The 144,179-nt window shown below is 41.9% G+C and overlaps 6 protein-coding genes across 6 annotated transcripts; 5 read left to right on the top strand and 1 right to left on the bottom strand.

The window, feature by feature from the left end:
* Window positions 1–20,130: 20,130 nt before the first annotated feature.
* LOC148046513 (vomeronasal type-2 receptor 26-like) lies at window positions 20,131–35,407 on the top strand. The gene is made up of 3 exons (XM_087714801.1): window positions 20,131–20,751; window positions 32,697–32,823; window positions 34,512–35,407. The coding sequence occupies exons 1-3, from the start codon at window positions 20,131–20,133 to the stop codon at window positions 35,405–35,407; spliced, it is 1,644 nt and encodes a 547-aa protein (XP_087570927.1).
* Window positions 35,408–52,691: 17,284 nt separating this feature from the next.
* Window positions 52,692–54,366, top strand: LOC148046512 (vomeronasal type-2 receptor 26-like). The gene is made up of 2 exons (XM_087714799.1): window positions 52,692–53,003; window positions 53,590–54,366. The coding sequence occupies exons 1-2, from the start codon at window positions 52,692–52,694 to the stop codon at window positions 54,364–54,366; spliced, it is 1,089 nt and encodes a 362-aa protein (XP_087570925.1).
* A 9,265-nt stretch (window positions 54,367–63,631) lies between these two features.
* LOC148046511 (vomeronasal type-2 receptor 26-like) lies at window positions 63,632–65,608 on the top strand. Its single transcript, XM_087714798.1, has 2 exons — window positions 63,632–63,635; window positions 64,713–65,608. The coding sequence occupies exons 1-2, from the start codon at window positions 63,632–63,634 to the stop codon at window positions 65,606–65,608; spliced, it is 900 nt and encodes a 299-aa protein (XP_087570924.1).
* Window positions 65,609–83,481: 17,873 nt separating this feature from the next.
* On the top strand, window positions 83,482–86,709 carry LOC148046510 (extracellular calcium-sensing receptor-like). The gene is made up of 3 exons (XM_087714797.1): window positions 83,482–83,517; window positions 84,081–84,941; window positions 86,611–86,709. Exons 1-3 carry the CDS (start codon window positions 83,482–83,484, stop codon window positions 86,707–86,709), a joined length of 996 nt encoding a protein of 331 aa, XP_087570923.1.
* Window positions 86,710–91,492: 4,783 nt separating this feature from the next.
* On the top strand, window positions 91,493–104,013 carry LOC148046509 (vomeronasal type-2 receptor 26-like). The gene is made up of 3 exons (XM_087714796.1): window positions 91,493–91,511; window positions 92,596–93,456; window positions 103,964–104,013. The coding sequence occupies exons 1-3, from the start codon at window positions 91,508–91,510 to the stop codon at window positions 104,011–104,013; spliced, it is 915 nt and encodes a 304-aa protein (XP_087570922.1). The 5' UTR covers window positions 91,493–91,507.
* Window positions 104,014–118,666: 14,653 nt separating this feature from the next.
* On the bottom strand, window positions 118,667–129,427 carry LOC148046508 (vomeronasal type-2 receptor 26-like). The gene is made up of 5 exons (XM_087714795.1): window positions 129,146–129,427; window positions 127,696–128,556; window positions 125,558–125,785; window positions 120,776–120,902; window positions 118,667–119,562 (listed from the first exon to the last, which is right to left on the bottom strand). The coding sequence occupies exons 1-5, from the start codon at window positions 129,287–129,289 to the stop codon at window positions 118,667–118,669; spliced, it is 2,256 nt and encodes a 751-aa protein (XP_087570921.1). The 5' UTR covers window positions 129,290–129,427.
* Window positions 129,428–144,179: the final 14,752 nt, after the last annotated feature.

Raw genomic sequence — 144,179 nt, 5'->3', positions numbered from 1 at the left:
ATCCAGCCTGCTGGCTGAGAGTTTGGAGAGGACCCTGAGGAAGAGAAGGGGAATTAACTCTGGAAACTGTGCGGGAAGGGGTTTCTGCAGGAGATCGAGATTTAGGGGACCCAAAGAAGCAAATATCTGGGGGTTGCCGCTTTCAGGTGGCTCCCGGTTGGTGTTGCCGCCCTCGGTGGCTCTTGTGCTTGCCGGCGGTGATGATGGTGGCGCTGTGTGAAGCACATCTCCAATACCTAGCACAAAGTCGCAGCCTCCGCTCCCTACGCCCCCTGCTGGAGACTTGCTAACGAAAGAATTCTTCTTGAGGGAATTAAGTGAGGCTCTCAACGCTCAGACAATTAAAATGGAAGATAAACTTAGAGACTTTAAAGAGGAGATAAAACAGGAGATAAAACAGAAGGGAAAAGAAGAAATAAAAGAAATAAAAGAGGAAATAAAAGAACTTAAACAGGAGTTGTATGATAAAATTGATGCCAGGGTTGTTAAAATTAAAGATGAAATGCTGGGACTTGTAACTGTATTGACAGAACATGTTTCCGGAATTGAAGATAGTCTAGAGGATCTTAATGAAGCTAATACCAACTTGACATCGAAAACAGAGGTGGTACAACAAAAAGTTGAAAATGCTGAAAAAGAAATTATTATGATACAGTATAGACAAATGGAAATGGCATTAAGAGTAAGGGGGCTGCGTGAAGAAAAACAGGAGAACCTGAAACAGATCCTATCAGAAGCTTTTGACCGTCTGGTGGGAAGACCGGGGACTAAGATTGACTGGCAAATCGATAAAGTTTATTGCGTTAACTCCTGGGTAGCAAAGCAGAAACAGCTTCCTCGAGACATCGTTATATACTTCACTACAAGAGAGCTCAGAAGCATGATACTACAAGAGTCTTATAACACTAAGCTCCAAATTGGCGGTCAAGACCTGACTGTTTTGAAAGAGATACCACCTCAAATGTTAAGAGCCAGGAGAGACTACGCTTTTTTAGTCGAAGAACTTAGAAACCATCAGATACAGTACAGATGGGATGCACCATTTGGTATTATACTTACATTTGATAGGCAAAGATATTGTCTCAACTCTGTAAGGAAAGCCCGAGATTTTTACCATAATATTTTGAACATCCTACATCATCTGGACCTGGAGAAAGACCACAAGAAGGACAGGACAGACAGCAAACTACACAACTATCAGATAAGATGGAGCATCTCTCTCTCCCAGAAGCGCAAGGTGTTATGGAACAAAGACCTAGCCGTATGATGACTCGACAAATGGAGAAACAAGCTAAAAGGCAACAACCTCAACAATCACCGGCCATCGATCAAGGAGCTACAGCAACAAGTCTGGAAGCAGTGGGAGGAGCTAGGACAAAGGTTAAACAGGCTATGCAGGAGGCTCTAAAAAAGCTTCAGCTAACCAAAAATGACAACTAAGATCTTAACATGGAATGTCAATGGATTGAATTCTCCACAGAAGAGAAAGAAAATATTTCTTAAACAATTTAAGAATGATATAATTTGTTTGCAGGAAACTCATATCAAATCAACTGATCAAAAATATCTGATTAACTTAAAACATGGTCAACATTTTGTAGCTTCTGCTATGGAAAAGAAAAATGATATAGTTGTATACTTAAGAAAAGACATGAAAGCTGAATTAATTGAAGCAGATCCTTTTGGAAGATATATCGCGTTAGATCTAATCCTAGAAGGGAAAAAGACATTACTTTTGGGAATTTATGCTCCTAATCAACAGCAAGACGGATTCTATAGAAATCTTCATGCTAAATTAGTACAGTGGGACTATAGGTCTTGTATACTATTGGGTGACTGGAATGGCGTGATAGACACTAAGAGAGATAAGAAGACTTCTCGCCCAAATACCAAGATGCGAGCAAAGCTACCCAAACCTTTTTTTGACATGATGGATGATTTTGTACTGAGAGATATTTGGCGAGAAAGAAACGCAGAGGAATATGATTTCACTTTCTTTTCTGATAGACATCAATCCCTTTCTAGGATTGATTTGTAATTAATGATTTAATTACAAATGATTTGCTTTCTAGGGTGAAGAAGACAAAGATTGTGGCTAGGGTCCTTTTGGATCATAACCCAGTTTGTATGGAATTGGGAAGGATAGTGCAGTCTTAGAGATTGAATGAAAACTTATTTAGATATGAAAAGTATATTAATGATTGAAAAAAATTGTTATCTTAATACTTTGTTTTTAATATGAATAAGGGTACACCTATGGAATTCGTATGGGATGTAAGCAAAGTGTATATGAGAGGAGTGCTGATGAATATAAATAAAACACATAGATATAAACAAGGGCTAAAACGAATAGAATTGGAAGAGGAAATTAAGAGGAAAGAGCTGGAGTTAACAATGAATCCAGGAGATACAAAGGTTAAGGAAGCAATCACCATATTAAAATCTCAATTTGACATGTTGATCTCTGACCAGGTAGCCACTAGTTTGTTATATGCAAAACACAATACTTTTTGTAACGCAAACAAACCTGGCAGATGGTTAGCTTATCAGATTAGGAAAAAAAGGAAAACTCGAAATATATCTAAACTGACTTACAGAGGGAAGGAGATGTTTCAACAGGAGGAGATTCAAAAGGCATTTCGGGAATTTTTTACAGAGTTGTATAAAGGGGATAAAATTAATGGTTTAGATATAGACAAATATTTAGATAAAGAGAAAATACCCTCAGTTAAAGAAGAGCACAGGCAAAAATTGAACCAACCAATAACCTTGGGGGAAATTTTACAGGTAATCAAGCAGTTAAAGTCAGGGAAGGCACCAGGTACAAATGGTTTGACAGCGGTTTACTATAAAAATTTGTAGTTGGAAATGGTAGAACCTCTTAGAGAATTATTTAATAAGATTCAAACTGAAGGTAAGGTGCCTCCATCTTGGAAGACAGCGTTTATATCCTTGATACCCAAAGAAGATCAAGATACTACCCAACCAAAAAATTATAGACCTATCTCATTACTTAATGTAGATTATAAATTTTTTACTAAAATACTAGCAAATAGGTTAATGCTGGTTATCCAACAATTGATACACACCGAGCAAACAGGTTTTATACAGGGGAGACAGATGAAAAGTAATGTTAGATTAATTATTAATGCATTAGAATATCTGGGAAAGAATAACCAAATTCCTGCTGCGTTCATATTTTTGGATGCTGAGAAAGCCTTTGATCGAGTTAATTGGCAATTTCTGTTGAAGATACTGCAAAAAATGCAGATAGGAGATTTTTACAGTCAATTAAAGCAATATACCAACAGCAAACAGCACAAATCATAGTCAATGGAAGTTTAACAGACTCTTTTCAAATTGGAAAAGGTACAAGACAGGGCTGTCCTTTGTCTCCACTATTGTTTATTATAACTTTGGAAGTATTGTTGAATAAAATACAGGGCTTGGATGGTCTAAAAGGGATTAAGATTAGGCAGCAAGAATACAGAGTGCGTGCTTTTGCAGATGATTTGGTCATAATATTGGAACAACCTCAGGAATCCAGTATGGTTTTAATGAATACAATTAATCAATATGGTCAAGTGTCTGGTTTTAAAATAAACTTAAGAAAAACAAAAATATTAGCTATAAATATGAATACTAAACAAAAGGAAGAATTAGGAGGAATGTTAGGATGTGAGGTAGTCAAAAAGGTCAAATATCTTGGAGTTAATATTTTAACTTCAAATGGGAAACTATATAAGTATAATTATGAACCACTTTGGCATAGTATACAGATAGAGATGAAAAAATGGGAGAAATTGCACTTATCTTTGCTGGGTAGAATAGCGGCAATGAAAATGAACAGCTCGGCCTTTCTTTTCGGCACAGCCTCTCCTCCACTCTGCCGTCGCCGCTACGGGGCCTCTTGTTACTCGACACTTGGCTCTTTTTAAACGCGGCTTCTGGACTTCTGGACTTTAGATTTCGGCTTCACCCATTGCAACCATCGCCACCCGCTGCTGCCCCAGGAGTGCCGCCTCAGACAGCGCCATTATTCAGTCCACCTCACTTTTGGTGCTACAAATTTCGGGTAGGCAGGGGCACCTGGAGATTGGCCGAATACCTTTCCCAGCGACTGCCATTCCTGGCCTCGGCTGGAGCCTCTCTCACCTCTTCTCCTCCATTTCCTCCTCCGCTTTATTCTTTCGAAAAATACCACCGCTGCAGTGAGTATGAAAATCCTTTGGTATACCAGCAATGCCTGCAGCTTGTTTTCTATTACATTCTTTCAGTGGAAGGGGGTGACGGAAGATGGTGAAGACGTGGGTAGGGACTTAACGCCTTTTCAGCTGATGCATGGCCCCCCTTCAATCCGCCTCAGCCACCCCAGATTTGGACCCCTTTTTCTGCACCATTCCAGGTCCACAGGAGAGAAGGGAAGATGAGACATTCTCCCCCTGCACTATCACTGGTTTCCAGCTATTTGAACTGCATGAACCGCTTGCACAAAATTAACACCTTGCGCAAATTTTTGTTCGCAGAATGTGTGTTTGTATATATGAAGATGAATGATCCCACATTTTAAATTAATTTAATTTAATATTTTTTGTATTATTGTATTATTATATGTTTTTAACGGTTACAGTGGTGTGTGTATGAGGAGAATGCCTGTGCGGTATACATGAGAGGACTGAGAGTGCAGCCTGGTGCCCCCTCCACTGAGTGCAGAAGCAGAAGTGGATGGGGGCCCAGATCTGCCTCTCGTCCTAGAGTGAATGGTACGAATGGCCTGCCGGGAAGAACGGGGGCTGTGGGAGGTGAGGAGGGGTCTATGGGGATGGGGGCAAGCCGGAGCATCTTGGTTATGACTGGGAGGGGCAGGTATGACGGGAGCTACAGGTCTAGCCATCACCGGGGGAAGGAGGGTTCACTACATCACTGTGATCCCTTGTTCCGGCCCTGAAAGCTCAATTCAAGGACCTGGTGACAAGAGAAGTCAGGGCCCTAGTCTCAGGTTGCTGCTGCTAAATGCCAGGTCTGTGATTCATAAAGCTCCCCTGGTCTGGGACTTAATATTAGACGAGGGGGAAGACCTGGCATGTATTACTGAAACCTGGCTGGGCCACGAGGGAGGAGTCCCCCTCTCAGAAATGTGCCCAGAAGGGTTTCAGGTGCTCCACCAACCACAACACCGAAAAAAGGGGTGGGGGAGTGGCAGCTGTTATCCGAGAGTCATTAGTGCCTCGCAGGATCCCTGCTCCAGAGACTGTCGGGTGTGAGTCTCTTCTCATGAAGTTGGACTTAGGGGGTCAAGTGGGCTTGTTTTTGATGTACCTACCTCCCAGCTGCATCACAACAGCCCTGCCTGCGCTCTTAGAGTCAGCAGCCAGACTGGCGGTTGAGTTCCCCAGACTGATAGTACTGGGGGACTTCAACCTGCCATCTCTAGGCGAACGCTCTGATGGGGCTCAGGAGTTCATGGCTTCCATGACAACCATGGACTTGACCCAGGTAATTCAGGGTCCAACTCATACAGCGGGACACACGCTCGACCTTGTGTTTCTCTCAGGGCAGTGGAGACGTGATCTTGAACTAAGGGGAATAGAGATCTCGCCTTTGTCATGGTCAGATCACTTCCTGCTGAGGCTTGACTTTTGGAAGCTACTCCCCCACTGCAAGGAGATGGAACCGATTAAATGGTTCCACCCCAGGCGCCTGATGGACCCATTGGGATTTCAGAAGGAGCTTGGAGAGATACCTGACTCCCTTGCCCACAATCCGACAGAGTCCTTGGTCGCCGCCTGGAATACAGCGGTGACTGAGGCACAAGATCGGATTGCGCCTTTGCGGCCTCTCCGCAGCAGTGGATCCAGGAGGGCACCTTGGTTTACCAAGGAACTCTGGGAGATGAAGTGCCAAAAGAGACGCCTAGAGCAACGTTGGAAGGCTAGTACCTCCGAATCCAACCGAACACAACTAAGAGCCTTTATTAGGACTTATTTAGTGGCGATACGGGTGGCAAAATGCACACATTTTTCCACTCTTATTGCATCCGCAGAATCTCGCCTGGCTGCCCTGTTTAGGATAACCCACTCCCTCCTGAAAGGGGAGGATGTGGGGGAATCCTTACAGGGAAGGGCTGAGGAATTTGCTCAGTTTCTGTTGGACAAAATCACTCAGATTCGGACGGACCTTGACTCCACTTGGACAGTACCAGAGGAGATGCCGAGGGCGGGCCTTGATCAGACTTCTTGGAATGAGTTCCAGCTTGTCACCCCTGAGGAAGTGGACAAGGCCATGGGAGCGATGAGTGCCTCCACCTGTTTACTGGACCCGTGCCCCTCCTGGTTGGTCTCGACCAGCATGGAGGTAACACGAGGCTGGCTCCAGAGGATCACGAACACGTCTCTGCAGGAGGGATCTTTCCCACAACCTTTGAAGGAAGTGGTGGTAAGTCCCCTCCTTAAGAAGCCTTCTCTGGACCCAGCTATCCTCAAAAACTATCGTCCAGTCTCCAACCCTCCTTTTGGGGGGAAGGTTGTTGAGAAGGTGGTGGCCCTTCAACTCCGATGGACCTTGGATGAAGCAGATTATCTATACTCCTTTTAGTCTGGTTTCAGGCCTGGATACTGCACCGAAACTGCCTTGGTCATGCTGACCGATGATCTCTGGCGGGCCAGGGATAGAGGACATTCCTCTATCCTGGTGCTCCTTGACCTGTCAGTGGCCTTCAATACCATAGACCATGTTATCCTTCTGCGACGGCTGGAAGAGGTGGCTTCTCCTCTTACCTCTCCGGCAGGTCGCAGTTGGTGTTGGTTGGAGGAAAGAGGTCGACCCCTAGGCCCCTTAAATATGGGGTGCCGCAAGGCTCAGTCTTGATTGGTTAGTGATTTAGTGATTTATTGACATTTGTAGGCCGCCCTTTTCCCTGAGGGGACTCAGGGCGGCTCACATAAATCAGGGAAGGGGAAATGCAGACAATAACAAAGACACATATAATAAAAGCAATAACCAACATGCATTCATCATTCGGGAGGGGCAACTATCTTCATCCCCAGGCCTGACGGGCTAGCCAGTTCTTCAAGGCTGTGTGGAAGGCCTGGACGGTGGTGAGGGTACGAATCTCCACGGGGAGCTTGTTCCAAAGGGTCGGGGCAACTACTGAGAAGGCCCTCCTCCTTGTAGTTGCCAGCCGACACTGGCTGGCCGATGGAATACGGAGGAGGCCCAATCTGTTAAAAAGTCGTGCTCCCTCCTAACCATACTGATGGGCTCCAAATCCAATGGCGATGTCCATTTTGCTCTGCGAATTCATGGAGAGCTAACCCTAACCCTAAGTGGAATTTTCCCCAATGGCATTCCCCATGTGTTTTACAAGGAAATATACATAAGTCTGGTTTAAAAGTTGTGCTCCCTCCTAACCATACTGATGGGCTCCAAATCCAATGGCGACGTCCATTTTGCTCTGCGAATTCATGGAGAGCTAACCCTAACCCTAAGTGGAATTTTCCCCAATGGCATTCCCCATGTATTTTATTAGGAAATATACATTTAATATCTACATGAAGCCACTGGGTGAGATCATTCGTTGGCACGGGATTAAATACCATCAATATGCAGATGATACTCAGTTGTATTTCTCTGCCCCATGTAGTGGTGGAAGTGATGTGCCAGTGCCTGGAAGCTGTCAGGGTCTGGATGGGAGTGAACAAACTTGCAGTCAATCCTGACAAGACCGAGTGGCTATGGATATTGCCCCCCAAGAACAGTCCAGATATTCCATCTCTAAGCCTTGGGGGTGAAACTTTACACCCCTCAGAGAGGGTCCACAACTTGGGTGTACTCCTGGACCTGCAGCTGACATTAGAACATCACTTGTCAGCTGTGACCAGGGGGGGCTTTGCCCAGGTTCCCCTGGTGCACTAGTTGCGGCCCTACCTGGATCGGGAGGCACTTCAAATGCCCTCGTCACCTCTAGACTTGACTACTGTAACACACTCTACATGGGGCTGCCCCTGAAAAGTGTTCGGAGACTACAATTGGTCCAGAATGCAGCCGCGCGAGCGATATTGGGTGTATCAAGATACACCCATGTTATACCTATCCTCCGCAAGCTGCACTGGCTTCCTATCAGTCTCCGAACGCGCTTCAAGGTGCTGATTATGACCTTTAAATCCCTACATGGCCTAGGACCCGGATATCTGCGAGATGGTCTTCTGCCGCATACCTACCAACGGCCAATAAGATCACACAGGATGGGCCTTCTCCAGGCGCCGTCGACCAGACAATGTCATCTGGCAGCTCCCCGGGGGAGGGCCTTCTCTGTAGCTGCGCCAACCCTATGGAACGATCTACCCCCAGAGATCCGGATCCTTCCCACTCTCACGGCCTTCCAAAAGGCTACCAAAACCTGGCTATTCCGGCAGGCCTGGGGCTGTTGACCTCATGAATGAGGTCCAGCCCCGCCTAGATTGAGTGTATGAAGTGATCTTTTAATCTGTTTTTTTCTCTATTTTTTAATTCTTTATTCTTTTTTAAAAATGTATTTCTGTAAGCCGCCCGGAGTCCTTCGGGATTGGACGGCCTATAAATTTATTAAATACTTAAATGCTTAAATGAGATAGGAGAGGTTTCTGTGGGGCATGGCTGAGGGAGAGAGGAGATAGGATAGGGGAGGATTCTGTGAGACAAGGCTGAAAGAGAGAAGGGGATGGTATAGAGGAGGCATCTGTGGAGGAAGCCTGAGAGAGAGAAGAGAAGGGAAGAGGAGAGGTCAAGCATAAAACACATTAATTTTCAAGCTGAAGAGGTGATTTATCAAGCCTGATCACATAATTTTTTAGCTGACCACAGGTATTCAGCTATTATATTATAGAAGTAGCAGGAAGTAGATAGGTAGGAAGATAAGCCTTCTTTTTACTCCAACCATGATGCATACTAAGAAATCATCCCCTCTTGAACTTATTTAAAATTCTGTTGTAAAGACATGGTGTTACTTTTGCCATTGTTGTGTTGTCACTATTTTTAAAAAAAAGATGTATCCCTTTTATCATGCAATTAAAATAGCATTAATATATTTATTATTGATTCATTTATCCATCCTCCCTCCCTCCCTCTTTCTTTCTTTCTTTCTTTCTTTCTGTCTTTCTTTCTTTCTTTCTCTTTTTTACTCAAATTAGTTTCATTATTGCTAATTGCAATAACCCTCATTCATATCTATAGTAAATTCTATGGTCAAATTAACCTAGCACCCCTTATTTATTCTTTTTAAACATAATACTATGTGGGTTGTTTTTCCTCAGGAATGTTCACAGTCTTCTACAAAGAGTTATTGTCTACCATGCAATCACTGACCAAATAATAATTAGATTCATGTAGAACATTTTAACATGACAATCATGGAAGTTGATGCTGAAACCTTTGATTTATTATAGGTGGGCACACCAGTTCCTGAAAGGAAAATGTTGTCATACATTTCCTTCACAAAAATATGCAGTTATTTTCTTCAATAAATCAATACAAAAGTGTAATATTTTCGAGTTATTTGTTTAACTGTGTTCTCTTTATCTGTTCTTAGGATTTGTGCTCAGAGAACAGATCATGTTTTACTTCATAATTATGCAGAAATCTTTAACATTCAAATGGTTCACAATCATTTATGCACCTTTCAGAATGTCAAAAGCACAGTAACCTGATGCATGAGTGAAAGTTAGGAAATTGATAAACATGGATTCATGACACTGCAATTGGTATGGTCATAGTTCGAGGTGTGGTATCACAAATGTTCTGAATGCTGCAGGTTCTGGACAATAAGAGATCAAAGGAGCACTCTCAAAATGTTCTTCTGTTATTCAGGGAGAATAAGTCCACCATAACAGGTTCAACCCCAATTCCTGAACACCATTTCATTTTGACTCTATCATGCTGTACTTCCAAGATGACATCCTTCCATATCAGGGTCGGCAATCTGTGACTCTGGAGCTGCATATGGCTCTTTCATCCCTCTGCTGTGGCTCCCTATCACCAGTCAGCTCCACAATTGATAAGGCTTTTGATTAGGTTGGGTAGAGGAAAAAGGATGCCATGCTAGAAGAAGATTCTATGGTGGGGGAACTGGACTTCCAGTCGGCTCCAGAATTGATCAGGGGACTTCCAGTTAGGACCTTTGTGGCTCTTTGAGAGTTTAAGGTTGCTGACCCCTGTTCTGGGTCTTGACTAATGTCTGTTTTTAGAAAAAGAGTACTAGCTAAAATGCAATCATTTTGGCAAACCTTTAATATGCCAAAAATTCATATTTATACTCCAACCTATCAGTTATTGTTGCCAAAGAAGGGACAAATCAGTTATTCAAAGCACTGATTCACATACATTTTCAACACTACAATAGTGACTTGGATCATTTTGTTTAATAAGAAAGCAATTAATAAGGATAATATTTTTGAACCATGTGTTTGATTGGATTCTTGTTATTTTTAGGATTTGTGAAGAGAACAGGTCATATTGTATATCATATTTACTCAAAAATATTGAAAAGTTAAATGTGTTCATAAAATTTTAGGTACCACTGTATCTTTTAGAGAGTCAAGAATTATAGCAAGCTACAGGTTCAACCCACATTGCTGAACACCATTTTCTATTGACTCTACTTGCTATACTTTCAAAATAGTGTCTTTCTAGAACTTATGTACAACTGTGTGAAAAAGTCCTGCACCCTTTCAGTTTTCAGCTGTATTTACATGTTTAATCAACTTTTCACTCATAGAAACCACACGAAATTAGTACTTTGGTGAAAATTTCTGTAGTCGGATTGAGATGCATAATTTTTTATTTATGTAACCAATCTTTTAAAGGTTTTTAGTGAGTTTATCTGCTAAAACAAACACAACTTGAATTTTCAGTTCACCGACAAAAGCGCGCCGACAAAACCGCGGTGAGAAAACCGTGATGTTGAAATCGTGGCCACAACAGCGAGCCAACAACAGCGTGCCAACAAAAGTGCACCTTCAACAAACAACGTGAAAACAACATAATAATCCTAACCCTCACCCTAACCCTAAACCTAACCCTAAACCTAAGCCTAAACCTAAGCCTAAACCTAACCCTGAACCTAACCCTAAACCTAACCCTTACCTTAACCCTAATTGTGCTTTTGTCAGCATACTATTGTTGGCACACTGTTGTGGCAGCGATTTCAACTTCGCGGATTTTTGCCACAGTTTTGTTGGCTCGTTTTTGTCATGCGCGCATTTGTCGGGTCACGGAATTTTCGAGAATGTCAGGATGGAAAGTAGCAAATCAATAATGAGCTTTGGCTGACCAATCAAAATGTACAGAGGCTAAATCTATGAGTCAATCAATGTTGTCATACCCTCTGACTATAAATAGGCATGAAAAGCATTGAGAAATTTAATTTAGCTCTGGCTGTGGGCAACGATGAAGATCTTTGCTTTCACCAGTACTGAGCAGTGGCATCGCATCATTGTGCTTTATGAAGAGGGTTACTCCTGTACAGAAATAGCCAAGAGAGTGAGCAGAGTGGTTGAAAAATACCAAATACCTGGTTCAGTTGATGACAGGCTCCACTCTGGAAGACCAAGAAAGTTGACAAAACGGCAAGATCAGGTTCTACAATGCATTTTAATGGAAGGTCACCACAGATTACAAGAATTACAAAGTCTGTGGCATGTGCGAGGCAGGATGGCCACTGGCTTCCCTTGCTCTGTCCGGTGGAGCAGAAAAATGCCAAGATAAACCGGCGGTTTGGATCGGAGCCTTACAAAACAGGGGTCCCTGCAATGGAGCAAGATCCAGGGGACCTGAACAGACTATTTCTTGGAGGGTCGACGCTCCCAGATGTCCTCTGGCCCACGCGGCAGCACAGAGTGTTCTTTGTAGCACTCGTTCAGGCTGGTGGAAATGGCGGTGCTGCGCTGAAGGCTTCGCTTCGGCGTTTTAAGTCTTTGGCATTTCAATCATCTATAAGCAGCTTCGGACCAGTGTTTTATGATTCTTTATGGTCCTAGCTTTTAGCCCTATTTAGCCCTTCACTGACTGGGAGGACCCTGGTGTCTTATCTGTCTTCCGGAGGACTATTGCTATCAAAGGAGGTGGGTGATTCGAACGATGCTGGATGAGACAGGGCAGCTGGTTTCTTCCCTGCTGCCGTAGTCTCTCTAGGGACCCCCCCTCCTCCTCTACTCTGGTGGATTACATTATTGGATGCTCTTGGCATTTTCCGACATCTTTGGCCCTGTTTCCTTGGAATCTTTTTGGACTCTGTTGGCTGACTTTATAGAGGGGTAGTTGGTTTGATATGGGGCGGTATAAGACCTGGCAGTCGGCCTTGTGGCCATTGCCACGACCCCTTAATTTACTCCCTAGGCCTTTTCTACAGTACGGCCTTCCCTCTCTTCCCTGGCCCTCGGTTTGCTCTTACTCATACGGGACTTTAATATATGGTTCCCTACTCACAGCTACTGGACATTGGACATTGGACTTACGATCTGGTCCTGGTTGGTACGATCATAGCCGCCCATTGTTGTCAAGAGACTCCATCTTAGCCCCTTTGGAGCTTCTATCCCAATACCATCTATATCATCTTTACCATCTATCACGCAAGAAGAGAGAAGACAAAATCTTTCTCCCTCTTTATATTTCTGCGAACCCACCGGACTGGACTTTTTGCAAACCCACCTACAAACTTTACCCGAACTTGCACATTTTTTACATCTTTTAATAGCTGCACAATTTTTCTTTTGTATGGGGAGTGCATGTGGTATGTATGTATTGATTGAATGATCCCACATTTTTAACTTTGTAAATCGTTTAATTCATTTTTATATTATAATTCTGTATTTTAAATTTTTGTAGGGGTGTGAGTGAGTGAGTGTTTGGGTGTGTAAGCGAGATTGGAATGGGAACCGGGTTCCCCCACACTGAGTGCTTTGCAGAAGTGTTGGGGGGATCTGGGCCTACTCCAATCTCAGGATGACTGATTCGAAGGGCCTGTCAGGAAATGCGGGGGCTATGGGGGTGGGTGGAGGGACTACGGACATGGGAGTGGGCTGGAGCATTACGGTCTTAACAGGGAGGGGCAGATATGGCGGGGACTTTAGGGCTGGCCATTACCGGGGAAGGAGGGCTTGCTATGTTACAGAGATCCCTCCTTCTGGCCCTATGAGTCCCACTCCAAGGCCAGATGGCGTGAGTAATCAGGACCATGGTCTCAGGCTGCTGTCGCTAAATGCCAGGTCTGTAGTTCACAAGGCTCCCCTCGTCCAGGACCTAATTTTAGACGAGAGGGCAGACCTGGCATGTATTACTGAAACCTGGCTGGGCCCGGAGGGAGGAGTCCCCCTCACTGAAATGTGCCCAGAGGGTTTTCAGGTGCTTCATCAGCCGCGACCCCAGAAAAAAGGGTGGGGGTGTGGCTATTGTTATCCGAGAGTCTCTAGTACCTCGTAGGATCCCTGTTCTGGAGCTTGTCGGGTATGAGTCCTTGCTGGTGAAGTTGGACCTCAAGGGTCAAGTGGGCTTGCTGTTAATGTACCTGCCTCCCAACAGCGTTGCAGCAGCCCTCCCCTCGCTCCTCGAGTCAGTAGCTGAGCTGGCAATTGAGTTCCCCAGGCTTATGGTCCTGGGGGATTTCAATTTGCCTTCGCTCGGTGAACACTCTGATGGAGCACAGGAGTTCATGGCTTCCATGACAGCCATGGGCTTGACCCAAGTAATTCGGGGCCCGACTCACTTGGCGGATCACACGCTCGACCTCGTATTCCTCTCGGAGCAGTGGAGTTGTGATCTTGGTTTGAGGGGTTGCGAGACCTTACCCCTGTCATGGTCGGACCACTACCTACTGAGGTTTGACTTTCGGAGACCAAACCCCCACTGTAGGGAGGAGGAACCGATTAGGTGGTTCCACCCCAGGCGCCTTATGGACCCTTTGGGATTTCAGACGGAGCTTGGTGTTGTTCCTGATACCCTCGCCCGCAGTCCGGTGGAGACTCTGGTTGCTGCCTGGAATTCAGCAGCGGTAGAGGCTCTTAACCAGATTGCGCCTTTACGGCCGATCCGAGGCAGTGGATCCAGGAGGGCTCCTTGGTTTACTGAGGAACTCCGGGAGATGAAGCGCCGTAAGAGACGCCTAGAGCAACGATGGAGATCCAGTAAGTCTGAGTCAGACCGAGCGCTTTTAACATCCAGCATCAGAGTCTACCTCCAGGCAATCAGGACGACAAAAAGAACACACATTGCCTCTCTGATAGCTTCCGCTGAGTCGCGCCCAGCCGCCTTGTTCAGGATAACCCGTTCCCTCCTAAACAGGAGGGATACGGGCGATCCTTTGCAAGGCAGAGCTGAGGACTACATCCAATTCCTCGCAGATAAAGTTGCTCGGCTTCGGACGGACCTGGACTCCAATTGCACAGAGCCAGCCGAGGCACCAGGGGAGAATCTGGATGGACATCACTGGATTGATTTTCAAGCTGTTACCCCTGAGGACGTGGACAAGGCCATGGGAGCCGTAAGTGCCTCCACATGTTGCTGGACCTGTGCCCCTCCATCCTAGTTCTCCTTGACCTCTCAGCGGCCTTCGATACCATCGAACATGGTATCCTTCTGTGATGACTGCGGGAGGTGGGGGTGGGAGGCACTGTTCTACGGTGATTCTCCTCTTACCTCTCGGACAGGTTGCAGTCAGCGTTGGTTGGAGGGCAGAGATCGACCCCTAGGCCCCTGAATTATGGGGTGCTGCAGGGTTCGGTCCTCTCCCCCCTCCTGTTTAATATCTACATGAAGCCGCTGGGTGAGATCATTCGACGGCACGGGATAAAATACCATCAGTATGCGGACAATACACAGTTGTATCTGTCCGCCCCGTGCCAACTCAGTGAAGTGGTTGATGTGATGTGCCAGTGCCTCGATGCTGTTAGGGACTGAATGGGGGTTAACAAGCTTGTACTCAATCCGGATAAGACCGAGTGGCTGGTGTGTTTCCCTCCTACTAATTGGCCAAGTTTTCCATCTCTCAGGCTGGGGGGTCAAACAGTACGCCCCTCAGACAGGGTTCACAATTTGGGAGTCCTCCTGGACCCACAGCTGACTTTTGAACACCATCTGTTGGCTGTGACCCCAGGTTTGTCTGGTGCACCAGTTGCGTCCCTACCTGAACCGGGAGGCCCTCACAACAGTCACTCGTGCCCTTGTAACCTCTAGACTGGACTACTGCAACATGCTCTACATGGGGCAGCCCTTGAAGATCATTCAGAGACTTCAGCTTGTCCAGAATGCAGCCGCGCGAGCGATCGTGGGCCAAGGTCAGTGACAAGAGCAATTTCTACTTGACTGGGAATCAGTGCAATAAGTGTGTCAGAAGATTTCCAGCTGAAGAATTTAGGCTATACTGCCAGAATCTGTGAAGCATCCATTGCATGTGATGATCTTGGACTGGTATCGCTGCTTCTGATATTGATCGGATGCAAATCGTGCAAGGAATCATGAAATCCAGGCAGTATGTTGAAGTCCTGTAAAAAAAAACATGCTTCTTTCAGCTGCGCAACTTGTAGGGAAGGACTTTTACTTCCAGGATGCTGCTGCTTGTCATTGAGCCAAATCCATCCAGCAGTGAATGAAGAAGCATGGTGACTCCTGGATTGGACAGCTCAGAGGCCAGATTTGAACCCAATTGAGAACCTGTGGGCCAACATTAGTTAAAAAATAAGCAAGAAGCATCCAAGGACCAACCAGGAGCTGATTGCATCCATTATTGCAGCCTGGCACCCCATTGTCACCAAAGATCTCATGCAAAGGCTTATTCAGTTTATGTCAAAGTGATGCCACCTAGTGATAAGCAATAAGGGCTGGCCAATTTCATATTAGTAACCAAGTTTGGTTACCTAAATGGTCCTTTACAGGGCCACAAACAATAAAAATGTTAACAAAATATTACCATCAGCCTTAATAATTGAAACATGTATGCCCCTGGATATGCATCAGTTCATCTGTTTTCATAGTCATTGTAGGCATGCATTGTAAGCATGCAAGAAAATTCACAATCCCCACCCAAAAAGCACCAAATTGCAAAAAGCTTATGCTTTTCACTTAAAAACCACCAGTATTTATTTAAATATAACAATATTTGAATAGCAGTTAGCATAAAATATCATAAAATCAATGGCCTAGCCAAAAAATATCATAATCAATAAACCATAAACTTTAAAGCATGCAAAACATTTTCACACAGCTGTAATACCCTATTTTCTGGAGTATAAAATGCACCAGAGTATAAGACACAGCAAGGTTTTGAAGGGGAAAAAAAGTTTTTGCACTCTACAATCCTCCCCAAAATGGCCCATTTTTGCAAAAATGGGCTAGTTTCTCCCCCCCAAAAGGCATGAATATCCTTTAGGGAACTTGAAGAGTGGGGGGGGGTGGCACAAATGAGCAAAAAATTGGCTGCTCTTTGCTCATTTCTGCCCTCCCCAGCCCCCAGGAGTTCTCTGAAAGCTTCCTACAAACTATGCAGGGTCATTTTGCTGAAGGGAGCAGAGTTTTGGGAGGCAACAAAATGCTGTGTTCAATGCACCCAGATATTCAGCCTCTTTTTTGAGGTAAAAAGGTGTGTCTTTTACTCTGAAAAATACGGTAGTTATAATGTACTTTTCAAGATAAATCCTGAATTAAGCTCAGGGGAAAACCTTATCTCTAATTTTCTCTGTGCTTTGTTTTTTTTCTTCTATGATTCCTAACTCCCTAATTTTGTACTTTATGAATCAATTTCAAAGGTTCATAGCACTCTGTCTACTGAGATACCATAAATATGTTTTCTTCTGATATTTTTGAAACAGTCCTATTGCAAGTAATACTACTGATTACTAAATTAAGTATAGTAATTCTCCCTTCTGCTCCAGGTATCAAGGGAAGTTTAGCAGACACTGACAAATCCATGAGTTCAGATTCAGATATTACAGTCCTTTAATATCTGCACAGAAATACAGAACTGTGTGTAGGGAGAGAAGGAAGGACTTGTGTTTTATCTGTGATACTTTAGACAATGTTAATATGGCCAACTCACTTCCTCAACTTAATGGTAATTTAGGAACTACTCTTTAATGTCTACAATGACCATATACTATAGTGTGTTGGTTACATACAGGACTTTACTTTTCCTTTCCCCCCCTAGCATGATGTTAATTTCTCCAGTTGGCAAATGTAGAATAAGTAGACCTCTTCCAGTTGTTCACAAGTATTATCAGTCTGGGGACTTAATCATTGCTGCAATTATTTATCAAGTCTTCTCTATTTCAAGTGAGATCAATTTTCAAAGCCTCCCTTATGATGAAGTGTTTGATCAGTACCTGTGAGTATCCTCCTCCTCTTGTTCCTCCCCTTCTTTCCCTTATTGCCACCTGTGCTTCTTATTATCCTTTATTTTGCTGAAACATACTGGATGCCAATAGGTCTATATGCTAATTCCAGTGGGGATATTTAGCCCTTCTTAATTTAAGAATTCTGAGAAAATTGGCTAATCCAAATGCAGCTTAAATTGAGAAAATTTAATTCAGTTTTCTGTTGAAAGTAAAAAACTTGATTTTGGACCTGCCCACAGGTTGAGCCTGATATTCTTGCTATTTCTTCTCGATGAGAAATGACGCAGGAAACCCTCAAGTGCATTTAAGAAATGTTTTCTATCATTATATAAGTCCAGTGCAGAAGAATGGAACCGACTTTCCACCCTTAGAGAAGTACTAATGAAATACATATAGAACTGAAATCAAATACTATCTTAACACCTAAATTAATCCTGGAAAATTTACAAATATTTATTAGAAGTAACATTAGAAGAAGAAAAAGTCAAAGGTTGCATGGTAGCGTGGGCCAAAAACTTTGGTTACAACATAGATCTAGTGGATTGGGAAAGAATTTGGAAAACAAATTATAAACTAAAACGGCCTGCTGAGGAGGAGCCCGGACAAGGCTGGAGCGAGAGCCATGGAGGCGAAAGGCTGGCCACTCGGGGTTTGTCTTAACATTTAAATTAATCCTGGAAGACATATCTTACTATGAATTTGATAGGTTTCCATAGCAAGAATCTAAAATAAAGCAGGCTAGAAATATTTTCTCAGTTCAAAGATAGGCCTGGATAACCTTGAACTACGCCGTCTATGTTCTGACCTAAGTTTAGTGCACAATATTATCTGCCATAACGTCCTACCTGTTAATGACTACTTTTACTTCAACTGCAATAACACAAGGGCTATCAATAGATGCAAACTAAATGTAATCTATTCTAATCTTGATTACAGGAAAAGCGATTTCAGAAATTAGTAGTAAATGTGTGGAACACCCTATCTGACCTGTTGTTAGTTCCTCTAACCACCATATCTTTTACCTTAAGCTGTCAAATATGGAACACCTTTCTTAAGAGGTCCCTAAGGGTCCGTGCATAAGCGCACCAGCGTGCCTACCATCCCTGTCCTACTGTCCCCATTTATATGTACACTTTTTATATGTTTATGGCTATGTTTTGCTAATTTATAATCATTTATTTGTGCCATTTTTTCATGTGTCCAGGTCTATGTCTATACTGATACTTGTTTCCTTGTACTTGTTGACTAATAAATAAATAAAATTAATACCTTACCTTCCTCCACATCAATGATTCCCTATCAGAGGAGTGGTTGAAGTTATGCCTCAAGATGGGACAGATTGGGATTGGATCATGTGATGGACTGATGGGTGCAGGGGCTGGGACTGAGCTTTTGGTTTACTGAGGAAAACCCCGGAACTCTCAGATTCGCATTTTCCCAGATGTATCAGTATAACTACTCTAATAAAAGGGAACTTAGAGAAAATTTCTCTCTCAGAGTTTTTGATTGGAGTTGGGTTCTTCTGGAACACTGACATACTGTTTGCTAAAGATCCCAAATCTAGACACGTATGTTTATAAAAATATACCAAAATTTGTAATATCAAGGGTCCGAATCTGAAGCACAAATATATTGACATCATTTATAACTTTCACTTAAGGTTCCTCACTCATAATTACCAGCATACTTTGGCTCTGGCATTTGCTGTAAAGGAGATCAATGAAAATGGGATTTTACCTAATGTTAGCCTTGGATTTCATGTTGGTTCCGACAATTATGAAGAATTTACAACTTCTCTTTTAGCAATGGAATTTCTATCTACAAAAGATAAATTTATCCCCAACTACAATTGTAACAACCAGACCAATACGGTAGCTATCCTTGGAGGACCCCGCACTAAAACTTGTCTAAACATGGCAACCACTCTATACAACTACAAATTTCCACAGGTGAGAAAAAATAATGAGGAAAATGGGGAGTTCATGGACTGTTTACTCTTTTAATAAATCAGATATTCCTCATAAATCTTCAAAGAAAGAACCAAGAAATATGTTTCATTTAAGAATGAGAAATTTATGAGATATGAAGAACATCATCAAAGGGCTGTCCCTTTGGCTTGAGGAACAGTATTTGTATTTATTATTTGTCAAAATTGTACAAGATAGCAGGTATTAATACAAACATGGATATAAATGAAAGAAAGAAATAAAATTGATGGGGACAGTAGGACAGGGATGTTAGGCATCCTGGTGTGCTTATGCACGCACCCTTTACGGACCTCTTAGGAATGGGGTGAAGCCTATGGTAGACAGTTTAAGGTTGAAGCTGTGAGGGTAGATGATGTAACAACAGAGTCATGTGGAACATTCCAGTAGTAATAAATTTGCAGACGTGATGTTGTAAAGTACATTTTAGGAAGCTTCTTTCTACTACTGAACCCCAGATATTCTATTAAACACACATAAATACATTGTTCCTTTATTTTTTCTAGAAAACTGCCTTTTATCCAATGTCCCTTGATCTCCCCCCTACTTAGATCACATATGGATCAGCTCCTTTGATGAATAATGACAAAGCAGCCCTTTATGTTAAATGGATGTTCCCTGATGAAATCCACCAACTTAAAGGAATACTGCACTTACTGTTGCATTTTGGATGGATCTGGGTTGGGTTGATTTCTCGATATGAGGAAGATAAGGAGAGGTTTGTTCAAAAGAGTCTTTCCATGTTTTCAGAGAGAGGAATCTGCTTTGACTTTATAGAATGTCTACCTCCAATGAAGTATGGAAGTGAAATTGCTGAAATGATAGGAGAGACAGATAAAATATACCAAGTGATGATGAGAAGTACAGTCATTGCAGTGATCTTGAATGCTGAAATTACAAGCATACTGACTGTGAGAATGATGATCTATGGTTTAGATTCTGAGGATATCCCACAGAACAGAAAAGTCAAGGTCTGGATCATGACAGCCCAGATGGAATTCACCTCTATCTATGTACAAAGACAGATGCCTATTGATTTTCTCCATGGTGCAATTTCCTTTGCACTTCACTCAAAGGAAGTAACAGGATTCCAACAATTTATGCAGAAGAGATACCCAAATACAGAAAAAGGAGATGGTTTTATTAAGGATTTCTGGAGTCATGTGTTTGAATGCTCATTCTCTAGAGATGTTACAGATGGGAATGCTGACAGGATCTGCACTGGAGAAGAGAAGCTGGAGACTCTTCCTAATTCTGTCTTTGAGACCACCATGGGTGGATATAGTTACAGCATCTACAATGCAGTCTACGCTGTGGCACATGCTCTGAGAGCCTTGCATGCCTCCAAACTCAAAGAGAGTCAGAAAATTGATGAGAGGAGATGGAAGCTCTTACTTCAATCACCATGGCAGGTAATGTTTAGTAACACAAATTCAGAAAGATAATGTAAAGAAGTATTGGATTATGGACTTTTCCCCTATTCTTTTGGTTTAGTAGTTAAAAATGAAACGACAATGAAACTATACATATAGTTATGAAAGCTATTTGTATTATCATAGGAAATAAATAAATAATTAAAAACCTACTATCTTGTTCCAGTATTATTTGAATTTTCAGGTCATTTGTATAGCACTGGATAGAATTTGGAAATTAATTTCTGTAAAATGTTGAGAAAGTTTTAAAAAAATTATGTAACATATAATCTTTATTTTATGTATAAATTGTATATAGGATCTTATTCAGTCCATTATATTTGAAAATTTCAAATGTGAAACCTTGAAATATTTTTTCCTATTTCTTCTTGTGCAAAATCCATCATCAGACGTTGATGATCATGTTGGCGATCCTATTTTTATCAACAGCCACATGAAAAAGTGCTGTTTCATTTTGTCCAAATTGGTCCTTTAGATTTTGAAGCCATGATCTTCTTCTTTTGCCTGGACCTCATTTGCCTTCAATCTTTCCTTGGAGGATTAAGTGAAGTATGCCATAGTTTTCAAGGTGTCGCATCACATGTCCAAATTATTTTTTGGACACTTTTTTATGGTTTTGATGATTTCCCTTGGCTTCCCCCCCCCCCAAAAAAAAATGGCTTATCACCCCGTCATTTTTGAATTTGTCAACCCAATTTATAAGAGCCACATGTAAATCCACATTTTAAATGCTTCTAGTCTCTTCAAGGAGCTTTCTGTGAAAGTCCAACTCTCCAGTCTGTAGAGGAGGATAGAAAAGATACAGCATCTGACAAGCTTGATTTTCAACCTTAGGCTTATGTTGTGACTGCAGAAAACCTTTTTCATTTACTTTAGTGGTTATTTTCCTACTTAGTAACATTATTTTGAAGAGTCCACAGGGAATTTTAAAAATGGCAATAAATCTTTTAAAAATATGAAAAGTGCAGGTTGTTGTAAATTTCAAGTTTGTCAATAGCATCAAAGCATTTTCAAATTTAGGCGTATTACCATGTATGTTTATAGCATCATTGTCATTAAAAAGGAATATTGAAATATTGAATAATTGTCTTTTAAAAATCATATCAATTCTAGGATTATATGTTTGATTAATATAACAATTAAGTCCTTGGGAGAAGGGTGGCATATAAATAAAATAAACCTAAACCTAACCATCATTATTGAGGTTTCTATCAAAATGAATTATACCCGGGGGCCACACTGTTCATACATTGATAGTGATGTATATTTTAAAATAAAAAATGACAAAAAAAGTTTAGCTGTTTTCAATTATCCTTTTTTGATAAATTTGAGGGGTCGGAAATAATCCCTGAGGTGGAATTAAAGGCCATCTTGGCCTAGAGTTTTCTGTGTTGGAGAATTTTAGATTGTCAGCATTTTATGCCATAAAAGTAAATTCCTAAAATCCTCAGTTGTCTCTCAACATTTTCCCTTTCTCTATTTTGTGCTGGAATCTGAAGTTTTCTACTGAAAACAATCCAAAGGTCCTTTTTAAGAGGGAACTGGATTTTCTTGTTTTTCTTTGAAGACCTTTCACTTCTCATCCAAGAAGATTCTTCAGCTCTGACTGGATGGTGGATTTATACTCTTGGATGAGAAACTAAACATTTTGAAGAAAAACAAGAGAGTCAAATTATCTCTTGAAAAAGCACTTTGGGGACAATCATGACCTGGATAACTGAGAATCTACATAGACATTCTGCTGAAAATTAATCAATTGTCGAAATGACAGAGAAAATATTTTTCCAATTATAAAGGGTGTACATTGTGTGTGGGGGGGTGTCACTTTCGATTGAGCATAGCCCAAACTCAAAAACTGTGATTACTTCATAAACCTAGTTAAATTAATATTTATATTTCTTTGTTTCTTCATTCAGCTTAATCACTTTCTACAGCAAGTCTCCTTTAACAATAATGCTGGAGAGCAGATTTTTTTTGGCCCCAATGGGGACTTGGAAACCGGATTTGATATTTTCAATTGGGTCACATTCCCAAACACGTCCTTTCTAAGAACCCAAATTGGAAGAATTGACCCCATGGCTCCCTCGAACAAATTCCTCACCATTTCTGCCAAGGATGCTGTTTGGCCTCCAATGTTTAACCAGGTTTGTCTCATTTCTCCCTTTTTAGGATAATTGTTTATAGACTGATCCAACTGCACCAAAACTAGGCTTCTCCCCACCTTCAATGGTCAAGGTGGACTATGATCTAGCAAGACAACCCTTGTAACAAAGAGTGAGGACATCAAGAGACAGACAGACTTAGGGAAAGCTTTTTCTGGTCTCTGGTTTAAGACTGTAATAAACTGATTGATTGATTATGGACTGATCCATGGAAGTAAATGATTAAGGGACTGCCACCACAGCAACAGTTCCAATGTAAAAATGTGCGAGATTAGAGCATGGCTGCTAGGCGTTCTTCTCCGTGCTAATTCAGACGGAGAAGCGCTGGAAACTTTAAAACACCAACTTGCACCTTCTGTGGAGAGGTCCTCAGGGATGTCCGGAGTCTGGGGGATCCAAAGAGGCCAGACCTTCGCGGGGGTCGCCGTTTTCGGGCGGCCCCGATCGGCTCAAACGCCGGAGGCTTGTGTGCTGCCTGTGCTGCTCGGCGGTGGGGGAGGTGATGCCTCGCTGGGAGCGGCGGTAGCGTGCTTCGGCGTTTTCCTTTGGTGGCGGCGTCTTCCTGTGCTTCCCAACGGCTCTGGTGTCTTCGTTCTGCTGGCTGCACCTCCTGGGGACTTTATTTGTTTTCCATCGCCCCGGAGTGTGAGCGGACGGACGGAGGAATCGTTGGGACTGTTGGCTGCGTTTCCTGGGGGCTCTGCTCGGCCGCCATTGCCCCGGGGAGAGAACGGACAGACAAGAATACTGCTGAGGGTGAGAGTGCTGGCTGTACTTCCTGGGGGCTTTGCCTGGTTACTATTGCTTTGGAGAGAGAGCAGATGGACAGAACTATTGTTGGGACTGAGAAAGTTGGGCGGCTGGCTTTGCCTGATGCCGTGGCAGTCCCTCCGGATGGCTCTCCTCCTTGTTTGGCTTCGTTTTTGCCCCGCCATTGCCCCCCCCCTCATCCGCTCTTTTTTGGTCAGGTGGCCCATCAAAGGCGATTCCATCTTTGCCTGTCCCCATTGCTGCGAAACGTCCCCCTGTGTCTTCTGCCTGTCACTGGACTACTCTTCATTGTGGCATTTTAACATCTGGCCTTTTCTTGCCACGGCCTTTGGATTTCTAGGCCTGTTGATATACCTCCACCTGGCTTTGACTATTGCCACTACTACTATCTGTTACTACCCTTGGGGCATTGCCCTGGACAGTGCCTGTGCAAGAAAGCCCTTTGCCATCTTGGACTGTTCCGGCCTTGTTGGACCTTCTCAAATTTACAGAAGAAGAGGAGGATATAAGACACTCCTCCATATATCTTACTTGAACTGCAACTGGTCTCCAGCCATTCTAACCATCCTGGGCGCTGAGAGCCAGTTATGTTATCTGATCTTGCACTTTTAATCAACTGCGCAATTTATCTTTGTTTTCCTTTCTTTTCTTTCGTCTTTTCTTCCTTCCTTTTGTACGGGATATGCATGGGATATGTATGGGATGAATGAATGGCCCACTTTTTACTATTTATTATTGTTGTAATTTTGTGTTTTTTAACTGCTACGTGGGGATTGCCTGGGTGAGTGCACGAGTATGTATGATTCGGAGGGCCTGCCGGGAGTGGCGGGGGCGATGGGGGTGGTCGAGGGGACCAGCGACACAGGAGAGGGTTGGGGTATTGCGGTCGTAACAGGGAGAGGCAGATACGGCGGGGACTTTAGGGCAGGCCATTACCGGGGAAGGAGGGTTCGCTACATTGCAGAGATCCCTCCTTCCGGCCCTAGGAGTCCCACTCCAAGACCAGATGGCGTGAGTAGTCAGGACCCTGGTCTCAGGCTGTTGTCGCTAAATGCCAGGTCTGTTGTCCATAAAGCTCCTCTCGTCCGGGACTTAATTTTAGACGAGAGGGCAGACCTGGCATGTATTACTGAGACCTGGCTGGGCCCAGAGGGAGGAGTCCCCCTTGTAGAACTGTGCCCAGAAGGTTTTCAGGTGCTGCATCAGCCTAGAGCCCAGGGAAGGGGTGGAGGTGTGGCCGCTGTTATCCGGGAGTCGTTAGTTCCTCGTAGGGTCCCTGCTCCGGAGATTGTCGGGTGTGAGTCTTTGCTGCTAAAGTTGGACCTCAAGGGTCAAGTGGGTCTGCTGCTAACGTACCTGCCTCCCAACAGCGTTGCAGCAGCCCTCCCCTCGCTCCTCGAGTCGGTAGCCGAGCTGGCAGTTGAGTTCCCTAGGCTGATGGTCCTGGGGGACTTCAATTTGCCGTCGCTCGGTGAAAGCTCTGATGGGGCGCAGGAGTTCATGGCTTCCATGACAGCCATGGGCTTGACCCAAGTAATTCGAGGCCCAACCCATTCAGCGGGACACATGCTTGACCTCGTATTTCTCTCGGAGCAGTGGATTTGTGATCTTGGTCTGAGGGGGAGTGACATCATACCCCTGTCGTGGTCAGACCACTGCCTACTGAGGCTCGACTTCCGGAGGCCAAACCCCCACTGTAGGGAGGAGGAACCGACCAGGTGGTTCCGCCCCAGGCGTCTTATGGAGCCGTCAAGGTTCCAGACAGAGCTTGGGGTTATTCCTGACACTCTCGCCCACAGTCCGGCGGAGACTCTGACTGCTGCGTGGCACTTGGCAGCGTCGGAGGCCCTCGACCGGATTGCGCCACTGCGGCCCCTCCGAGACAGCGGATCCCGGAGACCCCCTTGGTTTACCGAGGAGCTCCGGGAGATGAAGCGCCGGAGGAGATGCCTAGAGCACCGTTGGAGGTCCGATAAGTCCGAATCGAACCGAGCAATGGTAACCACCTGCACCAGGGAATACACCAGGGCACTCAGGGCAGCAAAAAGATCACATATAGCCACCCTGGTCGCATCCGCTGAGTCCCGCCCGGCCGCCCTGTTTAGGGTAACCCGCTCCCTACTGAACAAAAGGGAGGCGGGGGAACCCTTACAGGGCAGAGCCGAAGAATATGCCCAATTTCTAGCGGACAAAATTGCTCGGTTTCGGTCGGACTTGGACTCCATTCCTGCAGCTCCAGCCGAGGCACTGGGGGACCAAGTAGAACAGCTCTGGGTTGAGTTTCAGGATGTTACCCCCGGGGATGTGGACAAGGCCATGAGAGCTGTAAGTACCTCCACCTGTGCTTTGGATCCGTGTCCCTCATGGCTGGTCAGGGACTGCAGTGAGGTGACACGAGGCTGGATCCAGGCGGTTGTGACCGCCTCCCTTCGGGAGGGGAACTTCCCCGCCGCACTGAAAGCGGCGGTGGTGAGACCCCTCCTGAAGAAACCATCCTTGGATCCGGCTGTCCTTAATAGTTATCGCCCTGTCTCCAACCTTCCCTTTCTGGGAAAGGTTGTCGAGAAGGTGGTGGCCTTTCAGCTCCAACGGTCCTTGGAGGAAGCAAACTACCTAGACCCCTTCCAGTCAGGCTTCAGACCCGGCTACAGCACAGAAACCGCTTTGGTCGCATTGATGGATGATCTCTGGAGAGCCAGAGATGAAGGACACCCCTCCATCCTGGTCCTCCTTGACCTCTCAGCGGCTTTCGATACCGTCGACCATGGTATCCTTCTGCGACGACTGCGGGAGGTGGGAGTGGGAGGCACCGTGTTACGGTGGTTCTCCTCCTACCTCTCGGACAGGTCGCAGTCGGTGTTAGTGGGGGGGCAGAGATCATCCCCTAGGCCCCTAAATTATGGGGTGCCTCAGGGGTCGGTCTTATCCCCCCTACTATTCAACATCTACATGAAACCGCTGGGAGAGATCATCCGCAGGCACGGGATCAGATACCATCAATATGCGGACGATACTCAATTGTATCTGTCCGCCCCGTGCCAACTCAATGAAGCGGTGGATGTGGTGAGCCGGGGTCTTGAGGCCGTTATGGACTGGATGAGGGTTAACAAACTTGTGCTCAACCCGGAAAAGACCGAGTGGCTGTTGTGTTTTCCTCCCAAAGATTTGACTAATATACCATCACTCAGGCTGGGGGGTCAAATTCTATACCCCTCAGAGAGGGTTCGCAACTTGGGAGTCCTCCTGGACCCGCAGCTGTCATTTGACCACCACCTAACGGCTGTGACCAGGGGGGCATTCGCCCAGGTTCGCCTGGTGCGCCAGTTGCGACCCTTCCTGAATCGGGAGGCTCTCACAACAGTCACTCGGGCCCTAGTGATCTCTAGGCTGGAATACTGCAATGTGCTCTACATGGGGCTGCCCTTGAAGAGCATCCGGCGACTTCAGCTAGTGCAGAACGCAGCCGCGCGAGTGATTGCGGGTGCTCCTCGATTCACCCGCATAACACCTATCCTCCGCGAGCTGCGCTGGCTACCTGTCGATCTCCGGATGCGCTTCAAGGTGCTACTAATCACCCATAAAGCCCTTCATGGCAGTGGATCTGGATACTTGAGAGACCGCCTTCTGCCAATTACATCCCTGCGACCAATAAGATCTCATAGGTTAGGACTCCTCCGTATTCCATCGGCCAGCCAGTGTCGGCTGGCAACTACGAGGAGGAGGGCCTTTTCAGCAGTAGCCCCGGCCCTTTGGAACGAGCTCCCTGTAGAGATCCGCACCCTCTCCACCGTCCAAGCCTTCCGCACAGCCTTGAAGAACTGGCTCGCCCGTCAGGCCTGGGGATAAGGATAGTCCCCTCCCGAATGATGAATGTATGTTGTTTACCATTTTAGTATTTGTCTCTATTTTGTTGTCTGTATCCTCCCCCCTCCCTAGTTTATGTGAGCCGCCCTGAGTCCCCTCAGGGAAAAGGGCGGCCTACAAATTCCAATAAACTAAACTAAACTAAACTAAAATCATCCCTGTCATTGTTGTCGTAGTCTTTACTGAACAGTCAGTTGAGCAAATCCAACCCTGAACATCTGGGACAGTAAAATATAATAAAATGAGAGCAGGCAAAAATATTTATTTATTTATTTATTTTCCAAATCTAGAGCATCATACATTAAAACGAGAAATATAATATTTAGAATTAGTACAACAATCTAAATAAGGAAAACTTTAGGACAAATATGGAAATTAAAACAAAAAAGTAATTCAAAGCACTTATGTGTCATACAACCAATTTCATTGTATTTAAATACAATGAAAATAAAGATTATACTTACTTATTATATTTGAGGCCAAAAAAATACTGGATGGACTCATTCTAGAGCCCATCCTCAGGGAACTTCTCTCTGGTAGTGTGTGGAAAGTAAACCTCTGGTCCTAGTGACCGACCTGGATTGGATCTGCAACATTATCCTGGTACACATATATTCACCTTCACTTCTGAAGTTATATGATTGCATAGTAACCATAAAATTCACCAGGGCTGTTGTCAATGTATTTGTATTTCTAATTGTATCTGTATCTTTATCTATAACATCTATATCGAAATCTACATCTATAACATAATGTTGAATTTATGCTGATAAATAAATAAAGGGAGACTAGTATAGATCTATTTCAAGCTCTCATCAGCTAGCCATACCCTTCCTGGGATTCAAACCTGGGCTCTTTTTACATGTTAGGCAGTTGTATTAGCCGATAAGCCACAAGCTCTCCTCCCTTATCAGCTGAGCCAAGGAAATAATTAAGTGTTATGTCAAAGCACCTAGTATTCCCAAATATGGGAGGGAGCATACTGCTTCCCTTTTGCCAAATGCAACATAAAAATGGTTTTCTGCCTGAAAGGCTCCTAGGGTGGAACTGAAAGGCAAAAGGGAAGCAGTATGCTCCCTCCCATATTTGGACATATTAGGTGCTTTGACATAACACTTATCTATCTATCTATCTATCTATCTATCTATCTATCTATCTATCTATCTATCTATCTATCTATCTATCTATCTACCTACCTACCTACCTACCTACCTACCTACCTACCTATCTATTTATCTATCTATCTATCTATCATCAGTTATATTTATATCTATATTTATATTATTAGCCTATAGGCCAGAGGTTTCAAACTCAATTTCATTGAGAGCTGCATCAGGGTTGTGCTTGTCCTCGGGGTCTGGGGGTAGGGGGTTGCCAGCTGGTGTGGCCAGCTCAATGTTATTCATTGAGGGTCTGTATTTGCTAGGGAAAACAGATCACAGTAGGGTTTTACCTAGGAGGCTGTCGCGGTCCAAAACGGCACTCAGGAGGGCCACACACAGCCCTCCTTAGCTCCCTTTTCACTGGCAGAGGCACCATGGACTGGTCCTTCACTCTTATCGGGATGGGCCCATGGGCCAGATCTAAGCATCCTTTAGGCCAGATATGGCCCCCGGGTTTTGAGTTTGACACCCCCGCAATATGCCATGTCAATGTACGGGTTCAAACATGTGTTACCAATAAAATTCTAAAAACAAACAATTTTAAATGAGAGTAAAATGCAATAATTATAGTATAAAAGGTGTGAGATAAGGAACGATTAGTGACCCTGTTTGAGTAGTGATTAAGGCATCAGGCAAGACACTGGGAGACTGATTTTTAGTCCTGATTTAGGCCGAAAGTCACCTGAGTGATTTTGGTCACTCTCTCTCCTTAAAAGCTAGCAATGACAAATCACTTTTGAAAATTCTTGAGAGAAAACTGAAATAACTTTTCCAACAATCAGATGAAATTGAACAAAAGAAAAAAATACATATGAGCAGTTAAAGCAATATTTCTCAAACTCAGCAACTTGAAGATGTATGGACTCGCATCTTCAAAATGCTGCTTGGGAATTCTGTGATGAATTTAAAATAAAAGAAAATTGTGAAATGGGATTCTAAGGTTTGGTGAGGTTTGGGTACAGATAACTCAAGCCGATATGAACATATCCAACACATCTTCCCCATCACAATAAGCCTGTGATGCGGGTTGGGTGATACGGGGTAGTGAGTTCTTGCCCCTGTCATGGTCAGACCACTTCCTACTGAGGCTTCACTTTCGGAGACCAATCCCCCACTGTAGGGAGGAGGAACCGATTAGGTGGTTCCACCCCAGGCGTCTTATGGATCCTCAGGGTTTCCAGACGGCGCTTGGCGTTATGCCTGATACTCTCACCCGCAGTTTGGTGGAGACCTTAGTTGCTACTTGGAACTCGGTAGTGTCTGAGGCTCTCCACAGAATTGCGCCTTTATGGCCGATCCGCGGCAGTGGATCCAGGAGGGCTCCTTGGTTTACCGAAGACCTCCGGGAGATGAAGCGCCAAAAGAGATGCCTAGAGCACCGCTGGAGGGCCAGTAAATCCGAGTCAGACCGAGCACTCCTGAAAACCTGCATCGGAGCATATCTATCGGCAATACGGACAGCTAAGAACAATCACATTGCCGCTCTGATAGCGTCCGCTGAGTCTCGCCCTGCCGCCTTGTTTAGGGTGACCCGCTCCCTCCTAAATACGAGGGTTGCAGATAACCCTTTACAAGGTAGAGCAGAGGAATATGTCCAGTTCCTCGCGGACAAAGTTGCTCGGCTTCGGATGGACCTGGGCTCCAATTGCGCAGAGCCAGCCAGGGTACCGGGGGAAGGTCTTGAACACCACCTGTGGACTGACTTTCAACCTGTTGCTCCTGATGAAATGGACAAGGCCATGGGAGAGGTGAGTGCTGCCACGTGTGTACTGGACCCGTGCCCCTCCTGGCTGGTTGCGAACAGCAAGGAGGTGACGCGGAGCTGGGTCCAGGCAATAGTGGATGCTTCTCTTCAGGAGGGCTTCTTCCCTCCAGCATTGAAGATAGCGGTGGTGAGACCCCTCCTGAAGAAGCCATCATTGGACCCAGCTAGTTTGAACAACTACTGTTCACAACCTTCATTGGGAAGGTTGTTGAGAAAGTGGTAGCCTCTCAACTCCAATGGTCCTTGGATGAAGCCAATTATCTGGACGCCTTTCAGTCTGGATTCAGGCCTGGCTACAGCACGGAAACCGCTTTGGTCGCACTGACCGATGATCTCTGGAGAGCCAGGGATGGAGGTCATTCCTCCATCCTGGTGCTCCTTGACCTCTCAGCGGCCTTCGATACCATCGACCATGGTATCCTTCTGTGACGGTTACGAGAGGTGGGAGTGGGCGGCACCGTTTTCCGGTGGTTCTCCTCCTACCTCTCAGACAGGTCACAGTCGGTGTTAGTTGGGGGAGAGAGGTCGACCCCTAGGCCCGTGAAATATGGGGTTCCTCAGGGTTCAGTCCTATCCCCCCTTCTGTTTAATATCTACATGAAGCCACTGGGTGAGATCATTCGACAGCACGGGATAAAATACCATCAATATGCGGACGATACTCACCTGTATCTGTCCGCCCCGTGCCAACTCAGTGAGGTGGTTGACATGATGTGCCAGTGCCTGGAGGCTATCAGGGTCTGGATGGGGGTTAACAAGCTTGTACTCAATCCAGACAAGACCGAGTGGCTGTTGTGTTTTCCTCCCAAGAATTTGGCCATTATTCCATCACTCAGGCTGGGGGGTGAAAATTTACGCCCCTCAGACAGGGCGCGCAACTTGGGAGTCCTCCTGGATCCACAGCTGACTTTAGAACATCTCCTATCGGCTGTGACCAGGGGGACATTTGCCCAGGTTCGCCTGGTGCACCAGTTGCGCCCCTACCTGAACCGGGAGGCACTCGCAACAGTCACTCACGCCCTCGTGACCTCAAGACTGGACTACTGCAATGCGCTCTACATGGGGGAGCCTTTGAAGAGTATTCGGAGACTTCAACTCATCCAGAATGCAGCCGCGCGAGCGATTGTGGGTGCACCTCAGTACACCCACGTTACACCTATCCTCCGCGAGCTGCACTGGCTACCGATCGGTCTCCGGATACGCTTCAAAGTGCTAGTCGTAACTTATAAAGCCCTTCATGGTTTTGGACCTGGGCACTTGAGAGACCGCCTGCTGCCAATTACCTCCCAAAGACCCGTCAGATCACACAGGGTCGGCCTCCTCCGGGTTCCGTCCACCAGCCAATGCCATCTGACTACTACCCGGGGGAGGGCCTTCTCTGTAGCAGTTCCGGCACTTTGGAATGAACTCCCCGTGGAGATCCGGACCCTCACCTCTCTCCAGGCCTTCCGGAAAGCTGTTAAAACCTGGCTGTGCTGGCAGGCCTGGGGTTGATGAGTTTCCCTCCCCTCTCGACTGGTATGGCTGTGTGATTTTCATGTATTTTAATTATGTGTACTGTTATTTATGTTCCCTTTCCCCTTTGAGTTGTTCGCCGCCCTGAGATCCTCCTGAAGAAGGGTGGCATACAAATAAACCAAAACTAAACTAAACTAAACTAAACTAAGAGTGAGGGACTGGCCAAAGTCACTCAGCTTATTTCCACACTGCAGCTCCTGAGAAATTAAAGCCTCTCAGCAAGAGGAGCAGAGGTGGCGTTCTGCCGCTTCTAGCCAGTTCACCTGAACCATTAGGAGAAATTGCGGGGTGCCCCGCCCAACGGCCCCAGCTGTATGGCATCCCATTCAGGACATTTTTTAAGGCAAAGCACATGCACGGAAGGCAGAGCACATGTGCAGATATGGCATGTGTGCTCACAATTGCGAACGGGTAGCGAAGGTAAATGAATTCCACCCCTGATGAGGAGAGAGGTGAAGGGTCCAAACTTATGCAGGTTGGGAGATGCATTCTCAGAACCAAGGGTTCCTCTCAGAGTAGAACAGAATAACAGAATCCAAGTGCCTGCTGAAACAGGAGATCCTCTACCTATTTCAGACAAATGGTTGTCTAATAACTTTCTTTAAAACTCTAGTGATGAAACAAATACACTCCAAACAAAAATGACTCATAGGAAAGAATTCCAATTTTATTTGTGAACAGGCATTACCTCTTTCCATCTGTAATGAGAAATGTCCTTTTGGCTACAGCAAAGTAAAAGTGGAAGGGAAACTATCCTGTTGCTATGACTGTAAGCGGTGTCCAGAGGGGAAGATAGCTGACCAAATGGGTAAGCTAATGAATATACTGAATGTTTGTTTGTTTGGTTGGTTGCTTGGTTGCTTGCTTGCTTGTTTATTATTTATTTATTTATTTAGAACTTGCCAGATATAGAACATGCCAGTTATCTCACAAGATATCAATGATTTCATAAATAGAAATAGAGCTGATGCTTGAAAATATTATGGTGACTGAAAATTTTGAGCTTACCCTCTGGTTATATAGTTCAGCTGTTGCAGCAAATTGAGGTTTGTAATCTACTTACGAAAGACCAGGACTTGATACCACGAAGGAAGAGAAACAGGTTTATTGGATGCATCGAGTTCAGCGTGTTCACACATCAAAATCTGAACTGCCTGAGCTCTGCCCAGGATCCTACTTTTATGCCATGTTCCACACGATGCATTCTCAAGGCGTTTCCATACACGAGACAAGCATGACATTTCAAAAAGCAGAAGTTCATTTGGAATGTTACAGCAAAGGACATAGAAAAAAAAGAGCAGTTCCTATAATGTCTTAAGCTGTCAGCAGTTTTTTTTTTACCTCTGTTCTATCTCTCCCCCACGTCTGGCTTCCTGTGCCCCTCCTTTACAGATTCTTGCCACACTGTTCAGCCCTATTTTTAATACTTATGAGGAAGTTGGAGAGAAAAGTTCACTCCAGCTAAAAGTCAACTTTGAGACTCCAGGAGACTAGAATGAAAAGCCAAGGTAATATGAATTTATAAGGTCCATTCTATTAAGACCACCTAACCTGGCCAGCCACTGGTAGGTTTACCTGTGCAACCCCTGCTGCATCACAGCTACTTCTTCCTCAGAATACCCTGTTTCTCCCAAAATAAGACCTCCCTGGATAATAAGCCCAATTGGGCTTTTGAGCGCTAAAATAAGTCCACTCCCAAAAATAAACCCTCTCTTAAAATATTGTAAAAAGCAGCGGCCATGAGGTGACCACACTCGCTGCTTCCTACACCTTAAAAATAATAAGACCTCCTCAAAAATATTGTCAAGTCCTTTTTTCGAAGGTCAAAAGAAAATAACACACTCTCTAATTTTTGGGGAAACTTGGTAAGAGAGTTGGAAGGGACTTTGGATGTCTTCTAGTTCAACCCCCTACTCAAGCAGAAGACCCCATACTATTCCAGACAAATAGCTGTCTAATCACTTCCTTAAAAATCTCCATTGATGGAGCATCCACAACTTCTGAAAGTGAGCCATTAATTGTTCAGTGATATACTGTATTTAATACTTCCACTAATACATTCACCCTAAATAGTGTATTCATCATTAATTTCTCAAATTTGGAATATTATTGTTTTTGCTTCAAGAATTATAAACAGTGTAGTAGAGACAGAGTGCTTGTTGTTAGACAAATCAAAATGCTTCCCTAGTATATGATTTTTGAAAGTAAAGATAACTTTCCATCAAATTCTATCAATATAAGATTTTTCCTCCTATTTCTATCCTTTTCGCTTCCTCTTCTACGAGGATAATAGAAACATCATATAGGATTATAGATACAGTAGCTCTATAACTTAGCACATATTGTAACTGAACACTGCATTAGGTACTATGTTTTGTCATAAATTATACATAATATGAACTCTACATACCATAACTGATAGATTCATCTAGTCTGGTATTAATTCGTCATGATTAAAATCTATATTGGTTCAGTAATTATTATTTTTTTTACTAGACTTAGACGACTGTTTCCCATGTCCAGAGGATCAATATCCAAACAAGGGTCAAGATAAATGCCTTCAAAAAGATATAACTTACTTAACTTTCCAAGAGCCATTGGGTATTTCTTTGCTAATGATTGCAGTCTCCTTTTCCTTCATATCGGCTGCAATACTGGGAATTTTCATTAAACACCGGGACACTCCCATTGTCAAAGCCAACAACAGGAACCTCACCTACATTCTTCTCATTGCTCTCATGCTCTCCTTCCTTTGTACTCTCCTCTTCATTGGGAAACCTGATCAAGTGAGATGTCTCATGCGACAAACTACTTTTGGCATCATTTTCTCTGTAGCCCTTTCTTGCATTTTGGGTAAAACAACCATAGTAGTTCTTGCTTTCATGGCCACCAAGCCAGGCTCCAAAATGAGGAAATGGGTGGGGAGAAGGATGGCCAACACTATTGTCCTATCTGTCTTCATGGTTCAGTTCACCATCTGTGTAGTTTGGTTGGCAATTTCTCCTCCATTTCCAGATTCAGACATGCACTCCATGGTTGAAGAAATTGTCTTGGAATGTAATGAAGGATCAACCACTATGTTTTATACGGTCCTTGGCTTTATGGGACTCTTGACCGCTGTCACCTTCATGGTGGCCTTCTTGGCTAGGAATTTACCTGACAGCTTCAATGAAGCCAAATTCATCACCTTCAGCATGTTGGTCTTTTGCAGTGTCTGGGTGTCATTTGTTCCCACCTACCTGAGCACCAAGGGGAAATATGTGGTTGCTGTGGAGATATTCTCCATTTTGGCCTCAGCAGCTGGATTACTGGCCTGCATCTTTTCCCCCAAGTGCTATATCATTATTTTGAGACCAGATCTGAATAAGAAGGAGCAACTAATAAAGAAATGAAAATGATGTTTAAACCAGACCCCTTGAATAAAGACAAATTGGTTATTTCAATATAATATAAAGGGTTTTTTTTTTATACTTTGGAGTTCTATATTATTTCCTCTTATGTATCAGCACATCAATGTGACATACAAGGCAGTACCTTGACATATGTATAGAAATACAGATGTATCCCTATTATATTCAACCTTCACTCAGTAAAACTATGACATATAATGTAACATCACTCTTGCTCTGCATGAAGATTCCAGTGAAAATAAGACAACCCAGGCAGTTAGACAGTACTGGGAAAATAAACATACAGAGAATCCATGTGACTGCAAACTTAACATTTAACATACAGACATTTTTTCTCATCCATGACTACTTTTTTGTAATTTTCAGGATGTGTAGAGATGTATAGTCACATAAGAAGGTGATTTTCAAAGCATTAGCTGTGATTATCTTTTCCAAGTTCACTTAAGCACCTGGAGAGTTTCCCTGCATCTTTTCTTTGAACTATCAGATGATTATTCTGTCAGCCTCTCTTCTGCTGCTTGCTTTTCGGCTGCCATTGAAATAGGGAGGGGGGCATGGTAATTGGGTGAGGGAAGTATTCTGTGCAGGAGAGACTGTAATAAGGGAGTTGTTCTCACTATTTATTGCGCATGGGGCAGAGAGAGGGGTTGCTGCCAAGGCGAACTGTCCGGCATAGCAACCTGATGATGATTTTTGAAGATGTCTCCCAAATGACACCTGTGGGGTGTTGGATTGGACTATGGGATGAGGTTTGCAAGGGGAGGGGATTGGGTCACATATTGATATCTATGATAACGCACGCTTTTGCTTCAGATCTTGCTTTCCTAGCTAGTATCTACTCATGACCAATAAAAGTACTCTTAATTCTGCAAAATGGAGTTGAGTGGTTACTTTCTTGGTTACTGAGTGAAGCAGCCCTGACATTGAGCTTCAATATGAAGAAATGGTAATAGCTAATCAAGAAGATAATTCTGTCTAAAAACATTTTTTTAATATTACAATGTGCACTCTTCTCATACTTATTGACTTTGTGATCAGCTTCACCTTGGGGGCAATTATGTTTCCGTGTGTGTGTGTGTGTGTGTGTGTGTGTGTGTGTGTGTGTGTGAGACACAAGGCCCACACTCACAAGAGCCACACAGGATATCACCACCAAACATCCACAAAGAAAGCAGACAAAAACCCACACTGATGAGGAGGCACGACCAAGGACCAGAAGCCAGACTGCAAATGCACCATTAGCCTCTTTAAACCCCTCCTATCCTTACATGAAACACAAACCCCCAACCAATCAGAACACACCTCCACCCAATCAGGACACACCTCCACCCAATCAGGACACAGCCAAGCTCCCACCTAATCAGCTCAAACCCCCACTGGCAATTAAAAGGAAGAAACGGCTGAGATCTCACTTTGCTCCTGGAAGCACTATCAGCACTCCTTCATTCGATAATCAGGAAAGAAGACCACAGGACTCCATTGATAGAAATCAAGTGTACTTTTACTAATTATAAATGAACAGAAGCGAAGCAAAGCGAAGTCTGCTATTTAGGCGCGAAAGCGAATAATATATTGTATAATTTATTCCCCTCCCCTCCCCTTGGCATCCCATGCACAGTCGAATCATAATTCTCCCAAGTGTCAGGTGTGAGATAACTTCAAAAGGCATCACCAGGATGGAATGGCCTTGGCGGGAAACCCTCCTCCTCATGCGCAGTAAGGTGGACAGTTCAAACTCCAGAATCTTCCTCCAGCACAACAGTCAGTCCCCTCCCAAATACCATGCCCCCCTCCCCATTTCAATGGCAGCCGAAGCAGCAGCAAAGCAGAGGCTGACAAGCACGAAGCCTGAAGATGACGAATGAGACTTCGTCGAAACGTCGCCAAGATACCTCCAACTATACGCGGGAGAAAACCCGAATAACTAAAGACATATATACACATATACACATATACACATATACACATATACACATATACACATATACACATATACACATATACACATATACACATATACACATATACACATATACACATATACACATATACACATATACACATATACACATATACACATATACACATATATACACATACACACACACACACACACACACACACACACACACACACACACACACACACACATATATATATATATATATATATATATATATATATATATATATATATATGTAGCAAGATATAAATGTAAATTGAAATGATTAATATATGCGTGTGTGTGTGTCCGTGTGTGTGTATTCGGCAATTCAAATCTCTAGCACTGTGTAACAGAGTGAGCTCCCATTACTTGTCCCAGCTTCTACCAATCTACACTTCGAAAGAATGTAAAAGTGCAAGTAGAAAAATAGGAACTACCTTTGATGGGAAGGTAACAGTGTTCTGTATGCCTTCAGCATTTAGTCATGCTGGCCATATGACCACGGAGACATCTTTGGACAGTGCTCGCTCTTTGGCTTTGAAACAGAGATGAGCACTGCCCCTTATAGTTGGAATGACTAGCACATATGTGTGAGGGGAACCTTTACCTCCATGTGTGTGTATTTAACAATTGGTTTTCTACCTTAATTACTGGCTGGGTAGGCATGGTCAAGTAGTCATATGACTGGGTGAATGTGGCTAACCCAACATCATTCATCAGACCCAGCCATGCCTCCCGGCTACTCACATCAAAGGCAGAGGTGGTATTCAGCTAGTTCAGACTGGTTCAAGCAAATCCCACCACTGTCTGTTCATTTAGTTCATTTAGTTCATTTATTAAGATTTATAGGCCGCCCTTTTCCCTGAGGGGACTCAGGGCGGCTTACAATCACAAGGGAAGGGGGTGCAGTATCAAAAGACAAAACAAAATGTGAACAAAGAAAAAAAAATAAAACACAGCTTACGTTCAGCAATCAACACTCGGGCGGGTAACTTGAAAACCTATCCCCAGGCCTGCTGCGAGAGCCAGATCTTGAGGGCTGCGCGGAAGGTCTGGATGGTGGTGAGGGTACGAATCTCAACGGGGAGATCGTTCCACAGGGTCGGAGCTGCAACAGAAAAGGCTCTCCTCCGTGTAGTCGCCAGTCGACATTGACTGGCAGATGGAATTCGGAGGAGGCCCAGTCTGTGCGATCTAGTTGGTCGAAGGGAGGTAATCGGCAGGAGGCGGTCTCTCAAGTACCCAGATCCACTGCCATGGAGTGCTTTAAAGGTGGTCATCAGTACCCTGAAGCGCACCCGGAGACCGACAGGTAGCCAGTGCAGCTCACGGAGGATGGGTGTAACGTGGGCGAACCGCGGTGCGCCCACTATCACTCGCGCAGCTGCATTCTGGATTAACTGTAGTCGCCGGATGCACTTCAAGGGCAACCCCATGTAGAGCCCATTGCAGTATTCCAGCCTAGAGATCACAAGGGCTCGAGTGACTGTTGCGAGAGCCTCCCGATCTAGGTAGGGCCGCAACTGGTGGACCAGGCGGACCTGGGCAAATGCCCCCCTGGTCACAGCTGACAGCTGGTAATCAAAAGTCAGCTGTGGGTCCAGGAGGACTCCTAAGTTGCGGACCCTATCTGAGGGGTATAAAATTTGACCCCCCAGCCTAAGTGTTGGTACATTAGCCAAATTGTTGGGAGGGAAACACAACAGCCACTCGGTCTTGTCCGGGTTGAGTACCAGTTTGTTAGCGCTCATCCAGTTCTTAACGGCCTCAAGACCCTGGTTCATCACGTCCACCGCTTCATTGAGTTGGCACGGGGCGGACAGATACAGTTGCGTATTGTCCGCATATTGGTGGTATTTTATCCCGTGCCTCCGAATGATCTCGCCCAGCGGTTTCATGTATATGTTAAATAGTAGGGGGGATAAGACCGAACCCTGGGGCACCCCACATGTTAGGGGCCTCAGGGACGATCTCTTCCCCCCGACCAACACCGACTGCGACCTGTCCGAGAGGTAGGAGGAGAACCACTGCAGAACAGTGCCTCCCACTCCCACCTCCCGCAGTCGTCGCAGAAGGATACCATGGTCGATGGTATCAAAAGCCGCTGAGAGGTCAAGGAGAACCAGGATGGACGCATAGCCTCCATCTCTGGCCCTCCAGAGATCATCGGTCAATGCGACCAAAGCGGTTTCTGTGCTGTAACCAGGTCTGAAGCCAGACTGGAAGGGGTCAAGATAACTAGCTTCCTCCAAGGCCCGTTGAAGCTGGAAGGCCACCACCTTCTCAACAACCTTCCCGATAAAGGGGAGGTTGGAGACAGGACGAAAGTTGTTTAAAATGGCTGGATCCAAGGATGGTTTCTTCAGGAGGGGTCTCACCACCGCCGTTTTAAGTACGGCGGGGAAGTGCCCCTCCCGAAGGGAGGCGGTCACGACCGCCTGGATCCAGCCATGTGTCACCTCCCTGCTGTTGGCAACCAGCCAGGAGGGACACGGGTCCAGAATGCAGGTGGAGGCACTTACAGCTCGAATGGCCTTGTCCACATCCCCAGAGGCAACATCCTGGAACTCAACCCAGAGGTGATTTGCCAAGTAGTCCTCCTGTGTCTCGGCTGGATCTACTGCGGTGGAGTCCAAGTCCGATCGAAACCGAGCTATTTTGTCCGCCAAGAATTGAGCATAGTCCTCAACCCTACCCTGCAAGGGGTCTCCCGCATCCCTCCTATTTAGGAGGGAGCGGGTTATCCTAAACAGGGCGGCTGGGCGTGACTCGGCGGACGCGACCAAGGCAGAGATGTAAGATCTTTTGGCAGTTCTTAATGCCCTAACGTAGTCCTTGGTGCAGGTGGTCAGAAGTGCTCGCATCCTCGCCCTTTTCCTGGCCCATTTTGAGTCCACAAGTCTTAAAGTTGCCAAGGTTGGATACCCTGAGTGAGATATTCTGTTAGATCAGTGTTTTTCAAATTTGGCAACTTTTAAGATTCAGACTCAGATTCAGATTTAATTAATTTGTATGCCGCCCTTCTCCGGGAGGGACTCAGGGTGGCGAACAACTCAAAAGGGGAAAGGGGATACAAACACAATACATATAATTAAAATACACAAGAGTCATACAGCCATACAAGTCAAGAGGGGAGGGGAACTCATCAACCCCAGGCCTGCCGGCACAGCCAGGTTTTGACGGCTTTCCGGAAGGCCGGGACAGGGGTGAGGGTCCGAATCTCCGCGGGGAGTTCATTCCAGAGGGCCAGAGCTGCAACAGAGAAGGCCCTCCCTCGGGTAGTAGCCAGATGACATTGGCTGGTAGACGGAACCCGGAGGAGGCCGACCCTGTGCGATCTAACGAGTCTGTGGGAGGTAATTGGCAGAAGGTGATCTCTCAAGTACCCAGGTCCAATACCATGAAGTGCTTTATAAGTTACGACTAGCACTTTGAAGCATATCCGGAGACTGATCGGTAACCAGTGCAGCTCACGGAAGATAGGTGTAACGTGGGTGTACCGAGGTGCACCCACAATCGCTCGCGCGACTGCATTCTGGACGAGTTGTAGTATCTGAATACTCTTCAAAGGCTGCCCCATGTAGAGCGCATTGCAGTAGACCAGTCTTGAGGTCACGAGGGCGTGAGTGACTGTTGCGAGTGCCTCCCGGTTCAGGTAGGGGCGCAACTGGTGCACCAGGCGAACCTGGGCAAATGTCCCCCTGGTCACAGCCGATAGGAGATGTTCTAAAGTCAGCTGTGGATCCAGGAGGACTCCCAAGTTGCGCGCCCTGTCTGAGGGGCGTAAATTTTCACCCCCCAGCCTGAGTGATGGAATAATGGCCAAATTCTTGGGAGGAAAACACAACAGCCACTCGGTCTTGTCTGGATTGAGTACAAGCTTGTTAACCCCCATCCAGACCCTGATAGCCTCCAGGCACTGGCACATCATGTCAACCGCCTCACTGAGTTGGCACGGGGCGGACAGATACAGCTGAGTATCGTCCGCATATTGATGGTATTTTATCCCGTGCTGTCGAATGATCTCACCCAGTGGCTTCATGTAGATATTAAACAGAAGGGGGGATAGGACTGAACCCTGAGGAACCCCATATTTCACGGGCCTAGGGGTCGACCTCTCTCCCCCAACTAACACCGACTGCGACCTGTCCGAGAGGTAGGAGGAGAACCACCGGAAAACGGTGCCGCCCACTCCCACCTCTCGTAACCGTCACAGAAGGATACCATGGTCGATGGTATCGAAGGCCGCTGAGAGGTCAAGGAGCACTAGGATGGAGAAATAACCTCCATCCCTGGCTCTCCAGAGATCATCGGTCAGTGCGACCAAAGCAGTTTCCGTGCTGTAGCCAGGCCTGAATCCCGACTGAAAGGCGTCCAGATAATCGGTTTCCTCCAAGGACCATCGGAGTTGAGAGGCTACCACTTTCTCAACAACCTTCCCAATGAAAGGGAGGTTGGAGACTGGTCGGTAGTTGTTCAAACTAGCTGGGTCCAACGATGGCTTCTTCAGGAGGGGTCTCACAACCGCTATCTTCAGTGCCGGTGGGAAGAAGCCCTCCTGAAGAGAAGCATTCACCATCGCCTGGATCCAGTTCCGCATCACCTCCTTACTGTTCGCGACCAGCCAGGAGGGACATGGGTCCAGTACACAAGTGGCAGTACTCACCGCTCCGATGGCCTTGTCCACTTCATCAGGAGCAACAGGTTGAAAGTCAGTCCAGAGATGTTGTTCAAGACCTTCCCCCGGTACCCCGGCTGGCTCTGCATAATTGGAGTCCAGGTCGACCCAAAGCTGAGCAACTTTGTCCACGAGGAACTGGACATATTCCTCTGCTCTACCTTGTAAGGGGTTATCCGCAACCCTCGTATTTAGGAGGGAGCGGGTCACTCTAAACAAGGCGGCAGTGCATGACTCAGCGGACGCTATCAGAGCGGCAATGTGATTGTTCTTAGCTGTCCGTATTGCCGATAGATATGCTCCGATGCAGGTTTTCAAAAGTGCTCGGTCTGACTCGGATTTACTGGTCCTCCAGCGGCGCTCTAGGCGTCTCTTTTGGCGCTTCATCTCCCGGAGGTCCTCGGTAAACCAAGAGGCCCTCCTGGATCCACTGCCACGGATCGGCCGTAAAGGCGCAATCTGGTGGAGAGCCTCAGACGCTACCGAGTTCCAAGAAGCAACTAAGGTCTCCACCGGACTGGGGGCAAGAGTATCAGGCATAATGCCAAGCGCCGTCTGGAAACCCTGAGGATCCATAAGACACCTGGGGTGGAACCACCTAGTCGGTTCCTCCTCCCTACAGCGGGGGATTGGTCTCCGAAAGTCAAGCCTCAGTAGGAAGTGGTCTGACCATGACAGGGGCAAGATCTCACTACCCCTCAAACCAAGATCACAACTCCACTGCTCCAAGAGAAATATGAGGTTGAGTGTGTGACCCGCTGAGTGAGTTGGACCCTGGATTACTTGGGTCAAGCCCATGGCTGTCATGGAAGCCATGAACTCCTGTGCTCCATCAGAGTGTTCACCGAGCGAAGGCAAGTTGAAGTCCCCCAGTATCATAAGTCTGGGTAACTCAACTGCTAGCTCGGCTACTGACTCGAGGAGCAAGGGGAGGGCTGTTGTCACGCTGTTGGGAGGCAGGTACGTCAACAACAAGCCTACTTGACCTGCAAGGTCCATCTTCACCAGCAAGGACTCATACCCGACAAGCTCTGGAGCAGGGATCCTACGAGGAACTAAAGACTGTCGGATAACAATGGCCACTCCTCCACCCCTTCTTTGGGATTGCGGTTGATGAAGCACCTGAAAACCCTCTGGGCACATTTCTGTGAGGGGGACTCCTCGCTCCGGGCCCAGCCAGCTTTCAGTAATACATGCCAGATCTGCCCCCTCATCTATAATTAGGTCCTGGACGAGGGGATCTTTATGAACCACAGATCTGGCATTTAGCAACAGCAACCTGAGACCAGGGTCCTGACTACTCACGCCATCTGGCCTTGGAGTGGAACTCACAGGGCCGGAAGGTGGGATCCCTCTAATATAGGGAACCCTCCTTCCTCGGTAATGGCTTGCCCTGAAGTTCCCGCCATATCTGCCCCTCCCCATTATGACCCCTATGTTCCGGCCCACTCCCGCATCTGTGGTCCCTTCACCCACTCCCCCAGCCGCCGGATTCATCGGCAGGCCCTTCGACGCATACAACCAAGGGCCAGAACCAGGCCCAAGGCCCCCTAGCACTTCTGCCAAAGCACTCAGTGCAGGAGGTCCCGGCTAAACTCCCGGCCCGCCAGACAAACCCATACATACAGCCAATCACTCCCCCACAATACAAGTTAAAAACAGAAACAGCAATATAATAATAAAAGTGGGACATTCTATCAGTTACAGTCATACCATGCACTCCCCATACACATAAAATATAAAACTTGAATAAAATTTACCAATATATAAAAATTAAGATATGATTATGATTATGAGCGTGCGCAGTCCAGCCAATTGAATAGTCCAAGGAGGCCGGGGGATAACATCCAAGCCTCCTGAAGAACAGATATCCAAGTCCAAAGATAGTGGGGCATAGAATAGTAGTTCCAGAGCAAAACCAGGCAGGCCTGAAAGTCAAGTGGGCTGCGGGTAATAAAAAGTAACGGCGAAAGTTGTAGGGCCAGCCGCCCTACAGATGTGTAGACTTCAACTTCCAGAATGTTGTCTGGGCAATTCTGGAAATCCACACATTTTAGGATTGCAAGTTTGAAAAACCCTATCAAAAATGGACAAATTAAGATCCTTCTTAGGGATCGTTGCTTTGGTCTCCTTTAAAAAAACATATTACAGATATGTAAAAAAACATATTACAGATTATCTTGAGCAGCATATCTATGAAGGAAGAGTCTAATAGAAACATGCTTTATGCATAAAAAATAGAAAGGCATCTAAGGATCCCAATCTCCCCACCTTCGTGGACCATACTTTATGAGAAGTTTGAAATGATCTTAACAAAAGTTTTCCTTAGTTCTGCTTTGCCTGAATATGCAATATTTATGCTCTGTCATTGAGCTATGATTATTCTGTTTATAGTTATATTATATTTGCAATATCAAATGTCCGAATCTGAAGCACAAATATATTGACATAGTTTATAGCTATAACCGAAGGTTCTTCACTCACAATTACCAACATACTTTGGCTCTGGCATTTGCTGTAAAGGAGATCAGTGAACAATCTGAAATTTTACCTTATCCACATCACTACCAACTATCTTGAGGAATATACAACTTATCTTTTAGCAATGGAATTTCTATCTACAAAATATAAATTTATCCCCAACTACAAATGTAATAACCAGACAAATACGATAGCTACCATTGCATGAAAACCTCTCTCAACATGGCAACAACACTGTGCAACTACAAATTTCCCCAGGTGAAAAGAAATATTATTATTTTTATTTATTTATTTATTTTGTTAAGCATGTATAAGACAACAGATATAAGTATAAATGTGATTATGAATACAGGAAAGGCATAAAAATAAGTGGCAACAGTAGGACAGGGATGGTAGGCACATTGGTGTGCTTATGCATGCCCCTTACAGACCTCTTAGGAATGGGGTGAGGTCGACAGTAGACAGTCTAAGGCTCTGTTGCTGAAGTTGCATTTTCTGCAATCGAGTTTGGAGCAGTTTTCCTTAAGTTTGTATCTATTGTGTGGTCATGTATTGTTGTGGTTGAAGCTGAAGTAGTCATTGACAGGTAGGACATTGTAACAGATAATTTTGTGTACAATTTTGGGCCAGACCAAAGGTGATGTTGTGCTAGTCATTTTGACTCTATCATGCTGTACTTCCAGGATGACATCCTTCCAGATCAGGGGTCGGCAATCTGCGACTCTGGAGCTGCATATGGCTCTTTCATCCCTCTGCTGTGGCTCCCTGTTGCCGGTTGGCTTCACAATTGATAGGGCTTTTGATTAGGATGGATAGAGGAAAAAGGATGCCGTGCTAGAAGGAGATTCTATGGTGGGGGAACTGGACTTCCAGTCCGCTCCAGAGTTGAACAGGGGACTTCACTTAGGACCTATGTGGCTCTTTGAGTGTTTAAGGTTGCTGACCCTTGTTCTAGATCTTGAGTAATGTCAGTTTCTAGAAAAAGAGTAATAGCCAAAATGCAATCATTTTGGCAAATCTTTAATATGTCAATAATTCAAATTTATACTCCAACCTATCAGTTATTGTTGCCAAATAAAGGACAAATCAGTTATTCAAAGCAATGATTCACATACATTTTCAAAACTACAATAGTGACTTGGATCATTTTGTTTAATAAGAAAGCAATTAATAAGGATAATATTTTTGAACCATGTATTTGATTGGATTTTCTTTATTTTTAGGATTTGAGAATAGGTCATGTTGTACAACATATTTATTCAAAAATATTGTAAAGTTAAATGTGTTCATAAAATTTTAAGTACCACTGTATCTTTTAGAGAGCCAAGAATTACAGCAAGCTACAGGTTCAACCTATATTGCTGAACTCCATTTTCTATTGACTCTAATTGCTATACTTTCAGAATAGTGTCCTTCCAGAAGTTATCTACAACTGTGTGAAAAAGTCCTGCACCCTTTCAGTTTTAAGCTGTATTTACAGGTTTAATCAACTTTTCACTCATAGTAACCACACAAAATCAGTACTTTGATGAAAATTTCTGTAGTCGGATTGAGATGCATAATTTTTTATTAATATAACCAGTCTTTTTAAGGTTTTGAGTGAGTTTATCTGCTAAAACAAAGACAACTTGAATTTTTGAGAATGTCAGGATTGAAAGTAGCCAATCAGTAGCGAGCTTTGGCTAACCAATCAAAATGTACAGAGGCTAAATCTATGAGTCAATCAATGTTGTCATACTCTCTGACTATAAATAGGCATGAAAAGCATCGAAAAATTTAATTTAGCTCTGGCTGCGGGCAAAGATGAAGACCTTTGCTTTCACCAGTACTGAGCAGTGGCATCGCATCATTGTGCTTCATGAAGAGGATTACTCCTGTACAGAAATAGCCAAGAGAGTGAGCACAGTGGTTGAAAATACCAAATAACTGGTTCAGTTGATGACAGGCTCCACTCTGGAAGACCAAGAAAGTTGACAAAATGGCAAGATTGGGTTCTACAATTTATTTTGATGGAAGCTCACTTCAGATTACAAGAATTTGGGGTGAGACATGTGATGTAAAAATGTGCACAAGCACAGTGCATTGCAGACTGCTTGCCAGAGGCTCAAAGGCTGCAGGGCTCAAAGTAAACCTTTGCTCACAGATGCTCACTGTTCTTGTTGACATGTGTGGGCCAAGAAGTATGTCAAGTGGACTAATGAACAGTGGGCCAAGGTCAGTGACAAGAGCAATTTCTAGTTGACTGGGAATCAGTGCAAGAAGTATGACAGCAGATTTCCAGCTGAAGAATTTATGTCATACTGCCTGAATCTATCTATGAAGCATCCATTGCATGTGATGATCTGGGACTGTATCGCTGCTTCTGTTATTGCTTGGATCCAAATTGTGCAGGGAATCATGAATTACAAGCAGTATGTTGAAGTCCTGGAAAAGACCATGCTTCTTTCAGCTACACAGCTTGTAGGAAAGGACTTTTACTTCCAGGATAACACTCCTTGTTATTGAGCCACATCCATCTAGCAGTGGATGAAGAAGCATGGTGTTTGACTCCTGGATTGGCCAGCTCAGAGGCCAGAACCCTATTGAGAACTTGTGGACCAAGATTGGTTACAAAATAAGCAAGAAACATCCAAAGCCCAAGCAGGAGCTGACTGAATCCATTATTGCAGCCTGGCAGCACATTGTCACCAAAGATCACGTGCAAAGGCTTATACAGTCTATGCCGAAGCGATGCCACCTGGTGATAAGCAATAAGGGCTGGCCAATTTCATATAATCACCATGTTTGGTTACCTAAATCAGTGGTCCCCAACCCCCGGTCCGCGGACCGGTGCCGGGCCGTGGAGTACCTGGCACCGGGCCGCGCAGCGGCCGGGGGCCATGATCGCTGCAGCGGCCGGGGGCCGCCACCAAAGGACCTTCCCGGAGTTGCTTTTCTGAGCAACGGGGAGACAGAAGGGACAAAGTACCGTCTGTTTTGCCCATGCCACGAGGGCAGCAGGAAGACTAGGACAGGGATCTCCTCTTGGCTCCAGCCAGGGAGAGAAGCAGCAGAGAAAGGTAAACCAGCATTTTATATTTTATTTGCTTTATTTGCTTTGCGCCCGAGTGGGGCGGGGAAAACACCTCGCCAGAGGCTGCTGGAGAACTCTTTCCAAAGAGAGGGTCTGGGAACTGGGCGGGCGAGATTGGAGCGGGGAGCCAGGGAGCGCACTTGCTCCCCTTTCCCATGGCCTGCCTTTCTCCACGGAGCCTGTGGATGCGGTTGCTGGCTGTGCAGGTGGCCTGGAGGGAACCCCCGAAGCTCCTGGCATGGCCCTGGCATTGGAGATCCGCGTTTCCAAAGCGTAGCATTATTTCACTCCTCTCCTGTTTTTTGTGGGGGGAGCTACGAGAAGCGGGTGGTGACACTTGGGGAATATTTGTGTCCCCGGGAGATCTGCTCTTCCCCGCCCCTTACCTCCGAAGGGGAGGCCAGGCGTGGGAGAGAGTGCTAATGATAATGACCGATTTCCTCCTGTTTCTGTGGGTTTTGGGGGGGTGGGGAGAGAAGGTAGTTGCAGAGCCTGGACTGAAGTTAGGAGGCTGACTCGCTACAATAAGCAGTGACCATTATTTGGAGGAAGAAAAAGCATAGCAGTGCGACGGCGATTCACTCTTTCAGAACCTGCATCATCTTTTTTTCAAATTAAAAAAAAAAGCCTTTTAAACATTCTTATTCCTAAAGGCAAAAAAACCCATGAGGCTTGCTGGAGAACGGAGCGGAGGTGACGTACGAGGGGGAGGCTGGGCGCCATGGTGGGGGAAGCTGTTGCTGAAATAATTCGATCTGTCAGGAACTCGGAGGTGGGGGGGAGGTCAGTGGGAAGCCTTTGCCGGCCCAACGCCAGCCGTAGCTCTGAAGTTGCTTTCCTTTCTACTGAATCCCCTGCTCAGCAAAGCAAGTCTGGGGAAGTCCTTTGCGCCGGCTAGAAAAGGTCTTCACTCCCTCCCTCTTGCAGCACGCCCCGATGTGAAAAACGCCGAGATCAGCACACTTGGGGCTGCTGCTGCTGTGATGTCCAGGGAGGCTCCGCTGGTCTAGAACCCATCCACGGGGGGAGGGATCGTCTTCCCGAATGGGCTGGTAAGGGGATAGAAAAGGTTTTTCTCCAGTTCCAGGTTTCAGCTTCTTGGCTCCATTATCTCATTATCTCTTTCCAGCTTCTTTTGTTGAGCCTCTAATTAAGGTTCATTTTTATGCCTTAATAAAGATCACCTGGTTAAAAAGAAGGAAGAGGCTCCACTGGTCCGGAGCCCATCTGCAGGTTGGGAAGGAGGGAGAGACAGACAGAAAAACAGACAGACAGAGACACAGAGAGAGATGCACACACAGAGTGAGTGAGTGAGTGAGTGAGTGAGTGAGTGAGTGAGTGAGAAACAGATAGACACACACACATACATATACACACAGAGTGACAGAGAGAGGAAGGGTGGGGAGAGGGATAGAGTGATAGAGAGGGAGGGAGAGACAGACACACACAAAGTGTGTGATTAAGTGAGTGAGTGAGAGATAGACACACACACACACACATACACACAGAGTGACAGAGAGAGAGGAAGGGAGGGGAGAGAGATAGAGAGAGAGAGCTTTCAATTTGTAGGGATGTAACCTGGCTGTTTTTGCCTGCTCTCAAAAAGATGAGCAGGGTTGAACCTGGCTAATAATTGGAGGGGAACCCAGCTGGGAATCTCAGTACTGTATATTTAATAGTAAAATATTAAAAATTGTCCAAAAGCAACAATGACAATTTTCATACTACTGCTAAGAAAATTACGACACATCAATAAAATTATAGGAGCTGAGTTTAACTCAAGAGAAACTTTTCTAAAGGTAGACAGTTATATAACAATTCCACAATTCTGAAAGAACAAGCTTGTTCTATATGAAATTTAATGCTACAGCAGAATGAAGTCACACTGAAGATAAGTGCAGGTAGTCCTCAATGCACGACCACAATTGAGCCCAAAATGTATGTTGTTAAGTGAGAAATTGATTGAGTTTTGCCCCATTTTACAATTTTTCTTGCCACATTTGTTAAGTGAAACAATTTTTTTAAATCAAACATTCCCCCCCCCCCCGTCAATGGTGTCCCTTACCTTTGGGTAAGGGACACCTTACCCACTGGGTAATTTTGGTCATTTGCTCTCAGATGAACCAATCTCACTGTTGTTGCAGGAAAAAATGGCACAATATTTATTTATTAGACTTATATATGCTGCTTTGGGCTTCTGATGTTCGCTGCAGCGCAAAGGCTCCTGGGCCGTGCGCAAAGGCTCCAGGGAAGAGAGGGAACAACGCCCCTCCACCCCTGCGCGCGCTTAGCGGGCCACGGTAAAATTATCAAAGGCTGACTGGTCCGCGGCGATAAAAAGGTTGGGGACCACTGACCTAAATGGTCCCTTACAGGGCCACAAAAAATAAAAATGTTAAGAAAACACTAGCATCAGCCTTAGTAATTGAAACACGTATGCCACTGGATATGCATCAGTTAATCTCTTTTCATAGTCATTGTAAGCATGCATTGTAAGCATGCAAGAAAATTCATAATTCCTACCCAAACAGCACCAAATTGCAAAAAGCTTATGCTTTTCACTTAAAAACCACCAGTATTTATTTAAATATAACAATATTTGCATAACAGTTAGCATAACATATCATAAAATCAATGCCCTATCCAAAAAATATCATAAACCATAAACCATAAAGCTTAAAGCATGCAGACCTTTTTCACACAGCTCTAATAGCCTATTTTTTGGAGTCTAAGGTGCACCAGAGTATAAGATGCAGCAAGGTTTTGAAGAAAAAAATAAAAAAAAGGTTTTTGCAATCTGCAATCCTCCCCAAAACAGCTTGTTTTTCCCCGCAAAAAAAGGCATGAATAGCCTTTAGGGAGCTTGCAGAGTGCTCCTGGAGGGTTGGGGGGGCACAAATGAGCAAAAAATGGGCTGCTCTTTGCTCATTTCTGCCTTCCCCAGCCCCAAGGAGTTCTCTGAAAGCTTCCTACAAGCTATGCAGGGTCATTTTGCTGAAGGGAGCAGAATTTTGGGAGGCAACAAAATGCTGTATTCAGTGTATAAGATGCACCCAGACAGTCAGCCTCTTTTTTGAGGTTAAAAAGGGGTGTCTTATACTCTGAAAAATACGGTAGTTAAAATGTAGTTTTCAAGATAGATCCTAAATTCAGCTAAGGGGAAAATCTTATCTCTAATTTTCTCTGTGTTTTGTTTTGTTCTTCTATTATTCCTTACTCCCTGATTACTAAATAGTACTGATTACTAAATTAAATATAGTAATTCTCCCTTCTGCTCTAGGTGTCAAGGGAAGTTTAGCAGACACTGACAAATCTATGAGTCTAGATTAAGATATTGCATTCCTTTAATATCTGCCCATAAATACAGAACCGTGTGTAGGGAGAGAAGGAAGGACTTGTGTTTTATATGTGATACTTTAGACAATTTTATTGTGGCCAACTCACCTTCTCAACTTAATGGTAACTTAGGAGCTACTCTTTAATGTCTACAATGACCATATATTATAGTGAGTTGGTTACATACAGGATTTTAGTTTTACTTTTTTCCCCTAGCATGATGTTAATTTCTCCAATTGGCCACTGTAGAATAAGTGGACCGCTTCCAGTTGTTCACAAGTATTATCAGTCTGGGGACTTAATCATTGCTGCAATTATTTATCAAGTCTTCTCTCTTTCAAATGAGATCAATTTTCAAAACCTTCCTTCTCGAGAAGTGTTTGATCAGTACCTGTGAGTATCCACCTCCTCCTGTTCCTCCCGTTCTTTCCCTTATTGCCACCTGTGCTGTATTAGCCTTCTTATTATCCTTTTTTTTTTTGGCTGAAACATACTGGATGCTAGTGTGTCCAAATGCTAATTCCAGTGGGGATATTTAGCCCTTCTTAATTTAAAAATTCTGAGAAAATTGACTAATCCAAATGCAGCTTAAATTGAGAAAATTTAATTCAGTTTTCTGTTGAAAGTAAAAAAAAAAAAACAACTTGATGTTGGACAGGCCCACAGGTTGATCCTGATATTCTTGCTATTTTTTCTCAATGAGAAATGAAGCGGGAAACCCTCACATGCATTTAAGAAACGTTTTCTATCATTATATAAATCCAGTGCAGAAGAATGGAACTGACTTTCCACCCTTAGAAAAGTACTAACAAAACACATATAGAATTGAAATCAAATACTATCTTAACACCTACGTTAATCCTGGAAGACATATCTTACTATGGATTTGACAGGTTTCCATAAGAAGAATCTAAAATACAAAATAAAGCAGGCTAGAAATATTTTCTCAGTTCAAAGATAGGCCTGGATAACCTTGAACTACACCATATATGTTCCAACCTAAGTTTAGTGCACAATATTATCTGCCATAACGTCCTACCTGTTAATGAATACTTTAACTTTAACTGCAATAACTCAAGGGGTGTCAATAGATGCAAACTAAATGCAATCTGTTCTAATCTTGATTACAGGAAAAGCGATTTCAGCAATAGAGTATATTACTGATATTTGTTTCCTTGTACTTGTTGACAAATAAATAAATAAAATTAATAAGATAACTTACCTTCCTCCACATCAATGATTCCCTATCCATACAATCTAGAGCTACTGTATCAGCTTTGGAAGCCATATTAACAACGTAAGCTTTCCAGGCTGCCATATTCTTGTGCTTGGGATAGTAAGAGGAGGGGATTTAGTAGAGGGAATGTAGTTAGACATAATAGCATTCTTCTTTTCAGTCAAGGTTATGGTATTGCAGCACCTGGAGGAAGAGTGTTTGAAGTGATGCCTTGAGATGGGACGGATTGGGATTGGATCATGTGATGGGTGCAGGGGCTGGGATTGATCTTATGATTTACTGAGGGAAACCCGGAACTCTCAGATTCGGGTTTTCCCAGATGTTTCAGTATAACTACCCTAATAAAAAGGAACTTTGAGAAAATCCCTGTTTCAGAGTTTTTGATTGGAGTTGGGTTCTTCTGGAATGCAGACATACTGTTTGCTAAAGACCCCCAATTCTATACATGTATGTTTATAAAAATATACCAAAATTTGTAATATCAAGGGTCCGAATCTGAAGCACAAGTATTTTGACATGGTTTATAACTTTCACTTAAGGTTCCTCACTCATAATTACCAGCAGACTTTGGCTCTGGCATTTGCTGTAAAGGAGATCAATGAAAATGGGTTTTTACCTAATGTTAGCCTTGGATTTCATGTTGGTTCAGACAATCATGAAGAATTTACTACTTCTCTTTTAGCAATGGAATTTCTCTCTACAAAAGATAAATTTATCCCCAACTACAAATGTAACGACCAGACCAATACGGTAGCCGTCATTGGAGGACCCCGTACTAAAACTTGTCTAAACATGGCAACCAATCTACACAACTACAAATTTCCACAGGTGAGGAAAAAATAAGGAGGAAAATGGGAAGTTCAAGGACTGTTTACACTTTCATAAATTAGGTATTCCTCATAACTATTCAAAGAAAGAACCAAGAAATAAGAAATATCTTTCATTTAAGAGTGAGAAATTTATGAGATATGAAGAACATCATCAGAGATTTGTCCCTTTGGCTTGAGGAACAGTATTTGTATTTATTATTTGTCAAAAATGTACAAGATAGCGGGTATTAATGCAAACATGGATATAAATGAAAGAAAGAAATACAAATAGATGGGGACAGTAGGAAACGCTTGCTGGTGTGCTTATGCACTCCCCCTTTATGGACCTCTTAGGAATGGGGTGAGGTCCATGGTAGACAGTTTAAGGTTGAAGCTGTGAGGGTAGATGATGTAACAACAGTGTCATGTGGAACATTCCAGCAGTAGTAAATTTATAGATGTGATGTTGTAAAGTACATTTTAGGAAGCTTCTTTCTACCACTCAAACCCAGATATTCTATTAAACAACATGAATACATTGTTCCTCTATTTTTTTTAGAAAACTGCCTTTTATCCAATGTCCTTTGATCTTCCCCCCTACTTAGATGACATATGGATCAGCTCCTTTGATGAATAATGATAAAGCAGCTCTTTATGTTAAATGGATGTTCCCTGATGAAATCCACCAACTTAAAGGAATACTGCACTTACTGTTGCATTTTGGATGGACCTGGGTTGGGTTGATTTCTCGATATGAGGAAGATAAGGAGAGGTTTGTTCAGAAGAGTCTTTCCATGTTTTCAGAGAGAGGAATCTGCTTTGACTTTATAGAATGTTTACCTCAAATGATGTTTGGAAGTGAAGCTGCTGAAATGGTGGAAGAGGCAGATAAAATATATAAAGTGATCATGGGGAGTACAGTCATTGCAGTGATCTTCAATGCTGAAACTAGTAGCATAGTGACTATGAGAATAATGATCTATGGTTTTGATTCTGATGATATTCCAAAGGAGAGAAAAGCCAAAGTTTGGATCATGACAGCTCAAATGGAATTCACCTCTATCCTGATACAAAGACAGTTGCCTGTTGATTTTCTCCATGGTGCAATTTCCTTTGCACTTCACTCAAAGGAACTAACAGGATTCCAACAATTTATGCAGAAGAGATACCCAAATACAGAAAAAGGAGATGGTTTTATTAAGGATTTCTGGAGTAATGCGTTCGAATGCTCATTCTCTACAGTTGTTACAGATGGAAATGCTGACAGGATCTGCACTGGAGAAGAGAAGCTGGAGACTCTTCCTAATTCTGTCTTTGAGACCACCATGAATGGTCATAGTTACAGCATCTACAATTCAGTCTATGCTGTGACACATTTCTGAGAGCCTTGCATGCCTCCAAACTCAAAGAGAGTCAGAAAATTGATGAGAGGAGATGGAAGCTGTTACTTCAATCACCATGGCAGGTAATGTTTAGTATCACAAATTTAGAAAGATACACAGGTCTGCGACTAAAAAGCTGTTTGATTATTTTCATCTAATTTCCATGTATTTTGGTGTGCTGAAAACAAATAAAATTTTGAAAAAACTCCTAGATGTCATGATTTGCCACAACATGCAAAATTGTCTTCAAATTTATCATTTTTTTAATTTTTGGTATTTTTTTATTATGGGTTTTAAACCAAATTTAATGTCCAAATTACTATTAATTAATTCACATAAGTGCATTTAAGATATCTAATGCTCCAAAAACTTTAAAGGGTTTGTCTGAGTTATGTAAATATAGCAATGTAAATCTGATAGTCATCAATATATACAAAAGCTAAGCAAGTTTTAAGTCTGTGCTTCTAATGGTAGAAGGGGTTAATCTTCCCTGAAGAATCCAGTGGGAGGGAGACACAGGGTAGATAGCAGCATCTCCGGTCAGTGCAGGGGTCATGGCCAGCACTATGACATCTCGTGTACAGACATAGAGCTGCTCTCTCCTCCATGCCACATTTGTGCACGAATCATCATTAGGTTCTTGGTTCTAGGCTGTTCACACTTTTTCATCGCAATTCATGTTAGCTCGTCATTCTTCAACCGTTATGTTATGGCTCTGCGAAAGTGTATTAATTCGCCAGACAGTTTCTGTTTCATCTGTGGTGAATATACAGTGTTGAAGCAACAGCAGAATATTACAGATTTTGTGAAAAAAGTATACTTTGCATACTTTGGACTAAAAATTGGAGATCAAGATAAAGTTTGGGCGCCTCATAAAGTGTGTAAACGATGTGTTCAGGACCTCTTTAACTGGTTTAAGAGTAAGAAAAAATCTTTCCGTTATGGGATTCCTATGGTATGGTGAGAGCAAAAGAACCATAGTGATGTGTTCTGACCCCCCTCATCCCACACCAACACACTCCAAGTCAAAGAACCTTTATGGAATTTATTAACAGACAGACAGGTCCTTGGCAGCATACTGCCACAGATAAGCCTTGGCAGCAATCCAACACAGATAAGCTGTGGCAGCAATCCAGCCTGCCAGGCTCACAATACTGTTCTCCAACATTCATTAATGTGTTGACTTCTGCAAAAGGGATTTGTGCACAAACATTCCTTTTATAGTCTGGACAGGAGCCTAATTACCAGCAGCTGAGTGCAATTACCTCCTGTAACTGTGCAACTGTTCCTTACACCTATTAGCTCTCTGGTGCCAGGCATCCAGGAACAACTCTCTGCTGATGTCAGGATCACACTCCCCTGTCTCTTCCCCACTGCTCCAAGGCTCAGGCACCTCCTGGTGGCCAACCAGCCTCTCTGCACCCTGCTTGGAGTCGGAATCCTGTCCAGGGTCCTCCACATCCTCCAGAGCCGACTCATAGGGCCCCTCACTGTCGGCATCTGGTAGCAGCTCCAACGGTTCCTGCTGGGCCACAATAGTGATGACTGTTATTTTTGTTCATGCAATGTGAAAGAGTTTAATTCCAAATGGAAACATTCCATTTCATACCCCAATCTTCACTCAGCAATTCGTCCCATCCCCCATGGCACAGATATACCAGTATCCAAGCCCCCTGTTACCTTGGAAGAGATACCTAGCTCTGATGAAGGTGAAGTCATACCTGAACCAGATGACGAATCAAGTTCTGACTTTCAAGATGATACAAGACCAAAATTGTTTTCCCAGGAGGAGATGAATGATTTGGTAAGAGACTTGAATCTTCCGAAAGATGCCGCTGAGTTACTCGGATCAAGGCTGAAAACCAGGAATTTATTGTTGCCAGGAGTGTCATCTTCATGGTTCAGACATCATGAAAAGGAGTTTGTTCGTTACTTTGCCCAGGAAGACAAGTTGGTTTATTGCATCGATGTCAAAGGTCTGATGGGTCAATTTAAAATCCAATATCAGAGGAATGGCGTCTTTTTATAGATTCTTCAAAAAAAAAAGTCTCAAAGCAGTTTTAATCCCCAATGGTTTTTATGCTTCCATACTTGTAGGTCATTCCGTACACTTGAAGGAAACCTACGAGAACTTGGAACTGGTTCTTCGTAAACTTAAATATAAAGACTATGGTTGGCAAGTGTGTGGAAACTTGAAGGTCTTGTGTATGCTGCTTGGGCAACAAGCTGGGTATACCAAATACCCTTGTTTTCTGTGTCTATGGGACAATCGAGACTGGCAAAATCACTGGACCAAGAAGAGATGGCAGCCAAGGTGCTGACAGTTGGTGAAAAAAATGTCCTCCGAGAAACTTTGGTACCTTCCCATAAAGGTCTTCTAAAACCTCTCCACATAAAATTGGGATTGATGAAGCAATTCGTAAAATCACTTCCAAGAGATGGAGAATGCTTCAAATATTTGGTCACCAAGTTTCCATGCCTGTCAGAGGCAAAATTGAAGGAAGGTGTGTTCGTCGGACCAGACATTAGAAGGCTTATTCTTGATCAAGATTTTGTCAATACCATGACGGATCCTCAAAAAGAAGGGTGGATTGCATTTAAAGAAGTCGTACAGAAATTTTTAGGCAATAACAAAGATCCTCACTACAAAAAGATTGTCGGAAGAATGCTGAAAGCATTTCAAGCTTTAGGTTGCCTGATGAGTTTGAAAGTGCATTTCCTCCAGTCCCACCTTGACTACTTTCCTGACAATTTGGGAGCTGTGAGTGAGGAACAAGGTGAACGATTTCACCAAGACATTAAAGAGATGGAAAGGAGATACCAGGGAAAATGGAGCATTACAATAATGGCAGACTACTGTTGGATGCTTCAGAGATACATTCCACATGCTACTCACAAGTGTAAATGCACCAAGAGGAGCCTCACAAGGAAGAAGAATTGAGTTTAGTTTGTGTAGGGGAGCTCATTTCAGTTCAAAAAAGGATTTTCATGAAAATATTGTAATAAAACATTAATTTTATAACTATTTCCATTTATTTTGAGGTATTGCCTTATTTAACATAGCTACCTAAATTGTCAGGAAACGTAATTTCCTATGACAAAATGGAGGTCATTTTCGGATTCAGCACACAAAAAACCATAAAGATTACGTGGAATAACCAAAACAGCTCTCAAAAAAATTTTTTTTGCAGACCTGTGTAATGTAAAGAAGTATTGGATTATGGACTTTTCCCCAATTCTTTTGGTTTAGCAGTTAAAAATGAAAGATTCTATACAGATTGTTATAAAAGCTATTTGTATTATCATAGGAAAGAAATAAAGAATTAGAAACCTACTATCTTGTTCCAGTATTATTTGAATTTTCAGGTCATTTGTGCAGAACTGGATAGAGTTTGGAAATGAATTTCGGTAAAATGTTGAGAAAGTTAAAAAAAAGTAATTTTATATTCATGTAACATATAATCTTTATTTTATATAGGATCTTATTCAGTCCATTATATTTGACAATTTCAAATATGAAACCTTGAAATATTTTTTCCTACTTCTTCTTGTGCAACATCCATCATCAGACATTGATGATCATGTTGGTGATCCTATTTTTATCAACAGCCACATTAAAAAGTGCTGTTTTGTTTTGTCCAAATCGGTCCCTTAGATTTTGAAGCCATGATGTTCTTCTTCTGACTGGACCTCATTTGCCTTCAATCTTTCCTTGGAGGATTAAGTGAAGTATGCCATAGTTTTCAAGGTATCGCATCACACGACCAAATTATTTTTTGGACACTTTTTATGGTTTTGATTTCCCATTGGCTTTCCCAGAGGGCTTATCACCTCCTCATTTCTGAATTTGTCAACCCAATTTATAATAGCCGCATGTAAATCCACATTTTAAATGCTTCTAGTCTCTTCAAGGGGCTTTCTGTGAAAGTCCAACTCTCCACTCTGTAGAGCAGGATAGAAAAGATACAGCATCTGACAAGCTTGATTTTCAACCTTAGGCTTATGTTGTGACTGCAGAAAACCTTTTTCATTTACTTTAGTGGTTATTTTCCTACTTAGTAACATTATTTTGAAGAGTCCACAGGGAATTTTAAAAATGGCAATAAATCTTTTAAAAATATGAATAGTGCTAGTTGTTGTAAATTGCAAGTTTGTCAATAGCATTAAAGCATTTTCAAATTTAGGTGTATTACCATGTATATTTATAACAATATTGTCATTAAAATGGAATATTGAAATATTGAATAATTGTCTTTTAGAAATCATGTATATCAATTCTAGGATTATATGTTTCATAAATATATGATTATTATGATTATCATTATTGATGTTTCTATCAAAATGAATTATACCCGGGGGCCACACTGTTCATGCATTGATATTGATGTATATTTAAAAATAAAAAAAATGACAAAAAAAGTTTAGCTGTTTTCAATTATCCTTTTTTGATAACTTTGAGGGGGTGGAGATAATCCCTGATATGGAATTAAAGGCCATCTTGGCCTAGAATTTTCTATGTTGGAGAATTTTTGATTTTCAACATTTTATGCCATAAAAGTAAATTCCTAAAATGCTCAATTGACCAAAGCAAACTTGTCTCTAAACATTTTCCCTTTCTCCATTTTGTGTTGGAATCGGAAAAGTTTTCTGCTGAAAACAACCCAAAGGAACTTTTTCAAGAGGGAACTGGATTTTCTTGTTTTTCTTTGAAGACCTTTCACTTCTCATCCAAGAAGATTCAGCTCTGACTGGATGGTGGATTTATATTCTTGGATGAGAAACTAAATATCTTTAAAGAAAAACAAGAGAGTCAAATTATCTCTTAAAAAAGCACTTTGGGGACAATCATGACCTGGATAACTGAGAATCTACATAGACATTCTGCTGAAAATTAATCAATTGTCGATATGACAAAGAATTTTTTTTCCCCAATTATAAAGAGTGTAGATTGTTGTGGGGCGCAGATCACTTTCAATTGAGCATAGCTAAAACTCAAAAACTGTGATTACTTCATAAACCTAGTTAAATTAATATTTATATTTCTTTGTTTCTTCATTCAGCTTAATCATTTTTTACAGCAAGTCTCCTTTAACAACAATGCTGGAGAGCAGATTTTTTTTGGCCTCAATGGGGAATTGGAAACCGGATTTGATATTTTCAATTGGGTCACATTCCCAAACAAGTCCTTTCTAAGAACCCAAATTGGAAGAATTGACCCCATGGCTCCCTCGAACAAACTCCTCACCATTTCTGCCAAGGATGCTGTTTGGCCTCCCATGTTTAACCAGGTTTGTCTCATTTCTCACTTTTTAGTCTAATTGTTTATTGACTGATTCAAATGTGCCAAAACTAGGCTTCTCCCCAGCTTCAATAGTCAAGATGGACTATGACCTAGCAAGACGACCCTTGTAACAAAGAGTGAGGACATCGAGAGGCAGGCAGATTTAGGGAAAGCTCCAGATGCCATTAGATGTGTTGTTGCTCTTACCAGATCTCTTGGTCAGTTGGAGTCAGCAAACCACCAGAAAGCATTTTCGCTTGCACAGTGCCATGTGCATCCATCAACCATCCTGTACAGCAAGTATAAAAGGATACAATTGATGGAAAGATTGTGTTCCTGTGACTCAAAGGTGGAGACTGTGAGTCACATGCTCCTTAAATGTTCTTTTTGCACAGAGATTAGGAAAACACATATTATGCCAATAACTCCTAGATATCCTGGCTGTTCCAATACTACCTACGTACCTTCAGTGTCTGTTAAAGGATGAATAGTCCATAACTACAGAGCAGGAGGCCAAATTCTGTGCTGCAGTATTGGCGATTCATCACATACACATGTCTTCTCCATCATAGTTATGTTATATAACAAATGTGGCAAACCCATTGCACTGCTTAGACCTTTCCCTTTTAGCATTGAACCTACAATGGACCACACATTTTGTGGATTGTAATTTTAGTATAGTTAGACCATATATAATTGACAGACTAGATTTTATTATAGATTTCAATTGTTATTTATTATTTTATACTGAGATTTTTTATTTGTTCTGGTCTCTGGGCTAAGACTGTAATAAACTGATTGATTGATTATTGGCTGATCCATGGAAGTTAATGATTAAGTGACTGCCACCACAGCAACACTTGAATTTAGCAGCCTCATTTTTTATGTGTTATGAACATAAAATACTAAAGTATAAATAGGTGACTTAAAGTTTAAACATATGCAACCTTTATTTAATTCCAATGTAAAAACCAACCCCGTCGTTGTTGTTCTTTACTGAATAGTCAGTTGAGCAAATCCAAGCATGAACATCTGGGACAGTAAAATATAATAAAATGAGAGAAGGCAAAATATTTATTTATTTATTTATTTTCCAAATCTAGAGCATCATACATTAAAAAGAGAAATATAATATTTAGAATTAGTACAACAACCTAAATAAGGAAAACCTTAGGACAAATATGGAAATCAAAACACTTATGTGTCATACAACCAATTTTGTTGTATTTAAGTACAATGATAATAAAGATTATATTACTTATTATATTTGAGGCCAAAAAAATAGTGGATGGACTCATTCAAGTGGGAACTTTTCTCTGGTAGAGTGTGGAAATTAAACCTCTGGTCCTAGTGACCAACCTGCATTGGATCTGCAAAATTATCTTAGTACACATATATTCACCTTCACTTCTGAAGTTATATGCAAAGAGCCGAGGTGGCGCAGTGGTTAAATGCATCACTGCAGGCTACTTCAGATGACTGCGGTTCTGCAGTTCGGCTGTTCAAATCTCACCGGCTCAAGGTTGACTCAGCCTTCCATCCTTCCGAGGTGGGTAAAATGAGGACTCGGATTCTTGGGGGCGATATGCTGACTCTGTAAACCGCTCAGAGAGGGCTGAAAGCCCTATGAAGCGGTATATAAGTCTAACTGCTATTTCTATTGCTATGATTGCATAGTAACCATAAAAGTCACCAGGGCTGTTGTCAATTTTTTGTATTTGTATCTGTATCTATAACATCTATATCTAAATCTACATCTACAACATAATGTTGCATTTGTGCTGATAAATAAATAAAGGAAGTAGTATAGATCTATTTCAATCTCTCATCAGCTAGCCATATCATCACTGAGATTAGAACCTGGGCTCTTTTTACATGTTAAGCAGTTGTATTAGCTGATAAGCCACAAGCTGTCCTCCCTTATCAGATGAGCCAAGGAAATAATTAAGTGTCATGTCAAAGCACCTAGTATGCCCAAATATGGGAGGGAGCATACTTCCCTTTTGGCAAATGCAACACAAAAATGGTTTTCTGCCTGGAAGGCTCCTAGGGTGGAACTGAAAGGCAAAAGGGAAGCAGTATGCTCCCTCCCATATTTGGCCATATTAGATGCTTTTGACATAACACTTATCTATCTATCTATCTATCTATCTATCTATCTATCTATCTATCTATCTATCTATCTATCTATCTATCTATCTATCAGTTATATTTATATAACTGTCACTCATTGAGGGTCTGTATTTGCTAGGGAAAACAGACCTCAGTAGGGTTGTACATAGGAGGCTGTCGCGGCCCAAAATGGCACTCAGGAGTGTCACACGCAGCCCTTCTTAGCTCCCTTTTCACTGGCAGAGGCACCACAGACTGCTCCTTCACTCTTTCCAGGATGGGCCCATGGGCCAGATCTAAGCATCCCAGAGGCCAGATATGGCCCCTGGGTTTTGACTTTTACACCCCTGCTATAGGCCATATCAATGTACGGGTTCAAACACGTGTTAACAATAAAATTCTAACAACAAAAATTTTTAAATGGGAGTAGAGTAAAACACAATAGTTATAGGGTAAAAGGTTTGAGATAAGAAACAATTAGCCCATTTGAGTAATGATTAAGGCATCAGGCAAGACACTGGGAGACTGATTATTAGTCCTGATTTAGGCCGAAAGTCACCTGAGTGATTTTGGTCACTCTCTCTCCTTAAAAGCTAACAATGACAAATCACTTTTGAAAATTCTTGCCAGAAAACTGAAATAACTTTTCCAACAATCAGATGAAATTGAACAATATATATATTGTTATATATATATATATATGCCTGGGAGGCAATGGAGCACAGGTTCGATTCCCAAACTTGGGTATGGCTAGCTGATGAGAGCTAAATAGCTTGAAATAGATCTATACTAGTCTCCCTTTATTTATTTATCAGCATAAATATAACAAATGTAACAAAAAAGGCAACAGTAAAAAATATTGGGTTTCTGTCTGGATGGTCTCTTGTGACGAGCCTAATGACAGAGAGTGGAAGTGTGACTTTCCTCCCATACTTGGGCATACTTGGGCATACCAGGGGTTGTGACTTTAAGTATATACCTCCCACCCTGGCTGGCTGATAAGGAGTCGTTCTCTGTAGCTCAAATGGTTAACTCCCTGCCTGGGAGGCAATGGAGCACAGGTTCGATTCCCAAACTTGGGTATGGCTAGCTGATGAGAGCTAAATAGCTTGAAATAGATCTATACTAGTCTCCCTTTATTTATTTATCAGCATAAATATAACATATATATATATATATATGCAGTTAAAGCAATATTTCAGCAACTTGAAGAGGTATGGACTTCAAAAGTCGCATCTTCAAAATGCTGCTGGAGAATTCAAGGCAGTTGAAGTTCATGTTTGAAACTTGAAAAAAAATCAAATTAAGGACATTATTTAAATTCTGTGATGAATTTTAAACAAAATTAAATGGTGAAATGGGACTCTAAGGTTTGGATACGTATAACTCAAGCTGATATAAACATATCCAACACATCTTACTCATCTTCCTATTTTCCCCATCACAATAAGCCTGTGAGGCGGGTTGGGTGAAGAGTGAGGGACTGACCAAAGTCACTCAGCTTATTTTCCACACTGCAGCTCCTGAGAAATTAAAGCCTCTCAGCATGAGGAGCAGAGGTGGCATTCTGCCGCTTCTAACCAAATCACCTGAATCAAGTAGTAGAAATGCCTGCTCAAACAGGAGACCCTCTACCTATTTCAGACAAATGGTTGTCTAATAACTTATTTTAAAAACCCAGTGATTAAACAAATGCTCCCAAAACATAAATGACTCATAGGAAAGAATTCCAATTTTATTTGTGAACAGGCATTACCTCTTTCCATCTGTAATGAGAAATGTCCTTTTCGCTACAGCAAAGTAAAAGTGGAAGGGAAACTATCCTGTTGCTATGACTGTAAGCGGTGTCCAGAGGGGAAGATAGCTGACCAAATGGGTAAGCAAAGGAATATACTGAATGTTTGTTTGTTGGTTTGTTTGTTTGCTTGCTTATTATTTATTTATTTATATTGAACTTGTATGCCAGATATATCACCAGATATCAATGATTTCATAAATAGAAATAGGGCTGATGCTTGAAAATATTATGGTGACTGAAAATTTTGAGCTTACCCTCTGGTTATATAGCTTAGCTACTTCTTCCTCAGAATACCCTGTTTTCCCCAAAATAAGACCTCCCTGGATAATAAGCCCTCTCAGGTTTTTGAGCGCTAAAATAAGTCCACTCCCCAAAATAACCCCGCCCTGAAAATATTGTAAATAGCAGCAGCCAGGAGGTGACCACCCCTGCTGCCTCCTACAACTCAAAAATAATAAGACCTTCTAAAAAATATTGTCAGGTCCTTGTTTCGGAGGTCAGAAGAAAATAATACAGTGTCTTATTTTCGGGAAAACATGTAAGCGAGTTAGAAGGAACCTTGGATGTCTGCTAGTTCAACCCCCTACTCAAGCAGAAAACCTTATACTGTTCCAGACAAATAATCTCTTCCTTAAAAATCTGCATTGATGGAACACCCACAACTTCTGAACGTGAGCCATTTATAGTTCAGTGATCTACAGTATTTAATACTACCAACTAATACATTCACCCTAAGTATTGTTATCATCATTAATTTCTCAAATTTGGAATATTATTGTTTTTGCTTCAAGAATTATAAACAGTGTAGTAGAGAAAGAGTGTTTGTTGGTAGACAAATCAAAATGCTTTCTTAGTATATGATTTTAGAAAGTAAACTTTCCATCAAATTCTATCAATATAAGATTTTCCCTCCTATTTCTATCCTTTTTGCTTGTTCTTCTACCAAGATAATAGAAATATCATATAGGATTATAGACACAGTAGCTCTATAACTTAGCACATATTGTAACTGAACACTGCATTAGGTACTATGTTATGCTATAAATTATACATAAGATGAACTGTACATAACTGATAGATTCATCTAGTCTGCTATTAATTCTTCATGATTAAAATCAATAGTAGTTCTGTAAATTGTTTTTTATTTTTTACCAGATTTAGATGACTGTTTCCCATGTCCAGGGGATCAATATCCAAATAAGGGTCAAAATAATTGCCTTCAAAAAGATATAACTTACTTAACTTTCCAAGAGCCATTGGGTATTTCTTTGATAATGATTGCAGTCTCCTTTTCTTTCATATCGGCTGCAATACTGGGAATTTTCATTAAACACCGGGACACTCCCATTGTCAAAGCCAACAACAGGAATCTCACCTACATTCTTCTCATTGTTCTCATGCTCTCCTTCCTTTGTACTCTCCTCTTCATTGGGCAACCTGATCAAGTGAGATGTCTCATGCGACAAACTACTTTTGGCATCATTTTCTCTGTAGCCCTTTCTTGCATTTTGGGTAAAACAACCATAGTAGTTCTTGCTTTCATGGCCACCAAGCCAGGCTCCAAAATGAGGAAATGGGTGGGGAGAAGGATGGCCAACACTATTGTCCTATCTGTCTTTATGGCTCAGTTCACAATCTGTGTAGTGTGGTTGACAATTTCTCCCCCATTTCCAGATTCAGACATGTACTCCATGGTTGAAGAAATTGTCTTGGAATGTAATGAAGGATCAACCACTATGTTTTATACCGTCCTTGGCTTTATGGGACTCTTGAACGCTGTCACCTTCATGGTGGCCTTCTTGGCTAGGAATTTACCTGACAGCTTCAACGAAGCCAAATTTATCACCTTTAGCATGTTGGTCTTTTGCAGTGTCTGGGTGTCATTTGTTCCAACCTACCTGAGCACCAAGGGGAAATATGTGGTTGCTGTGGAGATTTTCTCCATTTTGGCCTCAGCATCTGGATTATTGGCCTGCATCTTTTCCCCTAAGTGCTATATCATTATTTTGAGACCTGATCTGAATAAGAAGGAACAACTAATAAAGAAATGAAAATGATATTTAAACCAGACCCCTTGAATAAAGACAAATTGGTTATTTCAATATAATATAAAGGTTTTTTTATATACTTTGGAGTTCTTTACTATTTCCTCATACGTATCAACACATCAAAGTGACATACAAGGCAGTACCTTGACAAATGTATAGAGAAACAGATATATCCCTATTATATTCAACCTTCTCTCGGTAAAACTATGACATATAATGTAATGTCACTCATGCTCTGCATGAAGATTTCATTGAAAATAAGACAAGCCAGGAATTTAGACAGTACTGGGAAAATCAACATACCGAGAACCCATGTGTCTGCAAACTTAACATTTAACATACAAACATTTTTCTTCTCCATGACTACTCTTTTGTAATTTTCAGGATGTGTAGATATGTAGAGTCACATAAGAAAGTGATTTTCAAAGCATTAGCTGTGATTGTCTTTTTCAAGTTCACTTAAGAATCTGGAGAGTTTCCCTGCATCTTTTCTTTGAACTATCAGATGATTATTCTGAACTTCACCATGAAGAAATGGTAATAGCTGATCAAGAAGATAATTGTATCTAAAATCATTTTTTTTATATTACAATGTGGACTCTTCTCATGCTTATTGATTTTGTGATCAGCTTCAGTTGGGGGCAAATATATATATTTCCCCACAAGGCAACAGTAAAAATATTGGGTTTCTGTCGTGATGGACTCTTGGGACGAGCCGATTGACAGAGAATGGAAGCAGTTAGCTTCCTCCCATAATTGGGGCATACCAGGGGTTGTGACTTTAAATATATACCTTTCTCCCTGGCTCAGCTGATAACGGATCAGAACCTTAGCTTAATGGTTAAGATGTCTGCCTAATATGTAATATAGCCCAGATTCGAATCCCAGTAAGGGTATGGCTAGCTGATGAGAGCTAAATAGCTTGAAATAGATCTATACTAGTCTCCCTTTATTTATTTATCAGCAGAAATAAAACATATACATACATACATACATACATACATACATACATACATACATACATACATTGGCAGACCATCTCTGGGTTGAGTTTCAGGATGTTGCCCCTGGGGATGTGGACAAGGCCATGAGAGCTGTGAGCGCCTCCACCTGCGTACTGGACCCGTGTCTCTCCTGGCTGGTTGCCAATAGCAGTGAGGTGACACGAGGCTGGATCCAGGCGGTTGTTGCCGCCTCCCTTCGTGAGGGGCACTTCCCCTCCGCACTTAAAGCGGTGGTGGTGAGACCCCTCCTGAAGAAACCATCTTTGGATCCAGCTGTTCTCAACAATTACTGTCCAGTCTCCAACCTCCCCTTTGTTGGGAAGGTTGTTGAGAAGGTGGTGGCCTTCCAGCTTCAACGGTCCTTGGAGGAAGCTAGTTACCTTGACCCCTTCCAGTCCGGCTTCAGACCTGGTTACAGCACAGAAACCGCTTTGGTCGCATTGACCGATGATCTCTGGAGAGCCAGGGATGGAGGCCATGCATCCATCCTGGTTCTCCTTGACCTCTCGGCGGCTTTCAATACCATTGACCATGGTATCCTTCTGCGACGACTGCGGGAGGTGGGGGTGGGAGGCACTGTTTTGCAGTGGTTCTCCTCCTACCTCTCGGACAGGTCGCAGTCGGTGTTGGTTGGGGGGCAGAGATCGACCCCTAGGCCCCTAACATATGGGGTGCCGCAGGGTTCGGTCTTATCCCCCCTACTATTTAACATCTACATGAAACCGCTGGGTGAGATCATTCGGAGGCACGGGATAAGATACCAACAATACTCAGTTGTATCTGTCCGCCCCATGCCAACTCAATGAAGCGGTGGACGTGATGAACCAGGGTCTCGAGGCCGTTAGGGACTGGATGAGAGCTAACAAACTGGTACTCAACCCGGACAAGACCGAGTGGCTGTTGTGTTTTCCTCCCAATAATTTGGCTAGTGTTCCATCACTCAGGCTAGGGGGCCAAATTTTATACCCCTCAGACAGGGTTCGCAACTTGGGAGTTCTCCTGGACCCACAGCTGACCTTTGACCACCATCTGTCGGCTGTGACCAGGGGGGCATTTGCCCAGGTTCGCCTGGTACGCCAGTTGCGACCCTACCTGAACCGGGAGGTTCTCACAACAGTCACTCGGGCCCTTGTGACCTCTAGGCTGGAATACTGCAACGTGCTCTACATGGGGCTGCCCTTGAAGAGCATCCGGCAACTTCAGCTAGTCCAGAATGCGGCTGCGCGAGTGATTGTGGGCGCACTGCGGTTCGCCCACATAACACCTATCCTCCGCGAGCTGTGCTGGCTACCTGTTGATCTCTGGGTGCGCTTCAAGGTCTACTTACCACCCATAAAGCCCTCCATGGTAGTGGATCTGAGTACTTGAGAGACCGCCTCCTGCCAATTACCTCCCTAAGACCTATCAGATCACACAGATTAGGCCTCCTCCGAGTTACATCCGCCAGTCAGTGTCGACTGGCAACTATGCAGAGGAAAGCCTTTTCAGTAGTAGCTCCGACCCTTTGAAACGATCTCCCTGTGGAGATTCATACCCTCACCACCGTCCAGACCTTCCGTACAGCCCTTAAGACCTGGCTATCCCGTCAGGCCTGGGGATAAAGATTATAATCCGTCCCCACCCGAATGATGAGTGAATGTTGTGTTCTATTTTTACTTATGTGTTGTTTATGTCTTATTGTTTTGTATTCCCCTCCCCATAAATTGTAAGCCACCCTGAGTCCCCTCAGGGAAAAGGGCGGCCTATAAATAATAAACAAATACAAAAAATACAAATACAAATACATATATGTGTGTGTGTGTGTAGCAAGATATAAATGTAAACTGAAATGATTAATATATACAGACGTGTGTGTGTGTGTTTGTGTGTGAGTGAGTGAGTGTATTCAGCAATTCAAATCCGTAGCATCATGTAACAGAGTGAGCTCCCATTACTTGTCCCAGCTTCTACCAACCTACACTTCACTTCCTGGGCGGGACTTACTGATGGAAGCAACTAAACATAGCTGCTCCCGAGTTACCAGATGTGTTATCTGTTCAGATGATCATCTATCAGACATCTGACAGATACCTTACTCTTCAGGCAAGAAGGGAAGGAGAGAAGTTTTGTCGAGCAAATGCCTTTCTAAACTTTGCAGCTTCTGTGTCTGCAAAGAGAGAGGGGGGCCAGCTGAAGGCAGAACTGTTCCGTGCTGGAAATCTCCAGCTGTTTTGCAGCTCAAAGTAAGTGTCCCTCCCACTCAGATCAAAGATGGAATTACTTGATTTCAAAACGAGCAGAATTCGTATGCGGGAGCATTAATTGTTTATCTAAATCCTCACTTCTTTTTTACAAGATCCTCTTCCATTATTTTATCTATTTAAAGAGGTGTTTAAAATGGCGACAAGCCAGCTGAATTGCTGAGTAACAATGTTTATCTAGTTATACGGAGTTTCAAAACTTCAAAGGAAGGAAGTGAATTATTTTGCCTCACAGCTGGCCAACAGATCTTTAGTTTCACTTTTAAAAGACTCTTTGCTAATATAGAGACATTCAAAACGGTGGTGATTATGCTGAACTGTTTCATTACAATGCTTATTTTTTGAAACCTTCTGCAAAGTCCTACAAAGTTTATTAAAAAAAAGTACCTCTTTCCACAACTGTATAGTGGGCCAGTAGAGTTTTCCTAATTGCTTGAAGATAAAACTTGGAATGGCCTCAAAACCAAATCCTAATCTGAAACCCCCTTCTTCAGCCACCAGAAGTACATTGCCAATACTTGGTACAAAGTCACAGCCACCGCCCTCTATGCCCCCTACTGGAGAGTTACTAATGACAGAACTCTTCCTGGGAGAACTGAGTGAAGCTCATAACATGCTGACAATTAAAGTGGAAAACAAACTGAAAGAGTTTAAAGAGGAGATAAAAGGGGAGATAAAAGAGGAGATAAAAGAACTTAAGGATGACTTGTATGAAAAAATTGATACCAGGGTTGCTAAAATGAAAGATGATATGCTGGGACTTGTAACTGTACTGACAGAACATGTTTCTGGAATTGAAGATAGTGTAGAGGATCTTAACGAAGCTAACACCAATTTGACATCCAAAACTGAGGTGGTGCAACAAAAAGTTGAAAACACTGAAAAAGAAATTATTATGATACAGTACAGGCAGATGGAGCTGGCAATAAGAGTAAGGGGGTTGCATGAGGATAAACAGGAGAACTTGAAACAGATTATTTCAGAAGCTTTTGATTGTCTGGTGGGAAGACCGGGGTCTAACTTTGACTGGCAGATCGATAAAATTTATCGCGCTAATTCTTGGGTGGCAAAACAGAAGCAACTCCCCCAAGACATAGTTATATATTTCACTATAAGAGAGTTCAGAAACATATTACAAGAGTCTTATAACACTAGACTTCAAATTGGGGGCCAGGATTTGACTGTTTTGAAAGAAATACCACCTCAAATGCTAAGAGCCAGGAGACACTATGCTTTCTTAGTGGAAGAACTCAGAAACCGTCAGATACAGTACACATGGGATGCGCCATTTGGTATTATATTTACATTTGACAGGCAAAGATATTGTCTCAACTCCATATGGAAAGCTCGAGATTTTTATCACAATATTTTGAAGGCGGGACACCCTGCACCATCTGGATCCGGAGAAAGACCACAAGAAGGACAAGACAGACAGCAAACCACATAACTACCAGACAAGATGTACCATCTCCCCTCCCCAGAAGGGCAAGGTGTTATGGAACAAAGACCTAGCCATATGACTACCAGAGGAATAGAAAAACAAGCTAAAAGGAAACAACCTCAACAATCACCGGCCATTGATCAAGGAGTTACAGCAACAAGCTCAGAAGCCGTGGGAGGAGCTAGGCCAAAGGTTAAACAAGACATGCAGGAGGCTCTAAAAAAGCTTCAGGTAACCAAAGATGACAACTAAGATTTTAACATGGAATGTCAATGGACTGAATTCTCCACAGAAGAGAAAGAAAACATTGCACTATCATAAACAGTTTAAGAATGATATAATTTGTTTGCAAGAAACTCATATTAAATCAACTGATCAAAAATATTTGATTAACTCAAAACTTGGTCAACATTTTGTAGCTTCTGCTATGGAAAAGAAAAATGGTATAGTTGTATACTTAAGAAAAGACATCAAAGCTGAATTAATTGAAGCAGATCCCTATGGAAGATATATCGCGTTAGACCTAATCTTAAAAGGGAAAAAGACATTACTTTGGGGAATTTATGCTCCTAATTAATAGCAAGACGGATTCCATAGAAATCTTCATGCTAAATTAGTACAGTGGGACTATAGGTCTTGTATACTATTGGGTGATTGGAATGGTGTGATAGACACTAAAAGAGATAAGAAGACTTCTCGCTCAAATACTAAGATGCGAGCAAAGCTACCCAAACCTTTTTTTGACATGATGGACGACTTTGAATTGAGATATATTTGGCGAGAAAGAAACGCAGAGGAATATGATTTCACTTTCTTTTCTGATAGACATCAATCCCTTTCAAGGATTGATTTTATGCTAATCACTAATGATTTCCTTTCTAGAGTGAAGAAGACAAAGATTGCGGCTAGGGTCCTTTCGGATCATAACCCAGTTTGGATGGAATTGGGAAGGGCAGTGCAGGCAAGAAGGTCTGGGAGATTGAATGAAAACCTATTTAGATATGAAAAGTATATTAATGATTGTAAAAAATTGTTATCTGAATACTTTGTTTTTAATATGAATAAGGGTACACCTATGGAATTTGTATGGGATGCAAGCAAAGCGTATATGAGAGGAGTGCTGATGAATATAAATAAAACACATAGATATAAACAAGGGCTAAAACGAACAGAATTGGAAGAGGAAATTAAGAGGAAAGAGTTGGAATTAACAATGAATCCAGGCGATACAAAGGTTAAGGAAGCAATCACCATATTAAAATCACAATTTGACATGTGGATCTCTGACCTAGTTTACTATATGCAAACACAATACTTTTTGTAATGCAAACAAACCTGGCAGATGGTTAGCTTATCAGATTAGGAAAAAAAGGAAAACTCGAAATATATCTAAACTGACTTACAGAGGGAAAGAGGTGTTTCAACAGGAGGAGATTCGAAAGGTATTTCGGGAATTTTTTACAGAACTGTATAAAGGGGATAAAATTAATGGTTTAGATATAGACAAATATTTAGATAAAGAGAAAATACCCTCAGTTAGAGAAGAGCACAGGCAAAAATTGAACCAACCAATAACCTCGGGGGAAATTTTGCAGGTAATTAAGCAATTAAAGTTAGGGAAAGCACCAGGTACAGATGGTTTGACAGCGGTTTACTATAAAAATTTACAGTTAGAAATGGTAGAACCTCTTAGAGAATTATTTAATAAGATTCAAACGGAAGGTAAAGTGCCTCCATCTTGGAAGACAGTGTTTATATCTTTGATACCCAAAGAAGATCAAGATACTACCCAACCAAAAAATTATAGACCTATCTCATTACTCAATGTAGATTATAAAATTTTTACTAAAATACTAGCAAATGCTGGTTATTCAACAATTGATACACACCGACCAAACAGGTTTTATAAGGGGAGACAGATGAAAAGTAACATTAGATTAATTATTAATGCATTAGAATATTTGGGAAAGAACAACCAAATTCCTGCTGCGTTCATATTTTTGGATGCTGAGAAGACCTTTGATCGAGTTAACTGGCAATTTCTGTTGAAGATACTGCAAAAAATGCAGATAGGAGATTTTTACAGTCAATTGAAGCAATATACCAACAGCAAACAGCACAAATCATAGTCAATGGAAGTTTAACAGATTATTTTCAAATTGGAAAAGATACAAGACAGGGCTGTCCTTTGTCCCCACTATTGTTTATTATAATTTTGGAAGTATTGTTGAATAAAATACAGGGCTTGGATGGTCTAAAAGGGATCAAGATTAGACAGCAAGAATACAGAGTGCGTGCTTTTGCAGATGATTTGGTCATAATATTGGAACAACTGCAGGAATCCAGTATGGTTTTAATGAATATGATTAATCAATATGGTCAAGTGTCTGGTTTTAAAATAAATTTAGGAAAAACAAAAATATTAGCTATAAATATGAATACTAAACAAAAGGAAGAACTAGGAGGAATGCTAGGATGTGAGGTAGTTAAAAAAGTCAAATATCTTGGAGTTAATATTTTAACTTCAAATGGGAAATTATATAAGCATAATTATGAACCACTTTGGCATAGTATACAGATAGAGATGAAAAAATGGGAGAAATTGCACTTATCTTTGCTGGGTAGGATAGCGGCAGTGAAAATGAACATCTTACCAAAATTTTTATTTCTCTTCCAAATGTTACCTATACTTAAAAAAGGTACGAATCTTTTAGAATGGCAGAAGGGTATCAACAAATTTGTATGGGGAGGAAAGAAGCCAAGGATAAAGATGAAAATAATGCAAGATATATGCGAGAGAGGAGGCTTGAAATTACCTAACCTAAAACTATATTATGATGCAGTGGCACTATCTCTAATTAGTGATTGGACTCATTTAACTAATGATAGAATATTGAATATTGAGGGACACGATCTGGTATATGGTTGGCATGCTTACCTGTTATTCAACAAAAAATTTGACAAGAATTTTAAAAGTCATATCTTAAGAAAAGCTTTACTGCGGGTCTGGAAAAAATACCAATATAAATTAAATGACAAGATACCCGTGTGGGCAATTCCTAGACACGCAATTGAAAATATGAATATAGCACAAAAACAGGATAGAATTACCTACAGACAGCTTCTCTTTTTGGAAAGGGGGGTACTACAACTAAAATCTTTAGAGGTATTAAAAGAGGAGAAGGTAGTTTAGACATGGTTCCAGTATGGGCAATTACAGGCCAGGTGGAAAATAGATCAAAAAATTGGTTTTATCCAAGTTGAGGATAATCTGTTTAAACAAATAAGAGATCAAAGCTTAATGCATATAAAGAGGATATATAATGTATTAATACAGATGGATTCGGAAACAGAATTAGTTAAAGATTGTATGATAAAGTGGGCTCAAAATATTGAAGAACCAATAATGTTGGATACATGGGAAAGAATCTGGGTAAGAAATGTGAAATTTACACAAGCTCAAAACCTGAGAGAAAATTTTTATAAGATGTTCTATAGATGGCATTTAGATCCTAAAATGCTGGCTTCTATGTATCCGAATTTACAGCCTAAATGTTGGAGATGTGGTTCTCTCGATGCTACATATTTTCATATATGGTGGACCTGCCAAAAGATTAATGCATTTTGGATAAAAATATGGTGGATTATGCAAAATATCTTTAAAAGAAGGATAAAGTTTACTCCTCAGTTATTTTTACTAGGTATAAGTACTGACTTTACAGTGGTAGAGACTAACTTGATTCTGCATCTAATAACGGCAGCAAGACTGTTGGTGGCGCAATACTGGAAGAAGGAAGACTTGCCTACAACTTAAGAATGGACATTGAAAGTTACAAATTTAGCCGAGATGGCTAAAATATCGGCATATCTTAAAGAACACTCAAATGAGAGATATAAACAAGACTGGAAAAAATGGATTGACTATATACAAAATAAATATGGGACCAAAAAATTCCAGTTAGCCTATGCTTAAGATCAGGAATGATTTAAATTGTTTAAAGTTAGCTTAGCAAGAAGAAGCTAAGATCAATGTAGAGATGCTATTAATTTCTTTATTTCTTTTTTCTCAATAGATTTTAGACTGTGTTTGTTTAAAATCTATACCTTGCACGGGTTCTGGGAAGTCAGGGGGGGAGGAGGAGGGGCGTCAGGGGGTCAGGGGGAGGGAGGGATATACATTAGGCTAGACATGATGTGTTAGTTCTCAATGCAATGTGACTTCACATGTATACTGTTTTTCTCTAATTTTTCTTTAAAAATAGGATGAGCCAAATAAATTAACATATAGTGGAAATACACCGAGGGGAGGAGGAGTGGGAAAGAAGAAAGATGGATAGAGAGGGATGGGAGAGAGGGTGGGGGGGAGGCGAAAGGGAAGGGGGGAGCAGATCTGGAGAGAGGAGTGGTAGAGGGCAAGGGGAAGTAGGGTAGAGGGGAATGATGGAGGGAAGATAGAAAGTTGGAGGGTGGTGGAAGAAAGAGGCGTATGGAGGATGGAAGAGGTATATTGGGCTTTTATTTTCTGGGGCATTGTCGACAAGAGGAATTGATGCAATTACTGTTTAATACTGTATGGGGTATAAATGTGAGTGTATGAAAATGAAAATAAAATATACTAAAAGGAACTAAAAGGAAAGAATGTAAAAGTGCAAGTAGAAAAATAGGAACTACCTTTTGTGGGACGGTAACAGTGCTCTGTATGCCTTCAGCATTTAGTCATGCTGGCCATATGACCATGGAGACATTTTTGAACAGTGCTCACTCTTTGGCTTTGAAACAGATATGAGCACTGCCCCTTAGAGTTGGGAATGACTAGCACATATGTGTGAGGGGAACCTTTACCTTCATGTGTGTATATTTAACAATTGGTTCTCTACTTTAATTGCTGGCTGGGTAGGCGTGGTCAAGTAGTCATATGACTGGATGAATGTGGCCAACTCGACATCATTCATCAGACCCAGCCATGCCTCCCTGCCACTCGCATCAAAGGCAGAGGTGGTATTCAGCTAGTTCACACTGGTTCGAGCAAATCCCACCACTGTCTGGCCCCACCCTCACCCTTTTCTTGGCCCATTTTGAGTCCACAAGTCTTAAAGTTGCCAAGGTTAGATACCCTGATCAGTGTTTAGATCAGTGTTTTTCCAATTTGGCAACTTTTAAGATATGTGGACTTCAATTTCCAGAATGCTGTCCAGGCAATTCTGGAAATCCACACATTTTAGGATTGCAAGTTTGAAAAACCCTATCAAAAATGAACAAATTAAGATCCTTCTTGGGGATCTGTGCTTTGGTCTCCTTTAACAAAACATATTACAGATTATCCTGAGTAGCATACCTGTGAAGGAAGAGTCTAATAGAAACATGCTTTATGCATAAAAATATAGAAAGGCATCTAAGGATCCTAATCTCCCCACCTTCATGGACAATAGTTTATGAGAAGTTTGCAATGATCTTAAGAAAAGTTTTCCTTAGCTCTGCTTTGCCTGAATATGCAATATTTATGCTCTATCATTGAGCTGTGATTATTATTTTTATAATTATATTTAAAAATTTGCAATATCAAATGTCCACATCTGAAGCACAAATTGATTGACATAGTTTATAACTATCACTGAAGGTTCTTCACTCATAATTACCAACATACTTTGGCTCTGGCATTTGCTGTAAAGGAGATCAATGAACAATCTGAAATTTTACCTTATCCACATCTCTACCAACTATGTTGAGGAATATACAACTTATCTTTTAGCAATGGAATTTCTATCTACAAAATATAAATTTGTCCCCAACTACAAATGTAATAACCAGACAAATACGATAGCTCCCATTCATGACAACTTCTCTCAACAACTCTATACAAATTTCCAATTGTAGTCATTGTAAACATGAATTGTAAGCATGCAAGAAAATTCACAATCCCCACCCAAACAGCACCAAATTGCAAAAAGCTTATGCTTTTCATTTAAAAACCACCAGTATTTATTTAAATATAACAATATTTGCATAGCAGTTAGCATAACATATCATAAAATCAATGGCCTATCCAAAAAATGTCATAAACCATAAACCTTAAAGCATGTAGAACGTTTTCACACAGCTGTAATAACCTATTTTTCAGAGTATAAAATGCACAAGATTATATGACGCAGCAAGATTTTGAAAAAAAAAAAAAAATTTGCACTCTACAATCCTCCCCAAAATGACCTGTTTTTTTGCAAAAATACATGAATAGCCATTAGGGAGCTGGCAGGGTGCTCCTGGAGTGTTGGTGAGCCACAAATGAGCAAAAAATGGGCTGCACTTTGCTCTTTTTCCCCCTTCCCATGCCCCAGGAGTTCTCTGAAAGCTTCCTACAAGTTATGCAGGGTCATTTTGCTGAAGGGAGCAGAGTTTTGGGAGGCAACAAAATGCTGTATTCAGTGTATAAGATGCACCCAGATATTCAGCCTCTTTTTTGAAGTAAAAAGGTGTGTCTTATACTCTGAAAAATACAGTAGTTATAATGTACTTTTCAAGACAGATCCTGAATTAAGCTAAGGGGAAAACCATATCTCTAATTTTCTCTGTGTTTTGTTTTGTTCTTCTATGATTCCTAAGGTGACCAGATTTTCAGATTGGTAAAGAGAGACACCTTTGACCGGGGGGTGGGGGGGTGGGGGGGGCTTGATTAAAAATTTTATACGGAGCAACAAAAATTTTCATACAACGCAAAAAAATGTATTGTAATACTTTTTTTTTATTTCAACATAACTACAATTTACAAATATAAATTGTTGCCAAACATCAAAATTTTGATCATGTGACCATGAGGATGCTGCAACGGTCGCTAAGTGTGAAAATATTCGCTAAGTGTGAAAATGGTCATCAGTCACTTTTTTCAATGCCATTTTAACCTTGGTCACTAAGCTCATTATACCACCTTTCCTGCCACAATTCTTAAGTGAATAACTGCAGCTGATAAGTTAGTAACATAAGTGAATCTGGTTCGATTATATGACCCCAGGACACTGAAACCATCATAAATACGAATCTGTTGCCAAACATCAAAATTTTGATCGCATGACCAGGACGATGCTGCAATGGTCGCTAAGTGTGAAAATGGTCGCTAAATGTGAAAAATGGTCATCAGTCACTTTTTTCAATGCCATTGTAACTTTAGTCACTAACCCCATACTTATACTTGCTTTCTCATACATGCTTGACAAACCAAAATCAATAAAGAAATAAATAGCCCTGCATTTGGTCTTTATCCAGGAGTCATCCAGTTTAGCTTAGTTTAATCCAAACCTGCCAGGGGAGCCCTTATTGCTAGTGTCTCGACGGTGTGATTAATAAAAGGAGTGCACCACCTACAAGCAATGTTCCCTCTAATTTTTTTTCAGTGTGAGTGTTTGAGCTGCACAGTTTCATGCCTGAGCACCTAAGAGCAACAGTTTGAACTGCTGTCACGTCTGCTGGACATTTGCGCAACATTCCAAGCGTCAAGCACCGATTGCTAGTGAGGTTTCAGCCTGATGAATGCCAGGCATGAAAATGTGCCACTCAAACACTATACTTTTCTGCTCACACTGGGAAAAAAAGGCTCTCTGCTCAGCTTTTACATTGTTAGACTGGCTAGAGGGAGACATGGCACCAACAGCCTGGGTCCTGGCATTTTGCAGGCAACCTGTCCTCTCACATTCTTTGGAATGCAACCCATCACATTTGAATTAGATTTTGCCAATTATCCTATTAAAAGATAACACTATTATTCTAAAATATGACTAACTCAATATTAAAAACTGTAAATATGTAATGCTGATAAATAATAGCAGTAATTGTTATTTAGTATGATTAAAATCAGTATTGATATATCAATGTAATATCTATCAAAATTGGCAATAAACACTAAAACAACAATACAAATATATAATTTGGAATATAAATGTAATAAATATAATATATAAATGCAACATAAATGTAATAAAATAATTTATCATGAAACTCTCCCCCTTTAAAGTAGTAAGATCAATTAAATAGTCTAGCAAGTTTGGACAATATGCTATATGTTATGTTACTTAAGAATATATATACCTCAGAATCAGATACAACATCCACATCATTTCCAACTGAGTCAATAAAATCATATGCCATGCCAAAACTATTTTAAATAAAGATATGAAATTAATCAAGTATTGCATTTATTTTTCAAAATGAATGTACATTTTTTTTTAATTTAAGTTTTGTACCCCATCTTCAAGGTATTCAAAGCAGCTAACAGATTTTTTTTTAAAATTGAAATCTACTTAAAAACTGGTGTTAATCTAATTCAAAAAGCCTGGCTAAAAAGGGAATTATCCTTTTCTAAAACCAAAAAAGAAAGAAGAACTGCCGCAGGATTGTATTCCATAGTATTTAATCAATGCATAGCTTTCAAATGTAATCCAAATTATACATCTAAACAACCTTATAAATCATTTAAATATCAGAAGATTCGAGCATTGTTTTTTCTGATCTCTTGGCAGAAAGGATGTGTACTGGCATTTTATGGAATTTAAAATGACTAAGTCCATGACACAAATTGTACAATAGAAAATCCAGGCCAGAATGCATTTAACTCATTGTATCACCAGGGACCAGAATTTAGCAGGCCCAGGAAAAAAAAGTAGGTAAAGCCACTTTATAGCTAAATTTGATACCATTTAAAATTAAATAGGATTAAAATCTGTGGTTTATAATTTACCCAGTTGTGCCATGTAGTCCACCCCACTCCTTTCGCCGGTGTTAGCCCGCTGCACCAAGGGGGCATGTAAGAGGGAGGGGAAAAAACAAGAGGAGATACGGCCACAGCTAAGCACGCAGCAATCTTGACATCTAAGTGGGCGAGTCCACAGCATGCGCGCCTGCATGTCCGAGACAGGGCATAAAAAGGGAAGAAGAGACGACTGGGCCCAGCTCTGTTTGGGGCGCTGACTTGCACGCAAGCGAGTCCTCCAGTGCAGGGTGGGGAAAGGCTTTGTTGAAAGATCCAAAGCGCAGAGAATCAGGAAGTGCCACCCAGGTGCAGCTGCATAATAAATCTCACCAATTCCGCCCAAACTTTAAAAAAAAAATGTTGTCAAGACTCCTGTTTAGCTGGAGGGGGTTTCGTTCACGATTCCACGGCCATTCTGCAGAGTACAGAGACTGCAGTCCGTGTCCAGCAAACGACACTGTGCAGCAGTGGGAAACTGCTGCGCAATCTTTACTTGCCATGTATGCGGCTGCACATGGCAAGTAAACAGTGGGAGGGAACAGTGCCTACAAGCCAGAGCACATTGAACACTTTTGTGAATCTCTCAGCATTTCCTTTGCCAATAAGGACAAATTTCCAAGGAATCGTGAAACAAAGTTTCCCTGCTAGCCATCCCCGCCCATGCTCGGTGCAAACGGTTAGGCAAGCTGCTGCCTGAGCCCGGAAGCCCACACCCTAAAGGTTCCCTTTTAAAGGGATGGAAAAACCCGAACCGCTCATCCTGGAAGGGCAACACACAGCCGCACTTCGCCCCACCGCGCGCCTGGAAGGATATTGCAAAGACGGGAAGGTGGAAAGGGAGGAAGCTCATAGCAAGGCAACGCCTGGAGCAATCCTGCTCCGGCCTTCTACAGATTGCAAACCGGCCTGCAGATTACAAAGTTAGTTTAAAAGCAAAAAACAAAACCGCTTTTACCCGCTGCTTGCAATTCAGAACTGCAGGGAAAGCCCAAGAGCCTGTGTCGGGTTGCTTTGCAGCCTTGGCTTGAAATGAGGCATGGATCTGTGGTTTGCAGCAGCGAAGGGAGGTTGTGAGTATTTGCAGGGCCTCTCCCAGGAAGTTGAGCAGCTTTCCCATGCCTGGATTCCTCTGCTAACGTTTCTCCTTCCCCGCCTAAGGGTTTCCAACCCGCTCGCCTCCTTGAAGGGGCCGAGCGCAGTTAGGTGGTGGATTCAATGCAGGCTGGGAAGAAACTCAACATTAATCCTTTTGTTTCTCCCAGGACTTCTTGCAGTTGTGCCGGAATTTCTCCCCAGCCAGACATCTCTTAGTAAGGCTGCTAGCATAAGGTGGACAGATTATAACACGGGGCGACTGATGATAGTTTGAGCGGGTGAGGACAGTGCAAACTACCGTCAGTCGCCCCGCGCTCATCAAAACAAGTCTGGGGAGAGTTGGGGAGGAAGGCTTCTGGAGGTTCCTGGGCGGCAATCCCACCACCATCTGCTCACGGCTCTTCCTGCCTGGACACCCAAAGCCTCCCAGCCGCCTTGGGCGAGTCAGCTGCAGTGCAGCCAGTGTTGGGCAGGAAGGCTTCTAGCGGTTCCCGGGTGGCAATCTCACCACCATCCGCTATGCTACCCTGCCCATCACTTACTCTGGGCGAGTTCGGAGAAGTGGCGGCCCCAGGAGTTAGGAGAGCTGGGACAGGCTGGGAAGCAGACAGAGCCGGAAGGGGTTCCGTGGAGGAGTCTCCAGCTGCTGCGCTCGCCTTGCCCGCTGGCCCCCGAAGTGCGCGAGGGATGCTTTGGGCCAGAAAGGCGCCGCTTCCAGACCCCGCCGAGGGCCACATACACAGGTGGCTCTTTTCGGAGAGACAAAGGCTTTACCACGGCTTGTCCGGAAGTGGGGCTAGAAAGGCGAGCTCGCTCCCCCGCCCATCCGCCCGCTCACTCGCTATGCTACCCCGCCCATGTGAGCAGCAGCGGATGGGTGGGGGAGCGAGCGATCAAAGAAGGTGCTAAAATTTAAAAGCGGGATCTTTTAAGAACGGCCCAGTACGCAGGGAAAATTATGATAAAGCGTGCCTGTCCCACCAAATGCAGGGCGTCTGGTCACATTAATTTTGTATTTTATGAATCAAATTCAAAGGTTCAAAGCACTCTGTCTACTGAGACACCATTAATATGTTTCCTTCTGATATTTTTGAAACACAGTCCTATTGCAAATAATAGTATTGATTACAAAATTAATTATAGTAATTCTCCCTTTTGCTCCAGGTGTCAAGGGAGGTTTAGCAGACACTGACAAATCCATGAGTCCAGATTAAGATATTACAGTCCTTTAATATCTGCACAGAAATACAGAACTGTGTGTAGGAAGAGAAGGAAGGACTTGTGTTTTATCTGTGATACTTTAGACAATGTTAATGTGGCCAACTCACCTTCTCAACTTAATGGTAGCTTAGGAGCTACTCTTTAATGTCTACAATGACCATATATTATAGTGAGTTGGTTACATACAGGACTTTAGTTTTTCTTTTTTCCCCTAGCATGATGTTAATTTCTTCAATTGGCAACTGTAGAATAAGTAGACCTCTTCCAGTTGTTCACAAGTATTATCAGTCTGGGGACTTAATCATTGCTGCAATTATTTATCAAGTGTTCTCTCTTTCAAATGAGATAAATTTTCAAAGCCTTCCTTCTCGAGAAGTTTTTGATCAGTACCTGTGAGTATCCTCCTCCTCCTATTCCTCCCCTTCTTTCCCTTATTGCCACCTGTGCTGTATTATCCTTCTTATTATCCATTTTTTTGGCTGAAACATACTGGATGCTAGTGTGTCTATATGCTAATTCCTGTGGGGATATTTAGCCCTTCTTAATTTAAGAATTCTGAGAAAATTGGCTAATCCAAATGCAGCTTAAATTGAGAAATTTTAATTCAGTTTTCTGTTGAACGTAAAAAAGCTCGATGTTGGACCTGCCCACAGGTTGATCCTGATATTCTTGCTATGTACTAACAAAATAAATATAGAACTGAAATCAAATACTATCTTAACACCTAAGTTAATCCTGGAAGAGATATATTACTATGGATTTGAATGTTTCCATAAGAAGAATCTAAAATACAAAATAAAGCAGGCTAGAAATATTTTCTCAGTTCAAAGATAGGCCTGGATAAACTTGAACTACACCATATATGTTTCAAACTAAGTTTAGTGCACAATATTATCTGCCATAATGTCCTACCTGTTAATGGCTACGTTTACTTCAACTGCAATATCAACAGATGCAAAGTAAATATAATCTGTTCTAATCTTGATTACAGGAAAAGCAATTTCAGCAATAGAGTAGTAAATGTATGGAACACCCCATCTGATCCTGTTGTTAGTTCCTCTAACCACCATACCTTTTACCTTAAGCTGTCAAATATGGAACACCTTTCTTAAGAGGTCCCTAAGGGTGCATGGATAAGCGCACCAGCATGCTTACCATCTCTGTCCTACTGTCCCCAATTATATATACTCTTTTTATATATTTATGGCTATATTTTGCTTATTTATAATCATTTATTTGTGCCATTTTCTCATGTGTCCAGGTCTATGTCTATACTGATACTTGTCTCCTTGTACTTGTTGACAAATAAATAAATAAAATTAATAAGATACTTTACCTTTCTCCACATCAACGATTCCCTATCCATACAATCTAGAGCTACTGTATAAGCTTTGGAAGCCATATTAACAAAGGAGGTTTCCAGGCTGCCATATTGGGATAGTAGGAGGAGGGGATTTAGTAGAGGGTAGGTAGTTAGACATAATGGCATTGTTCTTTTTGGTCAAGGTCATTGTATTCCTGCACATGGAGGAGGAGTGGTTGAAGTGATGTCTCGAGATGGGATGGATTGGGATTGGATCATGTGATGGACTGATGGATGCAGGGGCTCCGATTGAGCTTATGATTTACTGAGGGAAACCCCGGAACTCTCAGATTCGGGTTTTCCTAGATGTATCAGTATAACTACTCTAATAAAAGGGAACTTTGAGAAAATGCCTGTTTCAGACTTTTTGATTGGAGTTGAGTTCTTGTGGTACGCTGACATACTGTTTGCTAAAGACCCCAATTCTAGACATGTCTGTTTATAAAAATATACCAAAATTTGTAATATCAAGGGTCCGAATCTGAAGCACAAATATATTGACATTGTTTATAACTTTCACTTAAGGTTCATCACTCATAATTACCAGCATACTTTGGCTCTGGTATTTGCTGTAAAGGAGATCAATGAAAATGGGCTTTTACCTAATGTTAGCCTTGGGTTTCATGTTGGTTCCGACAATTATGCAGAATTTACGACTTTTCTTTTAGCAATGGAATTTCTATCTACAAAAGATAAATTTATCCCCAACTACAAATGTAATGACCGGACCAAAACGGTAGTTGTCCTTGGAGGACCCCGTACTAAAACTTGTCTAAATATGGCAACCACTCTACACAACTACAAATTTCCACAGGTAAGAAAAAATAAGGAGGAAAATGAGAAGTTCATGGACTGTTTACTCTTTTAATAAATCAGGTATTCCTCATAACTCTTCAAAGAAAGAACCAAGAAATATGTTTCATTTAAGAATGATAAATTTGTGAGATATGAAGAACATCATCAGAGATTTGTACCTTTGTATTTATTATTTGTCAAAAATGTACAAGATTGGAGGTATTAATATAAACATGGATATAAATGAAAAAAATAAATACAAATAGATGGGGACAATAGGACAGGGATGTTAGGCATGCTGGTCTGCTTATGCACGCACCCTTTACGTACCTCTTAGGAATGGGGTGAGATCCATGGTAGACAGTTTAAGGTTGAAGCTGTGAGGGTAGATGATGTAACAACAGAGACATGTGGAACATTCCAGTAGTAGTAAATTTGCAGATGTGATGTTGTAAAGTACATTTTTGGAAGCTTCTTTCTACCATTGACACCCAGATATTCTATTAAAAACACATGAATACATTGTTCCTTTATTTTTTCTAGAAAACTGCCTTTTATCCTTTGATCTTCCCCCCTACGTAGATCACATATGGATCTGCTCCTTTGATGAATAATGATAAAGCAGCCCTTTATGTTAAATGGATGTTCCCTGATGAAATCCACCAACTTAAAGGAATAATGCACTTACTGTTGCATTTTGGATGGACCTGGGTTGGGTTGATTTCTCGATATGAAGAAGATAGGGAGAGGTTTGTTCAAAAAAGTCTTTCCATGTTTTCAGAGAGAGGAATCTGCTTTGACTTTATAGAATGTCATCCCATGATGATGTATGGTAGTGAAGCTGCTGAAATGGTGGAAGAGGCAGATAAAATATACAAAGTGATCATGAGAAGTACAGTCATTGCAGTGATCTTGAATGATGAAATCACAGGCATAGTGACTATGAGAATAATGATCTATGGTTTAGATTCTGATGATATCCCACAGAACAGAAAAGTCAAGGTCTGGATCATGACAGCCCAGATGGAATTCACCTCTATCCTGATACAAAGACAGTTGCCTATTGATTTTCTCCATGGTGCAATTTCCTTTGCACTTCACTCAAAGGAACTAACAGGATTCCAACAATTTATGCAGAAGAGATACCCAAATACAGAAAAAGGAGATGGTTTTATTAAGGATTTCTGGAGTAATGCGTTTGAATGCTCATTCTCTAGAGATGTTGCAGATGGGAATGCTGACAGGATCTGCACTGGAGAAGAGAAGCTGAAGACTCTTCCTAATTCAGTCTTTGAGACCACCATGGGTGGACATAGTTACAGCATCTACAATGCAGTCTATGCTGTGGCACATGCTCTGAGAGCCTTGCATGCCTCCAAACTCAAAAAGAGTCATAAAATTGATGAGAGAAGATGGAAGCTCTTATTTCAATCACCATGGCAGGTAAGGTTTAGTAACACAAATTCAGAAAGATAATGTAAAAAAGTATTGGATGATGGACATTTCCCCTATTCTTTTAGTTTAGCAGTTAAAATGAAAGATTCTATAGATTGTTATGAAAGCTATTTGTATTATCATAGGAAAGAAATAAAAAAATTGGAAACTTAATGTCTTGTTCCAGTATTATTTGAATTTTCAGGTCATTTGTGCAGCACTGGATAGAATTTGGAAATTAATTTCTGTAAAATGTTGAGAAAGTTATTTTAAAAAAGTAGTTTTAAATTCATGTAACATATAGTCTTTATTTTATGTATAAATTGTATATATTCAGTCCATTATATTTGACAATTTCAAATGTGAAACCTTGAAACATTTTATCCTACTTCTTCTTGTGCAATATCCATTATCAGACCTTGATGATCATGTTGGCAATCCTATTTTTATCAACAGCCACATGAAAAAGTGCTGGTTTTTTTTTGTCCAAATCGGTCCCTTAGATTGTGCAGATTTTGTCAATAGCATCAAAGCATTTTCAAATTTAGCTGCATTACCATGTATGTTTATAACATCATTGTCATTAAAATGGAATATTGAAATATTGAATAATTGTCTTTTAAAAATCATGTATATCAATCCTAGGATTATATGTTTGATTAATATAACAATTATTATGATTATCATTATTGATGTTTCTATCAAAATTAATTATATCCAGGGGCCACACTGTTCATGCATTGATAGTGATGTATATTTAAAAATTAAAAAAAATGACAAAAAAGTTTAGCTGTTTTCAATTATCCTTTTTTGATAAATTTGAGGGGGCAGAGATAATCCCTGAGGTGGAGTTAAAGGCCATCTTGGCCTAGAATTTTCTGTGTTGGAGAATTTTAGATTGTCAACATTTTATGACATAAAAGTGAATTCCTAAAATACTCAGTTGATCAGCAAAGTTGTCTCTCAACATTTTTCCTTTTCTCTATTTTGTGCTGGAATCTGAAAAGTTTTCTGCTGAAAACAACCCAAAGGAACTTTTTCAAGAGGGAACTGGATTTTCTTGTTTTTCTTTGAAGACCTTTCACTTCTCATCCAAGAAGATTCTTCAGCTCTGACTGGATGGTGGATTTATATTCTTGGATGAGAAACTAAAGATCTTTGAAGAAAAACAAGGAAGTCAAATTATTTCTTGGAAAAGCACATTTGGGACAATCATGACGTGGATAACGGAGAATATACATAGACATTCTGTGAAAATTAATCAATTGTCGATATGACAGAGAAAATATTTTTCCATTTATAAAGAGTGTAGACTGTTGTGGGGGGAGTGTCACTTTCCATTGAGCATAGCCCAAACTCAAAAACTGTGATTACTTCATAAACCTAGTTAAATTTATATTTATATTTCTTTGTTTCTTCATTCAGGTTAATCATTTTTTACAGCAAGTCTCCTTTAACAACAATGCTGGAGAGCAGATTTTTTTTGGCCTCAATGGGGAATTGGAAACCGGATTTGATATTTTCAATTGGGTCACATTCCCAAACAAGTCCTTTCTAAGAACCCAAATTGGAAGAATTGACCCCATGGCTCCCTCGAACAAACTCCTCACCATTTCTGCCAAGGATGCTGTTTGGCCCCCCATGTTTAACCAGGTGTGTCTCATTTCTCATTTTTTAGGATAATTGTTTATTGACTGATCCAACTGTGCCAAAACTAGGCTTCTCCCCAGCTTCAATAGTCAAGATGGACTATGACCTAGCAAGACATCCCTTGTAACAAAGAGTTAGGACATCGAGAGACAGGCAGACTTAGGGAAAGCTCCAGATGCCATTAGATGTGTTGTTGCTCCTACCAGCTCTCTTAGTCAGTTGGAGTCAGCAAACCACCAGAAAGCATTTTCGCTTGCACAGTGCCATGTGCATCCATCCACCATCCTGTACAGCAAGTATAAAATGATACCACTGATGGAAAGTTTGTGTTCCGGTGATTCAGAGGTGGAGACTGTGAGTCACATGCTCCTTAAATGTTCCTTTTGCACAAAGATTAGGAAAAACATATTATGCCAATAACTACTAGGTATTCTGGCTGTTCCCATACTATCTACGTATCTTCAGCGGCTGTTTAAGGATGAAATGTCCATAACTACAGAGCAGGAGGCCAAATTCTGTGCAGCAGTATTGGCCATTCATCGCAAACCCATGTCTTCTCCATCATAGTTATCTTATATAACAAATGTGGCAAACCCATTGCACTGCTTAGACCTTTCCCTTTTAGCATTGAACCTACAATGGGCCACACAATTTGTGGATTGTAATTTTAGTATAGTTTGACCGTGTATAATTGACAGACTAGATTTTATTACAGATTTCAGTTATTTATTATTTTGTACTGAGATTTTTTATTTGTTCTGGTCTCTGGGCTCAGACTGTAATAAACTGATTGATTGATTATTGGCTGATCCATAGAAGTAAATGATTATGCGACTGCCACCACAGCAACACTTGAATTTAGCAGCCTCATTTTTTTATGTGATAGGAACATAAAATACTAAAGTATAAATAGGTGACTTAAAGTTTAAACATATGCAACCTTATTTAGTTCCAATGTAAAAACCATCCCTGTCATTGTTGTTCTTTACTGAATAGTCAGTTGAGCATATCCAAGCATGAACATCTGGGTCAGTAAAATATAACAAAATGACAGAAGGCAAAAAATAATTATTTATTTATTTTCCAAATCTAGAGCATCATACATTAAAAAGAGAAATATAATATTTAGAATTAATACAACAACCTAAATAAGGAAACCACAGGACAAATATGGAAATTAAAACACAGAAGTAATTCAAAACACTTATGTGTCATACAACCAATTTTGTTGTATTTAAGTACAATGACAATAAAGATTATACTTACTTATTATATTTGAGGCCAAAAAAATACTGGATGGACTCATTCTAGAGCCCATTTTCAGGAACTTCTCTCTGGTAGAGTGTGGAAACTAAACCTCTGGTCCTAGTGACCAACCTGGATTTGATCTGCAACATTATCCTGGTACACATATATTCACCTTCACTTTTGAAGGTATATGATTGCATAGTAAACATAAAAGTCACCAGGGCTGTTGTCGATGTATTTGTATCTGTATTTGTATCTGTATCTTTATCTATAACATCTAAATCTACATCTATAACAAAATGTTGCATTTGTTCTGATAAATAAATAAAGGGAGACTAGTATAGATCTATTTCAAGCTCTCATCAGCTAGCCATACCCTTACTGGGATTCGAACCTGGGCTCGAAGTTGTATTAGCTGCTAAGCCACAAGCTGTCCTCCCTTATCAGCTGAGCCAAGGAAATAATTAAGTGTTATGTCAAAGCACCTAGTATGTCCAAATATCTATTTATTTATCAGTTATATTTATATCTATGTTTATATTATTAGCCTATAGGCCAGGGGTGTCAAACTCAATTTCATTGAGGGCTGCATCAGGGTTCTGCTTGACCTTGGGGCCTAGGATTGTGTGGCCAGCAGGTGTGGCAGCTCAATGTCACTCATTGAGGGTCGGTATTTGCTAGTGAAAACAGACCTGAGTAGGGTTGTACATAGGAGGCTGTTGCACAATGTTCCCTCTATTTTTTTTTCAGTTTGAGCAGAAAAGTATAGTGTTTGAGTGGCACATTTTCATGCCTGAGCACCTGAATTTTTTTCACAGCTGTCACCTAAAACAACAACGAAATTAGTATTATTTGAAACTCAAAGTTATGTTTATTCAAGGTACCCGCTTAATTAAAAGTATTATATAATATCAGTATCACTTAACAACTCTCCTGCTTAGCAACCAAAATGTTGGCTCAGAAAGTCTGGCATTTGAAGCACGCAAATCTTAAAGCTGTTGTTACAAGATCCTTGCACCCCTAACTCTTTAGAAAAAAACCCAGGGGTCTTCAAGCCTGACAGCTTTAAGACTTGTGGACTTCAACTCCCAGAATTCCTCCTCCAGTCATGTTGCGGCAACGTCATCTGCATGGATCTGCTTCATCTTTGGTTTTTTTCACAGGGGACAGGGCTGCCACTGAAGATATCAACGAGCCCCCGCCGCCACTAGAATAACTGATGCGGCCACCTCCTCCTCCTCCTCCTCCAACAGCACCACCACATTTGCTGCCCAGTGCTGCAGCTGAGGTGAAGCTGCCAAAGCTCCCGCTGGTGCCCCCACCCATGGCAGCAGTGGCGGTGCCTCCCCCTCTGTTCAGAGCACCTCAGCTGGGCTCCAGGTTACCTCTGTCGTGCTTTTGAGAAGCCATGAGGCCTTTTTTCCTGCTCCTGCCCCCTCCGCTGCCTTCCTACTAGCTCCCGCGGCCTCATGGTTCCTCAAAAGCATGGCAGAAGAGGAAGGGGGAGGGGTAACACGGGGGCCAGCTCAGGTGCTCCGCATGGAGGGAGAGGCACTCCTGCCATGGGCAGGGGTGCTGACGGGAGCTTTGGCGGCTTCACCTCAGCCGTAGCGTCGGGTGGCAAATCTGGAAGTGCTGTTGGAGGAGGAGGAGGCGGCGGCTTTGGGGGTTCATTTCAGCTGCAGCGCCGGGCACAAGCAGCTAGGATTGGCCACCTACAAAGGACCTCCCCAGGCTTGCTTTGCTGAAGACGGGGCGATTGATGCTAGTTTGAGCGACCGCGGCCGGCACAAACTACCGTCAGTCTCTCCATGCTCATCAAAACAAGTCTGGGGAGGTCCTTTGCAGGCGACCAGTTCTAGCTGCCTGCAAAGGACTTCCCCGCGTTTGCTTTGCTGAACACGGGGCGACTGACAGTAATGAGCAGCACAGCCGGTGCCTAGAAGGTCCTCGGAGACAGGATGTGCCGTGTAAGCTCCTGCCACCATTCCCCCACCCCCACGCCTGTGCTAACCCTAACCAAGACAGAAAATCTGAGGCCCCTCAGCTTCCCGAGCCTGTGACAGAAATCACTGCGTGGCAGTTGAAAACTGCTGCACGGTGGTTTCTTGCCATGTGTGCGGCCGCGTAGCCACGCACCTTAGAGGGGACAGTGCTGTTGCGGCCCAAAACAGCACTCAGGAGAGCCACACGCAGCCCTCCTTAGCTCCCTTTTCACTGGCAGAGGCACCATGGACCTTTTCACTCTCTCTCCTTAAAAGCTAGCAATGACAAATCACTTTTGAAAATTCTTGACAGAAAACTGAAATAACTTTTCCAACAATCAGATGAAATTGAACAAAAGAAAAAAATACATATGAGCAGTTAGCAATATTTCTCAAACTCAGCAACTTGAAGAGGTATGGACTTCAAAACTCGCAACTTCAAAATGCTGCTGGGGAATTCTAGGCAATTGAAGTTCATGTTTGAAACTTGAAAAAAAATCAAGTTAAGGAAATTATTTAAATTCTGTGATGAATTTAAAACAAAAGGAAATGGTGAAATGGGACTCTAAGGTTTGGTGAGGTTTGGCTACATATAACTCAAGCTGATATGAACATATCCAACACATCTTCCTCATCTTCCTATTTTCCCCATCACAATAAGCCTGTGAGGCGGGTTGGGTGAAGAGTGAGGGACTGGCCAAAGTCACTCAGCTTATTTTCCACACTGCAGCTCCTGAGAAAGTAAAGCCTCTCAGCAGGAGGAGCTGAGGTGGCATTCTGCCGCTTCTAACCAGTTCACCTGAACCATTAGCAGAAATCATGGGTAGCCCCACCCAACTGCCCCGGATCTATGGCATCCCATTCAGGACATTTTTTAAGGCAAAGCACATGCACGGAAGGCAGAGCACATGTGCAGATGTGGCATGTGTGCTCACATTTGCGAACGGGTAGCGAAGGTAAGTGAATTCCACCCCTAATGAGGAGAGAGCTAGAGGGTCCAAACTTATGCAGGTTGGGGGATACATTCTCAGAACCAAGGGTTCCTCTCAGAGCAGAACAGAATAACAGAATCCAAGTGCTGCTCAAACAGGAGACTCTATACCTATTTCAGACAAATAGTTGTCTAATAACTTCTTTAAAAACTCCAGTGATGAAACAAACACTCTCAAAACATAAATCCCACTGATTGGGCCTCCTTCAGATGCCGTCAGCCAGACAGTGTTGGCTGACGGGCCCCCGGAGGAGAGCCTTCTCTGTGGCTGCTCTGACTCTTTGGAATCAGCTACCCCCAGAGATCCATACCAAAGCCACTCTCATGGCCTTCAGGAAAGCTGTAAAAACCTAGCTGTTCCGGCAGACCTGGGGCTGTTGACCTCACTGTTGAGGTCCAGTGCCGATTAGAATGAATGTATGTGGTGTTGCGATTTTAAACTGTTTTTTTTCCTTTTTTTCTCTTTGTTATAAGCCACCCGGAGTCCTTCGGGATTGGGCAGCATATAAATTTTATAAATTAAATTAAATTAAATTAAATGACTCATAGGAAAGAATTCCAATTTTATTTGTGAACAGGCATTACCTCTTTCCATCTGTAATGAGAAATGTCCTTTTGGCTACAGCAAAGTAAAAGTGGAAGGGAAACTATCCTGTTGCTATGACTGTAAGCGGTGTCCAGAGGGGAAGATAGCTGACCAAATGGGTAAGCAAAGGAATATACTGAATGTTTGTTTGTTTGTTTGTTTGCTTGCTTGCTTATTATTTATTTATTTATATTGAACTTGTATGCCAGATATATCACCAGATATCAATGATTTCATAAATAGAAATACGCTGATGCTTGAAAATATTATGGTGACTGAAAATTTTGAGCTTACCCTCTAGTTATATAGCTTAACTACTTCTTCCTCAGAATATCCTGTTTTCCCCAAAATAAGACCTCCCTGGATAGTAAGCCCAATCGGGCTTTTGAGCTCTAAAATAAGTCCACTCCCAAAAATAAGCCCTACCTGAAAATACTATAAACAGCAGTAGCCATGAGGTGACCACACTCGCTGCCTCTTACACCTCAAAAATAATAAGACCTCCTCAAAAATATTGTCAGGTCCTTGTTTCGGAGGTCAAAAGAAAATAAGACCCTGTCTTATTTTCAGGAAAACATGGTAAGAGAGTTGGAAGGGACCTTGGATGTCTTCTAGTTCAACCCCCTGCTCAAGCAGAAGACCCTATACTATTCCAGACAAATAGCTGTCTAATCTCTTCCTTAAAAATCTCCATTGATGGAGCACCCACAACTTCTGAAAGCAAGTCATTTCAGTGATATACAGTATTTAATACTTCCACTAATACATTCATCCTAAATAGTATATTCATCATTAATTTCTCAAATTTGGAATATTATTGTTTTTGCTTCAAGAATTATAAACAGTGTAGTAGAGATAGAGTGCTTGTTGGCAGACAAATCAAAATGCTAACTTAGTATATGATTTTTGAAAGTAAAGGTAACTTTCCATCAAATTCTATCAATATAAGATTTTCCCTCCTATTTCTATCTTTTTTGCTTCCTCTTCTACCAAGATAATAGAAATATCATATAGGATTATAGACACAGTAGCTCTATAACTTAGCATATATTGTTACTGAACACTGCATTAGGTACTATGTTATATTATAAATTATACATAATATGAACTCTACATACAGTAACTGATAGATTCATCTAATCTGGTATTAATTCTTCATGATTAATAACAATAGTGGTTCTGTAATTTTTTTTTTTTTACCAGACTTAGATGACTGTTTCCCATGTCCAGGGGATCAATATCCAAACAAGGGTCAAGATAATTGCCTTCAAAAAGATATAACTTACTTAACTTTCCAAGAGCCATTGGGTATTTCTTTGATAATGATTGCAGTCTCCTTTTCTTTCATATCGGCTGTAATACTGGGAATTTTCATTAAACACCGGGACACTCCCATTGTCAAAGCCAACAACAGGAACCTCACCTACATTCTTCTCATTGCTCTCATGCTCTCCTTCCTTTGTACTCTCCTCTTCATTGGGCAACCTGATCAAGTGAGATGTCTCATGCGACAAACTACTTTTGGCATCATTTTCTCTGTAGCCCTTTCTTGCATTTTGGGTAAAACAACCATAGTAGTTCTTGCTTTCATGGCCACCAAGCCAGGCTCCAAAATGAGGAAATGGGTGGGGAGAAGGATGGCCAACACTATTGTCCTATCTGTCTTCATGGTTCAGTTCACTATGTGTGTAGTTTGGTTGGCAATTTCACCTCCATTTCCAGATTCAGACATGCACTCCATGGTTGAAGAAATTGTCTTGGAATGTAATGAAGGATCAACCACTATGTTTTATACTGTCCTTGGCTTTATGGGACTCTTGACCACTGTCACTTTCATGGTGGCCTTCTTGGCTAGGAATTTACCTGACAGCTTCAACGAAGCCAAATTCATCACCTTCAGCATGTTGGTCTTTTGCAGTGTCTGGGTGTCATTTGTTCCAACTTACCTGAGCACTAAGGGGAAATATGTGGTTGCTGTGGAGATTTTCTCCATTTTGGCCTCAGCATCTGGCTTACTGTCCTGCATCTTTTCCCCCAAGTGCTATATCATTATTTTGAGACCAGGTCTGAATAAGAAGGAGCAACTAATAAAGAAATGAAAATGAGGTTTAAACCAGACCCCTTGAATAAAGACAAATTGGTTATTTCAATATAATATAAAGGATTTTTTTTATTCTTTGGAGTTCTATATTATTTCCTCATACATATCAGCACATCAAAGTGACATACAAGGCAGTACCTTGTCATATGTATAGAGACACAGATATATCCCTATTATATATGTCCCTCACTCGGTAAAACTACAATATATAATGTAATGTCACTCTTGGTCTGCATGAAGATTTCAGTGAAAATAAGACAACCCAGGCAGTTAGACGGTACTGGGAAAATAAACATACAGAGAACCCATGTGATAGCAAACTTAACATTTAACATACAAACATTTTTCTCCTCCATGACTACACTTTTGTAATTTTCAGGATGAGTAGAGATGTAGAGTCACATAAGAAGTAAAAAATAATTAAGCTGAATGACGAAACAAAGAAATATAAATATTAATTTAACTAGGTTTATGAAGTAATCACAGTTTTTGAGTTTGGGCTATGCTCAATGGAAAGTGACACCCCCCCCCCAAAAAAAAACAATGTACACTCCTAATTGGAAAAATATTTTTTCTGTCATATCGACAATTGATTAATTTTCAGCAAAATGTCAGTTATCCAGGTCATGATTGTCCCAAAAGTGCTTTTTCAAGCGATAATTTGACTTTCTTGTTTTTCTTCAAAGATGTTTAATTTCTCATCCAAGAATATAAATCCACCATCCAGTCAGAGCTGAAGAATCTTCTTGGATGAGAAGTGAAAGGTCTTCAAAGAAAAAAACAAGAAAATCCAGTTGCCTCTTGAAAATGTTCCTTTGGGTTGTTTTCAGCAGAAAACTTTTCCGATTCCAGCACAAAATAGAGAAAGGGAAAATGTTGAGAGACAAGTTTGCTTTGGTCAACTGAGCATTTTAGGAATTCACTTTTATGGCATAAAATGTTGAGAATCTAAAATTCTCCAACACAGAAAACTCTAGGCCAAGATGGCTTTTTATTCCACCTCAGGGATTATCTCCGCCCCGCCTCAAATTTATCAAAAAAGGATAATTGAAAACAGCTAAACGTTTTATGACATTTTTTTTATTTTTAAATATACATCAATATCAATGCATGAACAGTGTGGCCCCTGGGTATAATTCATTTTGATAGAAATATCAATAATGATAAACATAATAATTGTTATGTTAATCAAACATATAATCCTAGGATTGATATTCATGATTTTTAAAAGACAATAATTCAATATTTCAATATTCCATTTTAATGACAATGATGTTATAAACATACATGGTAATGCAGCTAAATTTGAAAATGCTTTGATGCTGTTGACAAACTTGCAATTTACAACAACTGGCACTATTCATATATTTTTTTTGCATAGAAAGTTTTTATTTTCCATTTTCCTAGCATATAATCACATTTATACTATTACATAGTCAATATCAAGTTGTATTATTAAGTAATTACATCAATTCATCTTACCATCAACTACCAAAGGAAAAAAAAAGAGAAACCCAGTTATTGGCTCTTCTGCTCTCCATACACCACATTTATACCATATCTGACACTTTCTTCCCCCTCTCTCTTCCCCCTTTCTACATCCTGTCTTCCCTCCATCATTTTCTACTCTACTTCCCCTTCCTTTCTCCTTCTCCTCTCTCTCCTTACCACTCCTCCTTATATACCTCATCTTGCCCCCTCACCCTCTCTCCTATCCCTCTCTTCCTATTTTTCTTCTCTCCTCTGCTTCCCACTCTTCCTCTAATTCACTTGGTGTATTTCAGCTTCAGAGCAAACTCCCTTTTGTATTGATGGTGTTTATAATTCCATTTCAATATACATAAAAAAGAAAAAATAGCAGTATACATGTACAATCATAATACCTTAAAATCCAACACCCCTCCTCCAACTTAGTAAACTCCACTCCCTCCCCCCTCCCCCAACCCCCTCAACCTCCCCCCCGACTTCCCAGAACCAATACAAGGTATAAATCTTTAACAAAAACAGTTTAAAATATACTTAAAGAGAAAGTAGAAAGTTAATAATGTCTTTGAATTGAGCTTAGCTCTTCCTTGCTAGGCTAACTATAAACAATTTGTATCATTTCTGATTGTATTATATAATTGGATAAAGTTTATTTATATGCCGCCCTTTTCCCTGGGGGGACTCAGGGCGGCTTACAACTTAAAAGGGGGGAGGGGAGACAAACTTTTTAACACATAAGACAAATACATAATTAAAACACAACATTCATACTATTCGGGCGGGTTGTAGTCTTAACCCCAGGCCTGACAGGATAGCCAGGTTCTGAGGGCTGTGCGGAAGGTCTGGAGGGTGGTGAGGGTACGAATTTCCACAGGGAGATCGTTCCACAGGGTCGGAGCTGCCACCGAGAAGGCTCTCCTCCGCATAGTTGCCAGCCAACATTGACCGGCAGGTGGGACTCGGAGGAGGCTAACCGGTGAGATCTAATAGGTCGTGTGGAGGTAATTGGCAGTAGGCGGTCTCTCAAGTATCCAGATCCACTACCATGGAGGGCTTTATGGGTGGCAAGTAGCACCTTGAAGCGTACCCGGAGATCGACAGGTAGCCAGTGCAGCTCGCGGAGGATAGGTGTTATGTGGGTAAAATGGGGTGCACCCACAATCGCTCGCACGGCCGCATTCTGGACTAGCTGAAGTCACCAAATACTCTTCAAGGACAGCCCCATGTAGAGCACATTGCAGAATTCCAGCCTAGAGGTCACAAGGGCACAAGTGACTGTTGTGAGAGCCTCCCAGTTCAGGTAGGGGCGCAACTGGTGGACCAGGCGAACCTGGGCAAATGCCCCCCTGGTCACAGCTGACAAGTGATGTTCTGATCTTAATCAAAAAACTATCTGAAATTTTCCATAAGCTATATTTATTTTGAATATAATCAATCCATTTTTCCCAGTCTCGCTTATCTCTCGTTTGAATAGTCCTTGAGATATGCAGATATTTTAGCCATCTCGGCTAAGTTTGTGATTTTCAATGTCCATTCTTGGATAGTAGACAAATCTTCCTTCTTCCAGTATTGCGCCACCAACAATCTTGCTGCAGTTATCAAGTGCAAAATCAAGTTAATCTCTACTGCTGTACAGTCAGTAATTATACATAACAAAAAATAGGTGGGGGGTAAACTTTATCCTTTTTTTTGAGAAAAATTTGCATAATCCATCATATTTTTATCCAGACTACCTTAACCTTTTTGCAAGTCCACCATATGTGAAAATATGTAGCATCCATACAATCACATCTCCAGCATTTAGATTGTAAATTCAAATACATAGAAGCCATTTTTTTTGGTATCTAGATACCTTCTGTAAAATATCTTATATTTTTTTTTCTCCCAAGTATCCAACATTGTTGGTTCTTCAACATTTTAAGCCCATTTAATCATACAGTCTTTAACTAGCTCTATTTCAAAATCAATTTCTATTATTACATTATATAATCTTTTTATATGCATTGAACTTTGGTCTCCAATTTGTTTAAATAAATTATCCTCGGCTTGGATAAAGCCAGTTTTTAATCTAATTTCCATCTATCCTGTAACTGCCCATATTGAAACCATGTTTGAATTAATACATCCAAAGATTTTAATTGTGGTACAACTCTTTCTACAATAAGAGGCTGCCTATAAGTAATTATATCCTGTTTCTGTACTATGTTCATATTTTCTATTGCATGTCTAGGGATAGCCCACATAGATAACTTATCATTTAATTTATATTGATGTTTTTTCCAAACACGCAGTAAGGCATGCCTTAAAATATGACTTTTAAAATTCTTATTCACCTTTTTATTATATAGCAAATAAGCTACCATGTACCAAATCATACCCTTCAATATTGAGTATTCTATCCTCTGTTAAATTGATCCAATCACTTAACATTCCAAATTAGAAAGTTAGTTACCATCATTAGCCCCCTGAAACTTTTTAAGAGCCATCTGAACATCTTGGAATTTAATCTTTGGCCTAGCTCCTCCCACGGCTTCTGATGTAACTCCTGTATGCTCCAGAACGGTGGCTTGTATACGTTGCTTTTTAAATTCCTGTTCCATTTGTCTCGTAACCACACGGTCTTGTCTTTGTTCTTTAGCTTCTTGTACCTCTGAGAGAACAAGTTGATCCCCCCTTGTTAATACTTGAGTGGTTTGCTTTCCATCATATCCTTCTTGTTCTCTTTCTCTAGATCTAGAGGGAGGGGGTTGTCCACCCTTCAGTACATTGCTGTAGAAATCTTGGGCCTTCCATACTGTATTGGGGCGATATCTTTTTCCAAGGTAACTAAATGCGATGCCGACTGGTGCGTCTCATCTAAACTGTATCTGGTGATTTTTCAGCTCTTCAACTAAAAAGGCATAGTCTTTCCTAGATCTCAGCATTTTAGGTGGTATCTCCTTCAAGACAGTCACCTCCTGGCCCCCGATTTGAAGCTTATTTTTTTATTAAAGTTTTTTTTAATTTAAAACAAATACAACATCCCTCTTTACATGCTATAGAAAGTGTATCAGTTGGTTACAAATAGACTTTTGCACATCTCTTCCACAGTCAAGAAACATAGTTCATGTTAACTCGAGCATTTTAACTCAAATATTCATACATGTCACCATCATCATATATCCATTTTCATTTGACTATAATTATTATTAAAAAATAATAATGATAATAATAATTTTTGTTTCTTAAACAATACATGCCCACACCAGTGGGGAAAGAAAAAATCGAAGAAAAAAAAAAACAAAAAAACAAAAAGACAAAAAGAACAAAAGAAAAAACAAAAGAAAAACAAAAAAGGTAACAGGTATATATCATTAAAAAAAAGTATATCAGCTGGTTACAACATGTTTTGGTGCATCTCTTCCATTAATTCATTAATGCCATATTATAATTAATTCACATCATAATTCATATTAATTCAAATATCTTAACTCATATGTTTACCATATTGACATCATTATACCTCCCCTTTTAGTTGACTACAGTTATTTAAACATCCTTCATCCTTAACTATGCCAAAGGTTTAGTCCATAACCACATGCTGACATCTCATTTACTTGTTTGTAAAATCCTCTATTAACATCAAATCCTCATATCCTGTTTTAGCTAAACATCCATAATATTTAATACCAAAAATTCCATCTTCCATGCAATGTAGTTCATTATCATTCTCCCTTCTTTATGTAATTATATCGTATATCGTAACATTTTCCCCATATTAGTTAACATTTAACTGTATATATTTTATTTTATTTTTAATAGTAACAATTATTGTGATTAATAACCTTTGTATATGGTCCAAAAATATTTCCAACCTTCCCTTCTCATATCCAATTATTATTTATCATATCAACTCCACATTATATACATTACTATCAATATCAATTATTATTCAGCTATATCTATTACAAATAAGAGTAATTAGATTTAGCTAATTTCAAATTGTATTCTTCCATCTATCAGCCTATGTCTCTCCAATAACAAAACCTTCTTAATCCTATTGCCATTCGTAGAACAGATTTACCAAATGTTTTTATAAGCAAGTCCAAACAGGGATATCTTCGCACCTTTTTACTCAGGATGCCTCTGATGAAATAATAACATTGTCCCAGGCTTGTTAAACTTTTCAATTTGTCTTTAATTCTCAAGGGTGGAATTAAAAATTCTGCAAATGATGTTTCATAAAGTGTAGATTCTTTAATGCTTCTCATTCCTCCTGTGCTCTGTCTTTTGAAATAAATCTTCTGTATGGCTGCATCTCTTTCTCCCTCCGAAATAACACAGACGCCCTGCGTGTCAGCAAGTTGAGAGGCTTCATTTCTCACATTCTTCATTTGTATTTCAGGAACATTCAAATATTCAACGTTCTCACTTTTTTCTTCATATTTTAATGTCAAATGGTCCAATTTTTTTTCAAATCTTTCATATGTCAAACAACTTTTGAAATGCAGAGAAAAACATTTGAAATGAACTTTTTGGAGTATGTATCGACGCCATGTTGTGACACAGTCCAAAATATTTGCAAGTAAAAACACGCTGGGAGCTGTGCGATCTTATCTGATCTTAGACCAACACAGCCTAGCAATAAAAGTGTCAGATTGTAAAAAGCCAATTTATAGTAAGTTAATTTACAGCCCACTTAAAGAGAGTCAGAGAGAGATCTTTAAAACATTGAAGAAATAGGGTAACCACCGGCCATAAATCCATTAAAGAAAAACCAATTCGCCGCTAGATTCTTCTGTTCTTTGGTTTCAATTAGCTTAGATTTTAGTGCGGACCGTCTCTCTTTGAGTAATAAAATCAGCTTACCAGTTGAAATCACTTCTACCATTCTTAGGGGCAACCTGCAGTTTCGGTTAGCATACAGCTGATCCAGAAGGAGCTGGCAAAAAGGGTTGAATTCCAAGCCCCCCCAGAGACCTGCGAATGTCTCTGAGGTCACTGGATCTCCCCAAACCTTCACTGTCTCTTCGGGACAGCTAGGATCGAAAATGACCCGTCCAATTCCTTCGGAATAGGGGAATTTCAGGAGTAGCCTGAAACTCCATCTTCTCACTGCTAAGCCTTCTTCCTGAAGCTTATTTTTGTAGGACTCCTGTAATATTGTGTTCCTCACATCTCTAATGGCAAAATAAACCACTATATCTCATGGTAATTGTTTTTGTGTTGCCAGCCAGGAATTAACGTGGTAAACCTTTTCAATTTGCCAATCAAGATTCCCTCCTGACCTTCCCGCCATCAGGTTGAAGGCTTCAGAGAGAATCTGTTTCAGGTTCTCTTGTGTATTTTCAGGGAGGCCCCTTATCCTTAAGGCAAATTCCATTTGTCTATGCTGAAACATAATGATTTCATTTTCTGCATCGTTGACCTTTTGCTGGACCACATCCATCTTCATTACCAAGTTCATATTAGAGTCACTAAGATCTTCTAACTTTTCTTCAAGTCCATGTGCATAACCAGATAGCGAATTCAGAACCATCAGAAAGTCCCCTCTAATCATTTGGTTGCATGTCATCTCTAGAGAATGAGCATTCAAATGCATTACTCCAGAAATCCTTAATAAAACCATCTTTTTCTGTATTTGGGTATCTCTTCTGCATAAATTGTTGGAATCCTGTTAGTTCCTTTGAGTGAAGTGCAAAGGAAATTGCACCATGGAGAAAATCCATAGGCAACAGTCTTTGTATCAGGATGAAGGTGAATTCCGTCTGGGCTGTCATGATCCAGATCTTGACTTTTCTGTTCTGTGGGATATCGTCAGAATCTAAACCATAAATCATTATTCCCATAGTCAGTATGCTTATAATTTCAGCGTTCAAGATCACTGCAATGACTGTACTTCTCATGATTACTTTGTATATTTTATCTGCCTTTCCCACCATTTCAGCAATTTCACTACCATACATCATTATGGGAAGACATTCTATAAAGTCAAAGCAGATTCCTCTCTCTGAAAACATGGAAAGACTCTTTTGAACAAACCTCTCCCTATCTTCCTCATATCGAGAAATCAACCCAACCCAGGTCCATCCAAAATGAAACAGTAAGTGCATTATTCCTTTATGTTGGTGGATCTCATCAGGGAACATCCATTTAACATAAAGAGCTGCTTTATCATTATTCATCAAAGGAGCTGATCCATATGTAATTTAAGTAGGGGGGGGAGATCAAAGGATATTGGATAAAATGCAATATTAATACCTGCTATCTTGTACATTTTTGACAAATAATAAATACAAATACTGTTCCTCAAGCCAAAGGCTTGATCATCAAAGCCTTTGATGATATTCTTCATATCTCATAAATTTCTCATTCTTAAATGAAACATATTTCTTGGTTCTTTCTTTGAAGAGTTATGAGGAATACCTGATTTATGAAAAGAGTAAACAGTCGATGAACTTCCCATTTTCCTCCTTATTTTTTCTCACCTGTGGAAATTTGTAGTTGTGTAGAGTGGTTGCCATGTTTAGACAAGTTTTAGTACGGGGTCCTCCAAGAACGGCTACCGTATTGGTCTGGTCGTTACTTTTGTAGTTGGGAATCAATTTATCTTTTGTAGATAGAAGGAGAAGTCATAAATTCTTCATAATTGTCTGAACCAACATGAAATCGAAGGCTAACATTAGGTAAAAGCCCATTTTCATTGATCTCCTTTACAGCAAATACCAGAGCCAATGTATGCTGGTAATTATGAGTGAGGAACCTTAAGTGAAAGTTATAAATGATGTCAATATATTTGTGCTTCAGATTCAGACCTATGATATTACAAATTTTGGTATATTTTTATAAACAGATATGTCTAGAATTAGGGTCTATAGCAAACATCATTGCAGAAGAACCCAATTCCAATCAAAAACTCTGAGACAGGCATTTTCTCAAAGTTCCCTTTTATTAGAGTAGTTATGCTGAGACATCTGGGAAAATCCGAATCTAAAAGTTCCGGGGTTTCCCTCAGTAAATCAAAAGCTCAATCCCAGCCCCTTCACCCATCAGTCCATCACATGATCCAATCCCAATCCATCCCATATCAAGGCTTCACTTCAACCACTCCTCCTCCAGGTGCAGAAATACCATGACCTTGACCGAAAAGAAGAATGCTATTATGTCTAACTACATTCCCGCTACTAAATCCCCTCCTCCTTCTATCCCAAGCACAAGAATATGGCAGCCTGGAAGCTTCCGTTGTTAATATGGCTTCCAAAGCTGATACAGTAGCCCTGGATTGTATGGATAGGGAATCATTGATTGGGAGGAAGGTAAGGTATTAATTTTATTTATTTATTTGTAAACAAGTACAAGGAAACAAGTATCAGTATAGACATAGACCTGGACACATGAGAAAATGACACAAATAAATGATTATAAATAAGCAAAATATAGCCATAAACATATAAAAACAGTATATATAAATGGGGACAGTAGGACAGGGATGGTAAGCATGCTGGTGGGCTTATGCACGCACCCTTAGGGACCTCTTAAGAAAGGTGTTCCATAGAAGACAGATTAAGGTAAAAGGTATGGTGGTTAGAGGAACAACAGGATCAGATAGGGTGTTCCACACATTTACTACTTTATTGCTGAAATAACTTTTTTCCTGTAATCAAGATTAGAACAGATTATATTTAGTTTGTATCTATTGATAGCCCTTGTGTTATTGCAGTTGAAGTAAAAGTAGTCATTAACAGGTAGGACGTTATGGCAGATACTATTGTTCATTAAACTTAGGTCAGAACGTACACGGCGAAGTTCAAGGTTATCCAGGCCTATTTTTGAACTGAAAAAATATTTCTAGCCTGCTTTATTTTGTATTTTAGATTCTTCTTATGGAAACCTGTCAAATCCATAGTAAGATATCTCTTCCAGGCTTAACTTAGCTGGTAAGATAGTATTTGATTTCAGTTCTATATGTGCTTTGTTAGTACTTTTCTAAGGGTGAAAAGTTCGCCCCATTCTTCGGCACTGGACTTATATAATGATAGAAAACGTTTCTTAAATGCACTTGAGGGTTTCCCGATTTATTTCTCATTGAGAAGAATTAGCAAGAATATTAGGATCAACCTGTGGGCATGTCCAACATCAAGCTTTTTTACTTTCAACAGAAAACTGAATTAAATTTTCTCAATTTAAGCTGCATTTGGATTAGCCAATTTTCTCAGAATTCTTAAATTAAGAAGGGCTAAATATCCCCACCGGAATTAGCATATAGACCTACTGGCATCTAGAATGTTTCAGCAAAAGAAAAAGGATAATAAGAAGGATAATACAGCACAGGTGGCAATAAGGGAAAGAAGGGAAGGAACAAGAGGAGGATACTAACAGGTACTGATCAAACACTTCACGAGAAGGAAGGCTTTGAAAATTGATCTCATTTGAAAGAGAGAAGACTTGATAAATAATTGCAGCAATGATAAAGTCCCCAGACTGATAATACTTGTGAACAACTGGAAGAGGTCCACTTATTCTACAGTTGCCAATTGAAGAAATCAACATCATGCTAGGGGAAAAAAGTAAAACTAAAGTCCTGTATGTAACCAACTCACTATAATATATGGTCATTGTAGACATTAAAGAGTAGCTCCTAAATTACCATTAAGTTGAGAAGGTGAGTTGGCCACATTAACATTGTCTAAAGTATTACAGATAAAACACAAGTCCTTCCTTCTCTCCCTTCACACAGTTCTGTATTTCTGTGCAGATATTAAAGGAATGCAATATCTTAATCTGGACTCATAGATTTGTCAGAGTCTGCTAAAGTTTCCTTGACACCTGGAGCAGAAGGGAGAATTACTATACTTAATTTAGGAATCAGTAGTATTACTTGCAATAGGATTGTGTTTCAAAAATTTCAGAAGGAAATATATTTATGGTGTCTCAGTAGACAGAGTGCTATGAATCTTTGAAATTGATTCATAAAGTACAAAATTAGGGAGTAAGGAATCATAGAAGAACAAAACAAAACACAGAAAATTAAAGATAATGTTTTCCCCTTAGTTTAATTCAGGTTCTGTCTTGAAAAGTACATTATAACTAGGGTGACCAGACGTCCCGCATCTGGTGGGACAGGCATGCCTTTTCATAATTTTTCCCGCGTCCCGGGCCATTCTCAAAATACCCCGCTTTATTTTGGCACTCGCTGGCACCCCCGCCCATCAGCTGCCGCTATTCTATTCTACACTAAAAATCTAAGCCAGCCGAGCCTGCTGCCCAGCCTGCTGCTCACTGATTGGCCTGGACTCCAGCCAATCAGTGAGCTGGCTGGGATGGAAAACTTTAAGCACGCGGCATCCCAGCCAGCTCACTGATTGGCTGGAGTCTGCTTAAGCATGCCGCGCGAGTCTCCATTTCATTTCGCCTTCACCGTTTGCTTTTGCTGCTTCACTGGTGAGAATCGGTGGGAATCGGGAGGCTTTGCCACTTTGGATGGGCGGCAGCAGCCTTTATCAAGGGAAGGCCTTCCCTAGGGAGGCTGCGGCTGGCAGTAGCTGCCGCAGTCTGGCTTTCCCCCTCACCCCGCCTCCTCCACTAGCCTTTGTCCCTCCACAGTAGGGTGGCTGGGGGGAGGAGACGGCCCTCCTCCTTTGTGGAGTTGGGCGGGTGGGCCGTCTCCTCCCCCGCCACCCTACTGTGGAGGGACAAAGGCTAGTGGAGGAGGCAGGGCGGGGGGTGGGAAAGCCAGACCGCCGCGGCTACTGCCAGCCCGCGGCCTCCCTATCCTGAGAGAGAAACCCAGGAGAAGATGCAGGGAGGGGGGGAATTCGCATGGGGCAGGCTGCAAGAGGGAGGGAGTGAGTCTGGATTGCTGCAAAGCAAGTTTTGGGAAGTCCTTTACGCTTGCTAGAAAAGGTCTTCACTCACTCCCTCTTCTTGCAGCACACCCCGATGCAAAAAACGCATCCATGCCCGCCGACAACTCCTGCGCGCGAGAAACGAGCCGGGCTCCCCCGGGAGACACCCACCCCCAGGCCGGGAGGGGGGGGCTGCAGGTGGGGGAAGGGCGGGGGTGGATGAGCCGCCACAAGGGCACCACATTTACCCCCTGCACCGAGGCTGGAAACGGCAAAGGCGGCCATGAACGTCTGATCGGCTGAGACTATCACTCCGTGCTTTCTTCCCTAAAAATTTACATTTCTGTCAGAGGAAAGGTCACAGTGTTGTGTGGTAGGCGGAGCTCGAGCAAAACGGAGAGGAAGGAAAGCGGGCGGGTAGTACTGGCTCCCGCGAAGTGGAGCCTTTAGGGATTTAGGGAAGGGAGCCAGCCGTGGAAGAGAAGGGAGTGTGTGGGGCCATGTGTGTGTGCGCACGTGCAGACCAGCCACCAGGGAGTTGCATCTACCTTTGCGGAGGGAATATGTTGCTGCTGCAGTGGTTGCTGGCCTCCTGTTGCCAAACGGCGCCTGGAAGCCATGAGCGGTGGATGCAGCCCTTGGCGGCTTCTAGCAGGAGACTGTAGTGAGCATCTCTCCCTTCAGCTGCACCTTCCTTTCCTCTCTCCGCCTGCGGATGCTGTGGCTGCTTTTCGCTTCTCTGCCTCGTCCTGGGGATTGTGGAGGAATCTTGGTCTGGCATCATTGAGGAGAACCTGCCAAGCAGCAGTGGCGGCAGCAGCAGCAAAGGCGCCAGGAAGGTCTGATCCTGGCCCGAGAAGACCCAGGCTACCCTCCCCATCTTCTAGCGGTGGGTATTTGCTAGTGATGAGCCTCAAAACAGGCACGCGGTGGGTTCTCCTCAATGAGGACCTTTCTCATCTTTACTAGAGTGGGAAACATTATCCTCCCCCTCTGTATACCATCTGTGGATTGTGGCTGGGTTTTCAACCATCTTGGTCAATTTAATTGCTATAGGAAGGGAGAGGAGCAGAGTACCTCTCCCCCCCTCTCCATCTTTGTTTGTTTCACTTAAGATCTGCACATTTTTAGTTTCTCCGCATTTTATGAATGAGGTGTTTATGGTATGATTGTAGATGGGTGTGCCCACTTTTTAATTCCTATTATTATTGTAACTTCTGTGTTTTTAAACTGTTAGTGGGGAGTGATTGGTGATGTGACTGTGTTGTTTGAGCAGGCTGGGACCACAATCGAGTACCCCCTGCACTGATTGCTCTGCAGAAGTGTCAGGGGGGCCTGGGCTTAATCCCAGCTGTAGGATGACTGATTCGACGGGCCTGTCGGGAAACGCGGGGGCTATGGGGATGGTTGGAGGGATTACAGACACGGGAGTGGGCCGGAGCATTACGGTCTTAACAGGGAGGGGCAGATATGGTGGGACTTTAGGGCTGGCCATTATCGGGGAAGGAGGGCTCGCTACGTTACAGAGATCCCTCCTTCCAGCCCTATGAGTCCCACTCCAAGGCCAGATGGCGCGAGTAATCAGGACCCTGGTCTCAGGCTGCTGTCGCTAAATGCCAGGTCTGTAGTTCACAAGGCTCCCCTCGTCCAGGACCTAATTTTAGACGAGAGGGCAGACCTGGCATGTATTACTGAGACCTGGCTGGGCCCGGAGGGAGGAGTCCCCCTCACAGAGATGTGCTCAGAGGGTGCTCAGGTGCTTCATCATCCGCGACCCCAGAAAAGGGGTGGGGGTGTGGCTATTGTTATCCGAGAGTCTCTAGTACCTTGTTGGATCCCTGCTCCGGAGCTTGTCGTGTGTGAGTCCTTGCTGGTGAAGTTGGACCTCAAGGGTCAAGTGGGCTTGCTGTTAATGTGCCTGCCTCCCAACAGCGTTGCAGCAGCCCTCCCCTCGCTCCTTGAGTCAGTAGCTGAGCTGGCAATTGAATTCCCCAGGCTTATGGTTCTGGGGGATTTCAATCTGCCTTCGCTCGGAGAACACTCTGATGGAGCGCAGGAGTTCATGGCTTCCATGACAGCCATGGGCTTGACCCAAGTAATTCAGGGCCCGACTCACTCGGCGGGTCACATGCTCGACCTTGTATTCCTCTCGGAGCTGTGGAGTTGTGATCTTGGTTTGAGGGGTAATGAGATCTTGCCCCTGTCATGGTCGGACCACTACCTACTGAGGCTTGACTTTCAGAGACCAAACCCCCATTGTAGGGAGGAGGAACCGATTAGGTGGTTCCACCCCAGGCGCCTTATGGACCCTTTGGGCTTTCAGACGGAGCTTGGAGTTATTCCTGATACCCTCGTCCACAGTCCGGCAGAGAATCTGGTTGCTGCCTGGAATTCAGCAGCGACAGAGGCTGTTAACCGGATTGCGCCTTTACGGCCGATCCGAGGCAGTGGATCCAGGAGGGCTCCTTGGTTTACCGAGGAACTCCGGGAGATGAAGTGCCGAAAGAGACGCCTAGAGCAACGATGGAGATCTAGTAAGTCTGAGTCAGACCGAGCGCTTTTAGCATCTAGCATCAGAACTTACCTTCGGGCAATTAGCACAACAAAAAGGACACACATTGCCTCTCTGATTGCTTCCGCTGAGTCGCGCCCAGCCGCCTTGTTCAGGATAACCCGTTCCCTCCTTAACAGGAGGGATACGGGCGATCCTTTGCAAGGCAGAGCTGAGGATTATGTCCAATTCCTTGTGGATAAAGTTGCTCGGATTCAGATGGACCTGGACTCCAATTGCGCAGAGCCAGCCGAGGCACCAGGGGAGAATCTGGAAGGACATCACTGGATTGATTTTCAAGCTGTTACCCCTGAGGACGTAGACAAGGCCATGGGAGCTGTAAGTGCCTCCACATGTGTACTGGACCCGTGCCCCTCCTGGCTGGTCGCTAACAGCAGGGAGGTGACACGGGGCTGGATCCAGGTGGTTGTTACCGCCTCCCTTCGGGAGGGGTTCTTTCCCCCCGCTCTAAAGGCGGCGGTGGTGAGACCCCTTCTGAAGAAGCTATCTTTGGATCCAGCCATGTTAAACAACTATCGTCCAGTCTCCAACCTCCCCTTTGTGGGGAAGCTTGTTGAGAAAGTGGTGGCCTTTCAGCTCCGGCGGTCCTTGGAGGAAACCGATTATCTAGATCCCTTCCAGTCGGGAATTAGGCCTGGCTACAGCACGGAAACTGCTTTGGTCGCATTGATCGATGATCTCTGGAGAGCCAGGGATGGAGGTTATGCCTCCGTCCTAGTGCTTCTTGACCTCTCAGCGGCCTTCGATACCATCGACCATGGTATCCTTCTGCGACGACTGCAGGAGGTGGGGGTGGGAGGCACTGTCCTACGGTGGTTCTCCTCTTACCTCTCGGACAGGTCGCAGTCGGTGTTGGTAGGAGGGCAGAGATCGACCCCTAGGCCCCTCAATTATGGGGTGCCACAGGGTTCGGTCCTGTCCCCCCTCCTGTTTAACATCTACATGAAGCTGCTGGGTGAGATCATTCGACGGCACGGGATAAAATACCATCAGTATGCGGACGATACGCAGCTGTATCTGTCCGCCCCGTGCCAACTCAATGAAGCAGTTGACGTGATGTGCCAGTGCCTCGAGGCTGTTAGGGACTGGATGGGGGTTAACAAGCTTGTTCTCAATCCGGATAAGACCGAGTGGCTGGTGTGTTTCCCTCCTACTAATTGGCCAAGTTTTCCATCTCTCAGGCTGGGGTGTCAAACAGTACGCCCCTCAGACAGAGTTCACAATTTGGGAGTCCTCGTGGACCCACAGCTGTCTTTTGAACACCACTTGTCGGCTGTGACCAGGGGGGCATTTGCCCAGGTTCGCCTGGTGCACCAGTTGCGTCCCTACCTGAACTGGGAGGCCCTCACAACAGTCACTCATGCCCTTGTGACCTCTAGACTGGACTTCTGCAATGTGCTCTACATGGGGCAGCCCTTGAAGAGCATTCGGAGACTTCAGCTTGTCCAGAATGCAGCCGTCCGAGCGATCGTGGGTGCACCTCGGTTCACTCACGTAACACCTATCCTCCGCGAGCACTGGCTGCCTATTGATCTCCGGATACGCTTCAAGGCGCTAGTCGTCACTTATAAAGCCCTTCATGGTATTGGACCTGGGTACTTGAGAGACAGCCTGCTGCCAATCACCTCCGCTAGACCAATTAGATCCCACAGATTAGGCCTCCTCCGAATTCCATCCACCGGCCAGTGTCAACTGGTGACTACCCGGAGGAGAGCCTTCTCTTTGGCTGCTCCGACCCTTTGGAACGAACTCCCCATGGAGATTCGAACCCTCACCACCCTCCAGGCCTTCCACAAAGCCGTTAAAACCTGGCTGTTCCCACAGGCCTGGGGCTAAAGAGCTGTTGCCCCCGTCTGGAATGGTATGACTGTTGTGTGTTTTTAAATTATGTATTGTTATGTATCGTTTATTTTTTATTTTTTTGTCTGTACCCCCCCCTTCCCTGATTTGATTTGTTAGCCGCCCTGAGTCCCCTTCGGGGGAAAAGGGTAGCATATAAATATAATAAATGAATGAAATGAAATGATGCCAGACCAAGATTCCTCCTCGATCCCCAGGAAGAGGTCCATGCCGACACTTCCCAGGTCACATCCGTCCCCTCTCAAAAGGATTCTGCTTGGCCACCGCTTCCTCCTCTCCAAGGCCCTCATCAGCAGCAGCCACCACCACCACCACCACCAACCTCACGCGGCGGTCCTTGGGAGTGCTGCGGAAGCCCTGCCAAAGTGCCCATTTCCCAGCTCGGCGGCTGCAGGGGACCACACCGCCGCTTCTTCTTCTTCCCCGCCCTTCCCAGTTAGCTTGCTTGAAGCTCCGAGGAGGCGGGAGGAGGGTCGGGGAGTGGAAGTGGGGGGAGGTCTCCCTGACCAGGAAGGGCTGAGAGGCTGCCAGTTAACTTTTCTTGGCGAAATCCTGCCTGTCCACCAGCAAAAGCAACCATAAAAACCACCCCGGTGGCTTGAGCAGGCCACATTCAGCCCTGCCCCAGCATTTCCTGCTGCATGAGGAGGGTGGATTCCCTGCATCCGTATTGAGGTTGGCGTGTTTCCGGTGGCGCTCTGGGAGGATGGGGAATGATGGAGGGGAGGACGGCGGTGCAGCGGCCAGTGCCTAGAGTGGAGCCAAAAGAGGTCCGTGACGGTGGCTCGGAGCCAAATGGGAAGAAAAGGCACTGCAAGCCTGGGGAGTGGGGGAGCGGGAGGAGCGCTGGTGGTTTGTTTTTGGGGTGGGGGGTGCGACAGGGAAGGGGGTGACTGCGCGGAGAGGCTCAGAGGCGTATACGCCTGGCAGTTGTTGGGGACGGTGCCGCTGGGAAAGGGCGGCGTGCGGCGGACCGTGCAAGCTCTCTCCCTCCATTTTGGTGGAAGGACAGCGGTGGTGGGCAGGTGTTTTGTTCCAAGAATGGGCTGCTCAGTGAGAGGAAAGGGGCTCCCTGGGAAGCGAGAGCAGCGAAGAGGTGGTGCAGTCGCAGAATTCCCCGACACTCACTTTTTTTAAACCCACCCTACCTCGTAGGGTTGTTGTTACGGGGCTAGACTAGGAAAGGCAGCCTCTCTCTCGTTTTTGAGAAAAAGTAAGGATGTCCATCTGGTAGAACAACCACCTGTGCAATTTGGTGGTGATCCGCGAACGTTCAAGCCATGTAATGCGTGGGAAGGCTTTTGGGAAGCCAAAAAAATGTGCCTTTCTTCTGAACCCCCTCTTTCGTGCACAGGCTGAATCAAAACCTTGGCAGGAAGCTCTATTTTGCTGTAGAAAAGAGAAGGCACATTTAAAATAAAATAAAAAGTAAATAAAATAAAACATTCCAGAACTTATAACTCCAGCTCCATTTTTTGTCCCCCCCCTCCCGACTGTATTACTTTTTTTTAATGATACGTAGTTATCTTTTTAACTATAACCATTTATCTTGGATAAATATTTCCCAGCCTCCTGTTACAGTCAAACTGGTCATTTTTAAAAAAATTATTGACTTTATATGCCAACTCACTGGTAAGTCAACTCTGGGCAACTTAACAAACAATAGCAAGATAAATATAGAAACAATTTCAAAACATCTATATAAGAAACTAGATCCAATGAGACAGACAGGGATGAGATCTTCTAACCCCATCCTCCAGCAGGGAGCCAGAAGGGTGGGAGTAGTTGCACCTCTGGATCAGAGTGGAAAAGGCTCTTCTTGATCCCACCCATCAGAATTCCTTAGCAGATGGCTTCTGCCAATGGCCCCTTCCACTGGAGCTAGTGGGGCAAGCTAGGTCCATTAGGATGAGATAATTTCACAGACACCTTGGATGTATGCCATTATAGGGTCTTAAATGTAATACCTTGAATTGGACCCAGAAGCAAACTGGCACACATGCACCTAATGTAACAGCAATCTTAAATGTGCCACCCTAGGGCGCCCCCAGAACTCTCTGCACCGCTGCATTCTGCACTGGCTGTAGCTTCTGAATAATATTCAAGCATAGCCTCATGCAGAGCACATTGCAGCAATCTAACTGAGAGGCTATCAAGGCAGGAGTGACTATGCGCAGGAGGGTCTCACAGTTCCAATACAGGAGCAACTGATGTAAACATGAAGCGATGCAAAAGTCCACCCAGCCGCAACTACTGCCTGCATTTGAGCCTTAATAAACTAAACCATTTTGTTCTTCATCTTAATGGTATAATTGAATGAGATTTGGGAGTAGGGTATTTCCAAGATGTGTGGTTGGGCTGGTGAAGAAAGTGTGAGGCTCAAGAGCTAACATAAAAAAAAAAACACGACCATATTTTCTTGGCAAGATTCTTGCAAAATTTACTTGCAAAATTTTAGAAAGGCTCCTTATGTGAAGATTTTAAAGAGGTGAACTGGACCTCTATTAGGGAGGGGAGTAGAAGATCAGAGGTAACCATTTGGATCCCCTTTCAAAAGGGAATAAATATTATCAGCAGTTTGGTTAGTAAATTGTAGTTAACAGCATGTTGGCTTGAAAAGTGGTCTTTAGATTAGAGATTGCAGCTTGCATAGAATAAAGTTAGCATACTTGAAGTGAAATAGGCTTTGGTTATGTTTAGGTTACATTAGCTAAAATGTGCCAATACCATCCTTGTTGGTAAAAATTGTTGTCATGTTAGAAGAATGACTAAGGCTGACAGCCTAATCTACTTTAGTTATGTTAAATAAATAAAATGGATGGATGGAAATGAAAGAATACAGAAAAGGTTGGTGAGGCATTTAGTGGCCTATGGATGAGAATGGTGGCTGTTTAGTAAGAAAATATGTTTGGAATGTGCATATATATTCATATGTGGCCATAGCAAAATAATAAATAGAAATATTTATGGGGTGGTTGAGGGAACCACGGACACGGGAGTAGGCCGGAGCATTACGGTCGTAACAGGGAGGGGCAGATATGGCGGGGACTTTAGGGCTGGCCATTACTGAGGAAGGAGGGCTCCCTATGTCACAGAGATCCCTCCTTCCGGCCCTATGAGTCCCACTCCAAGGCCAGATGGCGCGAGTAGCCAGGACCCTGGTCTCAGGCTGTTGTCACTAAATGCCAGGTCTGTAGTTCACAAGGCTCCCCTCGTCCGGGACTTAATTTTAGACGAGAGGCCAGACCTGGCATGTATTACTGAAACCTGGCTGGGCCCGGAGGGAGGAGTCCCCCTCGTAGAGATGTGCCCAGAAGGTTTTCAGGTGCTCCATCAGCCGAGAGCCCAGAGAAGGGATGGAGGTGTGGCTATTGTTATCCGAGAGTCTCTAGTACCTCGTAGGATCCCTGCTCCGGAGCTTGTCGGGTGTGAGTCCCTGCTGGTGAAGTTGGACCTCAAGGGTCAAGTGGGTTTGCTGTTAATGTACCTGCCTCCCAACAGCGTTGCAGCAGCCCTCCCCTCGCTCCTCGAGTCGGTAGCCAAGCTGGCAATTGAGTTCCCCAGGCTTATGGTTCTGGGGGATTTCAATTTGCCTTCGCTCGGTGAACACTCTGATGGAGCGCAGGAGTTCATGGCTTCCATGACAGCCATGGGCTTGACCCAGGTAATTCGGGGCCCAACCCACTCAGCGGGTCACACGCTCGACCTCGTATTTCTCTTGGAGCAGTGGACTAGTGATCTTGGTCTGAGGGGTAATGAGATCATACCCCTGTCGTGGTCAGACCATTGCCTACTGAGGCTTGACTTTCGGAGACCAAACCTCCACTGTAGGGAGGAGGAACCGACCAGGTGGTTCCGCCCCAGGCGACTTATGGACCCCTTGAGGTTCCAGACGGAGCTTGGGGTTATTCCTGATACTCTCGCCCACAGTCCGGTGGAGACTCTGGTTACTGCCTGGAACTCGGCAGCGTCGGAGTCTCTTGACCGGATTGCGTCACTACGGCCACTCCGAGGCAGTGGATCCAGGAGGCCTCCTTGGTTTACCGAGGAACTCCGGGAGAGGAAGCGCCAGAAGAGATGCCTAGAGCACCTATGGAGGTCCAACAAATCCGAATCGAGCCGAGCACTTCTAACATCGTGCATCAAGGACTACATCAGGGCAATTAGGACGGCAAAAAGAGCTTATATTGCCACCTTGATCGCCTCCGCTGAGTCGCGCCCAGCCACCCTGTTTAGGATAACCCATTCCCTCCTAAACAGGAGGGACACGGGGGATCCCCTCCAGGGTAGGGCTGATGACTACGTCCAGTTTTTGGCGGACAAAGTTGCTCGGTTTCAGTCGGAGTTGGACTACGATTCCGATTCTGCAGATCCAGCCGAGGCACAAGGGGATAATCTGGTAGACCACCCCTGGGTTGAGTTTCAGGATGTTGCCCCTGGGGACGTGGACAAGGCCGTGAGAGCTGTGAGTGCCTCCACATGTGTACTGGACCTGTGCCCCTCCTGGCTGGTTGCTAACAGCAGGGAGGTGATACGGGGCTGGATCCAGGCAGTTGTTACAGATAAACTCACTCAAAACCTTAAAAAAATTCTGGTTATATTAATAAAAATTATGCATCTCAATCCCACTACAGAAATTTTCATCAAAGTACTAATTTTTGTGGTTTCTAAGTTTTGAAAATGTATGTGAATCATTGCTTTGAATAACTGATTTGTCCCTTATTTGGCAACAATAACTGATAGGTTGGAGTATGAATTTGAATTATTGACATATTAAAGATTTGACAAAATGATTGCATTTTAGCTAGTACTCTTTTTCTAGAAACACACATTATTCAAGATCTAGAACAGGGCTCAGCAACCTTAAAAATTCAAAGAGCCACAAAGGTCCTAACTGGAAGTCCCCTGTTCAATTGTGGAGATGACTGGAAGTCCAGTTCCCCCACCATAGAATCTCCTTCTACTGTGGCATCCTTTTTCCTCTACCCATCCTAATCAAAAGCCCTATCAATTGTGGAGCCGACCGGTGACAGGGAGCCACAGCAGAGGTATGAAAGAGCATTATGCAGCTCCAGAGTCGCAGATTGCCGACCCCTTATCTGGAAGGATGTCATCCTGGAAATACAATCAAAATGAAATAGCAATAGCAATAGCAGTAGACTTATATACCGCTTCATAGGCCTTTCAGGCCTCTCTAAGCGGTTTACAGAGAGTCAGCATATTGCCCCCAACAATCTGGGTCCTCATTTTACCCACCTCGGAAGGATGGAAGGCTGAGTCAACCCTGAGCCGGTGAGATTTGAACCGCTGACCTGCTGATCTAGCAGTAGCCTGCAGTGCTGCATTTAACCACTGCACCACCTTGGCTCTAATTGAAGTTGAAATGATGTTCAACTTCAACAGCCCAAAATTGTACACAAAATTTTCTGTTAAAATGTCCTATCTGTCACTACTTCAGCTTCAGCTTCAACCTCAACAATACATGACCACACAATAGATACAAACTTAAGGAAAACTGCTCCAAACTCGATTGCAGAAAATACAACTTCAGCAACAGAGTGGCCAATGCTTTAGACTGTCTCCTGTTGACCTAAGAGGTGTGTAAGGGGTGTGCGTAAGGGCACCAATGTGCCTACCATCCCTGTCCTACTGTCGCCACTTATTTTTATCCCTTTCCTGTATTCATAATCATATTTATACTTATATCTGTTATCTTATACATGCTTGAAAAATAAATAAATTAAAAAAAATATTTTTTCTCACTTGGGGAAATTTGTAGTTGCACAGAGTTGTTGCAATGTTGAGAGAGGTTTTCACACAATGGAAGCTATCATATTCGTCTGGTTATTACATTTGTAGTAGCGGATAAATTTATATTTTGTAGATAGAAATTCCATTGCTAAAAGATAAGTTGTATATTCCTCAAGATAGTTGGCAGTGATGTGGATAAGGTAAAATTTCAGATTGTTCATTGATCTCCTTTGCAGCAAATGCCAGAGCCAAAGTATGTTGGTAATTGTGAGTGAAGAACCTTCAGTGATAGTTATAAAGTATGTCAATATATTTGTGCTTCAGATGTGGACATTTGATATTGCAATTTTTAAAATATAATTATAAACAGAATAATCACAGCTCAATGACAGAGCATAAATATTGCATATTCAGGCAAAGCAGAGCTAAGGAAAATTTTTCGTAAGATCTTTGCAAGCTTCTCATAAAATATGGTCCATGAAGGTGGGAAGATTGAGATCCTTAGATGCCTTTCTATATTTTATGCATAAAGCATGTTTCTATTAGACTCTTCCTTCATTGGTATGCTACTCAGGATAATCTGCAATATGTTTTTTTAAAGGAGACCAAAGCACAGATTCCCAAGAAGGATCTTAATTTGCCCATTTTTGATAGGGTTTTTCAAACTTGCAATCCTAAAATGTGTGGATTTCCAGAATTGCCCGAACAGCATTCTGGAAGTTGAAGTCTACACATCTTAAAAGTTGCCAAATTGGAAAAACACTGATCTAACAGAATATCTCACTCAGGGTATCCAACCTTGGCAACTTTAAGACTTGTGGACTCAAAATGGGCCAAGAAAAGGGTGAGGATGGGGCCAGACAGTCTGAACTACTGTCAGGCCTGCAATTATATTCCTTTTAGAATTTTGCCCTGCCACACTTTCTCTTATTTCATTATGCTGTTTCATTAGTATAGTCGATGGGAGGGGGAATAGAAGGAGTAGGATTGTGGAATGTATTGTTTTCATTCTTTACTAGAAGCCAAGGTCATCCTTTGTCTCCGTACTTTGACACCTGACCGGACGCAGCTTGTTGTGGATGCCAGCGTAGAGGAAGAAGATTGGACCATGTGATGGATTGTGGGTGTGGGGACAAGATCATGAACTTTTAACTGGGTGGAATTCTGATGTCATTTCCAGTATTGGGATTACATAGCATGATGCCAACATGTCTGTCTTATTAAATTGGAACTTTAATTGGAACTTGGGGCAGTGCTCATCTCTGTTTCAAAGCCAAAGAAGGAGGACTGTCCAAAGATGTCTCCGTGGATATATGGCCAGCATGACTAAATGCTGAAGGCATACAGAACACTGTTATCTTCCCACAAAAGTTAGTTCCTATTTTTCTACTTGTACTTTTACATAGTTTCGAAGTGTAGATTGGTAGAAGCTGGGACAACTAATGGGAGCTCACTCTGTTACACAGTAGTAGGGATTTGAATTGCTGAATACACACTCTCTCTCTCTCTCACACACACACACACACCTGTATACTGTATATATTAATCATTTCAGTTTACATTTATATAATTATACATTATACATTATATATATATGTATATATGTATATATGTATATATATATATATATATATATATATATATATATATATATATATATATATATATATATATATATATATATATATATATACACACACATATGTGTGTGTGTGTGTGTGTGTGTGTGTGTACGTACACACACACACACAAACATACACACACACACACACACACACACATATACAGGGAAACATAATTGCTCCAAATGTGAAGCTGATCACAAAGTCAATACGTATGGGAAGAGTGCACATTGTAATATGTTTAAAAAAATGATTTTAGACACAATTATCTTCTTGATTAGCTATTACCATTTCTTCATATTGAAGCTCGGAATAGTCATCTGATAGCTCAAAGAAAAGATGCAGGGAAACTCTCCAGGTGCTTAAGTGAACTTGGAAAAGATAATCACAGCTAATGCTTCGAAAATCACCTTCTTATGTGACTATACATCTCTACACATCCTGAAAATTACAAAAGAGTAGTCATGGATGAGAAAAAAATGTATGTATGTTAAATGTTAAGTTTGCAGTCACATGGGTTCTCTCTATGTTTATTTTCCCAGTACCGTCTAACTTTCTGGCTTGTCTTATTTTCACTGGAATCTTCATGCAGAGCAAGAGTGACGTTACATTATATGTCATAGTTTTGCCGAGGGAAGGTTGAATATAATAGGGATATTGGTGTTAGTGGGGGGGCAGAGATCGACCCCTAGGCCCCTAACATATGGGGTGCCGCAGGGTTCAGTCTTATCCCCCCTACTATTTAACATCTACATGAAACCGCTGGGTGAGATCATTCAGAGGCACGGGATAAGATACCATCAATATGCGGATGATACTCAGTTGTATCTGTCCGCCCCGTGCCAACGCAATGAAGTGGTGGACGTGATGAACCGGGGTCTTGAGGTCGTTATGGACTGGATGAGGGCTAACAAGCTTGTACTCAACCCGGAGAAGACCGAGTGGTTGTTGTGTTTTCCTCCCAATAATTCGATCAGTGTTCCATCGCTCAGGCTGGGGGGTCAAATTTTATACCCCTCAGAGAGGGTTCTCAACTTGGGAGTCCTCCTGGATCCACAGCTGACTTTTGACCATCATCTGACGGCTGTGACCAGGGGGGCATTTGCCCAGGTTCGCCTGGTGTGCCAGTTGCGACCCTACCTGAACCGGGAGGCTCTCACAACAGTCACTCGGGCCCTTGTGACCTCTAGGCTGGAATACTGCAACGTGCTCTACATGGGGCTGCCCTTGAAGAGCATCCGGCGACTTCAGCTAGTCCAGAACTCAGCCGCGCAAGTGATTGTGGGTGCACCTCGGTTCACCCACATAACACCTATCCTCCACGAGCTGCGCTGGCTACCTGTTGATCTCCGGGTGCGCTTCAAGGTGCTACTTGTCACTCATAAAGCCCTTCATGGTAGTGGGTCTGCGTACTTGAGAGACCGTCTCCTGCGACCAATTAGATCCCATAGACTAGGCCTCCTCCGAGTTCCATCTGCCAGTCAGTGTCGACTGGCAACTACCTCCCTGCGACCAATTAGATCACATAGACTAGGCCTCCTCCGAGTTCCATCTGCCAGTCAGTGCCGACTGGCAACTACATGGAGGAGAGCCTTTTCAGTAGTAGCTCCGACCCTTTGGAACGATCTCCCCGTGGAGATTCGTACCCTCACCACCATCCAGACCTTCCGCACAGCCCTTAAGACCTGGCTAGCCCGTCAGGCCTGGGGACAAAGATAATTGCCCCCACCCGAATGATGAATGAATGTTGCTTACTATTTTACTTCTATGTATTGTTTGTGTCTATTGTCTGTACACCCCCTCCCTTCATTTTATGTAAGCCGCCCTGAGTCCCCTCAGGGAAAAGGGTGGCCTATAAGTATTAATAAATACTAAATACTAAATACTAAATATATCTGTATTTCTATTCATATGTCAAGGTACTGCCTTGTATGTCACTTTGATGTGCTGATACGTATGAGGAAATAATATAGAACTCCAAAGTATAAAAAAAATCCTTCATATTATATTGAAATAACCAATTTGTCTTTATTCAAGGGGTCTGGTTTAAACATCATTTTCATTTCTTTATTAGTTGTTCCTTCTTATTCAGATCTGGTCTCAAAATAATGATATAGCACTTGGGGGAAAAGATGCAGGCCAGTAATCCAGCTGCTGAGCCCAAAATGGAGAAAATCTCCACAGCAACCACATATTTCCCCTTGGTGCTCAGGTAGGTTGGAACAAATGACACCCAGACACTGCAAAAGACCAACATGCTGAAGGTGATGAATTTGGCTTCGTTGAAGCTGTCAGGTAAATTCCTAGCCAAGAAGGCCACCATGAAAGTGACAGTGGTCAAGAGTCCCATAAAGCCAAGGACAGTATAAAACATAGTGGTTGATCCTTCATTACATTCCAAGACAATTTCTTCAACCATGGAGTGCATGTCTGAATCTGGAAATGGAGGAGAAATTGCTAACCAAACTACACAGATGGTGAACTGAACCATGAAGACAGATAAGACAATAGTGTTGGCCATCCTTCTCCCCACCCATTTCCTCATTTTGGAGCCTGGCTTGGTGGCCATGAAAGCAAGAACTACTATGGTTGTTTTACCCAAAATGCAAGAAAGGGCTACAGAGAAAATGATGCCAAAAGTAGTTTGTCGCATGAGACATTTCACTTGATCAGGTTGCCCAATGAAGAGGAGAGTACAAAGGAAGGAGAGCGTGAGAGCAATGAGAAGAATGTAGGTGAGGTTCCTGTTGTTGGCTTTGACAATGGGAGTGTCCCGGTGTTTAATGAAAATTCCCAGTATTGCAGCCGATATGAAAGAAAAGGAGACTGCAATCATTAGCAAAGCAATACCCAATGGCTCTTGGAAAGTTAAGTAAGTTATATCTTTTTGAAGGCAATTATCTTGACCCTTGTTTGGATATTGATCCCCTGGACATGGGAAACAGTCATCTAAGTCTGGTGAAAAATAAAAAAAATTTTTTACAGAACCAATATAGATTTTAATCATGACGAATTAATACCAGACTAGATGAATCTATCAGTAACTGTATGCAGAGTTCATATTATGTATAATTGATAACAAAACATAATGCCTAATGCAGTGTTCAGTTACAATATGTGCTACGTTATAGAGCTACTGTATCTATAATCCTATATGATATTTCTATTATCTTGGTAAAAGAGGAAGCAAAGAAGATAGAAATAGGAGGGAAAATCTTATATTGATAGAATTTGATGGAAAGTTACCTTTACTTTCAAAAATCATAAACTAAGAAAGCAATTTGATATGTCTACCAAGAAGCACTCTTTCTCTACTACACTGTTTATAATTCTTGAAGCAAAAAGAATAATATTCCAAATTTGAGAAATTAATGATGATTACACTATTTAGGGTGAATGTATTAGTGGTAGTATTAAATACTGTAGATCACTGAACAATAAATGGCTCGCTTTCAGAAGTTGCAGGTGCGGCATCAATGGAGATTTTTAAGGAAGAGATTAGACAGCTATTTGTCTGGAATAGTATAGGGTCTTCTGCTTGAGTAGAGGGTTGGACTAGAAGACATCCAAGGTCCCCTCCAACTCTCTTACCTGTTTCTCCGAAAATAAGATAGGGTCTTATTTTCTTTTGATCTCTGAAACAAGGTCTTGACAATATTTTTGAGGAGGTCTTATTATTTTTGAGGTGTAGGAGGCAGCGAGTGTGGTCACCTCATGGCTGCTGCTGTTTACAATATTTTAAGAGAGGGGTTATTTTGGGGAGTGGACTTATTTTAGCACTCAAAAGCCTGATTGGGCTTATTATCTAGGGAGGTCTTATTTTGGGGAAAACAAGGTATTCTAAGGAAGAAGTAGCTAAGCTATATAACCAGAGGGTAAGCTCAAAATTTTCAGTCACCATAATATTTTCAAGCATCAGCCCTATTTCTATTTATGAAATCATTGATACCTGGGGATATATCTGGCATACAAGTTCAATATATATAAATAAATAAATAAATAAATAAATAAATAAATAAATAAATAAATAAATAAATAAATAAATAAATAAATAAATAAATAAATAAATAAATAAATAAATAAGCAAGCAAGCAAGCAAGCAAGCAAGCAAGCAAACAAACAAACAAGCAAGCAAACAAACAAACATTCAATATATTCCTTTCCTTACCCATTTGGTCAGCTATCTTCCCCTCTGGACACCGCTTACAGTCATAGCAACAGGATAGTTTGCCTTCCACTTTTACTTTGCTGTAGCCAAAAGGACATTTCTCATTACAGATGGAAAGAGGTAATGCCTGTTCACAAATAAAATTGGAATTCTTTCCTATGAGTCATTTATGTTTTGGGAGCGTTTGTTTAATCACTGGAGTTTTTAAAGAAGTTATTAGACATCCATTTGTCTGAAATAGGCATAGGGTCTCCTGTTTGAGCAGGCACTTGGATTCTGTTATTCTGTTCTGCTCTGAGAGGATTCCTTGCTTCTGAGAATGTATCTCCCAACCCGCATAAGTTTGGACCCCTAGCTCTCTCCTCATCAGGGGTGGAATTCACTTACCTCCGCTACCTGTTCGCAATTGTGAGCACACATGCCATATCTGCACATGTGCTCTGCCTTCCGTACATGTGCTTTGCCTTAAAAAATGTCCTGAATGGGATGCCAGAGAGCCTGGGCAGGTGGACGGGGCTACCTGCGATTTCTGCTACTGGTTCATGTGAACTGGTTAGAAGTGGCAGAATGCCATCTCTGCTCCTCATGCTGAGATCCTTTACTTTCTCAGGAGCTGCAGTGTGGAAAATAAGCTGAGTGACTTTGGCCAGTCCCTCACTCTTCACCCAACCCACCTCACAGGCTTATTGTGATGGGGAAAATAGGAAGATGAGGAAGATCTGTTGGATATGTTCATATTGGCTTGAGTTATATGTTCCCAAACCTCACCAAACCTTAGAGTCCAATTTCACCATTTTCTTTTGTTTTAAATTCATCACTGAAATTAAATAATCTCCTTAACTTGAATTTTTTTTAAAATTTCAAACATGAACTTCAACTGCCTTGAATTCCCCAGCAGCATTTTGAAGATGCGAGTTTTGAAGTCTATACCTCTTCAAGTTGCTGAGTTTCAGAAATATTGCTTTAACTGCTCATATTTTTTTTTTCTTTTGTTCAATTTCATCTAATTGTTGGAAAAGTTATTTCAGTTTTCTGGCAAAAATTTTCAAAAGTGATTTGTCATTGCTAGCTTTTAAGGAGAGAGAGTGACCAAAATCACTCAGGTGACTTTCGGCCTAAATCAGGACTAAAAATCAGTCTCCCAGTGTCTTGCCTGATGCCTTAATCACTACTCAAACAGGCTCACTAATTGTTCCTTATCTCACACCTTTTATCCTATAACTGTTGCATTTTACTCTCATTTAAAATTGTTTGTTTTTAGAATTTTATTGGTAACACATGTTTGAACCCATACATTGATATGGTCTTTAGCAGGGGTGTCAAACTCAAAACCCAGGGGCCATATCTGGCCTGCGGGATACTTAGGTCTGGCCCATGGGCCCATCCTGGAATTAATTCATAATTTAATTCGTAATTTAATGAGCTTATATTCCGCCCAATCCCGTAGGACTCCGGGCGGCTTACAAATACAAGATAAAATAAAAATAACAAATAGGGGAGAGAAAATGAAAAACAGTTTAAAAAACACAACATACATTTGGCTTAGCTGGGGGCTGGACCTAATTTATAGATCAACAGCCCCAGGCCTGCTGGAACAGCCAGGTTTTGGTGGCTTTTTGGAAGGCCGCAAGAGTGGGAAGGGTCCAAATCTCTGCGGGTAGATCGTTCCACAGAGCCGGAGCAGCTACAGAAAAGGCTCTCCCCCGAGTGGTCACCAATCAGCATTGTCCAGTCGACGGCACCCGGAGGAGGCCTAGCCTGTGAGTTCTTATCGGCCGTTGGAAGGTATGCAGCAGGAGGCGGTCTCTCAGATATCCAGGTCCAAGGCCATGTAGGGCTTTAAAGGTAATCACCAGCACCTTGTAGTGCATCCAGAGACCAATAGGGAGCCAGTGCAGCTCGCAGAGGATAGGTGTAATATGGGTGTACCGAGGTACACCCGATATTGCTCACACGGCTGCATTCTGGACCAACTGTAGTCTCTGAACACTCTTCAGGGGCAGCCCCATTGCAGTAATCGAGCCTTGAGGTGACGAGGGCATGAGTGACTATTTGAAGTCCTCCCAGTCCAGATAGGGCCACAACTGGTGCACCAGGCTGACCTGGGCAAAAGCCCCCCTGGTCACAGCCGACAAATGGTGTTCAAATGTCAGCTGCGGATCCAGGAGGACACCCAAGTTGCGGGCCCTCTCTGAGGGGTGTAGACTTTCACCCCCCAGGCTAATAGATGGAGAATCTGGACTATACTTGAGAGGAAAAATCAATAGCCACTCGGTCTTGTCTGGGTTGAGTGCCAGCTTGTTCACTCCCATCCAGACCCTAACAGCCTCCAGGCACTGGGACATCACTTCCACTGCTTCACTGAGTTGGTACGGGGCAGACAGATACAGTTGAGTATTGTCCAGATATTGGTGGTGTTTAATCCCGTGCCGGCGAATGATCTCACCCATGGAAACAGTGAAGGAGTGGTCTGTGGTGCCTCTGCCAGTGAAAAGGGAGCTAAGGAGGGCTGTGTGTGGCCTTCCTGAGTGCCGTTTTGGGCCGTGAGAGCCTTCTATGTACAACACTACTGCGGTCTGTTTTCCCTAGCAAATACAGAAACTCAATGAGTGACATTGAGCAGGCCACACCCGCTGGCCACCCCCCCTCCAACCCCCGAGGTTAAGCACAACCCTGATGCAGCCCTCAATGAATTTGAGTTTGACACCCCGGGTCTATAGGCTAATAATATAAAAATAGATATAAATATAATAGATAGAAAGATAGAAAGATAGAAAGATAGAAAGATATATATATATATATCTTTATCAGCACAAATAAACACACACACATAGATAGATAGATAGATAGATAGATAGATAGATAGATAGATAGATAGATAGATAGATAGATAGATAGATGATAAGTGTTAACTCAAAGCACCTAATATGCCCAAATATGGGAGGGAGCATACTTCTTCCCTTTTGCCTTTCAGCTCCACCCTAGGAGCCTTCCAGGCAGAAAACCATTTTTGTGTTGCATTTGGCAAAAGGGAAACACTTAATTATTTCCTTGGCTCAGCTGATAAGGGAGGAGAGCTTGTGGCTTAGCGGCTAATACAACTGCCTAACATGTAAAAACAGCCCAGGTTCTAATCCCAGTAAGGGTATGGCTAGCTGATAAGAGCTTGAAATAGATCTATACTAGTCTCCCTTTATTTATCAGCACAAATGCAACATTATGTTATAGATGTAGATGTAGATATAGATGTCATAGATAAAGATACAGATACAGATACCAATACAAATACAAATACATCAACAACAGCCCTGGTGACTTTTATGCATACATATAACTTCAAAAGTGAAGGTGAATATATGTGTACCAGAATAATGTTGCGGATCCAATAAAGGTTGGTCACTAGGACCAGAGGTTTAGTTTCCACACTCTACCAGAGAGAAGTTCCCTGAGAATGGGCTCTAGAATGAGTCAATCCAGGATTTTTTTGCCCTCAAATATAATAAGTAAGTATAATCTTTATTGTCATTGTACTTAAATACAATGAAATTGGTTGTATGACACATAAGTGCTTTGAATTCCTTCTGTGTTTTAATTTCCATATTTGTCCTAAAGTTTTCCTTATTTAGGTTGTTGTACTAATTCTAAATACTATATTTCTCTTTTTAATGTATGATGCTCTAGATTTGGAAAATAAATAAATAAAAAAAATATTTTTTGCCTTCTCTCATTTTGTTATATTTTACTGTCCCAGATGTTCATGCTTGGATATGCTCAACTGACTATTCAGTAAAGACTACTACAATAATGACTGGGATGATTTTTACATTGGAACTAAATAAAGGTTGCATATGTTTAAACTTTAAGTCACCTATTTATACTTTAGTATTTTATGTTCATATCACATAAAAAATGAGGCTGCTAAATTAAAGTGTTGCTGTGGTGGCAGTCGCTTAATCATTTACTTCCATGGATCAGCCAATAATCAATCAATCAGTTTATTATAGTCTAAGGCCAGAGACCAGAACAAATAAAAATTCTCAGGATAAAATAATAAATAACTGAAATCTGTAATAGAATCTAGTCTGTCAATTATACACGGTCTAACTATACTAAAATTACAATCCACAAACTGTTTGGCCCATTGTAGGTTCAATGCTAAAAGGGAAACATCTAAGCAGTGCAAAATGTTTGCCACATTTGTTATATATCATAACAATGATGGAAAAAACATGTGTTTATGATGAATTGCCAATACTGCTGCGCAGGATTTGGCCTCCTGCTCTGTAGTTATGGACTATTCATCCTTAAACAGCCACTGAAGATACGTAGGTAGTATTGGAACAGCCAGGATACCTAGTAGTTATTGGCATAATATGTTTTTTCCTAATCTCTGTGCAAAAAGAACATTTAAGGAGCATGTGACTCATAGTCTCCACCTCTCCTGAGTCACAGGAACACAATCTTTCCATCAATGGTATCCTTTTATACTTGCTGTACAGGATGGTCGATGGATGCACATGGCACTGTGCAAGCGAAAATGCTTTCTGGTGGTTTGCTAACTCCAACTGACTAAGAGATCTGGTAAGAGCAACAACACATCTAATGGTATCTGGAGCTTTCCCTAAGTCTGCCTGTCTCTTGATGTCCTCACTCTTTGTTACAAGGGTTGTCTTGCTAGGTTATAGTCCATCTTGACCATTGAAGCTGGGGAGAAGCCTAGTTTTTGGCACAGTTGGATCAGTCTATAAACAATTATCCTAAAAAGTGAGAAATGAGACACACCTGGTTAAACATGGGAGGCCAAACAGCATCCTTGGCAGAAATGGTGAGGAGTTTGTTTGAGGGAGCCATGGGGTCAATTCTTCCAATTTGGGTTCTTAGAAAGGACTTGTTTGGGAATGTGACCCAATTGAAAATATCAAATCCGGTTTCCAATTCCCCTTTGCGGCCAAAAAAAATCTGCTCTCCAGCATTGTTGTTAAAGGAGACTTGCTGTAAAAAATGATTAAGCTGAATGAAGAAACAAAGAATTATGCATATTAATTTAACTAGGTTTATGAAGTAATCACAGTTTTTGAGTTTGGGCTATGCTCAATGGAAAGTGATCCCCCCCAACAGTCTACACTCTTTATAATTGGAAAAATATATTTTCTGTCATATCGGCAATTGATTAATTTTCAGCAGAATGTCTATGTAGATTCTCCGTTATCCAGGTCATGATTGTCCCAAAAGTGCTTTTTCAAGAGATAATTTGACTTTCTAGTTTTTCTTCAAAGATCTTTAGTTTCTCACCCAAGAATATAAATCCACCATCCAGTCAGAGCTGAAGAATCTTCTTGGATGAGAAGTGAAAGGTCTTCAAAGAAAAAAAAAACAAGAAAATCCAGTTGCCTCTTGAAAAAGTACCTTTGGATTGTTTTCAGCAGAAAACTTTTCAGATTCCAGCACAAAATAGAGAAAAGGAAAAATGTTGAGAGACAACTTTGCTTTGCTCAACTGAGCATTTTAGAAATTCACTTTTATGGCATAAAATGTTGACAATCTAAAATTCTCCAACATAGAAAATTCTAGGCCAAGATGGCCTTTAATTCCACCTCAGGAATTATCTCCGCCCCCTCAAATTTATCAAAAAAAAAGGATAATTGAAAACAGCTAAACTTGTTTGACACTTTTTTTATTTTTAAATATATGTTAATATCAATGCATGAACAGTGTGGCCTCTGGGTATAATTCATTTTGATAGAAACATCAATAATGATAATCATAATAATTGTTATATTAATCAAACATATAATCCTAGGATTGATATACATGATTTTTAAAAGACAATTATTCAATATTTCAATATTCCTTTTTAATGACAATGATGTTATAAACATAAATGGTAATACACCTAAATTTGAAAATGCTTTGATGCTATTGACAAACTTGTAATTTACAACAATTGGCGATATTCCTATTTTTAAAGATTTATTGCCATTTTAAAAATTCTCTGTGGATGCTTCAAAATAATGTTACTAAGTAGGAAAATGACCACCAAAGTGAATGAAAAAGGATTTCTGCAGTCACAACATACACCTAAGATTGAAAATCAAGCTTGTCAGATGCTACATCTTTTCTATCCTGCTCTACAGAGTGGAGAGTTGGACTTTCACAGAAAGCCCCTTGAAGAGACTAGAAGCATTTAAAATGTGGATTTACAGACAGCTATTATAAATTGGGTTGACAAAATCAGAAATAAGGAGGTGATAAGCCATCTGGGAAAGCCAAGGGAAATAATCAAAACCATAAAAAAGTGTCCAAAAATAATTTGGACATGTGATACAACACCTTGAAAACTATGGCATACTTCATTTAATCCTCCAAGGAAAGATTGAAGGCAAACAAGGTCCAGGCAGAAGAAGAAGATCATGGCTTCAAAATCTAAAGGACCAATTTGGACAAAACGAAACAGCACTTTTTCATGTGGCTGTTGATAAAAATAGGATCGCCAACATGATCATCAACGTCTGATGATGGATTTTGCACAAAAAAAAATAGGAAAAATATTTAAAGGTTTCACATTTGAAATTGTCAAATATAATGGACTGAATAAGATCCTATATTCAATTTATACATAAAATAAAGATTATATGTTACATGAATTTAAAATTACTTTTTTTAACTTTCTCAACATTTTACAGAAATTAATTTCCAAATTCTATCCAGTGCTGCACAAATGACCTGAAAATTCAAATAATACTGGAACAAGATAGTAGGTTTCTAATTCTTTATTTCTTTCCTATGATAATACAAATAGCTTTCATCACAATCTGTATACAATCTTTCATTTTTAACTACTAAACCAAAAGAATAGGGGAAAGTCCATAATCCAATACTTTTTTACATTATCTTTCTGAATTTGTGTTACTAAACCTTACCTGCCATGGTGATTGAAGTAAGAGCTTCCATCTCCTCTCATCAATTTTCTGACTCTCTTTGAGTTTGGAGGCATGCAAGGCTCTCAGAGCATGTGCCACAGCGTAGACTGCATTGTAGATGCTGTAACTATGTCCACCCGTGGTGGTCTCAAAGACAGAATTAGGAAGAGTCTCCAGCTTCTCTTCTCCAGTGCAGATCCTGTCAGCATTCCCATCTGTATCATCTGTAGAGAATGAGCATTCAAACGCATTACTCCAGAAATCCTTAATAAAACCATCTCCTTTTTCTGTATTTGGGTATCTCTTCTGCATAAATTTTTGGAATCCTGTTAGTTCCTTTGAGTGAAGTGCAAAGGAAATTGCACCATGGAGAAAATCAATAGGCAACTGTCTTTGTATCAGGATAGAGGTGAATTCCATCTGGGCTGTCATGATCCAGACCTTGACTTTTCTGTTCTGTGGGATATCGTCAGAATCTAAACCATAGATCATTATTCTCATAGTCACTATGCTTGTAATTTCAGCATTCAAGATCACTGCAATGACTGTACTTCTCATGATCACTTTGTATATTTTATCTGCCTCTTCCACCATTTCAGCAGCTTCGCTACCATACATCATCAGGGGAAGACATTCTATAAAGTCAAAGCAGATTCCTCTCTCTGAAAACATGGAAAGACTCTTTTGAACAAACCTCTCCTTATCTTCCTCATATCGAGAAATCAACCCAACCCAGGTCCATCCAAAATGCAACAGTAAGTGCAGAATTCCTTTAAGTTGGTGGATTTCATCAGGGAACATCCATTTAACATAAAGGGCTGCTTTATCATTATTCATCAAAGGAGCTGATCCATATGTGATCTAAGTAGGGGGGAAGAACAAAGGATAAAAGGCAGTTTTCTAGAAAAAATAAAGGAACAATGTATTCATGTGTGTTTAATAGAATATCTGGGTTTGAGTGGTAGAAAGAAACTTCCTAAAATGTACTTTACAACATCACATCTGCACATTTACTCCTGCTGGAATGTTCCACATGACTCTGTTGTTACATCATCTACCCTCACAGCTTCAGTTTTAAACTGTTTACTATGGACCTCACCCCATTCCTAAGAGGTTCATAAAGGATCAGTGCATAATCACACCAGCATGCCTAGCGTCCTTGTCCTACTGCCCCATCTATTTGTATTTATTTCTTTCATTTCTATCCATGTTTATATTAATACCTGCTATCTTTTACATTTTTGACAAATAATAAATACAAATACTGTTCCTCAAGCCAAAGGGACAAACCTCTGATGATGTTCTTCATATCTCATAAATTTCTCATTCTTAAATGAAAGATATTTCTTGCTTCTTGGTTCTTTCTTTGAAGCGTTATGAGGAATACCTGATTTAGGAAAAGAGTAAACAGTCTATGAACTTCCCATTTTCCTCCTTATTTTTTTCTCACCTGTGGAAATTTGTAGTTTTGTAGAGTGGTTGCCATGTTTAGACAAGTTTTAGTGCGGGGTCCTCCAAGGACAGCTACTGTATTAGTCTGGTCGTTACATTTGTAGTTGGGGATAAATTTATCTTTTGTAGATAGAAATTCCATTGCTAAAAGAGAAGTCGTAAATTCTTCATGATTGTCTGAACCAACATGAAATCCAAGGCTAACATTAGGTAAAATCCCATTTTCATTGATTTCCTTTACAGCAAATGCCAGAGCCAAAGTATGTTGGTAATTATGAGTGAGGAACCTTAAGTGAAAGTTATAAACGATGTCAATATAATTGTGCTTCAGATTCGGACCCTTGATATTACAAATTTTGGTATATTTTTATAAACAGACATGTCAAGAATTGGGGTCTTTAGCAAACAGTATGTCAGCATTCCAGAAGAACCCAACACCAATCAAAAACTATGAGAGAGGCATTTTCTCAAAGTTCCTTTTTATTAAAGTAGTTATACTGACACATCTGAGAAAACCTGAATCTGAGAGTTCCGGGGTTACCCTCAATAAATCATAAGCTCAATCGGAGCCCCTGCACCCATCAGTCCATCACACAATCCAATCCCAATCCATCCCATCTCGAGGCATCACTTCAACCACTCTTCCTCCAGGTGCAGGAATACCATGACCTTGACCAAAAAGAAGAATGCTATTATGTCTAACTACATTCCCTCTACTAAATCCCCTCCTCCTACTATCCCAAGCACAAGAATATGGCAGCCTGGAAGCTTCCGTTGTTAATATGGTTTCTAAAGCTGATACAGTAGCTCTAGATTGTATGGATAGGGAATCATTGATGTGGAGGAAGGTAAGGTATCTTATTAATTTTATTTATTTATTTGTCAACAAGTACAAGGAAACAAGTATCAGTATAGACATAGACGTGGACACATGAAAAAATGGCACAAATAAATGATTATAAATAAGCAAAACATAGCCATAAACATATAAAAAGAGTATATATGAATGGGGACAGAAGGACAGGGATGGTAAGCATGCTTGTGTGCTTATGCACGCACCCTTAGGGACCTCTTAAGAAAGGTGTTCCATTGTAGACAGCTTAAGGTAAAAGGTATGGTGGTTAGAGGAACTAACACAGGGTCAGATAGTGTGTTCCACACATTTACTACTCTATTGCTGAAATTGCTTTTCCTGTAATCAAGATTAGAACAGATTACATTTAGTTTGCATCTATTGATAGCCTTTGTGTTATTGCAGTTGAAGTAAAAGTAGTCATTAACAGGTAGGACGTTATGGCAGATAATATTGTTCATTAAACATTTGGTCGGAATGTAGACGGCATAGTTCAAGGTTATCCAGGCCTATCTTTGAACTGAGAAAATATTTCTAGCCTGCTTTGTTTTGTATTTTAGATTCTTCTTATGGAAACCTTCAAATCCATAGTACAATATCTCTTCCAGGATTAACTTAGTTGTTAAGATAGTATTTGATTTCAGTTCTATATGTGTTTTATTAGTACTTTTCTAAGGGTGGAAAGTCGATCTCATTCTTCTTCACTGGACTTATATAATGATAGAAAACATTTCTTAAATGCACTTGAGGGTTTCCTGCTTCATTTCTCATTGAGAAGAAATAGCAAGAATATCAGGATCAACCTGTGGGCAGGTCCAAAATCAAGCTTTTTTACTTTTAACCGAAAACTGAATTAAATTTTCTCCGTTTAAGCTGCATTTGGATTAGCCAATTTTCTCAGAATTCTTAAATTTAAAAGGGCTAAATATCCCCACTGGAATTAGCATATAGACCCACTAGCATCCAGTATGTTTCAGCAAAAAATAATGGATAATAAGAAGGCTAATACAGCACAGGTGGCAATAAGGGAAAGAAGGGGAGGAACAGGAGGAGGATACTTACAGGTACTGATCAAACACTTCACGAGAAGGAAGGCTTTGAAAATTGATCTCATTTGAAAGAGAGAAGACTTGATAAATAATTGCAGCAATGATTAAGTCCCCAGACTGATAATACTTGTGAACAACTGGAAGAGGTCCACTTATTCTACAGTTGCCAATTGGAGAAATTAACATCATGCTAGGGGAAAAAAGTAAAACTAAAGTCCTGTAAGTAACCAACTCACTATAATATATGGTCATTGTAGACATTAAAGAGTAGCTCCTAAATTACCATTAAGTTGAAGAGGTGAGTTGGCCACATTAACATTGTCTAAAGTATCACAGATAAAACACAAGTCCTTCCTTCTCTCCCTTCACACAGTTCTGTATTTCTGTGCAGATATTAAACAACTGTAATATCTTAATCTGGACTCATAGATTTGTCAGTGTCTGCTAAACGTCCCTTGACACCTGGAGCAGAAGGCAGAATTACTATACTTAATTTAGTAATCAGTAGTATTACTTGCAATAGGACTGTGTTTCAACAATATCAGAAGGAAACATATTAATGTTGTCTCAGTAGACAGAGTGCTATGAAGCTTTGAAATTGATTCATAAAGGACAAAATTAGGGAGTAAGGAACCATAGAAGAACAAAACAAAACACAGAGAAAATTAGAGATAAGGTTTTCCCCTTAGCTTAATTCAGGATCTGTCTTGAAAAGTATATTATAACTACCGTATTTTTCAGAGTATGAGACACCCCTTTTTACCTCAAAAAAGAGGCTGAATATCTAGGTGCATCTTATACACTGAATACAGCATTTTTTTTTTGTAGGAAACTTTCAAGGAGCTCCTGGGGGCTGGGGAGGGCAGAAATGAGCGAAGAGAAGCCCACTTTTCAATCATTTGTGGCCTCCCAACCCTCCAGGAGCACTCTGCAAGTTACCTAAAAGCTATTCATGCTCTCTTGAGGGGGAAAAACAAACCTGTTTTTCCCAAAAAAAAATGGGCCTTTTTTGGGAGGATTACAGAGTGAAAATTTTTTTTTTATTTTTTTCTTCAAAACCTTGCTGTGTCTTATACTCCGGTGCATCTTATATTCTGATAAATAGGCTATTAAAGCTGTGCGAAAAAGTCCTGCATGCTTAGGGTGACCAGACGTCTCGCATTTGGCGGGACAGGCACGCTTTATCATAATTTTTCCCACGTCCCGGGCCATTCCCAAAAAATCCCGCTTTTTAATTTTGGCGCCTTCTTCAATCGCTCGCTCCCCCGCCCACCCGCTGCCACTTGCATGGGCGGGGTAGTGTAGCGAGTGAGCAGGTGGATGGGCGGGGGAGCCTGCTCGCCTTTCCAGCCTCACTTCCAGACAAGCCATGGGAAAGTCTCCACCTCTCCGAAAGATCCACCTGTGTGTGTGGCCCTTGGCGGGGTCTGGAAGCGGCGCCTCTCCGCCAAAGCATTCCTCATGCACTTCAGGGGCCGGCGGGTGAGACGGCCGGAGACTCCGCCGCGGGACCCCTTCCGGCTCCGTCCGCTTCCCAGCCTGTCCCGGCTCTCCTGACTCCCGAGGCCGCCGCTTCTCCGAACTCACCCAGAGTAAGTGACGGGTGGGGTAGCATAGTGAGTGAGGGGGCCGATGGGGTGGCCACCAGCGGCTGCACTGCAGCTGACTCGCCCCGGGCGGGCTGGTGGTAGGATCGCTGCCCGGGAACCGCCAGAAGCCTTCCTGCCCAACACCTACACTCCCCGGACTTGTTTTGATGAGCGTGGGGCGACTGATGGTAGTTTTCACCGGCCGCGCCCGCTCAAACTATCGTCAGTTGCCCCATGTTATAATCTGGCCACCTTAGGCAGGCAGCTTCTGCCTCGGACCAGAAAAACTGCAACAGCAGCAACATCAAACAGCCTTTGCCACTGCAAGTGCCCGGGGAGGGGGAGGAATGGCATTTACCGCCCACCTTCCCGCAGGAAAGAGCATATAGTATTCCTACCAACGCCCCCCTCCCCCCAGCATTTTATCACCCCTACTCATTTTCGGTGTGGGGGTTGGCGAGCCTTGGAAGGAGGAGATTGCGTCGATCCAGGGACGGGCATCGTCGGCCTGCCGCTTTTCTTTGCCACATTTTTGCAAGCCTCAGTTTTTAAGTCTGGAGATTCTCAGACGGCCCTGAGCTTTGTGTGGTATGTGCTTGACCTCTTCTTCTTCCTCCACCTCCTCCTCCTCCCCATCCATGGTGGCTGCTGCTGCCACTGCCCCTCCATGGCTGGGTTCTCCCAAGCGTGCACGTCCCGGAGCTCCCCTCCCTAGCTGCGTTGCACACACGTGCGGGCATTCAAGGTATCCGGTGTTTTTTTTTTTTAAAAAAAATCCCACCCGATCGCTCATTTTTTTTAAAGGTTCCAGATCCTCTGCAAATACCTGCATCCCGGCCATCTGCAATGCAAGGGCAATGAAGGGCAGCCAACAAGTGGCGCGGGAGCTAGGAGCAGCCGAAGCCCCAGCATCCGCCCTGCTTCTAATCTCCATGTGCCTGATGGAGGCTGCCTGGCTGCTGGCGCTGCTGCGCCTCTGCTCCGCAGTGAAGATGCCACCGCCACCCCTGCCAGCTCTTCCCACCCGGACACCCACCGCCCAGGAGCTGCCCGAAAACCTGCACTGTAGCTGACTTGCCCTGGGTGGGCTGGAAGGCTTTGGGCGTCCAAAGAAGAGCCGCGAGCGGATGGCAGTGGGATCACTGCCCGGGAGCCGCCAGAAGCCTTCCCTTCCTGCCCAACACGCTTGTTTTGATGTGCGCAGGTCTACCTGGAAGGGACAGCGGACGCGAGGGAACAGAGTGGGTTCATGACATCACCGCCTTTGGGAGAGGTTGGAATGTTTGCTCTGTTTCTCGAGGCAGTGAGAAGCGGGGGGGAGGGAGGAATTTCCGGATGAGGTGAAGATGTCTTTTCTCTTTAAAATTATTTTTTGAATAATTCTGTAAGATTTCTTTTTCTACTTGGAAGTTGGGAGGGCGGGATGTGTGTGTGTGTGTGTGTGAGAGAGAGATAGAACATGGAACATAGAATAACCAGAGCTGGAAGGGGTCTTGCCCTTGGAGGTCTTCTAGTCCAACCCTCCGCTCCCTGCTCAGGCAGGAAATGCTATACCATTTTTGACCAATGGCTGTCCAGTTTATTCTTTAAAACTTCCAGTATCGGAGCACTCACAACTTCCAGAGAAAAGCTGTTGCTCTGGTTTATCATTGTTACTGTCGGGAAGTTTCTTCTTACTTTTAAATTGGATCCAGTTTGGCTGCATCTGAATACTTTCAAAGAATGCAAAGAATTTCCTTTAACAAGGAGCTGGCTGTGTGTGTGTGTGTGTGTTTGTGTGTGGTGTGTGTGTGTGCGCGTGCATTTTGAATGGAGACCTCATGGTTTTGATTGCCAAGTTTCGATTGCCGCGAGCCGATGGTAGTGGGATCGCTGCCCGGGAGCCGCCAGAAGCCTTCCCTTCCTGACCAATACGCTTGTTTTGATGTGCGTGGGGTGACTGACGAATCAGCTGAGCGATATATTTTCCGGCTGCTTGGTGAGGTGTGCGGGTCTGCCTGGAAGGGACAGAGGGCACGAGGGAACGGAGTGGGTTTGTGGCGTCACGGCCTTTGGGAGAGGTTGGAATGTTTGCTCTGTTTCTCGAGGCGGTGAGAAGCAGCGGGGGGGGGGGGAGAGAAGGAATCTCCGGATGAGGTGAAGACGTGTTTTCTCTTTAAAATTATTTTTTGAATAATTCTGTAAGATTTCTTTTTCTACTTGGAAGTTGGGAGGGCGGGATGTGTGTGTGTGTGTGAGAGAGAGAGAGAGAGATAGAACATGGAAAATAGAATATGCATATAATTCATAGTACTCCATGGATTATTTTAATTATGATTCTAAATTAGTGGAATTTGCTGCTCTCCATTTCAATATCTGTAGGTATCAGCTGTACTCTCTTATTTTTAAATGGCTCTCACTTGAGATTCACATTGTAAACTGGTTTCCTTTAATAAATAAAATCCATTTTCTTGTACATTATTTCTGCTGTCCTGGAACTTTTTCAGTTTGATTTAAATGGGGATGTACTTGTAACAATAGGGTAGAAAACAGTACTGATTTCTGAAGGAAAATTACATGGAACTGAGGATGCAAAAAATCTGATCAATCTTCATTTTTGGTCTGAAAATATACAAGTGGTTTTATGTGCTTCTGTTCTAACTAAAGGATGCACTCACAGTTGTGATTCTGTGAACTAGTTGCAGCTTGTTTCTGTACCATTCTGTGCCATGTGCTTTCCAAGTTTCAAAGCCTTGGATTTTTGCATTTAATCACTTTCTGATTCAGATTCCTAGGCTTTCGCTTGCATTAAAACATTAATGTTGATTTATAAGATCAGTAAACTGGATATTCTACTTTACAGTTATTGTAAATGCCATTTATTAGACATACAAGCCACAACAACTTCTAACAGTCATAAGTATGAACCAGTTGCCAAGCATCTGAATTTTGATCACATATCATGGGGATGCTACAAAGGTCATAAGTGTGAAAAATAGTCATAAGTCATTTTCAGTGCTATTGTAACTTTGAACAGTCACTAAATGAACTATTGTAAGTTAAGGACCACTTGTAATCTGTTTACACTCATGTAATTTAAATATTGCCATAGATAAGATTATGCCAGGATATTCTACATAGTAAGACATTCTTTAAAGCTTGCAGTCATTTTATGGGTATTTTAGTTTGCTGTGGTATAATTTTAGAATACATCTGAATGTAGGTAGTAAGCAATCTTTTCCCAAACAATGGAAGGGACAGAACTGGCCATCCTGCATTGGAAAACAAAACTTGCTGCTAGAAACAGTTGGTATTGGCAATCCACTTGGAACATATCTTATTTGGCAAGTAAACTTTTACTTGTTAAAATTTGTTACTTAGTTGTTTGATTGATTTCTCCTGGAAACAGTATTATATAAAAGTGGCATTTGCTCTTTTCTTTGCCATTATAAACCTTGTTTTGGGAATGAGAGATTATCATAGCCCTCACTCCTATGATTGAAAAAGAAGTAAATTAATTTCTTATGAAAATAAAGTATACATACTCAGTACTTCTTCGAAGATGGTCACATAACCTTTTTTTAATTTGCAATATTTGGCACATAGACTTCTTTCCTGGAAAATGTATTCCCTCAAATTGAGGTAGTACTCTTTGGGCCCTGCTTCAAGTTTTTCTCCCTCTTTTTCTAAACTGCTGAAACACAGGATGATTTAAGTTTGAAAATATTGTTCAGATACTCGTCACAAATGGTAGTGATGGTATTAATCATAATAGCCATGGACAAGGAGAATATAGTACAAAAAGATGAAATATAGTACAAAAAAGACCACCTCCATAGTTTAATATTCCAATCAAACCACCTCATATCTTTACATAATAAGGGAAAGGACAGTAACTTGCTTCTTGAAAAGAAAATTATATCAGCTGTTCTCCAAGCTTTGTTAAACACAATTGCAGTTATCATTTGGTTTAAACCAAGAAGCATGTTGCTTGGAATTATATCAATCCAGAACCAGTGAAATTAAATCAGTGTTAAATTAAAAATGTATTTACCGGTAATTAATTATAGAAAGATACAAATGTTGCAAACTCATCCACTTACATGGATCGCCTCATATCTATTATATCACATATCTTTTGTTATTGTCTTTCCTGTTTTTCAGTGGCATTCCATAAGAAAAAGTTCCCCCACCATGATTTGTGACATACTATATTCCACATCCATGTATTAATTTAAGGAGGAGGGGATTGATATGCTAACAAACACATATTTGCTCCACATGGATTCACATCTTATTTATAGATTGATGTGTTTATTGTAGTTTTGAAAGAGTGTGCATTTTTTACTCAATCGGAACCTGCTGGACATAGGATCAAAATGTATTGCTATTACCTAATTTTTGGGTATGATTCAGCAGTTAGAATAGTCATCCTCACACATGCAAGTTACACAGCAGTTATTCACTTAAGAACTGTGGCAAGAAAGGTGGTATAGTGACAAAAGTTACAATGGCATTGAAAAAAGTGACTGATGACCATTTTTCACACTTAGCGACCATTTTCACATTTAGCGACCGTTGCAGCATCCTCATGGTCACGTGATCAAAATATTGATGTTTGGCAAGAGTTACAATTTATATTTGTAAATTGTAGTTATGTTGAAATAAAAAAAAATACAATACTATTTTTGCGTTATATGAAGATTTTTGTTGCTCCGTATAAAATTTTTAATCAAGCCCCCCCCCCCCCCCGCCCCGGTCAAAGGTGTCCCTCTTTACCAATCTGAAAATCTGGTCACCTTATTCATGCTTTATGGTTTATGGTTTATGATATTTTTTGGATAGGCCATTGATTTTATGATATTTTATGCTAACTGCTATGCAAATATTGTTATATTTAAATAAATACTGGTAGTTTTTAAGTGAAAAGCATAAGCTTTTTGCAATTTGGTGCTGTTTGGGTAGGGATTGTGAATTTTCTTGCATGCTTACAATTCATGCTTACAATGACTATGAAAACAGATGGACTGATTCATACCCAGTGGCATACGTCTTTCAATTACTAAGGCTGATGCTAGTGTTTGGTTAACATTTTTATTATTTGTGGCCATGTAAAGGACCATTTAGGTAACCAAACATGGTTACTAATATGAAATTGGCCAGCCCTTATTGCTTATCATCAGGTGGCATCACTTTGGCATAGACTGTATAAGCCTTTGCACGTGATTTTTGGTGCCAGGCTGCCATAATGGAGTCAATCAGTTTCTGGTTGGTCTTTGGATGCTTCTTGCTTATTTTGTAACCAATCTTGGCCCACAAGTTCACAATTGGGTTCAAATCTGGCCTCTGAGATGGCCAATCCAGGAGTCGAACACCATGCTTCTGCATCCACTGCTGAATGGACTTGGCTCAATGACAAGGAGCATCATCCTTGAAGTAAAAGTCCTTCCCTACAAGTTGTGCAGCAGAAAGAAGCATGGTGCTTTCCAGGACTTCAACATACTGCTTGTAATTCATGATTCCCTGCATAATTTTAATCCGACCAATACCAGAAACAGAGATACATTCCCAGATCTCACATGCAATGGATGCTTCACAGATTCAGGCAGCATGGCCTAAATTCTTCAGCTGGAAATCTTCTGACATACTTATTGCACTGATTCCCAGTCAACTAGAAATTGCTCTTGTCACAGACCTTGGCCCACTGTTCGTTGGTCCACTTGACATACTTCTTGGCCCACAGATGTCAACAAGAGCAGTGAGCATCTGTGAGCAAAGGTTTACTTTGAGCCCTGCAGCCTTTGAGCCCTCTGACAAGCAGTCTGCAATGCACTGTGCTTCTGCACACTTTTACATCACATGTCTCACCCCAAATTCCTGTAATCTGAGGTGAGCTTCCATCAAAATGCATTGAGAGCCCGATCTTGCCATTTTAGATAAGTTGCATTAATAGAGGGATTCAATCAAGATCAAGTGAGGTAGTAATACCAGTCTATAAAGCCTTAGTAAGACCACACCTAGAGTACTGCATCCAGTTTTGGTAACCACATTATTAAAAAAAAAAGATGTTGAGACTCTAGGAAAAGTGAAGAGGAGAGCAACCAGGATGATTAGGGGACTGGAGACTAAAACATATGAAGAACAGGAAATGGGCATGGATAGTTCAGTGAAGAGAAGGACCAGGGGAGATATGATAGCAGTGTTTCAATATTTGAGGTACTGACACAGAGAGGGCCGGGTGTTAAGCTATTCCAGAGCACCTGAAAGCCAGATAAGAAATCATGGATGGAAACTGATCAAGGAGAGATTCAATATATCAATATATTGAATAAGGAGAAACTTTCTGACAGTTAGAACAATCGACCAATGGAACAGCTTGCCTTTGGAAATGTGGGGGTTTCATCACTTGAGACTTTCAAGAAGAGAATGGATTGCCATTCATCAGAAATGGCGTAGGGTCTTCTGCTTGGGTGGGGGATTGGACTAGATGACCTACAAGGTCCCTTCCTACTCTGTTAATCTGTTAAATGGCAAAAAAAGTCTTTCCTTCCATTGAAGTGAGATTATCCTCAAACCTCCTTATTTTCTCAAAATCCCTCAAGACTTACTTTTGTCATCAAGCCTGCACATCCCAGTAACCAATGGTATCTATTATAATAAATTAATAAATAAGAAAAGTATATAAATAACTACATCTTAATTCATTGATTCATATCACGAGTTCAACGTTATTTCCCGCTATCAAACTCTCCTTGACCTCTAGTATCATCCTCACCTTTCATAACACATACTGCATTGAAAAGTAATTGACAAAATGACTGCAGTAAATGAATTTATCTTCTTTTTAAACTATCCTTAAATGAACAAAATTGAGACTTGATTATACTTTATTTTATTTTATTATCATTGTACATACATACATACATACATATACATATACATATACATATACATATACATATACATATACATATACATATACATATACATATACATATACATATACATATACATATACATATACATATACATATACATATACATATACATATACATATACATACACATACACATACACATACACATACACATACACATACACATACACATACACATACACATACACATACACATACACATACACATACACACATACATACATACATACATACATACATACATACATACATACATACATACATACATACATACATACATATATATATATATATATATATATATATATATATATATATATATATACAGTTTACACCAGTGGTGGATTCCGGATTGGAACAGCCCCGGAGTTACCCACACGCTCGTGCGTGGCATGCGCATGCGTTCTAGCGTCAAATGATGCTTCCGCAAGCCTCTGTGATGCTCCAGCTGCTCTGTGGACGGTCACGCAGGTGCCGTATGCACCATGCGCATGAGTGGAAGCGCCAACAGCATAAATCACTGGTGAGGAGTGCGGACTGTCAGGCCCTCCAGAGCACCGGAATACAATGGTATCTGGTGCTCCGGGCAGGATCCGGTACGTCTGTACCAGGGCGAACCGTCTGCAACCCACCACTGGTTTACACATACAATGAAATTCACATAACACCCAGAGACCAGGCCCAACACACATAACAATCCCCAAACACACTCTCACCCACCAAAAATACATAGGATAAAGGAGAATATTTGTAGCTCAGGGCTGAAATGATGGGTTTCATGGAATTTTTTGAGCTTGGCTGTTTTCTTGCATACAGTGCTGCACTGACCATACTACTTAGTATGGGAAATGAAACATCTGCAAGTAAACAAACAAGCCCAGAGACCCTTAAGGACTTCACATATGTTTGTAGCTCAGGTCCCAACATGAAAACACATTTAGAACAAAATGTTTTAAAAGCTCACAGTAGTAGGGCTAAGATAAAATCAACACATTTCCTTTTGACATTTTACAAACATGCAAAGAAAGTAGTTCCTCACATGATCTATTATCCCACAGGTAATTATCAAATTTAAAAGTGTTGTTTTTTTCTCCAGGTACCAAGGGAATCCCAATAAACATGAGAAAACTATGAGCTTCATTGCATTGCAAACCATTGCATTGCATTAATACCAGCTCAGAAAGAAGCGAATAAGAAGTAGAAAGAATGAGAAAGATGCACATTTAATCTGTGATACTTCACTTTGTAAAATATTCATGGGAAGCTGATTGATTATGTTGCAGCTCAGCAGTGGAATGGTAACATTGAAGTTACACTTTGATTTGTACAATGACTATATTATATATTACGTTGCTTCTGTTCAGAACACTGGTTTTATTTTATTTTTCTGACACAATGTGCATTTCTTCAATTCCCATCTGCAACCTCAAAGATCCTCTTCCAATTGTTCATAAGTATTATCAATCAGGGGATTTAATCATTGCTGCTATCATTTATCAGGTGTTATTTGTTTCAAATGAGATCACTTTTCAAAGTGTTCCTTCACACAATGTCCTTGATCAGTATCTGTAAGTATCCTTACACACATACACATCACCACTACAATGTTCTCTTCCTTACTTCCATCCTTCCTCACTCCCTCACTCCCTTCCTTCTACACCTCAAAGACTTAAGCTCCCCAAGTTCTGAAGTCTCAAATGAGGAAGATATTATTGCTTTTAATATTACTGTTTATTATAAAGGTTATTTCCCATACATTGCTAAGAACATTGGCAGTCTTTTTTTTAATTAGGAGAAAGGTATGACTAATCAAAGCTGTAAGACTATTCTAAAAATAATCTACATGTCCTAGTGCTTTCTACATTTTCTTAATGTTATCTTCCTTCCTTCCTTCCTTCCTTCCTTCCTTCCTTCCTTCCTTCCTTCCTTCCTTCCTTCCTTCCTCGATGTCTCCCTTTCTTCCTTCCATAAAATGATTACCATACTGCATCGGTCTTAGCAATGTTGTAATTCTTCTCCAGATGACTTCATTTCCACAAATTCTCATTCACATACACATCACCACTATAATGTTCCCTCTCTCCCTCCCTCCCTTCCACACCTCAGAGATTTAAGCTGCCCAAATTCTGAAATCCCAAACAAGGGAAGTTTTGTTGCTTTTAATTTTACTATTACAAGGGTTATTTTCCACAAAGAACATTCACGGTCCTTCGTTTTATTAGGAGAAAAGAATGAGTAATCAAAGTTTTAAGACTGTTCTGAAAATAATCTCCAGGTCCTAATGCTTAGTACATTTTCTTTCCTTGAATGCCACCATGGAATGAAGAAGACAGGTGGGCAATGGGTTATTATTTTTTACAGAATACAATTCCCAAATGACAAATTACTTGTAAGAAGGTCGTAAGAGTAGAACTGTTTATATCCCTCCTGCCATTAAATTGGAACATTACTGTGTACTGTATAGTTAATATATATCTCATATCTGTCAAATGAATTTGACAGTTTTTTTTAGATGAATAGTTTTAAAAAGAGAAAAAAACTATTTCTCAGTTCAATATTAGCCTATTCCTTTCCCACATCATTGCCTCCAAAGCCATACAACCTAGGGCTATTGTTGCTAGAGATCATATGCCAGATATCCAGAATAAATAATAAGAACCACATTTTCTGTATTTATAAATATGTGTAATAATTAAAAATAACAACTGTTTAATTCAGAAGCAAACATGATATTAACATAGTTCATATCTTTGACTTTGACTAAAGGTTCCTCACTCATAATTACCAACATAATTTGGCTTTGGCATTTGCTGTAAAAGAGATCAATAAAAATTCTGGGATTTTACACAATATTACCCTGGGTTTCCACATCGCTACCGATTATTTTGTTGACATTACAACTTATCAATTAGCAATGGAATTTCTATCTACAAAAGATAAATTTATTCCCAACTACAAATGTAATGACCAGACCAATACACTAGCTGTCATCGGGGGACCCCGTACTAAGACCTGTGTCAACATGGCAACCGCTCTTTCTAACTACAAGTTTCCTCAGGTGAGATCAAAACTGGAACAAGATGGAAAGTTCCACAGTTGTTCATTACTCTCAGATGTTCAGTTCTGATGATACATCTTCTAAAACCTTAAGACAACCAGTTCATGATCTGCAATGGAAATCACCACCACAACTGGTCTTAAATGCACTGTGAAACTTCATTATGCCAAGTTGTTCAACTAATTATTTGTCTGTATTCTCTCCCCCACCATTTAGATCACATATGGATCAGCTCCACTGATGGATAAGGAAACAGCAGCACATTTTGTCAAATGGATGTTCCCAGATGAGGTCCACCAGCTTAAAGGAATACTACACTTATTATTGCATTTTGGATGGACCTGGGTTGGGTTGATTTCTCTGTATGAGGAAGACAGAGAGAGGTTCATTCAAAAAAGTCTTTCCATGTACTCAGAGAAAGGAATCTGCTTTGATTTTATAGAGTGTATCCCACCAATGGTGTATGGTAATTTAGTTGCTGAAATGATGGAAGAGGCAGATAAATTATATAAAGTTATCATGGGGAGTACAGTCATTGCAGTGATCTTGAATGCTGAAATTACAACCATTGTGATTTTGAGAATAATGATCTATATTTTAGATGCTGATGATATTCCAAAGGAGAGAAAGGCCAAAGTTTGGGTCATGGCAGCTCAGACAGATTTTACCTCAATTCTAATGCAAAGACATTTGCCCATTGATTTTCTCCATGGTGCTCTTTCCTTTGCAATTCATTCAAAAGAGTTACCAGGTTTCCAAAACTTTATGTTGAATAGAAGCCCTAACTTTGAAAGAGAAGATGGATTTATAAGGGATTTTTGGAAGGATACATTTGACTGCTCATTCTCCAGTGATATTACAGAAAGGAATGCTGAAAGGATCTGCACTGGAGAAGAGAAGCTAGAGACTCTTCCTAATTCTGTCTTTGAGACCACTGTGAGTGGACATAGTTACAGCATTTACAATGCAATCTATGCTGTGGCACATGCTCTCAGGGCCAAATGGTCCCACACTACCAAATTCAAAGAGGGTCAAATAATTGACGAGAGGAGATGGGAGATCTTACTTCAATCACCATGGCAGGTAACGTTGCCTGATGCAAAATTCAGGAAAGTCATCAGGTATATAAGCAGCGCTGAATTAATCAATTAATCAGAGCAAGGTGATCCATTTACATTTGAAATATACTATAGTTATGCAGTAGGGTGGAAAGTGAATGTGATGGAGAACATTAATTCTGTCCAAATTTTAAAACATATAGACTAATGTGAAATTTAAGATATAACTTTTCTTTAAAGTAAAGGTTTCCCTCGCACATATGTGCTAGTCATTTCTGGCTCTAGGGACAGTGCTCATCTCCATTTCAAAGCTTAAGAGCCAGCTCTGTCTGAAGATGCCTCCTTGGTTTTGTGGCCATCATGACTGAATGCCAAAGGCACATGGAACACTGCTACCTTCCCACCAAAGTGGTTCCTATTTTTTCTATTTGCATTTTACCTACTTTCGAAATGCTAGGTTGGCAGAAGCTGGGACAAGTAATGGGAGCTTGCTCCATTATGTGGTGCT

This window comes from Thamnophis sirtalis, unplaced genomic scaffold, assembly GCF_051295495.1.
Source record: "Thamnophis sirtalis isolate CommonGarterSnake01/CBP01778 unplaced genomic scaffold, rThaSir2_p1.2 scaffold_4, whole genome shotgun sequence".
NCBI classification, from domain to species: Eukaryota; Metazoa; Chordata; class Lepidosauria; order Squamata; family Natricidae; genus Thamnophis; species Thamnophis sirtalis.
Note: the sequence above shows the minus strand (reverse complement) of the source record. Positions and strands in the feature narration are given on the sequence as shown.

What these genes read in the sequence shown, in the direction of transcription:
- LOC148046513 (XM_087714801.1), top strand. Translation starts at nt 20,131, where the DNA reads ATGAAGTATGGAAGTGAAATTGCTGAAATGATAGGAGAGACAGATAAA. An exon ending in TACTTCAATCACCATGGCAG is followed by an intron (nt 20,752 to 32,696) that starts GTAATGTTTAGT and finishes ATTTGTGAACAG; the next exon opens with GCATTACCTCTTTCCATCTG. An exon ending in GAAGATAGCTGACCAAATGG is followed by an intron (nt 32,824 to 34,511) that starts GTAAGCTAATGA and finishes TTTTTTTACTAG; the next exon opens with ACTTAGACGACTGTTTCCCA.
- LOC148046510 (XM_087714797.1), top strand. Translation starts at nt 83,482, where the DNA reads ATGGCAACCACTCTACACAACTACAAATTTCCACAG. An exon ending in ACAACTACAAATTTCCACAG is followed by an intron (nt 83,518 to 84,080) that starts GTAAGAAAAAAT and finishes CCCCCTACGTAG; the next exon opens with ATCACATATGGATCTGCTCC. An exon ending in TATTTCAATCACCATGGCAG is followed by an intron (nt 84,942 to 86,610) that starts GTAAGGTTTAGT and finishes CTCATTTTTTAG; the next exon opens with GATAATTGTTTATTGACTGA.
- LOC148046508 (XM_087714795.1), bottom strand. Translation starts at nt 129,289, where the DNA reads ATGGAATTTCTATCTACAAAAGATAAATTTATCCCCAACTACAAATGT. An exon ending in GGCCTCCCATGTTTAACCAG is followed by an intron (nt 120,903 to 125,557) that starts GTGTGTCTCATT and finishes ATTTGTGAACAG; the next exon opens with GCATTACCTCTTTCCATCTG. An exon ending in GAAGATAGCTGACCAAATGG is followed by an intron (nt 119,563 to 120,775) that starts GTAAGGAAAGGA and finishes ATTTTTCACCAG; the next exon opens with ACTTAGATGACTGTTTCCCA.
- LOC148046509 (XM_087714796.1), top strand. An exon ending in TATCATTATTTTGAGACCAG is followed by an intron (nt 93,457 to 103,963) that starts GTCTGAATAAGA and finishes GAATCATAGAAG; the next exon opens with AACAAAACAAAACACAGAAA.
- LOC148046512 (XM_087714799.1), top strand. Translation starts at nt 52,692, where the DNA reads ATGGTTTATAACTTTCACTTAAGGTTCCTCACTCATAATTACCAGCAG. An exon ending in ACAACTACAAATTTCCACAG is followed by an intron (nt 53,004 to 53,589) that starts GTGAGGAAAAAA and finishes CCCCCTACTTAG; the next exon opens with ATGACATATGGATCAGCTCC.